This window comes from Leucopleurus acutus (assembly GCF_964270905.1).
Source record: "Leucopleurus acutus genome assembly, chromosome: 10".
In the NCBI taxonomy this organism is placed as follows: Eukaryota; Metazoa; Chordata; class Mammalia; order Artiodactyla; family Delphinidae; genus Leucopleurus; species Leucopleurus acutus.
This window is the reverse complement of record NC_139153.1, coordinates 64,301,155-64,412,633: the sequence shown is the minus strand read 5'-3', so window position 1 is coordinate 64,412,633 and position 111,479 is coordinate 64,301,155. Positions and strand designations below refer to the sequence as shown.

At 41.8% G+C, this 111,479-nt stretch overlaps 2 protein-coding genes and 1 pseudogene across 4 annotated transcripts; 1 reads left to right on the top strand and 2 right to left on the bottom strand.

The window, feature by feature from the left end:
• Window positions 1–21,680: 21,680 nt before the first annotated feature.
• LOC309967752 (HLA class II histocompatibility antigen, DO beta chain) lies at window positions 21,681–35,703 on the top strand (the record flags this gene model as incomplete). The annotated part of the gene is made up of 5 exons (XM_082848576.1): window positions 21,681–21,771; window positions 33,874–34,143; window positions 34,606–34,887; window positions 35,335–35,445; window positions 35,660–35,703. The coding sequence occupies 5 exons, from the start codon at window positions 21,681–21,683 to the stop codon at window positions 35,701–35,703; spliced, it is 798 nt and encodes a 265-aa protein (XP_082704702.1).
• A 14,073-nt stretch (window positions 35,704–49,776) lies between these two features.
• Window positions 49,777–58,996, bottom strand: LOC309967622 (DLA class II histocompatibility antigen, DR-1 beta chain-like; annotated as a pseudogene). The gene is made up of 3 exons: window positions 58,904–58,996; window positions 53,248–53,495; window positions 49,777–50,252 (listed from the first exon to the last, which is right to left on the bottom strand). The product of its transcript is annotated as a DLA class II histocompatibility antigen, DR-1 beta chain-like (transcript).
• Window positions 58,997–71,032: 12,036 nt separating this feature from the next.
• Window positions 71,033–109,723, bottom strand: GCLC (glutamate-cysteine ligase catalytic subunit). 2 transcript variants are annotated; one of them, XM_082847838.1, is made up of 16 exons: window positions 109,127–109,723; window positions 91,464–91,576; window positions 90,449–90,631; window positions 88,126–88,239; window positions 86,485–86,543; window positions 86,229–86,362; window positions 81,740–81,814; window positions 81,147–81,263; window positions 79,925–80,063; window positions 79,391–79,503; window positions 78,819–78,911; window positions 78,417–78,521; window positions 74,047–74,128; window positions 73,867–73,970; window positions 73,653–73,773; window positions 71,033–72,615 (listed from the first exon to the last, which is right to left on the bottom strand). In XM_082847838.1, the coding sequence occupies exons 1-16, from the start codon at window positions 109,274–109,276 to the stop codon at window positions 72,404–72,406; spliced, it is 1,914 nt and encodes a 637-aa protein (XP_082703964.1). In that variant the 5' UTR covers window positions 109,277–109,723; the 3' UTR covers window positions 71,033–72,403. The 2 variants fall into 2 exon arrangements, with proteins under 2 accessions (XP_082703964.1, XP_082703965.1); XM_082847839.1 differs by lacking the exon at window positions 81,147–81,263.
• Between the last annotated feature and the right edge of the window lie 1,756 nt (window positions 109,724–111,479).

The window sequence follows — 111,479 nt, the reverse complement described above, 5'->3', positions numbered from 1 at the left end:
GATTACTTTGGAGCCCCAAACAACCTCCCGCCCCGTCTGCTCTGCCCAGTGCGGGAATAACATTGAACTTAAAGTACTTTACACTCCAGCCGAGTGGGGCAGCCACCTGTAGTCTGCACGGCAGTTGTGGTTCAGAAGAAGGAAATGTGGAGTCAGAATTTGGGGGGGGAAGGACAAGGGAATAAGGAAAACAAAAATCTGTTCTGGGCGCTGAGTGAAAGGAGCATCCGTTCACTTGGGTCCGATGCCACCTGCTGGCCCTAGGAAAGACTGAGTCTTCAACCTAGAGTTACAAGGGCTTTTATGAATTGTAATAATTCAGTATCAATGATAATCATTCACGGAGTGCCCTCTGTGTGCTTCTGCTGTGCTAAGTGCCTGCCATATACCATCTTACTTTATCTTTAAGATAATCCCATGTGGCAGGTGTTACTATCCCAATTCTAAGAATGAGAGTGAAGATTTAGAAACATTTACTCACTTGCCTGGGACACAGAGCTAGGAAAAGGTGGACTTTGCTTAACTTTACAACAGAACTCGTCAAAAGAGTTTGCTATACTGCCTGTATCCACTTACCCTCTTACTATTCTCTTTTTTAAAGATACAATTCATGTGAATAAGCAATACGTTAATTAATGTGGTTTACAATTCAAAAAGCACAACATGGTCTATGGAGGAAAGCTTCACTCCCATCCTTCCCCACAGTTTGCCAGTACCCCTTGCTTTGGCGATGCATACTTCAAGCTTTATCCTTCCAGAGAAACAATGTACTGTATATTTAAGCATATATATGTATATATTCTCGCTCCCTATTATTACAAATAGCAGCTCCCTAAATTCCCAGTTCTGAAATTTACTTTTTTAAAATAAATGTATTTATTTTATCTATTTTTGACTGCTTTGGGTCTTCGTTGCAGCATGCGGGCTTTCTCTAGTTGCAGCGAGCGGGGGCTACTCTTCGTTGCGGTGCGCGGGCTTCTCATTGCGGTAGCTTCTTTTGTTGCGGAGCGTGGGCTCTAGGCATGCGGGCTTCAGTAGTTGTGGCATGTGGGCTCAGTAGTTGTGGCACGTGGGCTTAGTTGCTCCTTGGCATGTGGGATTTTCCCTGACCAGGGTTCGAACCCGTGTCTCCTGCATTGGCAGGTGGATTCTTAACCACTGCACCACCAGGGAAGTCCTGAAATTTACTTTTTAAACTTTAGAAATATATGGCTCTAATGTATGCTATTTTATGGAAGTACCATATTTCATTTAGCCTGTCTCCTTTTATTGATGAGTAGTTAGGCTGTCAGAAGTCTTTTGCTATTATAAGCAATGTCTTGTCTAGACATTGTTATACACATGTGCGAGAATAGGACTAGGATAAAATCCGAAAGAGGATGTTGCCAAGTCTAAATGTTTATGTATTATTAATATTGATAGATATTGGAAAATTACCGTCATGGAGATTGTATGAATGCAGAATTCCATCAGCAGTATATGAGTTTATCTCTTTCCCCGCATTCTCATCAACACAGAATGTTGTAAAATTTTTAGATTTTGTGACTCTTATAGATAAAAAGCGGCATCGTACTGAAGTTGTCATTTGGCTTATTTTTGTTACCACTTAAGGAAGAAGGATACTGAACCCAGAAAGAAAAATTGGGATGCAATAAGCAAAGATGAGTAAACACACACATGTGCGCACACACCACCACAACCATCATTAACTGAAACCTGTCTAAAATATTGGTAAGTCAGACTGAGGAATGAAAAATGACTATAACTACGAAAATCACTGGCAATAATGACAATTAAATTTAAGAACATGATGGAATAATCAGAAATAACATGAGAGTGAGGGCAGATAAAGTAAAAGAATTCTAAAGTCTTGGTCGTATTTGGCAGGAGGGCAGAGATATTGATTAACTTCGGATGTTGCTAAATTAGGCAGTCATGTTAAAAATGTAGGGGTAAATCTTAATTAATAAAAATTAAAACTCCTAAACCAGTAGGGGGAAATTAGAGATTACTTAGAATATTTAATTAGTTTAATGTAAGTGATGAAAGGACAATAAAGGAAGCAAATAACATAGCACAATATGTGATAATAGAAACAAATCCAGACAGCTTAGTAGTCACAGAAATGTAAATAGCTTAAATTTAGAAGTTAAAAGAAAGAAGTTCTCAGATTGGATTAATACTATCACAAAATCTAGTTATAAGCCCTTCACATGAGTCACAAAGAAAACTTAAATACTTGAAAAGGTTAAAATCAAAATGTGTAATACGATGTGTAAAGCTAACACTAATAGAAGATAGTTCATGTACACTGACATCTAAAAATATGCATAATGGGACTTCCCTGGTGGTCCAGTGGGTAAGACCGAGCTCTCCCAGCGCAGGGGGACCAGGTGTGATTCCTGGTCGGGGAACTAGATCCCGCATGCTTGTTGCAACTAAGAGTTTGCACACCACAACTAAGACCTGGCACAGCCAAAATAAATAAATAAGTAAATATTACAAAATAAATAAATTAAAATATGCATAATGATAGCAAGAAGTCACCAGGACGTTATACTAAAACTGAATGAGTCTGCACCTAGTAGTAAAGTCAGATATAGGTAAGAAAATATAGACCACAGGTATTCCCTGGTGGTCCAGTGGTTAGGACTCCTCGGTTTTCACTTCTGAGGGCTGGGGTTAAATCCCTGGTAGGGGAACTAAGATCCCACAAGCCGAGCAGCGTGGGCAAAAAAATATCTATATCTATATCTGTATGCCAAATTATAGAAGAAATTGACAAATAGAAACACATTTCTTAATAATTACAGATTAAGTGGAAAAATGAGTAAGGACATAGAATAAGCTTGCTGATGGCCTAGTCTTTAATATCTGAGAGTCAAAAGATAGCCCTAAGACTGATAAATCAAGTAGTTGTATTTAGAACATATGTAAGAGTACAAAGTTATACACAAAGACAATGGAAGAGAAAGGGAGAGAATATAAGCTTGTTTTCTGATGCTTATAGTAGAAAACTAATAGGAACTATCTAAAGAAGAGAGGAACTAACTGAAGTATATAAAAATAAAATTATCAAGACAATCCCAACATATACACTTTCCTAAATATCTGGAAAACTGCAATTTAGAAAACCACAAAAAGACAAAGTGAAAGATTTTAAAAATGAAATAGTCGGGGCTTCCCTGGTAGTGCAGTGGTTGAGAATCCACCTGCCAATTCAGGGGACACAGGTTCAAGCCCTGGTCCAGGAAGATCCCACATGCCGCAGAGCAGCTAAGCCTGTGTGCCACATCTACTGAGCCTGCACTTTAGAGCCCGTGAGCCACAAATACTGAAGCCTGTGCACCTAGAGCCCGTGCTCTGCAACAAGAGAAGCCACCATGATGAGAAGCCCGCGCACTGCAACGAAGAGTAGCCCCCACCCGCCTCAACTAGAGAAAAGTCTGCATGCAGCAATGAAGACCCAACGCAGCCAAAAAAATAAAAAAAAAGAAATAAAAAAGAAATACTCATATAAACATCATATTTAACAGAAAATAATAATCTCCAAATTACACTGAACTATTTGCCATATTAATAATTGTAAATGAACTTAACTCATTAAAATATTAAAATTAAAAATATTTTCAGATTAGATTAAAAGAAAAACTCTGCTGCTTGCAATATACAAAAGATATGCCTAAAAATAAAGTGACTCAAATAGATTCGTTCATTTATTCAATAAATAAAATGATGGACAAAGGCATAAAAAGAGGGTGCAAACATAAAGAAAGCAGAGGTCACAATCTTATTAAACAAGGTGAAATTCAGACCAATCTCCCCAGATTGGTTGAGATAAGAAGACACTTTATAATGTAAAGTGTAAAACTCAAAATGCATATCTAAGAAATATATAAGTTCTAAATAGCATATAAGTAACCCTCACAAAGCAGAAATGAAGGTAGATACCAGGAAAATATTCAGAAATGTAGTTATAGGTGATTTTAATTCACTTTTCTTAGGACTAACAAATCAAGTAGACAAAAGATAAATATGAACACAGAAAATATTACTAACATAGTCAAAAATTAGATCTGATGGCTCTATACTGAAATTTCTTCCTTGAAAATTGAGAACATAATTTTTCAAGTTTCAGCAAAATATTAATGAAAATAGACCACACATTCTGGCACTCAATCATTTCCCCAAAATAGGAATGATACAGGTACTATTCTCTGACTATAATGGAGCAAGCTTGATAATAATCAGGTCAGAAAAGGTAAATGCCCTTCCACATAGGAACTTAAAGAAATGGTCTTTCTCTTGGGCCAGAGAGTGAGAAAACAAACAAACAAACAACTGAAGGTTTTCTAGAAAAATGACAATTAAAAATTGTTACCAAGTCACTCTGCTTGCCGCACAACAGGCCAATAAATCGGGAGACAAGGTGTTGAGGCAAGGAATAGCGACTTTATTCAGAAAGCCGGCAGACGGAGAAGATGGGGGACTAGGTCCCCCCAAAACCATCTTATCAGGGCAGTTTCTTTTGTAGAACAGAGAGGGGGAGGAGGTGAGGGAGTAAAGTAAAAAGGCCATTAGTTTTGCCTGGCTTGGCCAGCATCGGGAAGGGGATGTGTTAATTTCTTCTTTTCTGCAGCCATTCACAGGTGGGCAGAGTCCGATTGTCTCCCTGGGAGCTGAACAAAGGCACTTTATTATAACATTCAGGCAGATGGGCAGGGTTCCCTGAGGCAGGCCGTTATATATGATTATAATAACAAAAGCAACGAAAAACAAAGTTTAAAATCAAAGAAACAGATCCAACATGGAGTCCGACTTTGCTCTTCCCTGTTACAATTAAATCACATATCAAACTTTTGGGATATAGTTCCTCAGTGTTCAGAGGAGAATTCATGACCTCAGTTACTTACATCCATGAAAGGAAAGAATGAAATGAAGTGAATTAAGTGAAAGGAAAACAAAATCAAACAAAGGGAAACAACTTAAGTGTCTATCGATAGATGAATGGATAAAGATGTGGTACGTATATACAATGGAATATTATCCAGCCATAAAAAAGAAATAAAATCGTGACATTAACAACAACATGGATGGACCTAGTGGGTATCATGCTAATTGAAATGTCAGAGAAAGACAAACACCGTATGGTTACAGTTACATGTGGAATCTGAAAAACAAAACAAGTGAACAAACAATTACAAAGCAGAAAGACTCATAGTTACAGAGTGGTTGCCAAAGGAGAGGAGGCTGGGGAGAGTAAGTGAAATAGGTGAGGGAGATTCAGAGGTATAAACCTCCAGTTACAAAATAAATGAGTTACAGGAATGAAATGTACAGGGTGGGGAATACAGTCAATAATATTGTAATAACTTTGTATGGTGATAGTTGGTAACTAGACTTATCATGGTGATTACTTTGTAATGTATAGAAATATCAAATCACTATGTTGTATATCTGGAACTAACAGAGTGTTGTAGGTTAATTATATCTCAATAAAAATTAATAAAGTCACCAAGATAGCAGTGGAAGATATATATATTTTTTTTCTTTTTTTTTTTTTTTTTGCGGTACGCGGGCCTCTCACTATTGTGGCCTCTCCCGTTGCGGAGCACAGGCTCCGGACGCGCAGGCTCAGCGGCCATGGCTCACGGGTCCAGCCGCTCCGCGGCATGTGGGATCTTCCCGGACCGCGGCACGAACCCGTGTCCCCTGCATCGGCAGGCGGACTCTCAACCACTGCGCCACCAGGGAAGCCCCACCCCGCTGGAAGAGATATTTTTGTCAGGTAATAAGGAGAATGATTTTTTACCACCTCAGTGAATAACCACATCTACCACACCCAACTTCTCTCACTCCCTAGGGAATGGGGAGGGAATGAGAAAGAGGGATGCAAAATATGAGTTTTGGGGAAAAATCACAGAAAAGCCCATGTCTCTATTAGGTAGGGCTCTCGGCTAAAGTCAGACGGGAAGAGATAGATGAAAATGCCCCACTTTATTTTTCAAACTCATACAAATAGAACACAAAAACAAAAATGTGGGAGAAAGAAACCAGGGCATGACCTTTCCCTTTATTAGTTGTCTCCCCAGAAATGTCTATTTTCTCTGATGAGCCTCTGAAGCTCAGATCCTTCCACTGTAGACATTGACAAGAAGCACAGAAAATGACTCAACAAAGTTTCCAACTGGACCAATCAGAGGCTTCGATTTATTCAAGATGTATCAGAGGCCATTGACAAGGGAGATTCCCAGGTTGGTATTGCTTCCTCTTCTTGGTTGACATTGCTACCTCTTCCTACAGATGGTCTCCATGTCATTCCTTGCTTGTGATATACGAAACCACTGACTTCCTTTGAAGAGATGGGGATGGAAATCTGTCCTGGTACCAAAGTTATAATACAATTCTTCAGTTATTTTGACCTTCTGTGCATCTTATCATTACAGGGATGTTAAAGGTGTAGAAATAAAGTTTCCAGGGTTCTCAAGTAAGAAATGTAGTGCAATGGAAATAGCACAGCCTATGGATTTACTACTTGTGACCTTTGGTTCATTCTTTCATTACTTCACCTGTAAAAGGGAGGTCATAATGGTATCTACAGTGAAGCGTTGTTCTGATGATTCTGTCTCTCTTCCTCTCTTTCTCTCTCTCTCCCTCCTCCTGCCCCACACAGTCATATAGTGCTTAGAAAATTGACTCGTAACAAGCAATCAAAAAGTATTAGCTCTTACTGTTACGATGTAGTCAAGTCAGATTTCAGAGTTCATGGGCTTTAGGCACATTCACACCGGAAGAAGTAAAAGGGAGCCCTCCTAAATTTCTGGTTCAGCATCCGTATCTTCCAATCTTCCCTCACCACCACTTGCCATCTAATAACTCCTCTTCCCTCTAAATCCAAGCACAAGCCCCAATTTAATCTGTGTTCTCTGGGCCCCAGAGTTCTCTTCTCCTCATGGGCTCTCGTTCATCTCCGAGAGAATCTGCAGAAGGCCAGCCGGGGTACTGCCTGCAGAGGAGCGGAGACAGGCTTAGGCATAAGCAGCCTTGTCATCTGCTTTTACTGCTTCTGATCACCCCCATATCATGTCCTCATTCACTTAGCCTCAAGTAAAACATTTTTCTCTATTTCCAGATGAGATGAGCTACACAGGAAAGACTGAGGTAAGTGTTTGTATGAAGAAAGAAGGAAATTAAAATTCAGTGGCTTGCGTTCCTTCTGATTGCCACCTTTCTACTCAGCGTCACACACACCCTTCCAATTGGGAGCAACACAACCATCCACTTCTAGAAAAAGCACTCACAACCATGGCTCATGCATCTGTACACAGAGTTGAATTTCTGGCCTGTGGTCAGGCTTCTAATTCATGAATATTCTAATCTACCTGAGGGATATGGGGAGGGGGGTACATTCTGGCTCCTGTCCTATTAGGTTAAGTGAGGCTGTAGTAACAACCACCACCAGTGCCTTTTTTTTTTTTTTTTTTTGGCCTCATCGCGTGGCTTGCAGGATCTCAGTTCCCTGAACAGGGATTGAACCTGGAACCCCTGCAGTGGAAGCACGGAGCCCTAACCATTGGACTGCCACGAAATTCCCACTACCAATTATTAATTAACTTGCTTAATTAAGCAAGTTATTTCTCATTCATGCAGTGTCTCTTGTAGGTTCAGGTGACTCTCTAGCGCACCTTCTTTCCCTGATGACTCATCTAATTAGACTGCTTTTATATTCTGGTTTCAACATTTTATATAACACAAGGCTGTCTTAGTTGACTTGGTAGTGTTGCCGAAATTCGACCTCTGCACACTGGTGCTGGATTAAATCTCGGGGACAGAGTTTTGGATGAAGTAGAAAGAAATAGCTTTATTTCTTTGCCAGGCAAATGGGGAGACAGCGGGCTAGTGCCCTCAAGCCTGCGTGTCCTGCCTTGGAGGGGGTGGTGAGGAGTCTTACAGTGTTCAAGGAGCAGGGCGTGGTCAGCTCGTGGACATTCTTCTGATTGATTGGTGGTGAGGTAATTGGAAGTCAGCATCATCAACCTTCTGGTTCCAACTGGTCTGGGGTCTATATGCTTCTGGGCAGTGTACAGTTAACTTCTTCCACAAGGTGGGGATTTCAGTATCTGCAAAACAGCTCAAAGGACACGGCTTAGAATATTATTTATAGCCCTTGAGGAAGAACTAAAAGTCCTTCACTTCGTTTAATGGCTAAAATATTATTGTTTTGTCTTGCTTGACTATCTTCCTTTTTTCCCTGCATTTTCTCACTTCTCTGATTAAATTTATTCTTTGACTAAAGTTTTTCTAAGACCAAAGGCAGGCAGAGGACAGTATTCTGAGTACAGGTCTCTTGCCTCCTTAGGTAGGTTTATCCCTATGTATTTTATTCTTTGTGTTGCGATGGTAAGTGAGATTGTTTCCTTAATTTCTCTTTCTGATTTTTCATTGTTAGTGAATAGGAATGCAAGAGATTTCTGTGCATTAATTTTGTATCCTGCAACTTTACCAAATTCATTGATTAGCCCTAGTAGTTTTCTGGTGGCAACTTTAGGATTTTCTATGTATAGTATCATGTCATCTGCAAACAGTGACAGTTTTACTTCTTCTTTTCCATTTTGTATTCCTTTTATTTCTTTTTCTTCTCTGATTGCCATGGCTAGGACTTCCAAAACTATGTTGAATAATAGTGGTGAGAGTGGACATCCTTGTCTGGTTTCTGATCTTAGTGGAAAGGCTTTCAGTTTTTCACCATTGAGAATGACGTTTGCCGTGGGTTTGTTATATATGGCCTTTATTATATTGAGGTAGGTTCCCTCTATGCTCATTTTCTGGAGAGTTTTTATCATAAATGGGTTTTGAATTTTGTCAAAAGATTTTTCTACACCTATTGAGATGATCATATGGTTTTATTTCCTTAATTTGTTAATATGGTGTATCACATTGATTTGCATATATTGAAGAATCCTTGCATTCCTGGGACAAATCCCACTTGATCATGGTGTACGATCCTTTTAATGTGTTGTTGGATTCTGTTTGCAAGTATTTTGTTGAGGATTTTTGCATCTATGGTCATCAGTGATATTGGTCTATAATTTTCTTGTCTTTGTGATATCTTTGTCTGGTTTTGGTATGAGGGTGATGGTGGCCTCATAGAATGAATTTGGGAGTGTTCCTCCCTCTACAGTCTTTTGGAAGAGTTTGAGAAGTATAGGTGTCAGCTCTTCTCTAAATGTTTGATAGAATTTGCCTGTGAAGCCATCTGGGTCTGGTCTTTTGTTTGTTGGAAGGTTTTTAATCACAGTTTCAATTTCATTACTTGTGATAGGTCTATTTATATTTTCTAATTCAGCCTTGGAAAGTTGTACCTTTTGAAGAATTCGTCCAATTCTTCCAGGTTGTCCATTTTATTGGCATATAGTTGTTTGTAGTAGTCTCTTATAATCCTTTGTATTTCTGTGGTGTCAGTTGTAATTCTCCTTTTTCACTTCTCATTTTATTGATTTGCATCCTCTCCTTTTTTTCCTTGATGAGTCTGGCTAAATATGTATCAATTTTGTTTATCTTCTCAAAGAACCAACTTTTAGTTTTATTGACATTGCTATTGTTTTCTTTGTTTCTATTTCATTTATTTCTGATTCTTTATGATTTCTTTCCTTCTACTGACATTGGGTTTTCTTTGTTCTTCTGTCTCTAGTTGCTTTAGGTGTAAGGTTAGATTTTTCATTTGAGGTTTTTCTTGTTTCTTGAGGTGAGATTGAATTGCTATAAACTTTACTCTTAGGAAGTCTTCTGCTGCGTCCCATAGGTTTTGGGTCGTCATATTTTCATTGTCATTTATTTCTATGTATGTTTTAATTTCCTCTGTGATTTCTGCAGTGATCTCTTGGTTATTTAGTAGTGCACTATTTAGTCTCCATCTATTTGTGTTTTTTACAGTTTTTTTCCTGTAATTGATTTCTAATCTCATAGTGTTGTGGTCGGAAAAGATGCTTGATACAATTTCAATTTTCTTAAATTTTTGAGGCTTGACTTGTGACCCAAGATGTCATCTATCCTGGAGAATGTTCCACGTGAACCTGAGAAGAAAGTGTATTCTGCCGCTTTAGGTGGAATGTCCTATAAGTATCAATCAAATTTATCTGGTCTATTGTGTCATTTAAAGCTTGTGTTTCCTTATTTATTTTCTGTCTGGATGATCTGTCCATTGGTGTAAGTGGGGTGTTAATATCCCCCACTATTACTGTGTGTTACTGTTGACTTCCTCTTTTATGGCTGTTAGCATTTGCCTTATGTATTGAGGTGCTCCTATGTTGGGAGGATATTTAAATCATATTTATTTTATTTAAATCATAAATATTTATAATTGTTATATCTTCTTCTTGGATTGATCCCTTGGTCATTATGTAATGTCCTTCATTATCTCTTTTTTTTTTTTTTTTTGTGGTACGCGGGCCTCTCACTGTTGTGGCCTCTCCCATTGCAAAGCACAGGCTCTGGACACGCAGGCTCAGCTGGACACGTAGGCTCAGCCCACGGGCCCAGCCGCTCCATGGCATGTGGGATCCTTCCGGACCGGGGCACAAACCCATGTCCCCTGCATCGGCAGGCGGACTCCCAACCACTGCGCCACCAGGGAAGCCCCATTATCTCTTGTAACAGTCTTTATTTTAAAGTCTATTTTATCTGATATGAGTATTGCTACTCCAGCTTTCTTTTGATTTCCATTTGCATGGGATATCCTTTTCCATCCCCTCACTTTCAGTCTGTATGTGTCCCTAGATCTGAAGTGGGTCTCTTGTAGACAGCACATATATGGATCTTGTTTTAGTATCCATTCAGCCAGTCTGAGTCTTGGTTGGAGCATTTAATCCATTTACATTCAAGGTAATTATCAATATGTATTTTCCTACTGCAATTTTCTTAATTGTCTTGGGTTTGTTTTTGTGGGTCTTTTTCTTCTCTCGTGTTTTCCGCCTCGAGAAGTTCCTTTAGCATTTGTTGTAAAGCTGGTTTGGTGGTGCTGAATTCTCTTAGCTTTTGCTTATCTGTAAAGCTTTTGATTTTTCCGTTGAACCTGAATGAGATCCTTGCTGGGTAGAGTGATCTTTGTTGTAGGTTTTTCTCTTTCATCACTTTAAATATGTCCTGCCACTTCCTTCTGGCCTGCAGACTTTCTGATGAAAAATCAGCTGATAGCCTTTTGGTAATTCCCCTGTATGTTATTTTTTGTTTTCCCTTGCTGCTTTAAATTTTTTTTCTTTTTATTTAATTTTTGTTAGCTTGATTAATGTGTGTCTTGGTGGGTTTCTCCTAGGATTTCTCCTGTATGGGACTCTCTGCACTTCCTGGACTTGGGTGGTAGTTTCCTTTCCCATGTTAGGGAACTTTTTGACTATAATCTCTTCAAATATTTTCTCAGACCCTTTCTCTTTCTCTTCTTCTTCCGGGGCCCTTTTGATTCAAATGTTGGTGTGTTTAGTGTTGCCCCAGAGGTCTCTGAGACTGTCCTCAATTCTTTTCATTCTTTTTTCTTTATTCTGCTCTTTGGCAGTTACTTCCACCATTCTATCTTCCAGCTCACTTACTCGTTCTTCTGCCTCAGTTATTCTGCTATTGATTCCTTCCAGTGTATCTTTCATTTCAGTTATTGTGTTGTTCATCTTTGTTTCTTTGTTCTTTAGTTCTTCTAGGTCCTTGTTAAACATTTCTTGTATTTTCTTGATCCGTACCTCCATTCTATTTCTGAGATTTTGGATCATCTTTACTATCACCAGTAAAGATGAATTCTTTTTCAGGTAGGTTGCCTATTTCCTCTTCATTTATTTGGTCTTATAGGTTTTTACCTCCCTCCTTCATCTGTAACATATGTTTTTGTCATCTCATTTTTTTGATGGGTGGGGCTGTGTTCCGGTCTTACTGGTTGTTTGGCCTTTGGCTTCCAGCTCTGGAGTTTGCAGGCCATTGGGTAGAGCAGGGTCTTGGTGCCGAGATGAGGACCTCCAGGAGACCTCACTCTGATTAATATTCCCTGGGGTCTGAGGCTGTCTGTTAGTCCAGTGATTTGGATTCGGTGCTCCCACCACAGGAGCTCAGGCCTGACCCCTGGTGTCCTGGGAACCAAGAATCCATAAGCTGTGTGGCACAGCAAAAAAAAAAAAAAAAAAAAAAGCAGACTAACAAAGAATAAAAAATAAAATTAAATTAGAAAAGTAAAAAATACATTAGAAAAAAAATAAATGAGACGAGTTCCGGGAAGATGGTGGAAGAGTAAGACGCGGAGATCACCTTCCTCTCCACAGATACACCAGAAATACATCTACGCGTGGAACAACTCCTACGGAGCACCTACTGAACGCTGGCAGAAGACCTCAGACCTCCCAAAAGGTAAGGAACCCCCCACGTACCTGGTTAGGGCAAAAGAAAAAACTAAACAGAGACAAAAGAATAGGGACGGGCCCTGCACCAGCGGGAGAGAGCTGTGAAGGAGGAAAAGTGTCCACACACTAGGAGCCCCTTCGCGGGTGGAGACTTCGGGAGGCGGAGTGGGGGAGCTTGGGAGCCGCGGAGGAGAGCACAGCAACAGGGGTGCGGAGGGCAAAGCGGAGAGATTCCAGCGCAGAGGATCGGGCCGACCGGCACTCACCAGCCGAGAGGCTTGTCTGCTCGCCCGCCGGGGCGGGCGGGACTGGGAGCTGAGGCTCCGGCTTTTGTCGGAGCGCCGGGAGAGGACTGAGGTTGGCGGCGTGAACACAGCCTGCAGGGCGTTGGTGCTCCGCGGCTGGCCGGGAGAGAGTCTGGGGAGGGGTCTGGACCTGCCGAAGAGGCAAGAGACTTTTACGTCCCTCTTTGTTTCCTGGTGCACGAGGAGGGGGGATTGGGAACGCTGCTTGGGAGAGCTCTGGAGACGGGCGCGAGCCGCGGCTAGGAGTGCGGAGCCCAGAGACGGACATGGGACGCTAAGGCCGCTGCTGCCGCCGCCAGGAGGCCTGTGTGCGAGCGCAGGTCACTAGCCACACGCCCTTCCGGGGAGCCTGTGCAGCCCGCCGCTGCCGGGGTCCCGGGATCCGGGGACGGCTCCCCCGGGAGAGCGCACGGCGCGCCTCAGGCTGCAGCGTCACGCCGGCCTCTGCCGCTGCAGGCCCGCCCTGCACTCCGTGACCCTCCCTACCCCCCGGCCTGGGTGAGCCAGAGCCTCCGAATCAGCGGCTCCCTTAACCCCGTCCTGTCTGAGCAAAGAACAGACGCCCTCCGGCGACCTACACGCACAGGCGGGGCCAAATCCAAAGCTGAGCCCCTGGGAGCTGTGAGAACAAAGAAGAGAAAGGGAAATCTCTTCCAGCAGCCTCAGAAGCAGCGGATTAAAGCTCCACAATCAACTTGATATACCCTGCATCTGTGGAATACCTGAATAGACAACGAATCATCCCAAATTAAGGAGCCCTGTGGATGAAAGGCTCTTGGGGCTGCAGCCAGGACTCAGTGCTGTGCCTCTGAGGTGGGAGAGCCAACTTCAGGACACTGGTCCACAAGAGGCCTCCCAGCTGCACATAATATCAAACAGCAAAAATCTCCGAGAGATCTCCATCTCAACGCCAGCACCCAGCTTCACTCAACGACCAGCAAGCTACAGTGCTGGACATCCTATGCCAAACAACTAGCAAGACAGGAACACAACCCCACCCTTTAGCAGAGAGGCTGCCCAAAATCATAATAAGTCTACAGACACCCCAAAACACACCACCAGACGTGGACCTGCCCACCAGAAAGACAAGATCCAGCCTCATACACCAGAACACAGGCACTAGTACCCTCCACCAGGAAGCCTACACAACCCACTGAACCAACCTTAGCCACTGGGGACAGACTCAAAAAACAACAGGAACTACGAACCTTCAGCCTGCAAAAAAAAAAAAAAAAAAAGGAGACCCCAAACACAGTAAGATAAGCAAAATGAGAAGACAGAAAAACACACAGCAGATGAAGGAGCAAGATAAAAACCCACCAGATCTAACAAATGAAGAGGAAATAGGCAGTCTACCTGAAAAAGAATTCAGAATAATGATAGTAAGGTTGATCCGAAATCTTGGAGATAGAATGGACAATAGAATGGACAAATTGCAAGAATCAGTTAACAAGGACCTAGAAGAACTAAAGATGAAACAAGCAACGATGAACAACACAATAAATGAAATTAAAAGTACTCTAGATGGGATCAATAGCAGAATAACTGAGGCAGAAGAACGGATAAGTGACCTGGAAGATAAAATAGTGGAAATAACTACTGCAGAGCAGAATAAAGAAAAAAGAATGAAAAGAACTGAGGACAGTCTCAGAGACCTCTGGGACAACATTAAACGCACCAACATTCGAATTATAGGGGTTCCAGAAGAAGAAGAGAAAAAGAAAGGGACTGAGAAAATATTTGAAGAGATTATAGTTGAAAACTTCCCTAATATGGGAAAGGAAATAGTTAATCAAGTCCAGGAAGCACAGAGAGTCCCATACAGGATAAATCCAAGGAGAAATACGCCAAGACACATATTAATCAAACTGTCAAAAATTAAATACAAAGAAAACATATTAAAAGCAGCAAGGGAAAAACAACAAATAACACACAAGGGAATCCCCATAAGGTTAACAGCTGATCTTTCAGCAGAAACTCTGCAAGCCAGAAGGGAGTGGCAGGACATATTGAAAGTGTTGAAGGAGAAAAACCTGCAACCAAGATTACTCTACCCAGCAAGGATCTCATTCAGATTTGATGGAGAAATTAAAACCTTTACAGACAAGCAAAAGCTGAGAGAGTTCAGCACCACCAAACCAGCTCTACAACAACTGCTAAAGGAACTTCTCTAGGCAAGAAACACAAAAGAAGGAAAGGACCTACAATAACAAACCCAAAACAATGAAGAAAATGGGAATAGGAACACACATATCGATAATTACCTTAAATGTAAATGGACTAAATGCTCCCACCAAAAGACACAGATTGGCTGAATGGATACAAAAACAAGACCCATATATTTGCTGTCTACAAGAGACCCACTTCAGACCTAGAGACACATACAGACTGAAAGTAAGGGGATGGAAAAAGGTATTTCATGCAAGTGGAAACCAAAAGAAAGCTGGAGTAGCAATTCTCATATCAGACAAAATAGACTTTAAAACAAAGACTATTAGAAGAGACAAAGAAGGACACTACATAATGATCAAGGGATCAATCCAAGAGGAAGATATAACAATTGTAAATATTTATGCACCCAACATAGGTGCACCTCAATACATAAGGCAAATACTGACAACCATAAAAGGGGAAATCGACAGTAACACATTCATAGTAGGGGACTTTAACACCCCACTTTCACCAATGGACAGATCATCCAAAATGAAAATAAATAAGGAAACACAAGCTTTAAATGATACATTAAACGAGATAGAGTTAATTGATATTTATAGGACATTCCATCCAAAAACAACAGAATACACATTTTTCTCAAGTGCTCATGCAACATTCTCCAGGATAGATCATATCTTGGGTCACAAATCAAGCCTTGGTAAATTTAAGAAAATTGAAATTGTATCAAGTATCTTTTCTGACCACAACGCCATGAGACTAGATATCAATTACAGGAAAAGATCTGTAAAAAATACAAACACATGGAGGCTAAACAATATACTACTTAATAATGAAGATATCACTGAAGAAATCAAAGAGGAAATCAAAAAATACCTAGAAACAAATGACAATGGAGACACAACGACCCAAAACCTGTGGGATGCAGCAAAAGCAGTTCTGAGGGGGAAGTTTATAGCAATACAAGCCCACCTTAAGAAGCAGGAAGCATCTCGAATAAACAACCTAACCTTGCACCTCAAGCAATTAGAGAAAGAAGAACAAAAAAACCCCAAAGCTAGCAGAAGGAAAGAAATCATAAAAATCAGATCAGAAATAAATGAAAAAGAAATGAAGGAAACAATAGCAAAGATCAATAAAACTAAAAGCTGGTTCTTTGAGAAGATAAACAAAATAGATAAACCACTAGCCAGACTCATCAAGAAAAAAAGGGAGAAGACCCAAATCAATAGAATTAGAAATGAAAAAGGAGAGGTAACAACTGACACTGCAGAAATAAAAGAGATCATGAGAGATTACTACAGGCAACTCTATGCCAATAAAATGGACAATCTGGAAGAAATGGACAAATTCTTAGAGAGGCACAACCTGCCAAGACTGAATCAGGAAGAAATAGAAAATATGAACAGACCAATCACAAGCACTGAAATTGAAACTGTGATTAAAAATCTTCCAACAAAGAAAAGCCCAGGACCAGATGGCTTCACAGGCGAATTCTATCAAACATTTAGAGAAGAGCTAACACCTATCCTTCTCAAACTCTTCCAAAATATAGCAGAGGGAGGAACACTCCCAAACTCCTTCTACGAGGCCACCATCACCTTGATACCAAAACCAGACAAGGATGTCACAAAGAAAGAAAACTACAGGCCAATATCACTGATGAACATAGATGCAAAAATCCTCAACAAAATACTAGCAAACAGAATCCAACAGCACATTAAAAAGATCATACACCATGATCAAGTGGGGTTTATTCCAGGAATGCAAGGATTCTTCAATATATGCAAATCTATCAATGTGATAAACCATATTAACAAACTGAAGGAGAAAAACCATATGATCATCTCAATAGATGCAGAGAAAGCTTTTGACAAAATTCAACACCCATTTATGATAAAAACCCTGCAGAAAGTAGGCATAGAGGGAACTTTCCTCAACATAATAAAGGCCATATATGACAAGCCCACAGCAAACATCATCCTCAATGGTGAAAAACTGAAAGCATTTCCACTAAGATCAGGAACAAGACAAGGTTGCCCACTCTCACCACTCTTATTCAACATAGTTTTGGAAGTTTTAGCCACAGCAATCAGAGAAGAAAAGGAAATAAAAGGAATCCAAATCGGAAAAGAAGAAGTAAAGCTGTCACTGTTTGCAGATGACATGATCCTATACATAGAGAACCCTAAAGATGCTACCAGAAAACTACTAGAGCTAATCAATGAATTTGGTAAAGTGGCAGGATACAAAATTAATGCACAGAAATCTCTGGCATTCCTATATACTAATGATGAAAAATCTGAAAGTGAAATCAAGAAAACACTCCCATTTACCATTGCAACAAAAAGAATAAAATATCTAGGAATAAACCTACCTAAGGAGACAAAAGATCTGTATGCAGAAAATTATAAGACACTGATGAAAGAAATTAAAGATGATACAAATAGATGGAGAGATATACCATGTTCTTGGATTGGAAGAATCAACATTGTGAAAATGACTCTACTACCGAAAGCAATCTATAGATTCAATGCAATCCCTATCAAACTACCACTGGCATTTTTCACAGAACTAGAACAAAAAATTTTGCAATTTGTATGGAAACACAAAAGACCCCGAATAGCCAAAGCAATCTTGAGAACGAAAGAAGGAACTGGAGGAATCAGGCTCCCAGACTTCAGACTATACTACAAAGCTACAGTTATCAAGACGGTATGGTACTGGCACAAAAACAGAAAGATAGATCAATGGAACAGGATAGAAAGCCCAGAGATAAACCCACGCACATATGGTCACCTTATCTTTGACAAAGGAGGCAGAAATGTACAGTGGAGAAAGGACAGCCTATTCAATAAGTGGTGCTGGGAAAACTGGACAGCTACATGTAAAAGTATGAAATTAGATCACTCCCTAACACCGTACACAAAAATAAGCTCAAAATGGATTAAAGACCTAAATGTAAGGCCAGAAACTATCAAACTCTTAGAGGAAAACATAGGCAGAACACTCTATGACATAAATCACAGCAAGGTCCTTTTTGACCCACCTCCTAGAGAAATGGAAATAAAAAGAAGAGTAAACAAATGGGACCTAATGAAACTTAAAAGCTTTTGCGCAGCAAAGGAAACCATAAAGAAGACCAAAAGACAACCCTCAGAATGGGAGAAAATATTTGCAAATGAAGCAACTGACAAAGGATTGATCTCCAAAATTTATAAGCAGCTCATGCAGCTTAATAACAAAAAAACAAACAACCCAATCCAAAAATGGGCAGAAGACCTAAATAGACATTTCTCCAAAGAAGATATACAGAGTGCCAACAAACACATGAAAGAATGCTCAACATCACTAATCATGAGAGAAATGCAAATCAAAACTACAATGAGATATCATCTCACACCAGTCAGAATGGCCTTCATCAAAAAATCTAGAAACAATAAATGCTGGAGAGGGTGTGGAGAAAAGGGAACCCTCTTACACTGTTGGTGGGAATGTAAATTGATACAGCCACTGTGGAGAACAGTATGGAGGTTCCTTAAAAAGCTACAAATAGAACTACCATATGACCCAGCAATCCCACTACTGGGCATATACCCTGAGAAAACCATAATTCAAAAAGAGTCATGTACCAAAATGTTCATTGCAGCTCTATTTACAATAGCCCAGAGATGGAAACAACCTAAGTGTCCATCATCGGATGAATGGATAAAGAAGATGTGGCACATATATACAATGGAATATTACTCAGCCATAAAAAGAGACGAAATTGAGCTATTTGTAATGAGGTGGATAGACCTAGAGTCTGTCATACAGAGTGAAGTAAGTCAGAAAGAGAGAGACAAATACCGTATGCTAACACATATATATGGAATTTAAAAAAAAAATGTCATGAAAAACCTAGGGGTGAAACAGGAATAAAGACACAGACTTACTAGAGAATGGACTTGAGGCTACGGGGAGGGGGAAGGGTAAACGGTGACAAAGCGATAAAGAGACATGGACATATATACACTACCAAACGTAAGGTAGATAGCTAGTGGGAAGCAGCCGCATAGCACAGGGAGATCAGCTCGGTGCTTTGTGACCGCCTGGAGGGGTGGGATAGGGAGGGTGGGAGGGAGGGAGACGCAAGCGGGAAGAGATATGGGAATATATGTATATATATAACTGATTCATTTTGTTGTGAAGCTGAAACTAACATACCATTGTAAAGCAATTATACTCCAATAAAGATGTTAAAAAAAAAATAAATGAAACAACAACAAGGCAAAACAAAACCACAACAGCAAAAAAAAAAAAAAGAAAGAGGGTCCAGAAAAGTCCTTGGCTGGGGGAGTGGGGAGGGGCTTAGGCAGGGGTGGGGCTTATGCTCAGGACCCATGCAAATCTTGTGAGGAGTGGCAGGGGCAGGGCTTAGGCTCAGCGTGCCTGGAGGTGGCCTCGGAGGGTGGAGGTTCAGGCCTGGGACTCCAGCAGACTCCTTGGGGCCCAACTACATGGGGGGAAATGCTGGACCCGTTCCTTTCCCATCCTCCAATCCCCCAAAAGTCTACCCCATCTCTGCTAATTCTCTTGCTGTAAGTGGGCCCCTCTGAGCGTGGGAACCCCTTCCCTCCCCCATTCACCCCTCAGGGGTGCCGGTCCTGTCCCACCTCCAATTCTCCTCCTCCCCTCCCTCCCTCCCGAGTCCTACCCAGTTGTGCGGGGGTTCCTCCTATCCCCTTAGGTGTCCAAGGTCCCCCACCAGTGCCTGGTAGGTGCCCTAGTTGTGAGGAGACGTGAACTCTGTGTCCTCCTACTCTGCCATCTTGACTCCCCCTGTCATCTTTCTTCTTCCCACACTTCATATGCTTGGAAGTTCTAATCCTTCAGGATTTACAGCTGGCTAGCAGTAAAAGTGGGAACATGAGCCCTTGCTTGGGGTCTCATGCTTCACAGAAGCTTAGCATAAAACTCTCTATTAGAGTATCAGGGATTTGACCAGCTAATAAAGCCTTTGATTTACAATTTGCTATTACATTTATGGGTAGAGCTGTCCTGAGGGCATCTCAGCATATTTGGTAAGGCATAATTCAAGTATTCCAGGCTCACCTGGTCAATTACCATCATAATCCCATATTACGCGTCCATCAAAGCATGTGTTCCTTTAGGGAAATGAAGGAGAAAAAAATTCTATTGTATCTTCTCATTCTATGAAGTAGTGTGTGTGTGTGTGTGTGTGTGTGTGTGTGTGTGTGTGTGTGTGTGTGTGTGTGTGTGTGTAAAATATATATACATATTTATTTTGGCTAATCAGTAATTTTTAAGGAATTCCAGATACACTTTTTGTTTAACTGTTTATTTCCTCTCTTTTGTCCACATGCACATATGTGGAATTATAAAATTCTCTCTTGGCCACATGTATCAAATATCAACTTTATCAATTTCATCATGAACTCTTTCTTAGATGGTTAGAATTTTCTCTTCTTGTGTGCTCAAGCATTACAATGTTGATTTGATTCTTCCTGACATTACAGTGGATTGTTTCCCTATCACTCCACCCAGGTTTTACATTTCTTGAGGACAAGAAACATGTCTGTTTCACCTTGCACTGTCCACAATATTGGGCCATAGAGCGTGATGCTAATTAAATGATAATGCACTTACAGACAACTTTGGCAAAAAAGGAGTCTTGCTCTCCTTAGTTATCAAATTTTTTTTTCCAGTTTCTTTTTAGCAGAAGATCTTGCCTTGTTCTAAACTGAGTTTATTGAAGCCACACAACTGGAACTTCCTCATTCCCCTCTATCACCCCAAACCTTCCTATTTCATTCATGTATCTGAAAAAGTCTTTCTCTTTTTATTGCCATGTGTGGATTTGGATTCCAATCAACATTTGGAGAGTAATTTCTCTTTTCTTCTCCTTTTTATCTTCAATTTATCCTAAGTACAGTTGACTTTCACTTGACTCAGAAACTTAGGAAGATCTTTTCTAGCTTAAAAGCTATTTTTCCTTAGTGTTGCTTTTCTCTCAAGAGAGAGTCTCATCTTTTCCCTTGTTTTCACTTCCAAAATTCTTGAAGGACTGCTTACATCTGCTGCCTTCATTTTCTCATTTTAATTCACTCTTTACCTTTTTGAAATATTGCTTCTACCGTTAACACTCTGTTCCACTGAAGGTTTTTGGTGCCCCATTACTTATAAAACGCAATAATGCTTTCTTTTCTTTTATCCTTTTAGCCATTTTTTGCAGCATTTTATTCTTTTGAGAATCCTCTCTCCATGTTTTTTTTTTTTTTTTTTTCTTCCCCCTGTCTTGGTTTACAGGAAATCCTCTTCAGGTAATTCTCAGTCTCTTCAATTTCTTCTCTGATAATCCTTTCCCTAACTCCTCATAAGGTCCCTGCTTCAAAATGCTGTCTACTATCTTCTTTATTTACACACTCTCTGTAGGCAATGTGAATGACCCCATCGGCATGGAGATCTATTAGTCACAGCAGGCCAGGGACAGTGCTATATGAGGATAGTAAGATCCATGATAAACAATCTGCCCAGTTCTTCTAAGACCTTTTTCTCCTAGCCGGTTTCCATGTACCTAAACTGCTGCCAGTGATTCTGCAGGTCAAGAGTTCTTGAGTGGTAACTACTTTATGAAAGTATTCTACCCAGCACCTAATGACACAAAGCCCCTCTGTCTTGATTGGTTATCCATGTGAGGAGTTTCCAATCCTGGGGAGGCCAGAAAGGTATCTCTATTCTTCATGAATATTTTTGACTGAGTTGTGTGTGGGCAAGCCCCATTCTGAAGAGGTGGACGATTTTTCTGTCTCGCTTGTTTTCTTCCAGAATGGGTTCTAGCTGGGTTCCCTGGGTGGTGGCTTTGTTAGTGACGGTAGTCAGGCTGGATTCCTCCATGACTCAAGGCAGAGATGCTCCAGGTAAGGACACAGTGATTTCTTTCATGTGTACATGCAAAAACTGGCGTGGGGGAGGAAGGCCTTTCCCTACAGGTCCAGGCTCCAGTCCAGACCGGAAGGGGCTTCTAGGTTCAAAGAGAGTCTTCTTCCCTTTGACAGGAAATTATTCCTTCCCTCTTTACCACATGCAATGGACAGGCAGGAAAAGGGTCTTCCTGTCCCACAGCCACGGATTCAAGGAGTCCGGAGGCAGGAAAAAGGGAAACATTGCTTGCTTAGGGTCCTTATGGTATTAATGTCAGTCTGGAGAGCTGTAATAAATGGAGGCAGTCTGAGAATAGCTGCTATCCTTCAGCCAGGAGTTTGATGATTGTGACTGTTTCCATATGTATCCAGTTGAGGTATATGTGAATAAAAGAACTTGGAAACGAAGGTTGCTTCATTTGACATTTTTAAGCCCCTATAATATGGTCAGATTGTACGAAGCGATCTTGAGAAATGAGAGTAATTGAATGTATTAGAAATTGTATTAGGACATGGCTCAAACCCGTGTCCCCTGCACTGGCAGGCAGATTCTTAACCACTGCGCCACCAGGGAAATCCCCCACCTTTTTTTTTTCAGATGTAAATGTACTTTTTATTAAATCAGAAAAAGATACAGTATACATGGTATCAGTCAATCATGTGGCTACTTTGGATTACATTTTAATGCACTCATCATCCTGTGTACTCCTCTGTACAAGTATTAAAAAAAAACTCAGGTATTTGAATAATCTTCTGTAAATTTTTATTATTAACTGGGGTTATAGGGAGGGTATACATGTATTAGATGTATTAGAATGTATTAGAAATTGAATGCCTGTCCTCGTGTTACCAGGTACATGTATTTACTGCTGTTATTTTTCTAGCTGAGGAGTTAAGCTATGCAAACATAAAGTGATATTACATTCTGAAAACATATTTATCAGAAGAAAACAGGATATAACATGCTAAAAAACAGAACCCCTTTGAACGTCAAAGTCTCATTAAACACAAAAGAGGAACAAACCTAGGGGTGTGGAGGGTGGGTGTGAGGAGATCATTATTCTTGGAGAACAGAAACCTCTCTGAGCTTATAATATCCATTGAACAACAACAACACATGCACAATCAGTGAGATCTAAACTCTGACACAGATCTGACTGAAAACTAACTTTTAAAATATTTTTATTTAGAATGTAAGACAAAATAGAGATTTGGAGGTTAGAGCATTGTTTGAAATTAGCTGAGTTCGAGATGAGTCTGGCTGACCCAGGAAGGATGCTGCTGTCCTGACACTCAGTCCAATAGTTCCTCTGAACGTAGAAATGAAGGAAAATCTACTACTCGAGATCAGTAACAATTATCCTTCAAGTCTCAACTGAAATGCCATTTCTTCAGGGAGATCTTTCCTGATCAACTTACATTATTAACCCATTTGAATGTCCTTTTATATTGTTCTCAAGTGCACAGAATGGAGTTAATCTTCCCCAGTGACTTCACAGCACCTTGTAATCACTGATCAGAACAAGGACGCTCTCCTCTCTTCCCTTGTCTACATTCTCACTCCCTCCCTTCCATTCTAATGTGTCTGGTATGTCTTTAAGTATGCGGGTGGCTTTTAGGAAGATGTAGCATTGTTTTCCTGTGTGTATTTTAAAAAATATTTTTTTATTGGAGTGTAACTGCTTTACAATATTGTGATAGTTTCTCCTGTACAATGAAATGAGTCAGCTATATGTATACATATATCCCCTTCCTCTTAGGCCTCCCTCCCACCCCCGATCCCACCCATCTAGGTCATCACAGAGCACTGAGCTGATCTTCTTGTGTGTTATAGCATGTTCCCACTAGCTATCTATTTTACACATGGTTGTGTATATATGTTATTCCTATCTCCCAATTCGTCCCACCCTCTCCTTCGCTTCCCTTTCCACATATCTGTTCTCTACGTCTGCATCTCTACTCCTGCCCTGCAAATAGGTTCATCTGTACCATTTTTCTAGATTCCATGTACATGTGTTAAAATGATATTTATTTTTCTCTTTCTGGCTTACTTCACTCTGTATGACAAACTCTAGGTCCATCTACATCTCTGCAAATGATCCAATTTCGTTCCTTTTCATGGCTGAGTAATATTCCATTGTATATACGTACCACATCTTCTTTATCCATTCATCTGTCGATGGACACTTAGGTTGTTTCCATGTCCTGGCTATTGTAAATAGTGCTGCAATGAACATTGGGGTACACGTGTCCTTTTGAATTATGGTTTTCTCAGGGTATATGCCCAGTAGTGGGATTGCTGGGTCATATGGTAGTTCTAGTTTTAGTTTTTTAAGGAACCTCCATCCTGTTCTCCATAGAGGCTGTATCAATTTACATTCCCACCAGCAGTGCAAAGAGGTTCCTTTCCTCCACACCCTCTTCAGCATTTATTGTTTGTAGATTTTTTGATGATGGCCATTCTGACAGGTGTGAGGTGATACCTCATTGTAGTTTTGATATGCATTTCTCCAATAATTAGTGATATTGATCAGCCTTTCATGTGCCTCTTGGCCATCTGTATGTCTACTTTGGTGAAATGTCTACTTTGGTGAAATATCTATTTAGGTCTTCTGCCATTTTTGATTGGGTTGTTTGTTTTTTTTTGACATTGAGTTGCATGAGATGTTTGTGTATTTTGGAGATTAATCCTTCGTCTGTTGCTTTGTTTGCAAATATTTTCTCCCATTCTGAAGATTGTCTTTTCATCTTGTTTATGGTTTCCTTTGCTCTTCAAAAGCTTTTAAGTTTTATCAGGTCCCATTTGTTTTTATTTTCCTTACTCTAGGAGGTGGAGTCAGAAAAGATCTTGCTGTGGTTTATGTCAAAGAGTGTTTTTCCTATGTTTTCCTCTAAGAGTTTTCTAGTGTCCAGTCTTACATTTAGGTCTTTAGTCCATTTGGAGTGTATTTTTGGATATGGTGTTAGGGAGTGTTCTAATTTCATTCTTTTACATGTAGCTGTCCTGTTTTCCCAGGACCACTTATTGAAGAGATTGTCTTTCCTCCACTGTATGTTCTTACCTCCTTTGCCATAGTTTAGGTGACCATAGGTGCGTGGGTTTATCTCTGGGCTTTCTATCCTGTTCCACTGATCTATATTTCTGTTTTTGTGCCAATACGATACTGTCTTAATTAATGTAGCTTTGTAGTATAGTTTGAAGTTGGAGAGCCTGATTCCTCCAGCTCCGCTTTTCTTTCTCAAGATTGCTTTGGCTATTCAGGGTCTTTTGTTTTCCATACAAATTGTAAAATCTTTTGTTCTAATTCTGTGAAAAATGCCATTGGTAATTTGATAGGGATTGCATTGAATCTGTAGATCGCTTTGGGTAGTATGGTCATTTTCACAATATTGATTCTCTCCATCTGTTTGTGTCATGTTTGATTTCTTTCATCAGTGTTTTATAGTATTCTGAGTACAGGTCTCTTGCCTCCTTAGGTAGGTTTATCCCTATGTATTTTATTCTTTGTGTTGCGATGGTAAGTGAGATTGTTTCCTTAATTTCTCTTTCTGATTTTTCATTGTTAGTGAATAGGAATGCAAGAGATTTCTGTGCATTAATTTTGTATCCTGCAACTTTACCAAATTCATTGATTAGCCCTAGTAGTTTTCTGGTGGCAACTTTAGGATTTTCTATGTATAGTATCATGTCATCTGCAAACAGTGACAGTTTTACTTCTTTTCCATTTTGTATTCCTTTTATTTCTTTTTCTTCTCTGATTGCCATGGCTAGGACTTCCAAAATTATGTTGAATAATAGTGGTGAGAGTGGACATCCTTGTCTGGTTTCTGATCTTAGTGGAAAGGCTTTCAGTTTTTCACCATTGAGAATGATGTTTGCCGTGGGTTTGTCATATATGGCCTTTATTATTCAGTGAGCCAAAAAGTGCCTTTCATTTTTTAAGTAAAAATAAAAGGCACATTTTTCATTTTCACCAAGAACTTTATTGAACAACTTATTCACCATTTTTTTTACACTACCTTCTGCCAGTTTTCAGGCAAATTCATAATTCCATCTTCCCAAAACTTTTTATATTTTTGAGCAAAGAGCTGTTTCGGGTGCCTTGTATGGTCTTCCAGGGAATTGAATTTTTTTCCATTAAGAGAATATTGTAAAAACCAAAATACATGGAAATCCGAAGGTGCAATATCTGGTCAATACAGCAGATGAATCAGAACTTCCCAGTGAAGCTGTAACAGTTTCTGCCTGGTCATCAAAGAAACATGAGGTCCTGCATTATCCTGATGGAAGATTATGCGTTTTCTGTTGATAATTCTGGAAGCTTTTCATCGAGTGCTGCTTTCAGTTGGTCTAATTGGGAGCAGTACTTGTTGGAATTAATCGTTTGGTTTTCTGCAAGGAGCTCATAATAGAGGACTCCCTTCCAATCCCACCATATACACAGCATCACCTTCTTTGGATGAAGACCGGCCTTTGGTGTGGTTGTTGGATGTTCATTTCGCTTGCCCCACGATCTCTTCCTTTCCACATTATTGTATAGTAACCACTTTTCTTCGCCAATCACAATTTGTTTTAAAAATGGAACTCTTTCATTATGTTTCAGTAGAGAATCACATGCGGAAATATGGCCAAGAACGTTTTTTCTGCTTAACTTACAGAGAACCCAAACATCAAAGCCATTAACATAACCAAGCTGTTGCAAATGATTTTCAGTGCTTGATTTGGATATTTTGAGTATGTCGGCTGTCTCCTGCATGGTATAACGCTGACTGTTCTCAATTACTGTTTTAATTTGATCGCTATCAACTTCAACTGGTCTACCCGACAGTGGAGCATTGTCCAGCGAGAAATCTCCAGTACAAAACTTCGTGAACCACTTTTGACACGTTTGATCAGTCACAGCACCTTCTCCATACATTGCACAAATCTTTTTTGTGCGTTTCAGTTGCGTTTTTACCTTTCTTGAAATAGTAAAGCCTAATATGTTGAAAATGTTGCTTTTTTCTTCCATCTTCAATATTAAAATGGCTACACAAATATTCACCAATTTTGATAATTTTTAAAAAATGTATGCTGATATGACAGCTGTCATATACAATCTAACAAAATTGTTTTGAATGAATTTAAAGACAACTAAGTTCTACTAGAGCCATATTACAGAAAAAAACACACAAACCTTTTGGCCCACCCAATATGTTGAGGTAGGTTCCCTCTATGCCCATTTTCTGGAGAATTTTTTTTTTTTTATCATTAAATGTGTGTTAAATTTTGTCAAACGATTTTTCTGCATCTACTGAGATGATCATATGGTTTATTTATTTGTTTGTTTGTTTATTTTTGGCTGCATTGGGTCTTTGTTGCTGCATGCAGGCTTTCTCTAGTTGTGGTGAGTGGGGGCTACTCTTCATTGCGGTGTGCAGGCTTCTCATTGTGGTGGCTTCTCTTGTTGCAGAGCACGGGCTCTAGGCACACAGGCTTCAGTAGTTGTGGCATGCAGGCTCTGTAGTTGTGGATCACGGGCTTAGTTACTCTGCGGCATGTGGGATCTTCCTGGACCAGGGCTCGAACCCATGTCTCCTGCATTGGCAGGTGGATTCTTAACCACTGAGCATCCAGGGAAGCCTGATAATATGGTTTTTATTCCTTAATTTGTTAATATGGTGTATCACGTTTATTGATTTGCGTATATTGAAGAATCCTTGCATTCCTGGGACAAATCCCACTTGATCATGGTGTATGATCCTTTTAATGTGCTGTTGGATTCTGTTCGCTAGTATTTTGTTGACGATTTTTGTGACTATGTTCATCAGAGATATTGGTCTGTAAGTTTCTTTTTGTGTGTGTGATATCTTTGTCTGGTTTTGGTATCAGGGTGATGGTGGCCTCATAGAACGAATTTAGGAGTGTTCCTCCCTCTGAAATCTTTTGGAAGAGTTTGAGAAGTATAGGTGTCAGCTCTTCTCTAAATGTTTGATAGAATTCGCCTGTGAAGCCAACTCGTCCTGGACTTTTGTTTATTGGAAGACTTTTAATCACAGTTTTAATTTCATTACTTGTGATAGGTCTGTTTATATTTTCTAATTCTTCCTGGTTCAGTCTTAGAAAATTGTACCTTTCTAAGAATTTGTCCATTTCTTCCAGGTTGTCCATTTTATTGGCATATAGTTGTTTGTAGTAGTCTCTTATAATCCTTTGAATTTCTGTGGTGTCAGTTGTAATTCTCCTTTTTCATTTCTAATTTTATTGATTTGCATCCTCTCCTTTTTTTTTCTTGATGAGTCTGGCTAAAGGTGTATCAATTTTGTTTATCTTCTCAAAGAACCAACTTTTAGTTTTATTGACATTGCTATTGTTTTCTTTGTTTCTATTTCATTTATTTCTGCTCTGATCTTTATGATTTCTTTCCTTCTACTGACTTGGGTTTTCTTTGTTCTTCTGTCTCTAGTTGCTTTAGGTGTAAGGTTAGATTTTTCATTTGAGGTTTTTCTTGTTTCTTGAGGTGAGATTGAATTGCTATAAACTTTTCTCTTAGGAAGCCTTTTGCTGTGTCCCATAGGTTTTGGGTCGTCGTGTTTTCGTTGTCATTTATTTCTATGTATTTTTTTTTTTCGGTACGCGGGCCTCTCACTGTTGTGGCCTCTCCCGCTGCGGAGCACAGGCTCGGGACACGCAGGCTCAGCGGCCATTGCTCACGGGCCCAGCCGCTCCACGGCATGTGGGATCTTCCCGGACCGGGGCATGAACCCGTGTCCCCTGCATCGGCAGGTGGACTCTCAACCACTGCGCCACCAGGGAAGCCCTTTCTATGTATTTTTTAATTTCCTCTGTGATTTCTGCAGTGATCTCTTGGTTATTTAGTAGTGCACTATTTAGTCTCCATCTATTTGTGTTTTTTACAGTTTTTTTTCCTGTAATTGATTTCTAATCTCATAGTGTTGTGGTCGGAAAAGATGCTTGATACGATTTCAGTTTTCTTAAATTTTTGAGGTTTGACTTGTGACCCAAGATATGACCTACCCTGGAGAATGTTCCACGTGAACCTGAGAAGAAAGTGTATTCTGCCGCTTTAGGTGGAATGTCCTATAAGTATCAATCAAATCTATCTGGTCTATTATGCCATTTAAAGCTTGTGTTTCCTTATTTATTTCCTGTCTGGATGATCTGTCCATTGGTGTAAGTGGGGTGTTAAAGTCCCCCACTATTACTGTGTTACTGTTGACTTCCTCTTTTATGGCTGTTAGCATTTGCCTTATGTATTGAGGTGCTCCTATGTTGGGAGGATATTTAAATCATATTTATTTTATTTAAATCATAAATATTTATAATTGTTATATCTTCTTCTTGGATTGATCCCTTGGTCATTATGTAGTGTCCTTCATTATCTCTTGTAACAGTCTTTATTTTAAAGTCTATTTTATCTGATATGAAAATTCCTACTCCAGCTTTCTTTTGATTTCCATTTGCATGGGATATCCTTTTCCATTGCCTCACTTTCAGTCTATATGTGTCCCTAGATCTGAAGTGGGTCTCTTGTAGACAGCACATATATGGATCTTGTTTTAGTATCCATTCAGTCAGTCTGAGTCTTTTGGTTAGGGCATTTAATCCATTTACATTCAAGGTAATTATCAATATGTATGCTCCTACTGCAATTTTCTTAATTGTCTTGGGTTTGTTTTTGTGGGTCTTTTTCTTCTCTCGTGCTTCCCACTTAGAGAAGTTCCTTTAGCATTTGTTGTAAAGCTGGTTTGTTGGTGTTGAATTCTCTTAGCTTTTGCTTGTCTGAAAAGCTTTTGATTTCTCCATCGAATCTGAATGAGATCCTTGCTGGGTAGAGTGATCTTTGTTGTAGGTTTTTCCCTTTCATCACTTTAAATATGTCCTGCCACTTCCTTCTGGCCTGCAGACTTTCTGATGAAAAATCAGCTGATAACCTTATGGGGATTCCCCTGTATGTTATTTTTTTGTTTTCCCTTGCTGCTTTAAAATTTTTTCTTTTTATTTAATTTTTGTTACCTTGATTAATATGTGTCTTGATGTGTTTCTCCTAGGGTTTATCCTGTATGGGACTCTCTGTGTTTTCTGAACTTGGGTGGCTATTTCCTTTCCCATGTTAGGGAAGTTTTTGACTATAATCTCTTCAAATATTTTCTCAGACCCTTTCTTTTTGTTTTCTTCTGAAACTTTTTTTTTTTGTGTGTGTGTATGTGGGCCTCTCACTGCTGCGGCCTCCCCCGCCGCGGAGCACAGGCCCCGGATGTGCAGGCCCAGTGGCCATGGCCCATGGGCCCAGCCGCTCCGCGGCACGCGGGATCCCCCCGGACTGGGGCACGAACCCATGTCCTCCACATCGGCAGGCGGACCCCCAACCACTACGCCACCAGGGAAGCCCCTTCTGAGACTTTTATAATTCGAATATTGGTGTATTTCATGTCGTCCCAGAGGTCTCTGAGACTGTTTTCAATTCTCTTCATTCTTTTTCCTTTATTATGCTCCTTGGCAGTTATTTCCACCATTCTATCTTCAAGCTCACGTATTTGTTCTTCTGCCTCAGTTTTTGTGTTATTGATTCCTTCTATTGTATTTTTTATTTCAGTTACTGTGTTGTTCATCTTTGTTTATTCTTTCGTTCTTCTGGGTCTTTGTTAAACATTTCTTGTATTTTCTCGATCCATGCCTGAATTCTATTTCCAAGATTCTGAATCATCTTTACTATCATTACTCTGAATTCTTTTTCAGGTAGGTTGCCTATTTCCTCTTCATTTAGTTGGTCTTGTCGGTTTTTATCTTGCTCCTTCATCTGTAAGATTTTTTTTATTGTCTCATTTTTTTTCTTTTTTTGGATGGGTGGGACTGTGTTCCCGTCTTATTGGTGGTTTGGCCTGAGGCTTCCAGCCCTGGAGTTTGTAGGCTGTTGGGTAGAGTTGGGTCTTGGTGCTGAGATGAGGACCTCTGGGAGACCTCACTCTGATTAATATTCCCTGGGGTCTGAGGCTGTCTGTTCATCCAGCAATTTGGACTCAGTGCTCCCACCATAGGAGCTGACCCCTGACCCCTGGCCTGGGAACCAAGATCCTGCAAGCTGCACAGGGTGGCAAAAAAATAAAAAAGGGCAGAAAGTAACAAAGAGCAAACAATAATAAAAGATTAGAAAACTAACAGATATGTTAGAAAAAATAAAATATAAATGAAACAACAACCAGAAGGTAAAACAGAATCACAGTAGCAAAAATATAGGAAAAAAAAGGCCGGAAAAGGCCTTGGCTATGTGGGGTGGGGCTTAGGCATGGGCATCGTTTAGGTGGGGGCAGGGCCTTATGCTTAAGCCCTTGGGGTGGGGGGTGGGAATTAGGCTCAGTGCCGTTGGAGGGGCCCTGATGTGCCTCTGGCTTCAGAGTAGGGATGATCAGGCCTGAGACCTTAGCAGGCTCCCCGTTCACCTTTACTCTTCTTCCCCTACCCCCTCTCTCCCACACCCTTAGGACCCACATGGCAGGAGGGGTCCCCGGATGGTGGAGGACTCAGGGCCCGAGTGGTCAGGAGAAATGCTATCCACGTTCCCCCGAGTCCTCTGAAACTCCAAGGGTCCCTCCAGGCACAGGAACCCCTCCCCTCCCCCAGCCACCCCTCAGGGGCACTGGTTCCCTCCAACCTCCACTTCTCTTTCCCCCTCGCTCTCCCCCATGTCCTCCCCAGTCACTTGGGGGTTCCTTCTATCCCCTTGGGTGTCAAGGTCCCCCACCAGCCTCTGGTAGGTGCCCTAGTTGTGGGGAGACACGATCTCCACATCCTCCTAGTCTGCCATCTTGACTCCGCTCCCTCCTGTATTTTTAAATTTTAATAAATGTCGTTGTGCGATGAATCACATTCTGTTTCTTTTCTTACCTAACACAATGCTTTTGAGCTCTACCTCGGTGTTGGTGTTCGTGAATCCAAACCTGTCTTTATTGATAGGGAAGCAGATCAGGGAGGGGAAGTGTCTGTTTCTATGTAAAATGAACTAGAACTTAAGTGAATTGAGACCAATCCAGGTCCATTTACCAGTTTGTCTCTTAAAATTGTCCAGATCTTCAAATCTAAGACAACTATCACCACCTTAGTTTGTTTGGGTTTCTATGACAAATGCCACAGATTGCGTTGCTTATAAACAACAGAAATTTATTTCTCAAAGTTCTGGAGGCTGGGAAGTCCGAGATCAAGGCTGCAGCATGGTTGTGTTCTGGGAAAGGCTTTCTTTCTGGTTCAGAGCGGGCACCTTCTCTCTGTGCCATCACATGGTGGAAGGGGCTAGGGAGCTCTCTGGAACCTCTTTTCTAGGGACACTAATCCCTTTCATCAAGAATCCATGCTCCTGACCTAAGTACCTCCCCCAACACTGCCGACTAATACCATTACCCTTGGGGGTTGGGGTTTCAACATGTGAATGGAGGGAACACAAACATCCAGACCACAATACACAATCATACTTTTTCTTACTTATGAAGACTGATTAAATAGCTTTGGGAAATTAAATTGTTTTGGAGAACATGCCAATTAGAAAAGAGTTACATTGTATGAAAGTCAGTATAGATTTCAAACTAATCACTATCAATACTAATAAGGTACTTTGAAAGTGGAAAATCATAATGGAGAATGGATTTGCATTTTTACTTATTTATTTAAAATTTATTTTTAAAAATATTTATTTATTTTTGGCTGTGTTGGGTCTTTGTTACTGCACATGGGCTTTTTCTAGTTGCAGCGCGGGGACTTCTCATTGTGGTGGCTTCTCCTGCTGCGGAGCACAAGTTCTAGGGGTGCGGGCTTCAGTAGTTGTAGCACACGGGCTCAGTAGTTATGGCTCTTGGGATCTAGAGTGCAGGCTCAGTAGTTGTGGCGCACAGGCTTAGTTGCTCCGTGGCATGTGGGATCTTCCTGGAACAGGGCTCAAACCCATGTCCCCTGCATTGGCAGAGAGATTCTTAACCACTATGTCACCAGGGAAGTCCCTAAAATTTATTTTTTATTGAAGTATGGTTGAATCACAATGTTGTGTTCATTACTGCTGTACAGCAAAGTGACTCAGTTATACATTCTTTTTCATATTCTTTTCCATTATGGTTTATCACAGGATATTGAAGGATTTGGATTTTTTAATTCATTCTTCAGTGGAAGTGTTTAATATAAAAGTTTCCAGAAAAGGTTTAAGTTAACCCTATATTCACCATATTATTACAACCACTAGAACTGTGCATACAGGGCCAATAATGATGATGATGATGATAAAAGGCATCTTCAAGTCATGAGTTAATACTATTTTACCCAACATAGGTAGAGGTAATGAGGTCATTACCTTACTAGAGCCAACAGAGGGGATGAGGTCTCTGAGTAATCGTGCAAAGGAAAATGTCCAGAAGAAAATTCATTAAAAAAAATTTTTTTTTTGGCTGTGCCACCTGGAATCTTAGTTCCCCAATCAGGGATTGAACCTGTGCCTCCTGCAGTGGAAGCACAGAGTCTTAACCACTGGACCACCAGGGAAGTCCACAGAAGAAAATTCTTGAGAAAACCCATAGTGAGTGGAAAGCAGAAGGGTAGTTTATTTCACACCTACTATGAACCTACTCTGCATTCCTTTACTCCACCTCCATCCTCCTTTCACTTTACTCCAGAAGGAATATATAGAATTAACCTACTAACGGCAAGAATACTATTGAACTATTCCATACAGGGCTGGGAATTCTTGGGCTTCTGAAAGCTTGGCTTGGAGAAACTTAGCACAGTGTCTGGCAAAATGCAAACAGTCTATAAATATTGGTCAAAGGAATGAATATTTGTTGAATGAAAGTTTATGTCTCTGGACACATTCTGACTTGCTTCTTTGGGTTACAGGTCTCCTGTTTGGCTGGCCTGGTAGGCTGGACCTCAGGTTTCTTTCAAAGAAGAATGGATGTCTCTTTGCTAAGAGGAACCAGGGTGGGGCCCAGGGGAGCAGAGGCTACTTTGGCCGATTTACTGAGGTCAAAGGCCTCTTCTCCAATCAATGTGGTCTGGCATAATAAACCAGGTATGGGTTTCCTAATTGGGGCTGGTTCATAGTCTTTTTTTTGGTTTTCTAGAAGATTTTGTGATTCAGGCAAAGGCTGACTGTTACTTCACCAATGGGACAGAAAATGTGCAGTTTGTGGTCAGATTCATCTTTAACCTGGAGGAGTATGCACGTTTTGACAGCAACTTGGGGATGTTTGTGGCCTTGACGGAGCTGGGCCAGCCTGACGCTGCGCTGTGGAACAATCGGCCCGATATACTGGCAAGGAGTAGAGCCTCTGTGGATGCGCTCTGCAGACACAACTACAAGCTGGGTGCACCCTTCACTGTGGGGAGAAAAGGTGAGGTGTAAGGTGGGGACTGCAGGGATTCAGGAATCTCCCCCATGTGAGCCTGGCTGTGGCTCTTCTTCCTTGTACTGGGCAGTTTCCTGCTTCAGGATAGATGGGTCAGGAGCAGGGGAGTCTGTATACGTTCTGTCCTCAATTGTGACTCACTCACTATCCTCAGGGGTCAGTTCATGGTGGTCTTGGGTCCCAGACCCCCAGTTCTCAGGGACTTTAAGGGCTAGTGTCTTCCCAAATACAAGGGGCAATTGTGGGCATGTGATAAAGCCTAAATCCTCCTTGCGACACTAACATATCCAGTGTTTGAGTCTTTGGGGGTGAGATTTTCCCACCTTTCCAGTTTCTACTTGGGTGATTTGGGAAAGAAATATGGGGCTGAGATAACCTTTAATGAAACTCCTGTGTTGGCTTTGTGGATTTCCTTCACCATGTCTCATGTCTTCTCTCCCCCGCTAGTGCAACCAGAGGTGACAGTGTATCCAGAGAGGATCCCAGCCTTGCAGCACCACAATCTGCTGCTTTGCTCTGTGACAGGTTTCTATCCAGGGGACATCAAGATCACGTGGTTCCGGAATGGGCAGGAACAGAGAGAGGGGGTCATGTCCACTGGCCTCATTAGGAATGGAGACTGGACCTTTCAGACAGTGGTGATGCTGGCAATGACTCCTGAACTTGGAGAGGTCTACACCTGCCTTGTTGATCATCCCAGCCTGCTGAGCCCTGTTTCTGTGGAGTGGAGTGAGAATCAGCTTATACTTTCTGGACAAAACTTGGCTCAATCTGACTCAAGACCTGTGTTACCTCTGTGTTCATCTTGGCTTCAACACTAATTCTTCTTCCCTCTGATCTGAGGGAGTCATAGAAATTGGGGTCTTTGGGTTGGGGTGGGAAAAAACATGGCTATCTTTGGATCTTCCAAGAAATGTGGAGGTGTAATCACCTTGTCACTTACTTCCAACTTTGGGAACTACTGTCCTCTAATGCTTTGGTCTTGGCATTTAGGGGGGCATTATTATTGGCTATAAGAATCATTAACAGAAACTCCATGAGTACAAACCTTGGCTTTAAAGATGTAGTCCTTCCCTAGATAGCATTGGATTGGTGTCCAGCGCAGGTTCTGGGATTTCAGGAAGGTACACCAAATATTGGGAGCTTTTGGCTCACTTTAATACATGTTTTCCATAGGAGCTCAGTCTGAATATCCTTGGAGAAAGATGCTGAGTGGAATTGCAGCCTTCCTGGTTGGGCTAGTCTTCCTTCTGGTGGGGATCGTCATCCACACCAGAGCTCGGAAAGGTAATGAGCTCTGACGAGTACCCCTGCCACCTGCCCCCTGACTTTCCCCACTTCCCACTTTTCCTAACGTCTAAGATGCAAGGCAGGGAGGGCTGATCATACCTCTCAGGGATCACTGGGATAAGATGTAAGTGACTCTGGCTGGGTGCGCTGTCTGCTGAGTCCCTGTGCTGGAGGGTGGGGGACTCACGGGACTTTATCACTGTCCCTGCAGGTCCCAAGAGCAGTTCTTCGTCCACAGCCACATTAAGGTCCTAATAGAAGCTTCTCCCCCTGGAGCCTGAAGAGGGATTGAGTGGCCCTGGATTAAGTGAAGGACATTCATGAGGTCAATGTTCTGGATGACTCGTTTCCATGAGAGCTTGGCGGAGTCCTGAACTGATTCTAGAGTCTTGTGTTCTGAGATCACGCATCTCTCATCTTTGTGCCCTTCTTCCTCCTCCTTGTCTATAATAGTCCCCATTTCCAAGGATCAGAAATTCCCCTAAGACCTAGCTCCTTCCAATCCCAAACTTTTTACTTTTCTGTGGTCCAGCCCTAACCCTCTAAGTCGTGATCTCCATCTTTCTCTCTTCCAAAGGCAGCCCCACAGTCTTCAGAAGACAAACGTTCAGATAGTCACTGCTCCCTTTTCATTGTTTTTTAAAAGACTTTTTCCTTTAAAATAAAACTGAGATAGAGATTACCACATAAAATGTATAATTCAATACATGACTTAAGGCAAAACCCCTGTAATCAATGCTCAGTTCAAGAAATAGAACTTTTCCTGCTGCTGCATTAGTCTCCCTGCTGCAGGCCAATCAAAGCCCACTCCCTCCTCTCAAAAGTAGTCATATCCTTGCAAACTATTTGGGCCTTGAATTTCCTTTGAGGGATGACTTTATTACACTTAACAATTTTTTAAAAATCATCTGTAGGACTATACAGATTGTCTAGTTTCGGGGTCAGCTTTGGTAAATTTTGTGGGGTAGATTGATTAGGGTACAAAGTATTTGTCATTCATCTCATGGAGATGTAGCTGGCCCTGGACTTAGACCATTCTGAGAGTACGTCTAAAGAAGGCTTACAGCTTTTACTTTCCTATTGGAAGTCCTGAGCCATCAGGAAAGAAGTTTGCCTTCATTGCTGATGGGACCACGTAGGCCACGTTAGAGGCACTGGAATTGCTGAGGGAGAGAGTATCTCTGTGTCCCAGTTGAGCCTCCAGAGGACCCCAGCCCCAGCTACCATCTGCCTGCAACCACATGAGAGACCCTCTGTGAATACCACCTTCTAAGCTCAGTCAACTCCCAGAACTGTGAAAAATCATTAAATGGCTGTAGTTTTAAGCCACTAAGTTCGGGTGTAATTTGTTATACAGAAATAGATCATGAAATGTTGTTTTTCAAAGAATTTTATCAAAACGACAAATCTACCGGCACAAAATTCTTTATATCCTGTTAGTATCTTTTAATGTTTGTAGAATCTGTAGCAATTGCATCTTTTTGTTACAGACGTTAATAATTTGTAATTTGGATTTTTCTTCCTTATCAGTCTTGCAGGTGGTTTATCAAAAAAAAAAAAAAGAAGAAAAAAAGAAAACTCTAGCTTTGTGATTTTCTTTATTACACATCTATTGTCCATTCTATTTCCTCTCTTATCTTCATTATTTCCTTTCTTCTACTTTTTTTTGGCGTGTATTTCTCCAGTTTACACTGCACCATTTGTTGAAGACCCTATCCTTTCCCCATTGGATATTCTTGGCTCCCTTGTCAAATATTAGTTGAATATATATGGAAGGGTTTAATTCTGGGCTCTCTTTTCTGTTCCACTGGTCTATGTGTCCATTTTAATGTCAGTACTATACTGTTTTTATTACTATAGTTTAAAACCAGGAAGTACGATACCTCTGGCTTTGTTCTTCCTTCTCAGGGTTGCTTTGGGTATTCTGGGTCTTTTGTAGTTTATGATTTTTTTGCTAAACAGGTTGCTAGTCCTACATCATTCACTTAAAACTTGGTATATTAGTCCTTTGCATGGCTATACCACAATTCATCCATTCTCTCTCTTAAAATTAAGACTGTTTCTTTTCTCTTCAGTTACTTTTTTTATATGTCATCTTGGCACATGTATGAGAATTTATTTAGAATGTTTTTATCTAGGATGGAAGTCTGGGATTATCCAACTACCCAAAGGGATATACACCAATATTTAACATATTTTATAATTTTTTGATGTACAGAATTTTCATAATCAAGACAAAGTTGTCAGTTTTTCTTTTTGAATTTGGAAATAATTTTGTTATTCCTAACCTGGTGCAACAAACATTCAATTACAAGTCTCTTTAAGCTCATGTAGGATTGTTTCTTTTAGATAGATATTGTCTTAGTCCATTCAGGATACTACAACCAAATACCATAAACTGAGTAGCTTATAAACAGCAGAAATTTATATTTCACAGTTCTGGAGGTGGGAAGTCTGAGATCAGGATACCAGCAAGGTCGAGTTCTGGTGAAAACCCTCTTCTAGGTTTGTGGACTGTCAATATCTCACTGTGGCCTCACATGGTGGAAGGGAAGACCCTGGTCTTTTTGGCCCTTTATAAGGGCACTAATCCCATTCATAAGGGATCCACCTTCAGGACTTAATCACCCCCCAAAGCTCTACGTCTTAATACCATCATATTAGGGACTAGGTTTCAGCAGATACATTTTGTAGAGGCACAGAACATTGCAGATATATGGATGTGGATTTTATTGTTGTGTCAATCATGTAACATTTGCACTTTAATATTTTAATAGATACCACCAAGCTCCCATTCATTCATGATGCTACTAATAATATACGAGATAATCCATTCCCACAGACTCTTGTAAATCCTTTATTTAAAAAACCCAGACTATTATATTTGCCAATTTGGGGGAGAAATATTTCATCACATTGCTATTTGAATTTGTATTTTTTTCTGATTATTGGTGTGTTTGAGTAAATATTTTATGTTTATTGGCTTTTGGTGTATTTGATTCTGTAAATAGTCTGTATCTTTGCCCACTTTTCTGTTGTTTATTTTTGTTCATTTATTTGTTGATTTGTTGGCAATTTTACATAATAAGAAAGTTAGCCCATTGTCAGCCTTGTGTATTGCAAAGTTTTCTGAGCTTTACATATTTCTTTAAAATTTATTTAATCCATGCAAATAAATTAAAATTTTTTATTCAAATACATATTTTTCTTTATGTCTTCTACACTTTCTGTCTTGCTTAGGAAGACTCTTTCTTTTAAGAAAGATTATTTTAACAGGCTTCTTGAGGTATAATTTACTTACCACAAATTCACTCTTTGTACATGTAAAATTTAATGCTTTCAGTGAATTATAGTTTTTTTCTTTTATTTTTTACTGAGGTAACATTGGTTTATAACACTATATAAGTTTTATGTTACAACCTTATATTTCTATTTTTGTACACACTAGAGCACGCTCACTGCCAGATTTAGTTTCCATTCATCTTCATAGAGTTTATCCCCTTTACCCATTTCACCCTCCTCTCACCACCCTCCTTCTGGGTATTTATCCAAAGACTATGAAAACTCTAACTCGAAAAGATATATGCGTCCCCATGTTTATCACAGCATTATTTGCAATAGCCAAGATATGGAAACAACCTAAGTGCCCACCAACAGATGAACAGATAAAAAAAAGATGTGGTATATATATATACATACATATATATATATATATATATGTATACACACACACACACACACACACACATACAATGGAATACTATCAGCATAAAAAAAGATGAAGTCTTGCCATTTGCAACCACATGGATGGACCTTGAGTGTATGACCCTAAGTAAAATAAATCAGATAGAGAAATCTGTATGATTTTACTGATACATGGACTGCAAAAACAAGTAAATAAAAACAAAATAAACAAGACATATCAAACAAAAATAAATGCTTAGATACAGAGAACAGAGTAGTGGTTACAGTGGTGTCTTTTGATTCGTTAATTCAATCTATTTACATTTAGGGTGAATATTGATAGATGAGGACATGGTACTGCCGTTCTATCTTTTGTTTTCTGGTTGTTTTATGTCTCTATTGCTTCTTTTTTCCTTGTGTTTCTGTCTGCCATTTTAGTTTGGTGGTGTTAAAGGACGTTTTTCTCAGTTTCCTCTTTTTTAATGTTTCATGTCTCTGCTCTAGGTTTATGTTTTGTTGTTACCATGAGATTTGTATAAAACATCTCATATATAAAATAGTCTTTTTTTCTGCTGATAGCATCTTATCTTCATTTACCTATATGACTTCTGTATTTTTCCTCTTCCCTTTTTATGTTTTTGTTGTCTCAAATTATCCCTTATGTTGTGTTTGTTCTCAAATTGAAGTAGCTATAGTTACTTTTATGCCTCGCCCCCCTTTTACCTTTATGCTACAATAAATGTTTGAAAACCTATTCTGATACAGAGCTGCAATTTTCTGATTCTGTCTGTGTATCACCTTACTCAAAGTTGTGTGTACTTTTTACCTTTTTTTTTTTTTTTTTTTTTTGCGGTACGCGGGCCTCTCACTGCTGTGGCCTCTCCCGTTGTGGAGCACAGGCTCCGGACGCGCAGGCTCAGCGGCCATGGCTCACGGGTCCAGCCGCTTCGCGGCACGCGGGATCTTCCCGGACCGGGGCACGAACCCGTGTCCCCTGCATCGGCAGGCGGACTCTCAACCACTGCGCCACCAGGGAAGCCCCTTTTTACCTTTTTGAAAGCAGCTCTTTTGCCCCTTTCCTATTTGCCCATTTCTGTTCCTCTCTAACCTTAAAAGAACCTAATTATAGGAATGAGATCACTATGCAATTGAAACTAACTCCCGACTTATGCTCTCCTGAATGCACACCATGCCTTGTCTAACCTGTTGATTCTTTTCCTAGATAAAAAGCAGTTAAAAAATGACTAGCTCTCTACCCCCAGCAGCTCAACACCCGCCCCCCCCCCCCCCCCCCCCACCAAGCAATCCTGCAGGAGATCACGCAGGCAAGATAACATCTGAAGAGAGAGTCAGCCAGTCTGCACTCAATGGAGAATGATGCAGAACCCAGCCTCCTGCCTTGGTGATTCACTGAGATTCTTTCCTTCCATTTTTCCCTTTAAAAACTGTCATGGCTGAGCAGAATCTTTGGAGTTGGTTTGGGAAACAAGTCCACCTTCTCCCAGATTTCTGGCTTTTCTGATTAAAGCACGTTTCCTTCCTACTGACACTTGCCTCTCAAATTATTGGCTTATGAATAGCGAGCAACTGAACCTGGGTTCAGTTACATTTTTATTTCTGGTAGAAGAGCTCCTTCTTACATCTTTTGTAAGGAAGGTATATGTTGATGAGCTCTCTCAGCTTTCGATTGTCTGAGAAAGTCTTTATTTCTCCTTCATCTCTGAATGACAACCTTGTTGGATAGAGTATTCTTGGCTAACAGTTATCTTTCAGTATTTTGAGAATGTCATTCCACTCCCTCTTGACCTGTAGAATTTCTGCTAAGAACTCTGCTGATAAACTAATGGGGGTTCCTTTGCAGGTTACTATACTTTTTTCCCTGGATGCCTTTAAAAAATTCTGTCATTGACTTTTTTTTTCTTTTTCTTTTTTTGGCTGTGCTGTGCAACATGTGGAATCTTAGTTCCCTGACCAGGGATTGAACCCGAGCCCCCTGCAGTGGAAGCACGAAGTCCTAACCACTGGACCACCAGGGAAGTCTCTGTCATTGACTTTTGACAATTTTAATATAATGTGTCTTGGAGATGGTCTTTTTGCATTGAGTTAATGAGGGGCTCTATTTGCTTCATTGACTTGTAGATTCAGTTCCTTCCCCTGGTTGGTAAGTTCTCAGCCATTCTTTCTTTTTTATTATATTTTAAAAGAAATTATTTATTTTATTTATTCTTTTGTTTTGGCTGCGTTGGGTCTTCGTTGCTGCGGGCGGGCTTTCTCTAGTTGAGGCGAGTGGGGGCTACTCTTCCTTGTGGTGAGCGGGCTTCTCATTGCGGTGGCTTCTCCTGTTGTGGAGCATGGACTGTAGGCACAGGGGCTTCAGTAGTAACTCGTGGGCTCTAGAGTGCAGGCTCAGTAGTTGTGGCTCACAGGCTTAGTTACTCCGCGGCATGTGGGATCTTCCCGGACCAGGGTTCGAACCTGTGTCCCCTGCATTGGCAGGTAGATTCTTAACCACTGCGCCACCAGGGAAGCCCCTCAGCCATTATTTCTTTAAATAAACTTCTCTCATCCTTTCTCGCTCTCTTCTTCTGAGATATCCATCACCCTAATGTTGCCCTTCCTGAAAGAGTCAAATGGCTCTCACAGAATTTCCGCATTCTAAAAAGATTTCTGTGCTTGCTTTGACAGTACATATACTAAAATTGGAACCATAAAGAGAGAGATTAGCATGGCCCCTGCGCAAGGATGACACGCAAATTCGTGAAGCATTCCATATTTTTATAGATAGCTAGTGGGAAGCAGCCACATAGCAACAGGGAGATCAGCTTGATGCTTTGTGACCACCTAGAGGGGTGGAATAGGGAGGGTGGGAGGGAGACGCAAGAGGGAGGAGATATGGGGATATATGTATATGTATAGCTGATTCACTTTGTTATAAAGCAGAAACTAACACAGTATTGTAAAGCAATTATACTCCAATCAAGATGTTAAAAAAATAAATAAAAAGATCTTTCTCTTTCCTCTTCTACTAGTATCATTTCTACATTTCTATCTTTGAGCTCACAAATTCTCTCTTCCATACGGTCTGCTCTATTTCCAGTGCTTTCTCAAGAATTCTTCATCTCGTTTATTAGTTCTTTAGCTCCAGAATTTTTATTTGGTTCTTTTTTTTTTTTTTTAGGGTTTCAATCTCTTTGGGAAAGTATTCCTTCTGTTCTGCCTTTGTGAGTTTCGTTGCTCGTTGAGTTTCTTCCTGACAGTTGTTTTGAATTCTCTGTCAGTTAGAGCACCATATCCCATGACCTTATGATTGTTTTCTGGAGAATTATTTACTTTTGTGGTACACTATTGCTGTGGTTCTTCATGGTGCTTGATGAGTTGTCCTCTGCCAGCACATTTGAAGTAGCGAGCACACTTCTATTCTGATGAATCGTGGGTTTAGAAGTTAGGGGCTTTTCTTTTGTTTTCCAGTAGGTGGCACTAGAGCACACGGTTTTGGTTTCTCTTACCTGAGCTGCCTCTGGTTATATTTGAGTTCTTCTGTCAGAGGTGTTGCAAGGTGCTCTCACTGTCACTTCTTGTGCCTCTGGAGTCATTGGTGCTTTGCTGCTGCCCGTGTTGCTGGTGTTGCCACCTGAGGCTCTGAGATGGGGGCTCTTCTGCTGTGTCTGGGGTCCCCTGAGTTGCCATTGGCTGTTGTTTCAACCTCCAAGTACTTTCTCTTTCCCAGAGGTCAGGGAGTGGGTCTGATCACAGGGTTGGTTCTCCCCGCAACCAGCCCCCACCCCTAAGTGGGGTCCAACTGTCACCTCATTAATATAACGAGACACCTTTGTGGCTCTCATCACTTTGGAAATTCCAAGCGTTTTAGGAGAACTGTGCCAGGAATGGGGAAAAAGACCAAATATAGATTTCATTTTATGAAACTCAATATCACACTCTGGGAAAAATTAAGTTGCCTCTTGTGTAATTAAAAATTTGTTAAGATGATAAGTCTCATGGAAAGGATTCTTATGACAATAAAGGTGGGGAACACAGGGAAATTTTTGGAGGTGATGGATATATTTAGCTATTGGACAGCTACATTGATCAGCTCTGGAGGTGCCCTACCTGGGGCCCATCTGCTATGTAAAATAAGTAAAAAACAAATCAAAGCCAAATTGATTGGGTTTTCTCTACTACTAGCAGCAGAAAGTGTCTTCATTGAAATAGTCATGCCATACATTTTAATTCAACCTTATAATTTCACACCAGGTTTCAAATAAAATGAGAGGAATCATTTCTTCATCTCAGATAACAAAGCAAGAGTAAAGCTGCAACCTTGGGATCAAATAAAACTTATCTCAACTGTATGTCTATTGCAGACATGACTATCTCCTTATTAAATTCCTATAGCATGATGACTTATTTAGTGTAAATAATATACAATGCAACTAAGATGTTCAAAAAATAGACTGAATTTGCTTAAAAATAGAATAATAGTCTCCGACACTGGAGGAATTGTGCTCAAATGATTATTACTTTGAAATAAACTTCTAAATCAATCACTTACATTTAGGATTTCCTTCTATTTGACACTGACTCTTCAAATGGAACAAAATAGCAGAATCCTCTATTTTCTCAACCAATTTCTTTCTCTGAGACTTGTCCAACAACTTTATATAATCTATATTACTTATAATTACTTCTAGTATAATAATTTACTTATATTCCCAAAGTCTATGGAATTTAGAATTATATAATGATTTAATAGTTGCACAATGTTTTATACAAGGGTAGAATATTTCTTTGATTTACTTTTCTAGCTTGTTTCTAATCACATACTTTTTGTCAAGTTTGTTTCCATTCTTATCGTCTGTTTTCAGTTTATGTAACTCCTTTTTAATCTTTTGGATTAAATTTACCATTTACCAATCCCACTGACCATTGCAACAAAAAGAATAAAATACCTAGGAATAAACCTACATAGGGAGACAAAAGACCTGCATGCAGAAAATTATAAGACACTGATGAAAGAAATTAAAGATGATGCCAACAGATGGAGAGATATACCATGTCCTTGGATTGGAAGAATCAATATTGTGAAAATGACTATACTACCCAAAGCAATCTACAGATTCAATGCAGTCCCTATCAAATTACCAATGGCATTTTTTACAGAACTAGAACAAAAAATCTTAAAATTTGTATGGAGACACAAAAGACCCCAAAGAGCCAAAGCAGTCCTGAGGGAAAAAAACGGAGCTGGAGGACTCAGACTCCCTGACTTCAGACTATACTACAAAGCTACAGTAATCAAGACAATATGGTACTGGCACAAAAACAGAAACAAAGATCAATGGAACAAGATAGAAAACCCAGAGGTAAACCCATGCACCTATGGTCAACTAAACTATGACAAAGGAGGCAAGGATATACAATGGAGAAAAGACAGCCTCTTCAATTAGTGGTGCTGGGAAAACTGGACAGCTACATGTAAAAGAATGAAATTAGAACACTCCCTAACACCATAGACAAAAATAAACTCAAAATGGATTAAAGACCTAAATGTAAGACTGGGCACTATAAAACTCTTAGAGGAAAACATAGGAAGAATACTCTTTGACATAAATCACAGCAACATATTTTTTGATCCACTTCTTAGAGTAATGGAAATAAAAACAAAAATAAACAAGTGGACCTAATGAAACTTGAAAGCTTTTGCACAGCAAAAGAAACCATAAACAAGATGAAAAGACAACCCTCAGAATGGAAGAAAATATTTGTAAATGAATCATTGGACAAAGGATTAATCTCCAAAAATACATAAATACATAAACATAAATACATAAATCCAAAATACATAAATACATAAATATATACAAAATACATACAAAATACATACAAAATACATAAACAGATCATGCAGTTCAATATTAAAAAAAAAAAGCCAATCCAAAAATGGGCAGAAGACCTAAATAGACATTTCTCCAAAGAAGACATACAGATGGCCAAGAAGCACATGGAAAGCTGCTCAACATCACTAATTATTAGAGAAATGCAAATCAAAACTACAATGTGGTATCACCCCACACCAGTTAGAATGGGCATCATCAGAAAATCTACAAACAACGAACGCTGGAGAGGGTGTGGAGAAAAGGGATCCCTCTTGCACTGTTGGTGGGAATGTAAATTGATACAGCCACTATGGAGAACAGTATGGAGGTTCCTTAAAGAACTAAAAATAGAATTACCATATGACCCAGCAATCCCACTACTGGGCATATACCCAGAGGAAACCATAATTCAAAAAGAAACATGCACCCCAATATTCATTGCAGTACTATTTACAATAGCCAGGTCATGGGAGCAACCTAAACGCCCATCAACAAATGAATGGATAAAGAAGATGTGGTACATATATACAATGGAATATTACTCAGCCATGAAAAGGAATGAAATTGGGTCATTTGTAGAGACATGGATAGATCTAGAGACTATCATACAGAGTGAAGTAAGTCAGAAAGAGAAAAACAAATATCGTATATTAATGCATATATATGGAACCTAGAAAATGGTACAGATGAACTGGTTTGCAGAGCAGAAATTGAGACACAGATGTAGAGAAAAGACGTATGGACACCAAGGGGGGAAAGCGGTGGGGGGTGGGGGTGGGGGTGTGATGAATTGGGCAATTGGGATTGACATGTATACACTGATGTGTATAAAATGGATGACTAATAAGAAAAAAAAAAGTTGTACCTAATATAAAAGGGGTTTTTAATATGTGTTTGCCGAATAAATTAATCAATTAATTAATTTACTGGTGCACACTATATTTAGTGTTTAGTGATAAAAAAATAAAATTTTGATTACATAAAATATTTGAATGTTCTTCAATTTAAAATGATTAAATAAGATATTCAGACAAGTCAAGCTTTCAAATCTGTCCGTTACAACATATTTTCTGATTGTCATTTAGGCAACCACTTTCACAAACCTTCCATTGTTTCTATATACACATGTGAGTAGAATATAATGGAATAGAATGGGTATAGCTAGATATTCTTATTCTCCTCCTCTAATTTATTAAGCAAAATGTTGTACACTACACATACTCTCCTGTACCTTGCTCCAAATATATTTTGGAGATTATTCCATAGCAGGGTACAGAGAGCTTCTCATTTTTTTCTAGCTGCAGGGTACTTCATCATTTATATCAGTGTATGCATGCATTCCCTTTTGTTTCCCAGCATTTTCTGTTTTCTGCTAAGGTAAGGTCCACACAGGATTCTCTCATGACAGACAGTTTGTCACACTATCTGGTGGGGGGCCTCAGAAATACATCTTTTCCACTACAGTGGCTTTGTCCTGATAGCTTTCTGAAAAGAGCACATCCCAAGTCAGAGTCAGCATGCCACTGATTTTTATTCAAGAGATAGAAAAAAAAAATTGAGGTGTTGAAGTCTACCCTTAATAATAAAAGGAAAGTTCTAGAAGTACCCAGGTTTAGATATTTTCTTTTAAAAAAATCAGGGAAAAGAGACAAAAGAATGTGATTGAAGGCATCATATACTTACAAGTTACCTGCATGTCTTGTATTTGTTGTCCCCTTTCTGCATCCCATGGTGTGAAGGGACTTGTGTGTTTGTCTTTGAGAATGCAAAGATGTAGGAGACCAGGAAGTGGGTTCAGTAAGGGCTTTCTCCTAGCTCAGGGCAACACGCCTAAATACAGAATGCAGAAAACCCCTGAGATAAAACAGGGAAGGAAGCAAGGAAACCTTCCAGATCACATGTGTCCAAAGTTCCGGAATGTAAATGAAAACGATCTTTGTTTTGTGATGCAACTCTCCCTTTCTCTTTTCCTTCTGTTTCTTGTCCTTGATGCTGTATGAAGCAGAAGATTCACTCCCTGTGTATTTCAGAGAATAAATATAAGGAAATGAGGGCCAAAGGAGGCAGCAAGGGTAGAAAGCAAAGAGGATCAGGAAAGAATGAAATAAGGTACTGGAATCAACACTGGGAACTTCCAGGTCCAGGTTAGGGGCTGAGGAAGCCATCCAGGACATTTCCTGCAGGGTCATTCAACGAGATCCTGAGCAAACCAGATCCTGAGAAAGTACTCTTGTTGTGAAGAATGAGTGCTAAGCAGGAAAACTTTTCGTGCTGTGAAGAAGCTGGGACAGAAGGTTCTTCTTTGTTTATAAATTTTTTTTTATTGAAGTAGAGTTGATTTACAGTGCTGTGCCAATCTCTGCTGTACAGCAAAGGGACTCAGTTATACACATATAGACATTCTTTTTTATATTCTTTTCCATTATGGTTCATCACAGGAGATTGGATATAGTTCCCTGCACTATACATTAGGACCTTGTTTATCCATCCTATATATAATAGTTTGCATCTGCTAATCCCAGACTCCCACTCCATTCTTCCCCCACCTCCCCTCCCCCTTGACAACCACAAATCTGTTCTCTATGTCTATGAGTCAGTTTCTGTTTTGTAGACAGGTTCATTTGTGCCATATTTTAGATTCCACATATAAGTGACATCATATGGTATTTGTCTCTTTCCGACTTACTTCACTTAGTGTGATCACCTCTAGTTGATGGGACAGAAGGTTCTTGCTTGAGTGTCACCATCTTCGCTTCAGCTCAGGAGTCCTACAGGAGACAGAGGAGAGGGTTTTTTCCAGACCTACCTCTTCATGCTGCTTCGTTCCCTCTTTTTGGGGGCCTCACGTTAAAGCCTTGTAGTAAGAAGGGGGAAATCATTCTTTTTTTTTTGGCGGTACGCGGGCCTCTCACTGTTGTGGCCTCTCCCGTTGTGGAGCACAGGCTCTGGACGCGCAGGCTCAGGGCCATGGCTCACGGGCGTAGCCGCTCCGCGGCATGTGGGATCTTCCCGGACCGGGGCACAAACCCGTGTCCCCTGCATCGGCAGGCGGACTCTCAACCACTGCGCCACCAGGGAAGCCCGGGAAATCATTCTTAAGCCTCCCTGAGCCAAAGATACTTTAGAGCACAGCCTCTTATATTATTTATTTATTTATTTTTAACTGAAGTATAGTTGATTTACAATGCTGTGTTCATTTCTGCTGTATAGCAAAGTGATTCAGTTACACACACACACACACACACACACACACACACATTTTCTTTTCCCTTATGGTTTATCCCAAGATACTGAATATAGTTCCCTGTGCTATACAGTAGGACCTTGTTGTTTATCCATCCTATATGTAATAGTTTGCATCTGCTAACCCCAAACTCCCAATCCATCCCTCCCCCACCCCCTCCCCCTTGGCAAACACAAGTCTGTTCTCTTACTAGCTGGTGCAAAACTTTATTGCAAACCACCTAATCAGAATTCAGTCTTTCTCATTTTGTCTGTCTCCTGTCTTGTCATCTCCACCACCGTTTCTAGGAGACCAAATCCATCTCTAAAAGAGGCTGAAGGGGCATTACCTGTTGGCTGAAGTCCAGAGTATCCTAGGAAAGGGAAGGGAGGATGCATACTTAAAACATACGGAGGCAAGTCTGTTCCCGGATACAATGTCCCCAGCCCCTGACTCCCCCCTCTCGCCTGAGATTTCTCTACATCACCATCCATATCACCTGATGCCAGGGTGGAGAGGAGAGCAGACCCTGAGAGCATGTGACCTAGGAAGTTTCCGTCACGCAAATCCAGCGTCATTTCATCAGGCTTAGCGTCTCTTCCTGCATTTGCCCCGGGATCTCCATCTGAGATCTCCATGCATGATAACCCTTCTCTTATCTGTACAGGCCATCACCTCTTATATTTCACTCATAAATAACCGCGGACTGTTGATTTCTGGATTTCCAGGAAATTTGAGATTGACTAGGTAAATGTTGCTCGATGTGTTCTCTGAATATCGATGACCCTGTATGATGACCCTGTAGGATAGGGTCATTGATATTCAGAGAACTCACTGAGCAAAGCCATATTTCTTCCTCCAAGAAACCTGCGGGGCATCTCAGCTGCTAACAGCTTCCTTACCATTTTAATTCCTGATTAAGAGCAGCCCCACCCCAAGGAGGAGCAGACCCATAACACAGGCCCGGATTCTACTCAGCATCTTGCCTCATGAAGGTTCATACCGTGTCCCTGAGAAAAGAAGCTAGTTTGGGTGATTTTTAACCTGAATCCAACTTCTCTGAGACTCTGAGAGCTTTGACTGGGGGGAGAAGCCTGATATGAAAGAACTAGAATAATTGGCCATTCCTAGAAAAGGAATGGCTACAAGGTTCAGGCAGTGAATCGCTTAAATATCACAGCCCTGGCATAAGGCCACACGTCTTCAACATCTGATGGACGAGGAGCCTGGGACTGGTTGAGATTGAACTCCCCTCAGGACAGGAACATCCCTGTAGAGGATGTACCCCTCCTCAGGTCACAATAACAACTCAGAGCAGGAGTGTCAGAAGCACAAGCCCAGCCCGACGCAGGGCACTGGTGCCTAGGGCCAAGGGGTGACCACGACCTGTGATGTCATGGGAGGCTCAAAACAGGGACATCCTCTATTCTGCTTGTCAGGCAGAACTGCCTCCCCAGGGAGTATAGGTATTGGTAGAAACCATCACGGGATGTCTGTAACCAATCAGGGGATTTCTATCACAGGATATCACAGGGCAGCCCCAATAACCTAAGCTGAAGGAGAGAAGAACATGGAGAAAATGCACATATGCCGTGGGGAGAGGAGAAACCTGACACTCGGGGGTAAGCAAGTCTCCTCCCTGATGCGTAAGGAATTTTCGAGGTCAGAAAGCTTCTCACTCCATTCCACTGTGACAGGGCTCGTCCAGCTGGGGTGCTCCACGTGGCAGGTGTAGACCTCTCCACTCTGAGGAACTATTTCAAGCATCACCATGGTCTGGAAGGTCCAGTCTCCATTAGGGATCAGGTCTGTGGAGACCACGCCCCGCCTCCTCTTCCTGGCCATTCTGGAAGCACCTGACTTCAGTGTGGTCTGGATAGAAACCATTCACAGAGCAGACCAGGAGGCTGTGGTGCCACAGGGGCTGGGTCTTTGCAGGATACACAGTCACTGTAGGCTCCAGTAGGAGAGAAAATGTAGAGGGAATAGTGAGGGAGACAGTAAGTCTCCTGACCAGATGTAGCCTTGGGCAGACCAGACTGCCATGTGGCTTAGGAGAAGTCAGTGTCATGGGTCTTGAATTTAACCCCTATAACAGGGCCTATTAGAGTTGAGAGATGTTGAGCAAAATTGTGGGGTTTCTTTTCATAATTTGAAACAGTTACCTATTGTTGAAGTGTTTACAAATTTTGCAAGACACAGGGTGCATTCAATAAAAGGGTGATTTTTGTAACTAGGCTGCCTGTGTTCAAATCCAGGCTTTACTTCTAACTGGTTAATCTTGGGAGAGTTTTTAAATCCCTCTGTGCCTCAGTTTTCTCTCCTCTAAAGGAGGGTAATGATATGAATTTACCTCTTCAAGTTAAATGAGTCATATATACAATGGAATACTACTCAGCCATAAAAAAGAATGAAATAATGCCATTTGCAGCAACATGGATGGACCTAGAGATGATCATACTAAGTGAAGTAAGTCAGAAAGAGAAAGGCAAATACTGTATGATATCACTTATATGTGAAATCTAAAATATGACACAAATGAACTTATCTACGAAAGAGAAACAGACTCACGAACATAGAGAACAGACTTGTGGTTGCCAAGGAGGGTGGGGCTGGGGGAGGGATGGAGTGGGAGGCTGGGGTTAGCAGATGTAAGCTATTATACTGTATATGGAATGGATAAACAATAAGGTCCTACTGTATAGCCCAGAGAACTATATTCAATATCCTATGATAAACCATAATGGAAAAGAATATTTTAAAAAGGATGTATATATGTATAACTGAATCACTTTGCTGTACAGCAGAGATTAACACAACATTGTAAATCAACTATACTTCAATAAAAAATATTGATCATCATATTAAAAAAAAAAGAGTTAATGGACTTAAACTATGTAAGGAAATGGTTGGGGGAATTCCCTGGCGGTCCAGTGGTTAGGACTCTGCGCTCTCACTGCTGAAGGCCCAGGTTCAGTCCCTGGTCAGGGAAGTAAAGTCCCACAAGCCGCACAGGGAGGGCCAAAAAAGAAAAGAAAGAAATGACCAGAACTTAGCCTTCAGTATATGTCAGTTACTTATTGAATGTTTTTACTGTGAAAGAAAGTGTGATTCACAGCTTAAGGGTAAAGTAGGGAACAGTAGTGGGGTAGATAGAGATGTAGAGTGTGAAATCCTGGTTACACTGCCTCAATGGACTCACATCTTAGAACAGCACAGAAATGGTTCTTCCCCTGAGAAGCAGAAATAGACAGAGGTCATTCTCTAACTCTATGGGTTGTGTCTCAAGGAAAGCATGAGTCCTGCAGAGGAAAAGGAACAAGGAAAGTTAATCATTTAAAAAGCTTTTATTGTTTTATACTCAGCTGATGGATCTCTCTCTCTCTCTTGCTGTTTTTTTTTTTTCCCCAAAAAAAGCCACATCTAGTTTTTCAATTGTTATCATTTTAGAATTCTCTCTCCTTCTAAACTGACATTTGAGATCAGGGCAGGGTCTGGGACTCTTCACGTCTGAGACAGCCTCTAGCACTCTCAGGCCCTCAATAAATACAATTATTTTAAAAGAAAGGAGAGGGACTTCCTTGGAGGTCCAGCGGTTAAGACTCCGCCCTCCCAATGCTCAGGGCCTGGGTTTGATCCCTGGTTGGGGAACTAAGATCCCACATACCGCAACTAAGCCTGCGTGCCACAACTAGAGAAGCCGTCGTGTGGCAACTAGACCCAGCACAGTCAAAATAAAATAAATAAATAAATAAATTAATTAATTAAAAAAAAAAGAAAGGAGAAATGGGGGACACATTTGTACAGTACCACAAAATAGCAGATTTAAGATCGATGGTAAATCATTAGTCACAATTTTTCAGTTTCTATTTCAGTAAGTAAAAAATGTTAAATTCTCAACATGGAAAATATTGAACAGAATCTAATAGAAACCACAAACTGGAGAAAATGTTGAATCAAGTATCAGCAAAGTGTTAATAATCTTACTGCATAGACAACCCATAAAATTACTGAGAAAAACACTAGGACCCTAGTGGCAACAGATTAATAGATAATGCTTTGGGCAGTCATTAAAATTGGGGGGAAAAAAAGAGAGAAGAACTTTAGAAATAAAAGAAATGTAAGTTAAAAATAATAAGATATAAATTTCTAACTAAGTGGCAATATGGAAAATAAAATCTAACAATGGGGAATGTGAGGTAAATTGCTTACAACCATACAAAGGGAAAACACAACTACCTAAGTACTATTAGCATTATAAAAATAGTAACATCAGTATGGTATTATTAAGTAACAAAATTATATGTGAAAAGCTAGCTTCACAATAATTTCAAATATGTAAAAATATACACACTAAGAAAACAAAAGAGTAGTTGGAAATTTAGACCTAAAAGTAGCCTCAGAAAGGTCGGAGGTGAGTGGAAGGTTCTTCTCCGCTGCACCCCTAGAGATTAGTCTCCCTCACAAATTTCATTCTCAAAGAAACGCGCCTGCACACAGACGCCACGCCGGCACATTTATTTCAGGGGTTTCAGGAGTAAGAGGGTGTGTGACCAGAGCAGACTGGGGCTCCTCTCGCGTTCTCCTAAACCTCTTACATTCCTCACCTCTCCTCCCCTACCCTCCCCCAACCACAGACACCTGGAGGTTCCTTCCCGCATCTCCGACCACCCACCCCAGTCAGCCTTTTCCTTAGTCTCCCCTCCCCCAGACTCTCCCAGGGCGGCAGCGGAGGCTGCCTGGAGCCCTCGCTCCTGCATCCCTCTCCCCATACCCCCCTCCCTCCCGGCCCTCTCAGACCCCAGGCCCACTCCCCCCACCATACACACACTCTCTCCCCTCTCACCAGCACACGTCGACAAAATCTCACTTTAGTTTTCCCACAGAAGGCTCTCAGGTTACGTGTACCCTCGTAACTTGCACTTGTCCACAATCCTACACACTCACTCTGGACTCAGTCCCTCTGTCTCTGTGTCTCTCTGTCTCTGTCACCGCCCCCCCGCCCCCCCACGACCTCACCGCCGCACGCTGCTTCTCTCCAAGAACTTGTAGTTGATCCTGCAGAAGGTGTGCACGGCGGCCCGCGCCCGCTGCAGGGCATCCTTCTGGCGGTTCCAGAGCTCCGCGGCCGGCCGCCCCAGCTCGCTCACCGCCGGGTCCTCCCCCATGTGTCTGTCGAAGCGCATCAGCTCCTCCCGGTTATAGATGTACCTGTCCAGGAAGTGCACCTGCCGCGTGCTGTTGGAGAAATGACACTCGGACTTTACCTGCACCATGAAAAGTGCTGTGGGTACAGGAATGATGTCACCCGCGCGCATGGGAAGAGACTGGCGGTGACGTCCACCGATGACAGGCGCCCGAGCGCAGGCGGGGGGCGCTAGGACTCCCTCGGAGGCTCTACCGGCACCCCACGGGTTCATCTTCCACCTGCCAGCGGTGGAGGAAGGACGTGCTGGGCGGAAGAGACCCCTCTGCTCCTGAGCCATTCGGGCTCCACTTGGCTTCCATGCTCGCCTGGACATCTCCAAGTGTGAACTGGACTGGGATTTGCCCCATCACCATCTCCTCTTAGGAGTCTCCTTCATTCTGTAAGTACTTGGTTAGGGCTGTGCTTGTGTCCAAATTTCGCTGTCCCTTGGGACTCCAAGGAAGGGAACACAGCCGTCTCCCCTCTACTTGTGGAGCTTAAAATTTAGTGAAAGTGATGGACAAAAGCCAAACACGCAAGAATTTATACAGAAGTGAGAAAAGTCAGGATAAAAGTGTGGCGTTCTATAGCAGAGAATGATAGGATGACCTAAATTAGGTTAGGGTGCCAGAGAAGTGGTCTCTGAAGACCACTTTAAGTGGTAACATAAAAGGTTACGTGGATGTGAGCTAGAGGAAGTGTGTGTGTGTGTGTGTGTGTGTGTGTGTTTAGGGGAAAAAGAGACACATTTTAGGTAATGGTAATACTGTGTGGAAAAGCTGAAAGAATTGATGAACTTCCTCTAGAAAGTTCACTGAAGCACAGAGAGTGAGAGGAAGGAGGGGAAAAGATTAGACTGGAAAAATCACAAGGAACCAGGCACTTAAATTCCTTGTAGGTGACATTAGGATTTTGACTTTATGCTAAACGTAATGAGAACTATTGAAGAGTTTTAGGAGATTAAAACCATAACCCCAATACAGGTCCACAATTCCTTTTCTGCATTTCCAAATCTGGATAGCTCAGAAAATCAGATTTTCTAAAAATTTGCTGCTAAAATTCATTTGGCAAATCTGACCTGCTGAGGGAAGGGGTCAAATGTGTCTCAGAGCTCTTATTGGTTACATATGGTTCTGTAGCTTCACTGTGTGTAAAGATACACATAGACATAAATATACACATATATATCATATGAATGCACATATTTTTGATTTTTTGGTATTAAATTACAGTATCATTAACATTATGTTAGTTCCAAGTGTACAACATAATGATTCAATATTGTTAAAAGTTATACTCCATTTAAAGTTATTACAAAATAATGGTTATATTTCCCTGTGTTGCACAGTATATCTTGTTGCTTATTTATTTTATTCACAGTAGTTTGTATCTCTTAATCCCATACCTTTATCTTGCCCCTCTCCCCTTCCATTTCCACACTTGTAGCCACTAGTTCACTCTTTGTGAGTCTGTTTCTGTTTTGTCATATACATTTGTTTTATTTTTTAGATTCCACTTATAAGTGATAACATAGAGTATTTGACTTTCTCTGTCTGACTTATTCCATTAACCATAATACTCTGTAGGTCCATCCACATTGTTGCAAATGGCAGAATTTCATTCTTTTTTATGGCTGAGTAATAGTCCACTGTGTGTGTGTGTATGTGTGTGTGTGTGTGTGTGTGTGTGTGTGTGTATATACACAAACCACATCTTTACCCATTCATTTGTTGATGGACACTTAGGTTGCTTCTGCATCTTGGATATTTGTAAATAATGCTGCAGTGAACATTGGGTTTCATGTATGTTTTCAAATGAATGTTTTTGTTTCTTTCAAAAATGAAAATATTTTTGTCTTTAGATTTAGTTGAATTGTGAAAATGTCAAAAAGAGTTAAAGAATAACCCTGTGGTTAAAGGTAAGAAGAATAAATGGAAGTTTCTGATATCATTAATAGTGTGGAAAGTAGCATTGCTGCAGAAATTTGAGGCATTTTACTGAAAAATATTGTAACAGCCACCATTATTTATGACTTAAAAAGACAAGTTGTTGAAATCAAATAGAGATGTGATGACCAAGAACTCGTGACATTTTGAAAAACATGGCGTAAGGCAAAAAATAAAAATGAAGATCTTGAACTTGCTTTGATTGAATGGATTCAACAAGAAAGTAATGAATTTGTTCAACTGTCTAGTTTTGGGGGTAATGAAACAAGCTAAATAAAACCATGAAGAGTTGAACTGGAAGGTGAATGTGTGTAGAAAGTGTAAGTCTAGAATTTCTAGAAGCAGCATAGTGTGTATAAAGCAGTGTTTTCAACCTCAGCACTATAGACATTTTGGACCAGGTGGTTCTTTGTGGCTGGGGAGAGGGAGCTGTTCTGTGCATAGTAGCCTGTCTATCAGCTTTCCTGGCCTCTACCCACTAGTTGTCAAAAGAAACCCCCTGTGTGACAACTAAAAATGGCGCTATCTGGAGCCAATGTTCTGCGGCGGGTGAAGGAACGGGGAGAAAGAGTGCTGAGCTGTCGTTGGGTGAGAACCATGGGTGTAAATCATATGAAAAAACTGTCCTGGAGAAACCACTCTCAAGTATGGAGCAGCTGAGAGTGACATAGAAAAATTTGCCAACATTATTTCTGTTGAAAATCTTGGTCCTACATGAAATATGTTTTTTGGGAAGCCGGTCCCAGTGAAGAGCTGTTTTTTCCAATAAAATAAATTTGTTCAGTCCAACCAAAGTTGACTGATTTCTTTGCCTTGGCAATTAGTCACTGTGATATTGTGATTTATGATAAGAAACATGTATTTGTTCTTCATCCCCGTTTCTGCCACAGGTCTCCTAAAACCCTGGAAATTTCCTAAGGGGTAAAATCAATAAATGAGGCTTTTATATTAATTAGGTGACTTTTGGATCCAGTCTAAGGAGATGTACTGGTCCATAGTCCTCCCTATCTCAATAAACAGCGCCACCATCCACCTAGTTATCATGCAAGACAAAATCCTGAGGGATAAGCTTTTGATTTTCTATCTTCCAACTCCCACCATTTAATTCATTAACAAGTCACTCAACAATCTATCCCAAATCTGTTCACTTCATCGCTACTACACTAAATGAAGTCACAGGCACATCTTCCCTGGAGAACCCTTCTACTCTCCCCTAACTGGTCTCTGTAACTTCACTTGGAACCCCTGCAATCCAATCTCCATGTGGTAGCTAGAATTAGTTTTTAAAATAAATATAAATGGACTCTCCTTGTAACCCCTTAGTAGCTTCACATAGCTCTGTAAATAAAAGTCAAATTTCTCACTATGGCCATCAGGGCCTAACATGATTTGACTCCTGACTTTCTCTCTAACCTCATCTTATTCCACTCCCCAACTTGCTTTCTCTGCTTCAGCTCCTCTAACCTTCTTTCCATCCCTTAAACACAGCAAACATCTTCCCACACTTTGACCTTTCCCCTGGTTCCTCTCCCTGGAGCATTTGTCCCTTAGATCCTTCCCATGTCTGGCTTATTCTCATCATTTATGTCTCAATTGAATGTCACAGGAAGACCCCTGTAGACACTTGCACTGAAGTCAGGTGAATACAATTTTCTCAGTCCCTTAACCCTTATATTTTTTTTCAGAGCATTTATTGCTGTTTGAAATGTTCTTCTTGGTTCAATGTTTATTGGGTTGTTGTCTTTCTCTCTTGTCATTAGGTAACTTCCATGATCATAAGGGACTTTTTTTTCTGTTATTCAAATAGAATCCCCTGTGCCTAGGACAGAGCCCAGTATATAATAGTTGCTCAAAGAAGTATTTGTCATCTAAATGCATAAAGCCATAGTTTTGGGAATGGATCTTTGTGGGACTCCTGGTAAAGCAAGAAGGGGCTCCAGTTCCAACACACTTTTGTAATCATGACACCTATGTCTCTTCTACTTTCCTGTGAGAAATTCAGACTAACTTCCTCTTTCTCCTCTTACTACTTGGAAGAAACATTCACAGGTAAGGAAAAGGTGATTTTTAAGATATAGGGAACATTTCATGAAGTTTCATTTCATCCAATGCGTCTGTTATAGTGCTGAGGGTTTGTGCAAACCGGGGATTTTTAGTAACGGTGATGACATAGTAGGGGAAAGAATAGGGAAAAACTGGAAGGAGAGGTAACCAAAGACGGCTAATTATGGAAAATAGATGGCATGATGAATGAACCTATGAAATTTGGGCCCAAGACTCCAAGAGGTCAATGAGTTCCCTTGATTTCCTTAGTGGCTTTCAGCCCTATGGGATGGAAACAGCCTTCACATGCTCTGTATCCTGCTCAGGGTGTATGGTTTGAACCATATGAAATTGCTGATATTTGACTATTTGGAGTTTATAAAAATATAATTTCATAATTTATTCTATACTAGTTGAATCTCTTCTTGTGGGTTCAGGCCACAGAAAGAGGAGATATAGGAGAAACTGATAGGATAGAAAGGTTCAAAATAGAATAAGCACTAATAAGAACTAACCTGTGTCAGGTTTTCAGTTCTTATGAGTTCTTTAAGGCATCACAGAATGCCCCTTAGATGCTCCTTAACTACAGGGTCATTCTTAGTACTAAGGATCCCTGCTTCAGGTCCAGAGTGCTTTACGCAGGAGAAATAGGGAGAAAACTAACCCCAGCTTTTGTCAGAGTACCTCCAGTACAGGCATACAGGCCTTATGAACAGTGGGGTTTAGGGAGAAAGAAAAGGAGACAATAGATAACCAACAAGGACTTACTGTACAGCACAGGGAACTCTACTCAATATTTTGTAATAACCTATAAGGGAAAAAAATCTGTAAAAGAATATATATATGTATAATATATAATATATATATATAACTGAAGTGCTGTGCTGTATACCTGAAACTAACTTGATATTGTAAATCAACTATACTTCAACTTAAAAAAAAGAAAAGAAAAGGAGACAATGGTGAGGTCTCTTGATACATCCTCACGTATTAGTGAGAGGTAGCCGCATCACAGATCCCATGGACATAACACAGGATCTTCTAGGAGAGATCTTTCTAATTCCTTTTGAGTCCCCATAAAATTTTCAGAGGATTATTCCCATTTTCTGGCATAACTCAACAGAATAAAGGGAACCACGGATGGGAATTGTTTTGAAATCATTAATAATCATTTTAGATTATTTTTGAAAGCATTTCTAAATCCTCTCAAAACCCCGAGGGAATGGGATATAAGGTTGGAGAGGTTTTATTAGAAGAGAGTTGACAAGAAATAGCCTATATGTATATATACGAAGGCACCTTATGCTGGTCTTATAAAGAGGGCAAGTATCCAGGCTCCTTTTGTTTGTGGAAGGAATTGAGGATCCATGTGATAAAGGTAAGTAGTCACTGAAGAAGATGTCGGTGTTTTAAGTGACATGGCCTGGACCCAGACAAAGCTAACTCCCTCCCTTCCCCCACACCCCAAAATAGCTCACCATCAAAGGTGTGCGCTTACCTCTCCAGCCCAAGCCAGGAGCGGGCTCAGCACCATCAGTATCACTGTCAGTATTACTGTCCAGGAGCCTGCGGGGAACCAAAGGCACACCATGCAGAAGAAGAGAAGAAGACAGGGTGCAGGGGAGAAGACAAATCTCAGTGAGGACTAGGACCCTCCTCCAACCCACATCTCAAACATTACCAACCAAGGAACTCATTTCTTTGTTCCTGGATTGGGTCGTCTCAGTTTTGGAGAACCAATCAGATTCATCTGTGAATATCATCATCAGTTGCTGGTTAGATACTCAATATGAAGTTCCTCTTTTGAAACTCAGATTTCCTTCCTTAGGAGGATTGTTTTAATTTCGTGCTTTAAAGGTTTGATCCAGTTGTATTTGTAACATTTTAACTGGGGCCCTATTGTGAGCCAGCTCTGTGCTGGTCAGCGATGGTCACCCAAGTTTTTCAGGATTGTCTCCAGATACTGTCACTGAGTTTAGTGGGACCTCCAGGATACACATAGAGAAAGCGGCTTATCGGGGGCAATCCTTGTGGAATGGGGGGTCTTGAAGGTACCTTTGTAGAGCATGTAAATAACAATGTAATAGGGTCAATGTCCAAATCACATTCTACAAGACCCTCCATGTGGAATGGAGGTTCTTGAAGGTACCTTTGTAGGGCATGTAACTAACAATGTAATAGGGTCAATGTCTAAATCACATTCTACAGGGGGCTGAGAGATTGATAAAGGACTCAAATCAGCCTTTGGCACAGCAACTCTGCTTTAGAATAATTAATATTTTATGTGAAAAAGTGATCAATCCATTCCTCCTAGTTCCCTTTTTGACTTCCTCATTTAATTGGGGATATTTCCCTTTCTTTCCCTTTTAAAAAATTTTAATTTTATTTCATTTATTTTTTATACAGCAGGTTCTTACTAGTTATCTATTTTATACATATTAGTGTATATACGTCAACCCCAATCTCCCAATTCATCCCACCATCACCACCCCCCACCATCAGTTTCCCCCCTTGGTGTTCATATGTTTGTTCTCTACATCTGTGACTCTATTTTAGCCCTGCAAACCTGCTCATCTGTACCATTTTTCTAGGTTCCACATATATGCGTTAATATACGATATTTGTTTTTCTCTTTCTGACTTACTTCACTCTGTGTGACAGTCTCTAGATCCATCCACGTCTCTACAAATGACCCAATTTCGTTCCTTTTTATGGCTGAGTAATATTCCATTGTATATATATACCACATCTTCTTTATCCATTTGTCTGTCGATGGGCATTTAGGTTGCTTCCATGACCTAGCTCTTGTAAACAGTGCTGCAACGAATATTGGGGTGCATGTTTCTTTTTGAATTATGGTTTTCTCTGGGTATACACCCAGTAATGGAATTGCTGGGTCATATGGTAATTCTTTTAGTTTTTTAAGGAATCTCCATACTGTTCTCCATAGTGGCTGTATCAATTTACATTCCACCAACAGTGCAAGAGGGATCCCTTTTCTCCACACCCTCTCCAGCGTTCGTTGTTTGTAGATTTTCTGATGATGCCCATTCTAACTGGTGTGAGGTGATACCTCATTGTAGTTTTGATTTGCATTTCTCTAATAACTAGTGATGTTGAGCAGCTTTTCATGTGCTTCTTGGCCATCTGTATGTCTTTGGAGAAATGTCTATTTATGTGTTCTGTCCATTTTTTGATTGGGTTGTTTGTTTTCTTAATATTGAGCTGCATGAGCTGTTTATATATTTTGGAGATTAATCCTTTGTCCATTAATTCATTTGCAAATATTTTCTCCCATTTTAAGGGTTGTCTTTTTGTCTTGACTGTAGTTTCCTTTGCTTTGCAAAAGTTTCATTAGGTTTCACTTGTTTATTTTGTTTTTATTTCCATTACTCTAGGAAGTGGATCAAAAAATATCTTGCTGTGATTTATGTCAAAGAGTGTTCTTCCTATGTTTTCCTCTAAGAGTTTTATAGTGTCTGGTCTTACATTTAGGTCTCTAATCCAGTTTGAGCTTATTTTTGTGTATGGTGTTAGGGAGTGTTCTGATTTCATTCTTTTACATGTAACTGTCCAGTTTTCCCAACACCACTTATTGAAGAGATTGTCTTTTCTGCATTGTATATCCTTGCCTCCTTTGTCATAGCTTAGTTGACCATAGGTGCATGGGTTTATCTCTGGGCTTTCTATCCTGTATCAGTGATCTATATTTCTGGTTTTGTGCCAGTACCATATTGTCTTGATTACTGTAGCTTTGTAGTATAGTCTGAAGTCAGGGAGTCTGATTCCTCCAGCTCTGTTTTTTTTCCCTCAATATTGCTTTGGCTATTCGGGGTCTTTTGTGTCTTCATACAAATTTTAAGATTTTTTGTTCTAGTTCTGTAAAAAATGCCATTGGTAATTTGATAGGGATTGCATTGAATCTGTAGATTGCTTTGGGTAGTATAGTCATTTTCACAATATTGATTCTTCCAGTCCAAGAACATGGTATATCTCTCTCCATCTGTTTGTGTCATGTTTGATTTCTTTCATCAGTGTCTTATTGTTTTCTGAGTACAGGTCTTTTACCTCCTTAGGTAGGTTTATTCCTAGGTATTTGATTCTTTTTGTTGCAGTGGTGAATGGGATTGTTTCCTTAATTTCTCTTTCTGATCTTTCGTTGTTAGTGTATAGGAATGCAAGAGATCTCTGTGCATTAATTTTGTATCCTGCAACTTTACCAAATTCATTGATTAGCTCTAGTAGTTTTCTGGTGGCATTTTTAGGATTCCCTATGTATAGTATCATGTCATCTGCAAACAGTGACAGTTTCACTTCTTCTTTTCCAATTTGTATTCCTTTTATTTCTTTCTCTTCTCTGATTGACGTGGCTAGGACTTCCAAAATTATGTTGAATAATAGTGGTGAGAGTGGACATCCTTGTGTTGTTCTTAATCTTAGAGGAAATGCATTCAGTTTCTCACCATTGAGAATGATGTTGGCTGTGGGTTTGTCATATATGGCCTTTATTATGTTGAGGTAAGTTCCCTCTATGCCCATTTTCTGGAGGGTGTTTATCATAAATGGATGTTGAATTTTGTCAAAATCTTTTTCTGCATCTATTGAGATGATCATGTGGTTTTTATTCTTCAATTTGTTAATATGGTGTATCACATTGATTGATTTGCATATACTGAAGAATCCTTGTATCCCTTGGATAAACCCCACTTGATCATGGTGTATGATCCCTTTAATGTGTTGTTGGATTCTGTTTGCTAGTATTTTCTTGAGGATTTTTGCATGTATATTCATGAGTGATATTGGTCTGTAATTTTCTTTTTTTGTAGTATCTTTGTCTGGTTTAGGTATCAGGGTGATGGTGGCCTTATAGAATGAGTTTGGGAGTGTTTCTTCCTCTGCAATTTTTTGGAAGAGTTTGAGAAGGATGGGTGTTAGCTCTTCTCTAAATGTCTGATAGAATTCACCTGTGCAGCCATCTGGTCCTGGACTTTTGTTTGTTGGAAGATTTTTAATCACAGTTTCAATTTCATTACTTGTGATTGGTCTGTTCATATTTTCTTTCTTTTTTTTTTAAACATCTTTATTGGGGTATAATTGCTTTACAATGGTGTGTTAATTTCTGCTTTATAACAAAGTGAATCAGTTATACATATACATATGTTCCCGTATCTCTTCCCTCTTGTGTCTCCCTCCCTCCCACCCTCCCTATTGTTCATATTTTCTATTTCTTCCTGGTTCAGTCTTGGAAGGTTATACCTTTTTAAGAATTTGTCCATTTCTTCCAGGTTGTCCATTTTACTGGCATAGAGTTGCTTGTAGTAGTCTCTTAGAATGCTTTGTATTTCTGCAGTGTCTGTTGTAACTTCTCCTTTTTCATTTCTAATTTTATTGATTTGAGTCCTCTCCCTCTGTTTTTTCATGAGTCTGGCTAATGGTTTATCAATTTTATCTTCTCAAACAATCAGCTTTTAGTTTTATTGACATTGCTCTTGTTTTCTTTGTTTCTATTTCATTTATTTCTGCTCTGATCTTTTTGATTTCTTTCCTTCTGCCAACTTTGGGTTTTGTTTGTTCTTCTTTGTCTAGTTCCTTTAGGTGTAAGATTACATTGTTTATTTGAGATTTTTCTTGTTTCTTGAGGTAGGCTTGTATAGCTATAAACTTCCCTCTTAGAACTGATTTAGCTGCATCCCATAGGTTTTGGATCGTCGTGTTTTCATTGTCATTTGTCTCTAGGCATTTTTTGATTTCCTCTTTGATTTCTTCAGTGATCTCTTGGCTATTTAGCAACGTATTGTTTAGCCTCCATGTGTTTGTGTTTTTTACTTTTTTTTCCCTGTGATTCATTTCTAATCTCATAGCATTGTGGTCGGAGAAGATGCTTGATATGATTTCAATTTTCTTAAATTAACTGAGGCTTGATTTGTGACCCAAGATGTGATCTATCCTGGAGAATGTTCCGTGCACACTTGAGAAGAAAGTGTAATCTGCTGTTTTTGGATGGAATGTCCTATAAATATCAATTAAATCTATCTGGTCTATTGTGTCATTTAAAGCTTCTGTTTCCTTATTTATTTTCATTTTGGATGATCTGCCCATTGGTGTAACTGAGGTGTAAGCCCCCCAGCATTATTGTGTTACTGTCGTTTTCCTCTTTTATAGCTGTTAGCCGTTGCCTTATGTATTGAGGTGCTCCTATGTTGGGTGCATATATATTTGTAATTGTTATATCTTCTTGGATTGATCCCTTGATCATTATGTAGTGTCCTTCCTTGTCTCTTGTAACATTCTTTATTTTAAAGTCTATTTTATCTGATATGAGTATTGCTACTCCAGCTTTCTTTTGATTTCCATTTGCATGGAATATCTTTTTCCATTCCTTCACTTTCAGTCTGTATGTGTCCCTAGGTCTGAAGTGGGTCTCTTGTAGACAGCATATATATGGGGCTTGGTTTTGTATCCATTCAGCCAGCCTGTGTCTTTTGGTTGGAGCATTTAATCCATTCACATTTAAGGTAATTATCGATATGTATGTTCCTATGACCATTTTGTTAATTGTTTTGGGTTTGTTTTTGTTGGTCCTTTTCTCCTCTTGTGTTTCCCACTTAGAGAAGCTCCTTTAGCGTTTGTTATAGAGCTGGTTTGGTGGTGCTGAGTTCTCTTAGCTTTTGTTTGTCTGTATAGCTTTTGATTTCTCCATCGAATCTGAATAAGATCCTTGCCAGGTAGAGTAATCTTGATTGTAGGTTCTTCCCTTTCATCACTTTAAGTATATCATGCCACTCCCTTCTGGCTTGTAGAGTTTCTGTTGAGAAATCAGCTGTTAACATTATGGGAGGTCCCTTGTATATTATTTGTTGTTTTTCCCTTGATGTTTTCAATAATTTTTCTTTGTCTTTAACTTTTGCCAATTTGATTACTATGTGTCTCGGCGTCTTTCTCCTTGGGTTTATCCTGTATGGGACTCTCTGCACTTCCTGGACTTGGGTGGCTATTTCCTTTCCCATGTTAGGGAAGTTTTCAACTATAATCTCTTCAAATATTTTCTCGGGTCCTTTCTGTCTCTCTTCTCCTTCTGGGACCCCTAAAATGCAAATGTTGTTGCCTTTAATGTTGTCCCAGAGGTCTCTTAGGCTGTCTTCATTTCTTTTCATTCTTTTTTCTTTATTCTGTTACACAGCAGTGAACTCCACCATTCTGCCTTCCAGGTCACTTATCCGTTCTTCTGCTTCAGTTATTCTGCTATTGATTCCTTCTAGTGTAGTTTTCATTTCAGTTATTGTATTGCTCATCTCTGTTTGTTTGTTCTTTAGTTCTTCTAGGGGTTTATTCTTTAATTCTTCTATGTCTTTGTTAAACATTTCTTGCATCTTCTTGATCTTTGCCTCCATTCTTTTTCTGAGGTTCTGGATCATCTTCACTATCATTTTTCTGAATTCTTTTTCTGGAAGGTTGCCTACCTCCACTTCATGTAGTTGTTTTTCTGGGTTTTTTAATCTTGTTCCTTCATCGGGTACAAAGTCCTCTGCATTTTCATTTTGTCTATATTTCTGTGAATGTGGTTTTCCTTTCACAGGCTGCAGAATTGTAGTTCTTGCTTCTGCTGTCTGCCCTCTGGTGGATGAGGCTATCTAAGAGTCTTGTGCAAGCTTCCTGATGGGAGGGAATTGTGATGGGTAGAGCTGGGTGTTGCTCTGGTGGGCAGAGCTCAGTAAAACTTTAATCTGCTTGTCTGATGATGGGTGGGGCTGGGTTCCCTCCCTGTTGGTTGTTTGGCCTGAGGCAACCCAGCACTGGAGCCCACCTGGGCTCTTTTTTGGGGCTAATGACAGATTCTGGGAGGGCTCATGTCAAGGAGTACTTCCTAGAACTTCTGCTGCCAGTGTCCTTGTCTCCACGGTGATTCACAGCCACCCCTGGCCTCTGCAGGAGACCCTCCAACACTAGCAGGTAGTTCTGGTTCAGTCTCTCCTGGGGTCACTGCTCCTTCCCATGGGTCCCAATGTGCACACTACTTTGCGTGTACCCTCCAAGAGTGGAGTCTCTGCTTCCCCCAGTCCTGTCAAAGTCCTGCAATCAAATCCCACTAGGTTTCAAAATCTGATTCTCTAGGAATTCTTCCTCCCATTGCCAGACCCCCAGGTTGGGAAGCCTGATGTGGGGCTCAGAAGCTTCACTCCAGTGGGTGGACTTCTTTGGTATAAGTGTTCTCCAGTCTGTGAGTCACCCACCCACCATTATGGGATATGATTTTACTGTGATTGTGGCCCTCCTACCATCTCACTGTGGCTTCTCCTTTGTCTTTGGATGTGGGGTGTATTTTTTGGTGAGTTCCAGTGTCTTCCTGTTGATGATTGTCCAGCAGCTAGTTGTGATTCTGGTGCTCTCACAAGAGGGAGTAAGAGCACGTCTTTCTACTCCGCCATCTTGGTTCCTACCAAGAGAGCTGTTGGAAGATATTTAATCACAGTTTCAATTTCATTACTTGTGATTGGTCTGTTCATATTTTCTATTTTTTCCTGGTTCAGCCTTAGAAAATTGTACCTTTCTAAGAATTTGTCCATTTCTTCCAGGTTGTCCATTTTATTGGCATACAGTTGCTTGTAGTAGTGTCTTATGATGCTTTGTATTTCTGCAGTGTCCGTTGTGACTTCTCCTTTTTCATTTTAATTTTACTGATTTGAGTCCTCTCCTTTTTCTTAATGAGTCTGGCTAAAGGTTTATCAATTTTGTTTATCTTTTCAAACAATCAGCTTTAGTTTTATTGACATTTCTATTGTTTTCTTTGTTTCTATTTCATTTATTTCTGCTCTGATCTTTTTGATTTCTTTCCTTCTACTAACTTTGGGTTTTTTTTGTTCTTCTTTTTCTAGTTCCTTCAGGTGTAAGGTTAAATTGTTTATTTGAGATTTTTCTTGTTTCTTGAGGTAGGCTTGTATTGCTATAATCTTCCCTTTTAGAACTGCTTTTGCTGCATCCCATAGGTTTGGATCATCATATTTTCGTTGTAATTTGTCTCTAGGTATTTTTTGATTTCCTCTTTGATTTCTTCAGTGATCTCTTGGTTATTTAGTAACGTATTGCTTAGTCTCCATGTGTTTGTGTTTATTAACTTTTTTTCCCTGTAATTTATTTCTAATCTCATAGCATTGTGGTCGGAAAAGATGCTTGATATGATTTCAATGTTCTTAAATTTACCAAGGCTTGATTTGTGACCCAAGATGTGATCTATCCTGGAGAATGTTCCATGTGCACTTGAGAAGAAAGCATAATCTGCTGTTTTTGGATGGAATGCCCTATAAATATCAATTAAATCAATTTGGTCTATTGTGTCATTTAAAGCTTGTGTTTCCTTATTAACTTTCTGTCTGGATGATCTGTCCATTGATGTAAGTGAGGTGTAAGTCCCCCAGTATTATTGTGTTACTGTCCATTTCCTCTTTTATAGCTGTTAGCCGTTGCCTTATGTATTGAGGTGCTCCTATGTTGTGTGCATATATATTTATAATTGTTATATCTTCTCGGATTGATCCCTTGATCATTATGTAGTGTCCTTCCTTGTCTCTTGTAACATTCTTTATTTTAAAGTCTATTTTATCCAATATGAGTACTGCTACTCCAGCTTTCTTTTGATTTCCATTTGTATGGAATATCTTTTTCCATTCCCTCACTTTCAGTCTGTATGTGTCCCTAGGTCTGAAGTGGGTCTCTTGTAGACAGCATATATATGGGGCTTGTTTTTGTATCCATTCAGCCAGCCTGTGTCTTTTGGTTGGAGCACTTAACCCATTCACGTTTAAGGTAATTATCGATATGTATGTTCCTATGACCATTTTGTTAATTGTTTTGGGTTTGTTTTTGTAGGTCCTTTTCTCCTCTTGTGTTTCCCACTTAGAGAAGTGATTTTAGCAGTTTTTGTAGAGCTGGTTTGGTGGTGCTGAATTCTCTTAGCTTTTGCTTGTCTGTAAAGCTTTTGATTTCCCCATGAAATCTGAATGAGATCCTTGCCAGGTAGAGTAATCTTGGTTGTAGGTTCTTCCCTTTCATCACTTAAATATATTGTGCCACTCCGTTCTGGCTTGTAGAGTTTCTGCTGGGAAATCAGCTGTTAACTTTATGGGAGTTCCCTTGTATGTTGTTTTTCCCTTGCTGCTTTCAATAATGTTTCTTTGTCTTTAATTTTTGCCAATCTGATTACTATGTGTCTCGGCATGCTTCTCCTTGGGTTTATCCTGTATGGGACTCTCTGTGCTTCCTGGACTTGGGTGGCTATTTCCTTTCCCATGTTAGGGAAGTTTTCAACTATAATCTCTTCAAATATTTTCTCGGGTCCTTTCTGTCTCTCTTCTCCTTCTGGGACCCCTATAATGCAAATGTTGTTGTGTTTAATATTGTCCCAGAGGTCTCTTAGGCTGTCTTCATTTCTTTTCATTCTTTTTTCTTTATTCTGTTCCACAGCAGTGAATTCCACCATTCTGTCTTCCAGGTCACTTATCCGTTCTTCTGCTTCAGTTATTCTGCTATTGAATCCTTCTAGTGTAGTTTTCATTTCAGTTATTGTATTGTTCATCTCTGTTTGTTTGTTCTTTAATTCTTCTAAGGGTTTATTCTTTAATTCTTCTAGGTCTTTGTTAAACATTTCTTGCATCTTCTTGATCTTTGCCTCCATTCTTTTTCTGAGGTTCTGGATCATCTTCACTATCATTATTCTGAATTCTTTTTCTGGAAGTTTGCCTATCTCCACTTCACTTAGTTGTTTTTCTGTTTTTTTTTATCTTGTTCCTTTATCAGGTACAAAGTCCTCTGCATTTTCATTTTGTCTATATTTCTGTGAATGTGGTTTTCCTTTCATAGGCTGCAGAATTGTAGTTCTTCTTGCTTCTGCTGTCTGCCCTCTGGTGGATGAGGCTATCTAAGAGTCTTGTGCAAGCTTCCTGATGGGAGGGACTGGTGGTGGGTAGAGCTGCATGTTGCTCTGGTGGGCACAGCCCAGTAAAACTTTAATCTGCTTGTCTGATGATGGGTGGGGCTGCGTTTCCTCCCTGTTGGTTGTTTGGCCTGATTTGACCCAGCACTGGAGCCTACCCGGATCTTTGTTGGGGCCAATGGTGGATGCAGCCTGCCCACCAGCCACTCCGTGACCCCGGCTTCCTGTTCCTCTGGACCCCGGGAGCAAGGGGGCAGCTGGTGGGGGTGGGGTGGGAGGATGACATCACGGGACTGTTTTTTAAAGAATGAGGCTGCCGATGATCAGGCCGAATGCCTTGGGTTCTAGGAGGAAGGTACTGATGAGGATGGGGTACCCAGGGCATCTTTCAGGGTAGCATTGGAGTAAATAAAATGGGAAGCTCATGGAAAATGTCCTGTGCCCATAAGGGGATTTTTTTTTTTTACTATTGAGTTGTATGAATTTTTGTATATATTTTGGATATTAACCCCTTTATCAGATACATGATTTGCAAATATTTCCTCCCATTCAGTAGGTTGCTTTTTCATTTTCTGAAGGCTGCAAAGGAATTTTTGTAGTTTGATGTAGTCCTACTTGTTTATTTTTACTTTTGTTGCTTTTGGTGTCAGATTCAAAAAATCATCAAGACCTATGTCAAGAAGCTTAACACCCTATGTTGTCTTCTAGGAGGCTATGGTTTCAGGTCTTACATTCAAGTCTTTAACCCATTTTAATTTTTGTGTACAATGTGAATATTGATAGTAGTCTAATTTCATTCTTTTGCATGTGGTTGTCCAGTTTTCCCAACACCATATATTGAAGAGACTGTCCTTTCCCCACTGTATATTGGCTCTTTTGTTGTAAATTAATTGACCAAGTATATGTGAGTTTATTTCTGGGCTCTCTATTCTGTTCCATTGATCTGTTCTTCCAAATTCCGTACGGATTTGATTACCACAGCTTTTTAATATGGTTTGAAATCAAAGCTGGAGGCACCATTACTCTTAATGCATTTTCCATAATTAACTTTATAATGTTTCATTTCATAAAATGTTAAGCATGAAAGGGGCTTTAGGGACTTCCCAGCCAATTTCAGCCACCACTTACCAAGAAAATGCAAATAGTCGGAGGAGTGTATCTTTCCCAGCCAAGGTCACCCACCAAGGCCTCCTCACGTCCAGTCCAGACCTCATGAGTTTCCTTCCAATTTACACTTTCCTAAATATCACTTGGCATGTATGTTCCGAAGTTTTTACAGGGAATGTTAAATATTTACACAAAAGCATAATGGAGAGGAGAGAGCAGCTGGTAGATCTCAGTGGCTTATCTTCAGGGGAAGCCAGGGGGAGCCTTAACCTAAATGGAAAATTCATTAGCAGCAGCCCCAAGAACCTTGCAGTGACGCAGCCTATGTACAGTTCTGAAAGGGGCCCCTTCCTAGCCGAAAGCCTTGATGCCCAGGCATCCCAGGCACACATCGCACGTCCCTTCCCCCACGTCAGACACCACCAGCTGCTTGAAGGATACTGTCACATTTTGTTCTGCAAGATCCCCAAGAAACCTCCTGAGACATGGCCTCTCACCACATCCTGGGTTTCCACACTTTCCACTCTTAGTTAACTTTCGTGTAGGTGGTTTAGAAGGCGGCGGCTAAGGCCAGCTCCCTCCACTGAGGGACAGAAGGCTCACAAACAGCCTCAGGGAGGAGCCGGTGGCAGGGGCAGAGGCAGCCTGGGACCAGGAGGAAACCGCTTGTTAATCCAGGAGACTGGATGGGTTAAGTTAGGGCCAGTTGTGTTCTAAGTGAGGGTCTGGGCTCAGCCGCAGCTATTTCCACCAAGGAAAAGGCCCTCTTTGCTTATCTCAGTGTTCATCGTTCTGTTCCCAAAGCCCTGAACCCTCAGCTGAGTTCAGGCAGGAAAGCTTATGAAAGGTGGTACTTTCTGTCTTGGATATAGATAGGGTGCCGTTATTTGGTTTTCAGATAAACACACATTCGAATTGAAGACCAGTGTCATTTGAGACTTAGAATTGATTTGTGTCTGAGGTACAGAAGTGATCTAAGTCCTTGTTACTTGACGTGGCCCACACACCAGCAGCGTCAGCATTACCTGGGGGCCTCTTAGAAATGCAGGAACGTGGGCCCCCATGTCAGGCCCACAGAGCCAGAGGTGCACTTCAGTAAGAGACATGTATGCAGATTAATTTGACAATGACCCTGCCCTAGGATCGTTCAGTTAAAAGTAGACAAGCAGATGAAGCTGAGAAAAGTGGGTGGACAAGATGAACTAGGGGTTGGGGGTAGTAGAGGGATGTGAGTCCAAAGACATGGGTTGGAAACAGTTCTCTGCAGGGCCTGCTGAGCCAGTCTGAGCAGGACAGCACCCCAGTGTGCACACAGCCCGATTTACCTGTAACTCACCATGTGACCACTGACTTGGCACAGCGACAGTTTGGAGTAGAAGAAAAATTCACTTCCAGTGGTCATTTCTCCTCTCCCCACAGGGGTTGACAGCTACTAGGGAGGTGAGGCATCTGTTTTCATCACTATGAGTCTTTCTAGAAGGAGCTGAGGATCATGATGAAGAAATATCTGGGCTAATTAAAAAAAAACCACCCTCACCACCATCCGTTTAGTTGTAGAACTCACACATTCAAGAGTTTTCACAATGCCAATTCCATTCTTTTATTTCCTCATACCACAAACACTTTACTGCCTTTTTACAAACTGAATTTACACAAGCAAATTGCAAAGGAAAACCAGGTGTTCTTTAATCCTCCAAAATGCATGTATGAAATATAGCACAAACCCTAGTATCTATACACAAACAGGTTTAGCTGAAGCTTATGGCCATTTCTTAAAATTAGCATGACAGTTTAGATATTTATGCCTGTAAAGTTTGCATAATCTACTATACATAGTTTTTTCAGAAGCAGTTTTAAGACTTTTAACTAATTGGGGAAAAAAAACTTCAACAAAAAGCTCTAACAATTCTGTGAAACTTAAATTATTTACAATTAGACATTTAGGGTCCTGATTCACAAAACTTAGTGCATATCATGATTAATTTATGAGTTTCACAGAGAAGGTAAGTAGTATGTAGAATAATCCCCAGGTAAAATCTAGAATGAATGGCTTTTAGAAGAATGTCTGTAATATGCTTACTGGAAACTAGAGAAAAAGTAGCAAAACAGAAACTTCAGCAGCTGCGTTTGATTTGAAAATTTAAGTAGACAGCCGCAATCAGAATAAACAGGTGACCACAACAGAAGAGCTGGTGGCATTTTTGACATTACTCTTGGTATGTACAAGAAGAAAAACAATTCTCCCCTTTTTCCATAAAAAAATTACCCCCAATAATCACTACACGTGAACTCAGAGTCTTTCTCCACAGTTGTCTTCAAACTTGATGCCAAAATTAGCAAACGTCGACAGAAAGTACTGTCAGTTCAGTGGGTTCTGTTTAGTGGGAAAAGCTTGGGTTACCGAGGGGTTAGCTCTTCCAATTACAAAAGAATCGTCATAGATAAGGTGCCGGAAATCTAAGCTTCCCCTCAAAGCACTTGGTGGATTCAGTAGTGATTTCATGTATATGCCAAAGGAGATGACTCAAAGAAAATTAGCAGGACAAACTATTTTCAAGGTGAAGTGATAGATTTCAGTGAATCAGGTCCAGGTAAAGTCTTCTAAAAAAACCCCAAAATTTACAGTAAACATTTTAAACTCTGGAATGCAGATATAGTTATCAGTAAGTTACATTTACAAAACCGTTTCCACAGTAGTTGCTCCAGAGTCAGAACTGAAAAATGTACAAGCCAGCTCACAAATGACCTTAGATACAGTGTTATTAAAATACATTGTTAATCATAAAAATACTTTACTATGTACATGTACACTGTATAAACTCTAGATTTGCCTAAACCCACTTCTGCCGAGCAGCGCAAGAAACAGTGCAGTGCTATTATCTGGTCCTCACACCATGCACACGGGCTGATCCTGCGGTCAGTCCTTCACTAACACGGTGAAGCATTTCTCCTTCTGCAGGACGTCTAGTTGGAAGAGTCAGTTTTACTTCCACTGTACTTTACTTTCCTAAATGCTGGTCCAAGTAACTCTGGGCATTCACATAATTCATTTGCGATTTGGTTACACTTTAAAAGAAGGCTGTAGTTCATCTCGTCGGTTATTACACTGTCTTGCTTGTAGTCTGGATGGTTTGCGATGAACTCCCTCATCCATCTGGCAACTGTCATTAATTCTCCTGAAAAAAAAATTTTTTTTTTTTAACAACTTAATGGTAGTGGTTTTTTTTTTTGTTTGTTTGGTCTTTTTCTTTCGTAAGTTGACATTTATTGGCCCACATAATACAATCCTGAAGAAGAATCAGTGTGGCCTTCTGGTGTAGCCACATGGCAGGGGCCAGGAACGAGCTGTATTACGTGGCTTCCTCCTGGGGAAGGGTTTCATGTTGTAGGCAGGCAGTGAGAACACACACATCCCACTGCTATGGGACCTGTTAGATGCCACCCACATGGTGATGCTGTCGGCTCTAAGACACGGGAGCCAATGTGTGTGGACTAGAGCCCGAGTTCTCCCATCTGGCCAAGTCCTGCCCATGCCGGTGTCACGAGACTGCCCCGGGACAGGAGGGCCCCCGAGTTCCCCAGAGCCATCTGATCAAAGAGGTGGAGAGAATAATGAGAAGTAGATGCATGAAGACAGAAACTGTCAGATACAGCATTTGGGGGGTGGGGTATATCCTTTGTGGATCTGGAAATTTTACAGAAGCCTCGAGCAAAATACAGATGCCACTGCTACTGTCCTCTTAGTCACGGCTGACAGCTCCCCAGCCACCATGATCTCAAAGCTGAGAAAGTGGGGTTCCAGGGCACCCCTGTAGGGAGGCAGGCTGGAGGGCCACCGTCTTAGCTGTGCTATTAGTTAACCTGAGGACTGGCTTAGACTCACTGTGCAAAGAGCCCAGGGTGCCTCACCACACACACAGTCGGGCATAAATGTCGAACAGGCAATCCAGATACTGTATTTCGTTGCCTAAGAGGCCATCGGCTTAAAGATGCAGCGTTATTGTATGAACCAGTAAGAACAAAAGCACTGCTAATCAAACCGTGACTGTCAAAGTGCATCCAACCGCCGAGACGGCACAATGTGGGAAAGTTCATTGATTTAGGATACCATGTACTTTAATAAAAGACTGCTTTAAAAACTGAATATTGTAAGATTGTGAGGTTCTGCCTACGTTAAGAGATTTTTAAAAAAGCAAAGTACAGAATGCCATACCAGATGCTCTCTTCTTAATCAGCTTCAGGTAGTTCAGAATACTGCATCTGGTGTCCACGTCCACCTCCATGTTTTCCAAGTAAGAGTTCAGGATGGGGATCAGCCCGGGGAACATGCCTTCCTGCAAGAAGCGGGGTGCGCTGTCAGCCGACTCCCCGGGGGCGGGGTGGGGTGGGGTGGGGGAGGGGCGGGGTAGCTGGGGCGCGGGCCCTACCTTGCCGTTGATGATGGTGTCGATGGTCATGAGTGCGTACTCCTCGGCTGCTGGCTCGGTGCTGCCCGTGGTCTTGCTGCGGCCGTCCACCATGGCGTTGCCACCTGCCAGAGGGGCGCAGAGGGTGTTAGCGGCCCGTGTGGCCTACAGGGACCCCAAAAATGCAAGAGAAGGCAGTACCTTTGCAAATGTCTTTTCTGAAATAAAACAATCCCTGCAGGACGGCATCTCGCTTCTGTGCTACTTTCATGTTCTCATCAACCTGAGGGAGGAAAACCATTGCAGCCAAGTGAGAACATTGCCAAAGTCAGGGCACTCCCGCTCCGGCGCATTTGGGGGCTGTGGTGCCTCGCTCACCTCGCGGTCTGGACCCATCTGGGAAGAAGCCTCCCACAGCCAGCGCTTGCTGGCGGCCAGATAAGACTTTGCACTGTCATGTGGGGCTGTGTCCCTCAACCCCAGACTGCTGGGATGTGCTTTTTAATAACAATGGGGCAATTCTAAGAGAAGCTTACCTTAAAAATCAATGCGAAACTTACACTCATGTAGGCCGCCCACATCTCGAGGTCCCTTGAGACACCCTGGGATGAATCTATGGCATTGGGAGGTCAGGGGGCTGGTCCCTCCTCACAGCCCAGACTCACGCTCCTGCCTCTCCTGCCACCTGGAGTTGAGGGCTGTGCCCTCCCTGCCTCTGGGGCTTTGCTGCCTCATAGGCGGGCTGTGGGATCTGGAATAAGGTGACCCCTCCCAGGGCAGGTCACCGATGCTGCCTGCCCACCTGCGGCTCTGCCGTGCCCACTCCCTCAGGAGACCCCAACCCCTATTTGTGAATTCTCCATTTCTCCAATGACTTTTTAAGACCCTCAAAGTAGAGCTTTTAAAACTCTTTAGTAGTAGTCCCTTATTTCTATAATGAAATCTTAGGGGACTCTCCATATTCAAAACAGACACAAGTCAGAGGTCATGTTGAAGAGGGATGGTCAGTACAGAGTCTTTGATGACTTAGCTTTGCCCCTCACACTGATCAATTCCTATCATTATTTTGTTTGTTTCAAGGCACATGTGACCTTCGGATTAATCTAGATACAGGAACATATTCAAGCAATCTAAAATTCTATCATGGCTAGGAACATCTGGCTTCATTTCTAATAACGTTTGTATTTTTCTTAGTCTTGACAAAAACTCACAAAGATCATCAGTTTTAATTTCTGCTTTTATGAATTCCTTTTAAAAAGCTGTAATTTTACTACAGCTCTTTAGATTCTTATCTAGTTACTTAGGTTTATTTTTAATATTTCTGTTTATAGTACTTAAAGCTGTGATTTTCCCTTAGAAATTATCTTTGCTGGCATCATTTTCCTAAACAATCTATAATTCTAGTTTTTTAAAAAAAATTTTATTGAAGTATAGTTGATTTACAATATTGTGTTAATTTGTGCTGTACAGCAGTGACTTACTTATACACATATGTATTCTTTTCCATTCTAGTTTATCACAGGATACTGAATATAGTTCCCTGTGCTATACAGTAGGACCTTGCTGTGTACCCATTCTACATATACCAGTTTGCATCTATAATTCTAGTTTTGACTTAATCTAGAACCTACTAGGAAAACGATTTAAAATTTCCAATAGTTAAATGTTTCCTGAACATTTTCTTGTTCAACTTTGGTGGGAATGTATCCTATACAGTGTCTGCTTCTGAGGAGTGAAAATTTTCCTTAATTAAGTTTTGTTATTCTTCCTCAGGGCATTTAAAAAAGGTGTGCCATGGTATAAGATTTGTGATCAGGCGACACAACCAAGCTTATTAACTGTGTCATTTAATTCCCCTGTGGCCTTTCTCATCCTTTGATTATATGGCCTGTCAGTTACTGAGTAACGCGCCAGAAACTCTGCTAAGTGACTTACTCCACGAACCCCACATGGCCTTACGACAGTCCATGTGTCTCTGTTCTGCACCTGCGGACTGGGGCACTGAGAGGACAACTAACTTGTCCAGGTGAAAAAGCTAGTAAGTAGCGCAAGTGATTTATGAATTGAGTGCTCACCCGGAAGCCACATCTTACCCACCGTACTACAGTGCCTTCAAATTCTTCTTATGCTGCCGAGAAATGTTTGCTACACTTTATGTTAAAAAAAAGAAAATGGCTCTAATGTTATCTTGAAAAGAGTATATAAAATTGTTTCCTGTATCTCATTTAAGACCTTCTCACATTTTGTCTGTTAAGACTTTGCCCTTCCTGAATTGTTAAAAGGTCATATGGAGCTCTTTACTGTCAACATCTGTCCTTGTTTTAAGTATATCCTATGCAAACAACATGTACCATTACATTGCTATTTTATATCACCCGTTTTAGCTTTTGAATAGGAGAATTTAGTCTATTCAAATTTGTTTTCATCTTATTTTACCACTGTATGTTCTCTGGACCATAATGTCTTATCACGCCCATGGCCCCAGACCCACTTTTGTGGCACCAGGAAGCTTTGTTTTTTTTCCCACCTCTTTAGCTAGGAGATTAGAGGCGACAAATCCTATTTCTACACTATTAGTGGTCTTTCTTACTTTTAGACAAGTAGTTTTGAAATTCTCTCTCCAAATGTCAAGCATTAAGAAGTATCTACCATTCCCCTCCTTCCACTATCCCCTTGCTAGATAAGATTTCTGGCTTAATTTAGCCCTAATTTGATCTTTTTTGTTAGAATCACTTGCAATTTAAAGACCAGTTTGACTGGCATGGTTCTAATTCTTTACCCTTCGGATTCTGTAGACCTCTCGCCATCTCTTCTAGCGTTTAATGTTGTAGATGAGAAATGATATCAATTGATTTTCTTCTCCTTCTTGGCAGGAAGTTTAGGTATCCTAATTTCCTCTCCTGTCTGGACAACTGATCTTCCCTTTGAGATTCAGAAATTCCTAGACTGGGGTTCTTCTTTGAATAATTCTGTCTCATCCTCAGTGGACTCTCACTCAGGGGAAATTCTATTTCTTTATTTTCTTTATTGTATCTCACATCACTTTTGTATAGACTGTTCTCTTCTTCTAAATTTTGATACAAACCCTGAACTTTCCAGAGAAATCCTCTCATCCTTTTTCCCATAATCTCTGTTTCTTTGCCAACCTGCTGGGATGAATCTCAGTTTGGTTCCGCTAAATCACAGACTTTGAGCTTCAACCACACCTGCTTACTGGTGAGCATACTGAGTGTGGCTACCACGTCCCTTGTTTCTGAGAACTCTTACTTTCCAAATGTTCTTTGGTCCACAGGGCTTGTTTATTTAAGATGTGACCTTTCTCTAGAATTTCGTCGAGGGCACTAATGAGAATTTATTTTAAAATTCTTTCCAGTTTCTACATTAACTGTGTTTTGGGACTTCCCTGGCGGTCCAGGGGTTAAGACTCTGGACTTCCACTGCAGGGGGTGCGGGTTTGATCCCTGGTCAGGCAAGTAAGATCCCACATGTTACACGGCCAAAAAAAAAAAAAAATTAACTGTATTTCACTGAGGATAATATACTCTGCAGGCCCATGGGCTCTTCTCTTTAAAAGTTTTCAATTTTATACTGACTTTCAGACATCTATATCTGACCCCAGAAAATGTGGGTCCACCTATATGAGGATTTTTCCAGCAGTAAATACTACAGTATTCCATGATCTGCTGCTGGTTGAATTCTCAGATACGGAGGAACTGACTATAAGTTACACGCATGTCAAGTGTATTTCATAAACTGGCAGCTCACGTGAACCCTCCTTACGTGCGTTCATCTCTCCAGTGGCTGTACCACATTCAGGGTGTGTGTGTGTGTTGGGACAGGGCAGCTCTGCTTCTCTTCCCTCCAGCCCTGAGCCCCGGCAGACCCTCACTCCGCCCGGCAGCCTTTCCCAGCCACTCTCTGTGCCAAGAGACCCACCGGCCAGGAACCAAAGGTCTCTATACTCACTTGGCTACTGCCCCGCGGCCCCCAGCCTTGCTGCCTCACAGCCTGGAACTGTTCCAAGGCTCTGCCGGGAAACTGCTTCCAGAAAGCTCCTTCTTGGTTTTTGTTGGGCTGAGGCTGATTCAGATTTGTTTTTCCAGTAGTGCAGCGCCAACTATGTTCTTCAGAAACCTCTCCAGTTTGGTTCCATTCCCTGCACTACCAAAGTTACGCGTCCCTCCGTCCTGAGTCTAATATCGTGATCGGCCTGGGACTGGACAGGACAAAACCCATTTGTGGGAATCCCTCCCGCCATCATCTTGAGTCAAAAGCCTCTAGAAACTAGAGATTGTTCAAATGCAACCCTAAATGTCTTCCAAATGGGCTGAGTAAGGAGCTACTATTAACATTTTTTTCCAGAAGTCTCCACCAAAACGGTACCAAAATCTATAGCATAAACTTAGGTTTAAAAAGAAAAAAAAAAAAAAAAAAAAGGGTGGAAGGAGAGCATTTTATTCTAAGGGAGGAACAATCCTAAGTGAGGTCAGAGTTGAAACAATTATTATACATAAATGAGCAATGGATGATAACCTACAGACACCCAGCCCTACGCTGAAACTCATCCTTACCTTTGACAGCGGGATGAGAAAGTCCAGTTTGTAGGAAAGGATCACCCTGGTGAGCAGCACCACGAACACCACGTACGCGGAGTTCTCGAAGTCTGTCAACTGAACCTGGACACGGGGCCCGAGACATTAGGGGCCCACCATGCAAACAGCTCCTCCCTGCGAGGCCCCTGAGGGTCATGTCTTTCCCAAGCATCTCCTAACCTCCCACCTGGGTCTGGAAGCCTCTGCCCACAATCTATTCTCAGAAGCAGTCCTCCCGAGCTGCTGCACTTGCGTGTAACACGCACACACGTGATCTGTGCTGCCTTCCAAGTAACCCGAGCTTCTGACAAGGGTGCGGGTGGGTGGCAGGTGGCTGGGAACGGGTGCGTCCAAGTCGGTTCCTGCCGACGGGCTGCGTACCTCCATGGGCCGGAATTCCACTCTCCATCCAATGTCGGAGTTTGGAGGAGGAGGTTTAAATCGCATTGTCTGCCAATTTGTGGACTGAATATTCTGTATTCAAAAAGCAGAGAATAAAACCAATTTTCCAGTAAGGTATTAAGATGATTTGATATTTAATACATGAAGCAGACTGTTTACTGTCCATACCACATACTCTTCAATTTACAAATACAAAAAGGTACAATTTAAAATTTTCGTGGAGCGTGACCTGCTAGGGAGACAAAACAGCAAGTGCTTAACGGAAGTCAGGAGACACGACAGCAGTCCTGAAAGAAGCGGTCGTGTTATTTTCCTGTGCCGCATATTTGCATTTTTCATCGCTATGAAAACAAGAGAAAATACTGAATGAAAAATGCAGAACCGGAGAGTAAGAATCATAAAATAAGGGTACTTGAACCAATTTAAAGTCTTTGCTGCACTGGGTCATGGAGGTCATAGAAGGCTTCTACTGTCATCAACTCCTTGCCCCTCCAGACAACGGCCTCCACCCTGGAGAGTGAAGTGAAACACCTTCAAAGCGGAGCAGATACCTCAAAATGGTCGGACTCGTTGGCATCGTCCAGGTGGATTTTCTCTTCAAACAGAGTCAGCGGGTCTCTAATGAAGAGATGAGCCACGTGCTGGGCCAGGAGATGATCGATGCCTGCAGAGAGAGGTCACACCACTCACATCAGAGCTGTTCTCCATGCCCAGAAAGACGGCAGGACAGCTCGGGAAGTCTGAAGAAAGGGCATCTAGAAGCTTAGGAAATGGCTGGGCTGTGCAGGATTCTCGTGTCTCCCAGGATTTTATCCTATGGAGTGTGTTCGCTCCTTACACAGCGCCCGTGGGGGCAGAGCTGTGGACCAAGGGACAGACCTCCAAAGTCAGCTCCTTTTGCTAAAAGTCAAGATCTCACAAGTATCTGGAACTTGAAACTTTAAGAACAAGCAGCCTCATGAGAAAAGTTAAGAGACTTCACACTAAAAATAGAAGCCAGGCCAGGAGTCAGCAAAGGAATTTAAAAGGGCTTTGAAGAACTAAAGGCTTACAATCAAATCTAGACAAAAGGAACAGAGGCTCACCTTCCTGCAACAGCTGTTCATAGATTTCTTTGTGTTTCGTCAGGTCGATGTCATTATATTTCTCACCGCACTCAGATAAGTAACTGTCTATTGAATCATATCGGGACTTACTGATCCTATAGTGGTTGTTCTTCAGCGGCTAAATTGAAAAAAATACAAATGAATGCCATATAAAATGATGTGGAAACAAACTAACGCCCCAAATAATTATATTAAAAGCCTATATACTATATATGTAATTATATAAAACTGTCCAACCTGAACACGAGATCCCGAAAAAAAGCTAGTTAATCCTGAAAAGTATTAGAAAAATTATATTAAAAAAAAATCTGGAGACAATTTAAGTAGTCTGTTTTCTGACATGACTTAAATATATATATATTTCTTTTTCTTTTTTTTAAAGTAGATCACCTTCATTCTCATTAAGATAGGAAAATGCCAATGTTGAAAGCAAAACTATAAAACTATAATGTAACACAAAGCTATTAAAATGATTTCTGCTTTAAAGTTTATTTCTACTTAGAAGGCATGTTCAACAATTTATGAACAATTACACAAAGAGCAGAGCATCAATAGGGCAGCCCAGTCGAGAACATCAGAATCACCTGTGAGGGCTCCTTTAGTAACATGTATGTCTATGTCCCAGTTCTGGACATACTTACTCACTGGGCTAGGGTGGGCCTGGGTACTTATTTTTAAAGATCTCTATAGGTGGTTCTGACGTACAGTCTTGGTTGGAGAGATGCAGTTCAACATGCAAACAAGAGGCACAAACCTACCTCATTAGGCAAACCTAACCCTCTGTAACAGGCCAAAGAACCTGACAACAGATGACACTTTCCGCAACAGAGAGCACCACAGACAAAGCACTCACGTAGCACCAAAAAGCTTTCTGGTAAAAACAGCCATCAGCACTGACTCTCAAAATATAGAAAACTTGTACTACTAATTTTAGAAGGTAAAAACAAGTACTGATTCCAACAAATGATGAAAATTAACTTGAACGCCCCCCCCCCCCGCCAACCAAATCACATTTCCTACATTCTCACCCCAAACACACATTGTGGAGCCAAAGACAGGTTGATAACCTGTCAGCTTCTTCCCATGTGTGACTAACCCACTCAGGATAAAAATTTAAGGGCGACTTCAAAACTGTAAGCAGTGACAATATCCCCATTTTACCTGCTGGACTTAAAAGACTATTAAGGAAAATCACTCCCACCTCCAGTCCTCTCTCCTCCCGAGTTCTATCATCTACAGATGCAGAAATCACGCCCCAGCGACAATCAATGTCTGACACATAGCCTCGGTAAAAAGGAGACGCAGCGCTCAAAGCCATCTAAAAACAAACAGAAGTCAGCACCTGCAAGTTCAAAGTGTCATTTACATGCTGAAAAAAGCTTCATGCAGTTACCTCTGGTCTGGAAGAATCAGTTTATGCAACCCCTACAGATTTCTACTACATCTACTGCACGCACCTGCCTTCTCATGGTGAAATACACCAGAAGTGACTCCAATCCTTGCCTCTGATTCTTTTAAATCATCTTCTCTATACCATGAGGACAGGCGGGATGGGAGGGGGAAAACGGCTACGCTCAAGCTCGACACTTCAACACAAAAATGTCTTACTGGCAACGGTAAACTCTACAGCTTAGACTCTTATCCATTAGCTCTAAGTCTGCATATTATTCATGTTAGTTCAGTTCTAAATGAAGTCTTAACCGGACTTAAATAGTACATGGTCAGCAAATTTTGCACGTGCAGTCTTTATTTTATACAAAGAAGTAGTTAAAATTAGGTGTGATTTCTACTTACGACAATTGGGCAGATAGTGGCCAACTGATCATAAAGGTATCTGGCCTCAGATATGCTGCAGGCTTGGAACGTTACCTGTTTAAGAATCCCAAGTTATTAAACAACAACACAAAATCAGTACCATCCTCCACAAGGAGCCAAGTCTGAGAAGGAAGGTGGTTGGTCATGGCATGTGATGGTCATTCCGTTGATGACAACATTGAACACAGGAGTTTTAAGAGCTGTCTCGGATGAATTTTGCTACAAAATGGCTTTAATCATGTTCACATCTACTATAAATAAGAACTAGATTAACAATGAAGTTCAGCCAGGCGTTTCCTCTTCCACTGACTTATTTCCTTCTACAGCTGCCCATCCACATCTGTGTGCTTGTATACATTTTGGTACAAAAGGGGGATCTGGAGATGCGAAGGACGGGTTTCAGAGTTCACTGGTGGCACAGTGGGGGATAGCTCGGAAGGGGGCAGGACTGGAGGAAGGAAGAGAGGGCAGTTAAAACACTGCAACTGTCCAGGAAAAAACTGAGGAAGTCTGGTGGGAAGAGGTACAGCAGGGCCAAAGCAGGCCTGGTGACCAGTGGGCACAGCGGAGTGAGGAGTGACCTGGGTTTTGGCCTGCGTGCTCCTCGGACAGATGGGAAGCAGTGGCGCCAAGACACAATGGGCTTATGTGGCCAAGGAAGAGCGGAACAGCCCTGTAAGCGGCTTGGTCTCCAGGGCTGGGGCCAGGAAGAAAAATCCGAGCTGGAGAAGTATTTGGGGGCCCAGATGATGTACTAAGAAGGGCAGATTGCCCAGGAAGCCCGCACAAGACGGGTAAGTAGGACTTAAGAGTTAGGCAGAGAAGGAGATCACGTAATTGATTAGTGCAAATCCTCTTAAAGCAATTACCCAAAAGAAACCAAAAAAAAAAAAAAAAAAGTGCTGCCCTCTGCAGGGCTGGGGCAGCGGAAGGGGCAGGGAACGCAAATTGTGGTTGTGTTGGCACATTTGTAATAACTGCAAACTGGGAACAGTTCTCATGTTCTGTTGTTATTTAATAATGACAGTTTGGATTTTGTGTTGGTGCAGTAAATAATTTAAGTGCTTAATAGTTGAACTAGCAGCTGAGTGAATGTTTACTATTCTAATCGCAACCTGTTAGTTCCAGTAGTTTTAGCCAGGTCTCAACTTTGCTTTTTTTGGTTTTGTTTTTTTTGGCTTTTGTTTAAATGGCAGAGGACTTCTGTTGGAGACTCAAGGGTCTAACCGCTGAATTCATGGCATTTCACGTCAGTGTGGTGACTGACTACAGAAAACGATGATTCAGACCATTTACTGTGTCCTACCATTACTTCCCTACCATTTCTATGTGAATTTCTATGTGAATTATTAAGTCAGTGCTATATTTTAATTAAGACATAATGATAGGTACCCAGCCATTACAAATTAATTCAACACACGGAGAAGAGCTGTGTCACAGGTGTAAAGGAGCAAGAATGTCAAAGGTGAAAACAGAAATTGAGAAGAACTGACAGGTCACTAATAACCCAAACCAGGGCAGTTTCTGCCAAGAGGTGGGAATGCAGAAATCAGCTCGTCTGTGGGTAAGAGTTAAATGAGAAGTGGGGGAGATGGCGAGCAGAGTATTTACAGGCTTCTCTGCTGTGACCCCACCCCTAAAGTGTAAGCCCTAGGAGGGCAGGGGTCTGTCTTGCGGTTCTCTATCCCCAGTGTGTAGGACAGGGTCTGACACCCACTTAGTCCTTAATATTTATTAAGTGAATAGAGTATCTTGAAGGAAAGAGAGTGCTAAAAAGGAGAACGTAGGAGCAAAGATAAGTTTTATTTTTATAAAATGGTGGGATACTTGAAAAGCTGACCCTATAGCCCAAACTTATATGGATTGAGATCAGGAATACCTAAATGTTCCCCCAAGTGTTTTGACTGCTGAATGCTTTTGAACATACATCTCTTAGTTTATTTAGGTCCTTTTTTGAGTTACTCTTAGCTATTTTAGAGTCTGTTATTTTTGTTTTTAAGAAGATCCTATGACAAGCATTTTTTCTTTTCAGGTTTTTGACTGGCTTCTCTTAGATGGCCTAGTATATACTAGACAATTCACAGGCAAATTCTGAAAAAGTCAACCCTAGAAAAATATGCTTAAGAAAACTGGCAATTGGAATTCAATAGCCGAGTTAGAACAGTGATACGACTTAGTTATTCTAAGTATATTTAATAACTAGCTTCTTTACCCCAGGGCTGATTGAGCCATTGAGACATCACTGTGGTAAAGGCTTTAGTGGGGGAAGAAAAAAAAGAGTTCTTAACACCTTAAAAAGATATGAATATATGAACGGTTTTGGATTCTGGTATCCTTTTAAAGTATCATATAAAGAAAACAAGCAATGTCACTAGGAAACTGCTGAGGGAAAAAAAAAGAGAAAGTATGAAAAATTGATGTTAGAAACCTAAATATCTAAAATTTGTCCAGAACCCAGTGTCGAAGCCATAGGATTTTCTTGGGGGGTGGGGGGAAGCCTATCACAATATGCATGAACTTATTAAATGATTCCTGCAAAGTCCCCCACCAAGAGTCAAGAATTTGAATATAGTTGAAGTACTTTTTGTTCTGTACAGTAAGATGCTCACTAACCTTAAAAAACAAACAAACAAAAACTTTGAAACCATTTTTTTTTGCCTTATTGTAATAAGTAGTTTCTAGTGTTCCACTTAAGAGATAAAGCAGAGATTTCTGTGGTGATTGATGGAATTTGTCTCATTTACCATATACTTACATTATCTGTGCTAAAGACTTTTAAGTGGAGTATTGAAAGTGGGGTGGCTGGACACACCACTGAGAAAAAGAAAACAACCTTAAACCCATGACAAAGCTTAAATTGGATGGAAAACTGTATCTACAAGCAATAAAAATGTAAGCTACCTACCATTAGGACATATTTATTTGTGTAAACACAGTGTTTCAAGGGAAAGACTATCCCTTTGGAATGGGGCAACTGTGCTGTCCATGGCAAAACACCCTGGTTTAATATTAAACCAAGAAAAAGAGGCAATCGGTCCTCCAAGAGCACTGATAGATTTTAAAGCTGTGCACCCTAAGTTCTAGAGCTTAATGGTTCTCTTTAGAAATATTTGGAATTAAGATAGGGAAGCAGATAAGGCAGTTAAAAGTCAACAGGTCTCTTTTTTATGAAGTGTGTCCATCTGGAAGGAAACTCATAGCCTAGGTTTGTTTGGAAGACACGCTTTATGCCACCTATATAAGTCAGGGAAAGCAGGGGAAATGGTATCCTTGGCCATGGTTATTTGAACACACTTAGCACGTAAAAATCTGACTCTGGCATTCAATTTTGATTATACATAGTTGTAAAATAAACACATCCAAGATACATGTGCAAGAAGGTGTGTGTCTGTGTGCAGCTGCCTGAAACGATGGGATGCTGGGTCCCCAGCCGTGTGGAGGGCAGGCAGACTGAGGGCTGGGGGTGGGCTGGGGGATGCTCATGTGGGGTCAGGCTTCACCCTGCTCCAATCAGCAAATAATCAGAACTGGATAAAATCTCCTTGGATAGTAACAAGAGGCCCTCTTTTTTTCTTTTGAAATTTTCAGTTTGAAACTTCTAATTTTGTGCCACTTTTACTTCTGTTCTAACATGATTTTAAACAAATTAAAGGTTAAAACCAATACTGTTGTTAATAAAAACAATTAAAGAATATTAGCTCAGAGACAGACCTAGAAGCAGCCTTAATATAAATCCTTCTTTCAGCTGTTGAGAAAACCGAGACCAGAAGAAGGAGAGTTACCCAAATACCTGAGAAATCACAGCTAAAGCCCAGACACAGGCTTGTGGGCAGCCCGATGGGTTCCTGCTCCCCGCTCCAGGTCCCCTGTGTGGTGGGACACCATCCCTGCCACAGGTGCCAGTAATCTGATTAGATCCAGGGGAAGTTTTAACCAAGTCATTGAGAGAAAGGCTATTCTACAATACCTCCTGTGAAACTTAGCCAGGGGCAAGGCAAACATGGGCTGCTAAATATTTATTCTTTTTATAACACTAGAGGGCCTTGCAGGAAAATAAAAATTTAAAGTCCAAATAATCCTTCCCTTGGATCACAAGCTCACTGGAGTGCATCCAGAATTCATTTTCAGAAATGATAAGATTTGAGCAATGTTTACAATCTCAAAGCTAGTCACTAGATGGCAGCAAAAATTAGGCACAGAGAGAACAGAGACAGCGACTGCGGAATATTTCACCTTTTAAGTTCATTAACAACTATGTCTTCGTAGTGAACTGTAGATTCCGTCCAGAGGCAACTTCCAGTGAATTTACTAAGATAACTTCATTGGTTTTCAGAAAGAAGTACTAGCTACTATTTCAACCTGATTAAAATGTGATTTTTAAAAAGGAAACATGCACATATAAAGAAAAGAAGTTAATAAATAGAAACGGATGAGGACAGCTTGCCTCTCTGGATATTTGAAATGATACCTGCAGACAGCAATTGCCCATCCCAAAGCCCATAGCATCCATGTAAATGTGGTCGGGCTTAGAAGCCTTTGCTGCCTCATCATCCTCAGGAAATGTTTCTATAAATGGAGATGGTGTATTCTTGTCCTTAAATACTGCAGTATTAATTGAAAAAAGAAAAAAAAAAGAAAGAAAGAAAAGAGCAGGAAATGGGTGAGAGTCAAGGATTAACAACAATGGGGGGGTCCCCTCCCACCCGCCACCTCTGTAGACTCACTTGGGACGTTGATGACAACCTTTTCTCCTCTTCTGTGCCGGATGTTCCTGGTGAGGGTACTAAAAAACAGACATCAAATGTCCTAAGTTGGTCACCTAAGAACCATCATGCAAAAGAAGAATTTGACAATTCGCAAGTACATGGAATGAAATCCTCCCTCAAACTAATCCTCTAAGACATCCCTACCGAAAATTCATGTGGACCGAGAGATTGAGGGGATTTCCTGAAAGAAGGCTTTGCATTAATACCACGTCCTCTGGTTCTTGTTTGAGAATGTCATTCTCTCTCCTGCCCAAGCCCTGATCCCCGGCTCCATGTGACTCACCAAACCAAGCTCAAGTGTCCAAGGTCTGCCGCGGTCTAGCCTCACCGTATGTTTCTAACATTTTCCATGCTAAGTCCAAAGACTTGAGCCAAACTGTGGTACTCATGTTCCCCGGGCATCTCTGGATCCCAGAACCTCATCCTCATCACTCCCTCCACCCATCCTGCAGCGTTAATACTATCCTCCAGCCTGCGATGTCTGATCCAGAAGCCCCTAGGCAAGCTGTGGCTGTGAGCACTGGACGCGCGGCCAGTCCTAATTAAAATGTGCTCTGAGGGTGAACACACAGCACATTTTGAAGACTTGGTACAGAAATAAAGTAAAACTTATTAATAATTAAAAAATACTGGTCACAAGTTGGATATATAGAGTTAAATAAAATACACTATAAGTCCACCTTTTTCACTTTTTTAAGGTGGCTACAAAATTACTACTAAAATTACACGTGTGGCTTGCATTATGGTTTTACTGGGCAGTGCTGCTGTCGACGGTGTTAATGCCACCTCTCTCAGGAGGCCTGCTTTTGACCCCCTCAGTCAGAAGCACCTTCCTCTCTCTGGTGTTATCATCTTTGGACACCTGTCATAATCTACCTTTTCTTGCAGCTGAATATCTCCACCTTCCCCTTGGCACACTATAAACACTTGATGTCGGAAACTATGTTTATATGTCTTTATCTTCCCCACGGACTCTGCACGTAGCAGGTGTGCAGACCTGTTACAGGAATGAACACTGAGAAGTCACAGGTCCCTAACTCTAGGTCAGGAGCCCGGGTTCAGGATGACAGGTGAGACTCAAAGGTCCAAAGCTGAGATCAGACTGGTGTGGGCCCTGAAGCAACTTGAAACCCTAGAATTAAAACTACAGACCAACAGACTTAGGAGTTAGTGGAACAGAAGGTAGAGCGTGCCTACTATATACACAGGTATTGTACACATTTTACCTTATTGTCAAGGTATATGGAGTGGGATGAGAAGACCACAGATACTGGCGGTAATTTTCAGAGGAGGAAAAGGTAAAAATGATGACAAGAAAGCTTCTCCAAACAGGAGTTAACAGGACTAGGATTGAAATGCATCTGTGGCTAAGTGAACAACGTTAGGATCACTTGGAAAACAGGCAGATCCAGCCTGGAAACAAGCAGCACCAACCGAGCAGCCTTGGGGGACCAAGAACAGGCGTAGCTGTGGGTCTGTGGGCTCCTCTGGTTAATTACCACAGGAGCTGGAGTTCAGGAACCGCTCAGTAATGACTCCGGGAGGGACACTGCACCCCCAGGGCAGGGATCCAGGGATCTGAGTCATCCACACACTTACCTGAAGCGCGGATGCTTGTTTATCGCTTCATCAGGAAAGAAGAGGGACTTGGAAGCTCCTCCTTCCACTGGGTTGGGCTTGAACTCGGGCAGTGTGAACCCAGGGCAGCCTAATCTACAAGAAATTGAAGAACTAAAGAGATAGAATCTGTCTTCAGGGATTAAAAACATGCATGTGTAACGTTGCCTTTTTCAGGGGTCCGGCACACAGGTGTTCTGCAAACACTGTGCCCTTGCAGCCACGCCTTTGCAGTCTGTCTTGCTCACCAAGCTCTTCTCTTGTGACTGCAGCCCTTTTGCCGATTTTATCAGAAGCCTCCGTCCACTCAGGGTCTGCAGAGTGCTTACTTACGTCCTGGCTGCCTTGGCTGTTTCCCCCACGCGGTTTCTGAGGCGTCTTCCTTTACCAGCTCTGACCCCTGCACACCACCACCTCCCCATCAGCTTGGCTCGACTTGGGACAGGCCTCCTGCTTCTTGCCTCTGCCAGGCACCTCATGATTCCGTCCAGATCAGGCAGGTTCTCTGCCGGTGCCCCTGTCCACCCCCAGGATCTCCCTCTGGAGGCTGAAACCCAACCCTATTATCTCACTTGACCTGAGGAAGAGCTTTAATTGCAACAGAGAAACAAAGCAGGGTGTAGATCGGCAGTGGGAAACTTCTGGCTTGGGAGCCAAGACTAGCCGGTGCCTTATTTTCAACCTCACCTTTTATAAAACTGGCCGCCCACGTTCGCCTTGTGAACAAAAACTGAACTTGCCGATCTTATCTGGAAAACAGCCCCAGCTATGATGGGGCTCCTCAGAGTTCCTGCAGCTCCGTACATTATTCACTGACAGCCTGCAGCCTTAGGAAAAGCCCCTGCAGAGAGTGACAAACTGAGATCTGGGGGTCTCTCTGCTGACCGGAATCAGGCTGGAGAAGCACGTGTGTACTTGGCAGGAAGCGGGCAGCCAGGACTCAGACCCACACCCCCAGCCCCACTTTTCCTCCAGGCCAGCACCGTCGCACGGAACCTCTGCAGGGATGGAAATGCTCACGAGCTGCACTGCCCAGGTGGGTACTGAGCAGGTGGAAGGAGGCGAATGAGACTGAGGAACTGAACTTCTCATTGTATACAAGTCGGATTGATTTAAATGTCAACAGTCACACGACCACTGTTTGGGTTGCTAGGCCACACTACAGTTGCACCTGTTTACGGAAAGAGAATCACCCTGTTTACACTGAAGAAACTGAGTCTTGCTCTCCCTCTTGATCCCATAAAACTTCCCTTATCATTTAACTGTGGATGTAAGGTGAGGCTTCTGCAAACAAATAATTATTATCTTTGTTTTGTTTACAAATCCAAAAATACCCTCTCATCATAAAAGATATGGTTAGGCTTTTTAAAAAAAATTAGATTTTTAGAATAAAACGTATTTCTAGCTCAACTCTCCTCCCTTCATAATAACTTAAGAGAAGGAAAAAGATACTTCTCTAAATGTCTGATGAGTTGCTTAAATAAGGTTTCAACTATTTATATGTGACCATGGAGATTTTAAAAAACAAAATTCCCTTTAAGTGTCCTAAGACCAGTGGTGTGACTGTGAATGCCTATGTTCATCGTGGACATTTACCAGGAAAGAAAAAGAAAGCATAAAAATAGTTCAGAGTGTTCCAGGCCACGGATACCAATCCCCAAAGTGCTTTTGAACTTTGGGGAGGTAAGCATACTTTGCCACAGTCTGACAGATATCTAGCAGAGATAACCAGATTTACGATTTGGTAGAACTGCATTCTTGCATACAGGTCCTATGTATAACTGTGTGATATTTACGTACCTCATACTAAGCTAAGGACAGAATTTCACTGTTCATATTTACCTTATATTTACTCTTATGAAACTTTAGCCATAACCAGATTTGATGACAAATCCTAAATCTTTTCAGCACAATCCAAACATGACCCAGTGACTCCCTTGTTCTTTGTTAATATGTATCAACAGACCCTGGGAGCGCTGATGCCATCCCCCCGTCGGGGGGCCCCCTGATCTGATCTGGGGGTAACGCACATCCTTCCTTGTGCACTGCTCCTTCCCCTCGGCCTGCGGAGTCTGTGGCCCTCGGGTCCTTCCACAGTCCCCCCGGCCACCACCACCACTGGCAGAGGCTGGCATATGACTCTGCCTGCAGTTCTAATGTTACAGATTCTACCAGACACAGTGTGATGAGGATGAACTGTCTGCAAAGCATGAGAGCTGTGGGGTCAAGTGCTGGGTTGTGATCTGCTCTCTTGATACCCGGATGCTCTGAAATGCCAGCCATGCACGTTGACACAGGGACTAACCTGGGAAACGAAGTGATTGTGCAGAGGGCCTGGTTTTCCCCCAGCAGAGATGTCGCTTCCTTGCGGCGCTTCCTCATGTTGTCCTCGACCGTGTTGAACTCAGACATGGTCCCTCCGTACGGCTGGCCAGGTGTCCCCTCGATCATGTAGCTCCCATACTCTGGTCTCCAAAGGGTAGGGTGGCTACAGAGGAGAAAAGGTTTCAGTCCATCTTATTCTTCTGCTGCAGTCTGCTCCATTTTTAGTTTTGAAAAAGTTGCTTCCAAAAATTTAGAAACGACTGGGTATACAAGAAGCCAAGAACTCTTTACAATTCCCAGTGGCTGTTAATCTTCCACAGCTTTTCAACTACATAAGGGTTACAAGTGCTGGGTCTAAAATATTTATAAGTAACTGAGACACACACAGGGCATGCGCTGTCCAAGGCAAGCAAGCCTGTCCACTCTGCGGGGAAGGACGTGGGGATTTAAGGCCTCCTTCAGTTTAAGACTGGGCTCCAAATGCAAACCCAGCCTCTCAAAATGTAGTGGGTAGAAAAATGAACTGGAGGTACATGCCCCCTTCACCTCTGTCTACTGAAATAAAGAAATATTTAAAAAATATCCTGCCAGCCAAGCAAAACCTATCTGCAAGTTTTCTCTGACACCATGGTCTGTGATCTTGGTAACTGCCAATTTTTTAAAAAAATATTTAAATAGTAAACAAACTTTATATTGAGTTTACTCTTCTAAGTGCTTACTAACGTATTTAGAATGTCTACACCCTAAGAGGTAGGTATTATTATCCCTGATTTACAGTTGAGGAGACTGAGGCACAGAGAAGTTAAGTACCCCACCTAAGGGTACCCAGCTATTAAGCAGAGGAAGCAGGATTTGAACCCAGGCAACTGGGAACCAGAGCCAGAGCCCTAAACTGATGTGCTCTCCTGTCTCCTGTATGTGGGAGGAGAGATGATATTCCAGTGGTTCTAACAGTTTCAGAAACTCTCAAAGAAGCCTTCAGTACATCAGCTTACTTTGGGTTTGTCCTTTCCCCCTTTTCTTGCAGAGTTTCAAGAAGTTCCTCTCCAGACAGTACCAGTTGGGCTTTTCTATTTTCATGATCAAAAGATACCAACATGTATTCCACCTATTGAAAATAAAGGAGAGAAAGATGAACATTCCTCCAGACTCGTGCTTGATGCGACCTTTAGGAAAAGTAGGGAAACGTGAAGGTTGGAAAGGATGACAGTGTCCTGAGGAGTCACATCTGCTTACACAACGGTGCTTACTGAGTGAGGTTTGCATAATGCAAAAACCTGGAGAGAATGGCCAACAGTGGCCTTGTGGGAGGACAAGGGCTCTTACGTGATTCCGTCTTCCCTCGTTCTACTTAACACCTTATAGAAAGGTCAGGATGCTCATTCTGACAAATTGTCCTTCGAGAAAGAAGTATTTCAAAGCCAGGATTCTGTAAATCGCAGCTGCACGTAGTAGTCGCATTTTACAACGTATTTCCTCGGTGGGCTTACTGTAAGTTTATGAAAGGGGTTACCTGAGCGTTCTAATCAAGGTAGATTATCCTTCCTCACTGGTAGGTTATTTAATCATCCCACTATGAGCCTCACTAATGGACAGTTAAATCAAAATCAAATACACCAATGCAGAGGTATTAGTTTAGGAGTTTCGGCAATTTTGTTTTGGTTTTTCAGGAATAATTTAAGACCACTTCCCCACTCTGAACTCATACACAATTTACAATGCAAGGTGCACTAGTGCATTCATAACAATACCTGGTGGAATTCTGATAAAAAATCAAGAGTGAAATACCAAAGTAAGACTTTTCTGGGCAGAGTACAAACAGAACCTGCATTTGTTTTCCCTGAAATCGCACGCTGTTAAGTCATGACAGTTGCTGTTAATAATGAAGATTGTGACTCACTATTCACGGTTAATATAGACACACATCATCCACAGGTAGGTGCAAAGACTGGAGCTGGATCAGTCAGGCAAACCCTTGAGAGCACCCTTCGCACAAGACCCCAAGACACGGATGGCAAACTTGTGGCACGTGGCAGACCAATCCCCAGAAAGTACGTTGTTTGGCTTATTATAAAAAAGAAAGGCAACAATACATCCACTATCTACCTTATCTACCTGACATTTCACATGTAAATCCAGATCCCAGCCTTAAAAACAAACCAAAACGCAGGAGCCCAGCAGGAGGCCTGGGTCCAGAGGGGCTGGGGCTGGGCAGCCCCCCTTTGAGGGGGGCTCTGGTCTGCAGACCCACCGTCCCAGGTGGAAGGCATCTGAGTCAGTTCTCCCTATCACAGAAATAGTACCATTCAAGAGACTGGTTTGCCCTTCAGATAAGAAATATAAAAGGGGGAAAAAATGTGAGTAACCATAGGGAAATAGCCTGGCAGGTTAGATGACAACAAAAATAAACTTTTGATGAATTTTTATTAGTTGTTGTTATGGATTGAATGTTAGTGCCCCCCACACCATTCTTATGTTGAAGCCCTTAACCCCCAATGTGATGGTATTTAGAAGTGAGGCCTTGGTGGGGCAGGTAATTAGATCAGGAGAGTGGGGCCCTTGTGACGCGATTTGTGCCCTTATAAGAAGAGACGAGAAAGCTGATTTCTCGCCACTGTGTGAGAACACAGCGAGAAGGCAGCCCTTTGTAAGCCAGGAAGAGGGACCTCACTTGGAAACCAAATCTACCAGCACCTCTGACCATGGACTTTCCAACCTCCAGAACTGTGAGAAGTAAATGTTTGTTGTTTAAGCCACCCAGTCTGTGGTATTTGTTACAGCAGCCTGAACAAACAAGAGAGTTTGTCTTACTGATGAGTTCAAGTCATCAGCGCTGAGGTGAAAACAGCACTTAATTTGGTAATAATCTAGTTCCATAAGACTCAGAAGCAGCTACAGGCAGTTCCCTATTTAGGGAGATTGTACTCTGACAAAGCTCCTCTGTCAATTTCTGTGTACATTAGAAAAAAGGAATTTTCAAATTCCTTTGAAACAATGTTATACAAAGGTCTCTGGGCCACTTCTCTGAAGTATTTAACCTATCATGCGTCTGACCTCTGGAGACAGGGAACCCATCACTGCGTCCCTGTGGGACAGTGAGGTCCTACATTGCTTCCCAGGCACTGGGATGAAGACTCTGGCCTCCTTGCACCCTGGAGAAGGGGTTGCAACCAGGTGGTCAGGCCGAGGAGGGGGAAGGTGCGGGGTAACTCAGCCCAGGAGGACTGGGCTGCAGGGCGGGGTCCGCAGCCACCCTAAAGGAATTCACAATTCAGGATTCAGGGCCAGCTCCTCCATTCCACCGGCCCAAGCAGTAAGCAGTCTTGACTTCGGCTGGAACCACCCATTGCATCTAAGAGACCTGGTTTTCTCCTTACACCGACTCCTGAACAAGCCTGCAGCCATCTTGTGATAAGGCTCTAACTAGCTGATGACCCATCAGTGCTGAAACACAGCGTCCTGCTGCCTCCACACCCTTTGTCCTTTCACCCAAAGTCCTGTGGTCGGCAGGTGCTGGGAGCACTGCACAGAGCCAGGTGGATGTGGCTCCTGCTGTCAAGCTCACAGGTGGCTGAAATGACAGCCAGCAACTCAAGGGAGCTAAATGGTCTGGGGCACGTGTAACAGGAGGGACTGGTCCCGCCTGGGGTATCAGAAGGTTTCCTGGGGGGAGGGGGGTGGCCAGGCAAAGGAGAGGGTCGTCATAAATACAGCCCCCACTCCTGACCCCTGAGCTTCCCCTGACCACCACCCTGACTGCAGCGTAATCACCTGGTTGGCTGCCCAGAGATGCAGATAAACTAAACTGGGCCCACCCCTGGAGACCATGTCACAGTAGTCCCACCTCTAGACTGTAAACTGTTTTAAAGCTAGTGACTGTGCCTTCTGCCCAGAAGATGGTTTCCTCACACAGCCAAATACTAATGACCAGGATTTTTGAGCACTTTCAACCATCCAGTTGGATGGCCCCCATTTCCGTATCTAGCAAGACACTCAAGCCTGGAGCACCCAAAGGGGTCCTAGAACCAACGGTGATGCTACTTGGTTTCAAAATCACTTGTAGTGATTTAGGGAAGACCTGTGTGGCAAGACCAGAAGAGCAGCTGTGCCTGAAACAGTGGGTGAACTTGAGGTGACCACCACAGGTCCAGGAACCCTTTGTATATGGTGACATTTTAGACTATAACTGTTGAAATGTTATTTTAAACTGCTCTATTTTCCCCAAAAGGAAACGTTTTCGTAGTTTACTCTAAAGTTACATCAGGGAACTATACTCAATATTTTGTGATAACCCATAAGGGAAAAGAATCTGAAAAAGAATATATATATGTGTATACATATATATGTATGTATATATATATGTATGTATAACTGAATCACTTTGTTGTACACCTGAAACACAACATTGTAAATCAACTATACTTCAAAAAAAAAAAAAAAGAAACACACAGGCCAAAAATAAAGTTACATCAAATTCTTATAATATCTGCTATATTCTGACTTTTTCCCCACTATGAAATGCCATTTCATACCACAGAATAACACAGGGTGCACGTCAGGGAAGTTTACACAAAATAAACGTGGCCTTGCCCTGGCCTGGTCTTCCTCCAGTGTCCTAGACCAGGACTTCAGCTAACAGAGCAGGAGGTTCTTTAATCTCAATTTTAACACTGCGTAAAATGATGAATTTCCTATACGATTACATAAAGTAACTTCCTTGAATCATTACCAAAACAAATTCTTCACATGCCAAGATTAGTAATATGAAGCCTCAGTGAAAAATTTTAAGATTCAGTAGAGAGCAGAGAAAATTGTGATGAATCTCATAAAGGGGACAATGACACCTTTCGATAAAGGAAAGGAAAAAAAAACACCCTCTCCTTTATGGTAGACACTAGGCACGTGTGACCTTTTTAGATTTAAAATTAAAGTAGGGTTTCCCTGGTGTTGCAGTGGTTAAGAATCTGCCTGCCAATGCAGGGGACACGGGTTGGAGCCCTGGTCCAGGAAGATCCCACATGCCGTGGAGCAACTAAGCCCGTGTGCCACAACTACTGAGCTTGCACTCCAGAGCCCGTGAGCCACAATTACTGAGCCCATGTGCCACATCTACTGAACCCACGCACCTAGAGCCCGTACTCCGCAACAAGAGAAGCCACCCAATGAGAAGCCTGTGCACCGCCATGAAGAGTAGCCCCCGGCTCGCTGCAACTAGAGAAAACAGCAACGAAGACCCAATGCAGCCAAAAATAAAATAAATAAATTTGTAAAAAATAAAATTAAATTAAAGTAAAATAAAAATTTCAGTTCCCAAGTCCCTAACGATATCGCAAACAATTCAATTACTGCAGGAAGTTGTACTGGACAGCACTGGACTTAAACCCGAGAGAAATCACCTCTTGGAATTATATCTGGACACACTTACTGATGCATTACTGCTGGTGCAAAGGAAAGCCCCGCATGCCGATCTGCTCTTTCATGTCCTACAAATGGTGTGAGACATTTACTTTCTGGGCCTCTGAATTGACACTGGCTGATTTTTTTTAACCATGCCACTACACTTCAGGCGTGTGTCAGTTTTCATTTTCTGATGGTTACAAAGACCAGGCTAAGTCACTCCTACCTTATTTCTGAACCAAAGTAGAACCCAACCAGTCTGCTCCCACAAATTAACCTCACAAAAGAGAGCACATCACGTGAAATTACCAAAGGAGATGTTTGCTGTGGCCACCAACACGGGCACTCTGCAACTTAGAAACCTAAGCCAGAAGACACGTCCTCCTAAAGAAATAATACTGTAAATATAAATAGTTCTTATTTACCTCAAAACACCTGCAGGTTAGTACTATAGCTTCTGGGTTCTGAGGACAAGTGAATTCTTTGCTTCTTTCCCGAGAACAGGGTCCTGGTCACCGCGCGGCTGACAAGAGAGGGTGTCTTGGACCAACTGCTCTGCAGCGCTTAGGTGGGGAGGGGGTGGTGAGGGAGTGAGAGGTCAGGGCACCTGAAGGACTCCCACGTGGTAAAGGAGAACTCAGGGCTTCAGCAGGGCTGGCTCAGGGCCCCAGGCACTCCTGGAGCAGGTGACTGACAAAGCAAGCTAGGTCCCTGTAAGTGTGTTTAGAGATGAAGTTCGCCCAAATTCAGGGACCACCATCTAGAGATAAGAAATTCAGGGCTTTAGTTCTTAGGAACTGGTGATAGATTAACCCACCCAACAAAGGGAGGGTGATGCTTTCTAAAGAGACCTAGATCCAGTGCCGAAACAGGACGTGCAACTCCTAAGTCACTGCTGTGCTCAGAGGGGCCCTTGGGCCCCCAGGGGCAGGTGACAGCGATTCCAGACCTCCAGGTGCAATGCCATTCCACCACAGTGAGAGTCTCCTTCATAACCGCATCTGAGGGTGCCTGGATGCTGAGGCAGGTCCCACCAAGACAGCAATTCTGACCTGCTGAAGACAGGGTCTGCAGGATGCAAGACGTGCTAAGACAAACCCCTTCCGGCCATACCTGGAATTCACGGGAAAGGATTACAATCTCTGTTTGAGTTTAAACCAGAGCTCCTGACTTGGGGCTCTGATGCTGGCCCATTACCTGCGGCCCGGGACAAGGTCCGCCTGGCAGCATAGCTATCAAGTGAGGTCAGCCTCATCCCCACAGAGGCTCATCCATGTCTGCCCTTTCACAGGGCTAGGCTGCCAGCAGAAGATTAGCTGGAAAGGCCGCAGCCACATTGCTAAACCTGTTAGCATTTGCCCTGCGGACCGAGAAATTGACCACACATCCTCGACTTTTCAGATCTGAAAGTGTAGCTGGCATTTCACTAGGAGGGAACCACTGATCATCCGGTAACCAAAACCACCGAAGCTTGCACTTGTTGCTCGAGAGCTTTATCAAAGCAGTCCACCTGCCTTGTTACCCCACCCCACACTCTACGCCTTTCCCTTCCACCTCCAGCCTTGCCTCGGGCTGGAGCCTAGTTTGAATCTTAGTAACATCTGTGTTTTTTTTCTTTTATAAAATGAGGATAACGCCTACCTCAAGGGGCCACTGGGGAGGAGCACACAAAGTAATGTGTCAAGTGCCTAAAGTGGTAGTTGAGTACACATATCCTCACGTGTTAGTGATGATTTTCTAGCTCTCGGGCAGGGACACACGTATTGAGGCAGAACAGTGTCTTTTAAGTGTTCTTATGGGTCCATGGTGGCCTGTAATCAACATTACCAAAAAACGTTGAAATGAGTAATAAATACCAGAATATGTCATTCATGGAAAAGAAGTACTATTTCACCCAAATACTGTTTCGCGCTGTGTTTGTTTCAGGCACTCGCGGTCTCAGGAAAAGGAAAGACTTCATGCAGAACACCGCCAGCTCTGCGACAGTGGGCACAGGTCAAGTCACCCCCCTCCCGGACACTTTCAAATGGCTCAAACTCAGCACATCTTAGCACCCTCACCACGTGTGCCGCCCCTCCACTCCAGCCCCGCCCCCCAGGCTGCCCCCACACAGGCCTTCCTTCTGCTTCTCCGCCAGTCAACCACTCCAGGGCCTGGACAGCACCGCTGTTCTCTGCTTGGAAAGCTCTGACCGCAGCCCCTCAAGTAGCTGGCTCCCGATGGGCTCTAGTCACGTGCTACCTCTTCAGAGCAACCTTGGCTAACCCCCAACACTAGGACCTCTCTTGTCCCATGCCCAGGGGTGCCACCCACACTAGTGCCTTGTGGAGTTGTGGAAGTGGTTACCCAGGCCACAGCAGTCTTAATTTCCCCTCTCTCCTCACAAATATTACAATTATGGACATTTGGAACATGTCCTAATCTAACAAAGTGTCCCTTCCAACTCTAAACTACTATGTCTGTCATTAAACTCTTCCAGAAGTTCTTGTGGTATAAAACCATCCATTTTTCTTTCCCTCTCAAAGATAAGACAGTACACACACTGCATTGCCAGGAAGGGAATTTTTTTCAAATGCATCGTCTTGCTACCTAAAGCTCACCCCTTCTAAGCACATGATCTTTTAAATTGTATGCATACATCAGTGGAAATCTTTCTAAAATTGATTACATCCTCTTCTGCTACAATAGGAAGATACTAAACATACTTCCACTTTTTTATTAAGGCTTCAGACTCGGGGCAATTTCATTTCTTTAACAGAGCAAGGCCCTGGGAGGCACCGGCTGCCGTGTCGAGATCTGCTTTTCCAAGCTGCTCTCCGACTTGGTCTCTAATTGCTGCCTCGACTGATTTTTTGTAGTTCATCCTGAACCGTGGAAGGAAATGACCAGCTTGCAGGAATTGTGTACAAAGTGAGCAATCTCCGGGTGAGGGCTTGAGACAGGTTTCCAGGAGTAAAGTGCATGCACTCTGTACCGAGAGGGCTTTTGCCTGCTTCCTAGTTCTCGCTGTCTGTGTTTTGGGGCCGGCAGCTCCTGAGCCCTGGATACCACTCACACAGCCATGGAGGGAGGACCACAGGCAGGGCTGCTGCCGCATGGTGTGTTGGACGATATGCCTTCCAAGTGCCCGACTTGCGTAAATACGTGAACGCTTTAGCGGGAAATGAGGGAAGCACTCCCAAATAACCTCTTTAACGTTCCTCTGAGGCTTACAGTGCTCAGTGTATCCTTTCAAGCAAAAAAACTTTTTAAATTAAAAAATGTAAACTTTCATGGAGGCTCTTGCCTTCAGGGTTTGTTTTAACTCTGCTAAATCATCATCCAGTACAAAAAAAGGAAGGTGTTAACTAAATCCAAAGGACTGAAAAAAGGGCCTGGGGGATGGGAGACAAGACAGTGGGTTTGTGTGAACATTTATGTAATTAGGAACATCTGGTTTGGGGGTTCTTTTGTAATCTTGTTGTGGAAATAAGTTTAATTACTAAATCCTGACCATAACAGACACAAACATCTAAGAACACAGAAAGCTCTCCAAACAGTGTCCAACAGAGTAGAGCCGTGGCCATATGAATGCTGCAAAAATATACCAACCTAGATAACCAAGTTTTCTGGACACCTATAAAAGATGTGCTCTTTTGGCTAGAAGTCTGACGCTTATTTATGTTTCCTTAACTTCTGAAACATCTGAAACAATGTCTGAGAAACCCAGCCCTTAAGTGGAGGAGATGCAGGGTCATCATTCTAAATTACTCAGTCCTTTATGATCAGTTTCAATATACAATCCCCGCGGCTACTAAGTAACCAAAATGCATATGCTTTCCCAATTCAATTCTGTTTCTTTCTGAAAATCGTAACCAAGATTTCAAGGACCCTACAAGCTGTGAAAACATGCATGGGCTTTGAGCCATTTATTTTGGCTGGAAACCAATTTTTGCTCTTTTCCCAAGTTCTAGTATGTTCGAGATAGGTCGCTGCCAAAGCCTCCAGTCCCCTAACCGGCCAACTCTGGCTTCACTTCCGTTCCCATCCTTGCACTCCTCTCGAAAGCCTGACATCCTTCCTGCCCCCAGGGCAGTCCTACTGCCCCCACTGGTCCTTCTCCAGATCCCACACACGTCCAGGTCCTTCTGTGTGTATCACCAGGGTTCGGAGGGGATGGCCATGCTTCCTCTCTGGGTTAGTCATCTCGCTCTCCTCCTTGGTTTTAACCCCATCTTCAGGCCCGTGGCTGCCCTGCCACACACACAGCCAGCTCAGATGTTGCTTCAGCTCCCTCTGCACTGTCTACCCCGCATCTCCACGGTATGAGCACTGGGCTCCTTCACCTAGGAGGTCCCAAACCAGAAGATCCAAGCAGTTCCCCAGGAACTATCCCCACAGGCTACACTCTCTCCCCTCCCTCAGTATCAAGGTAACCTCTGCAGTGGGAGCTGCCAGCCTCTAGTTACCCTCCCAGCCCGTCTTCCCCACCACCGCTGAAGAGACCCAGGATCAGTCTCCCGGTACGATTCCTGGACTGACAATACCACGTCTCCTGGCATGGTCCATTACAAAGGACCTTGACATATATACACTAATATGTATAAAATGGATAACTAATAAGAACCTGCTGTATAAAAAAATAAATAAAATTCAAAAATTCTAAAAAAAGATATATGTATAACTGAATCAATTTGTCGTACATCTAAAACTAACAATATTGTAAATCAACTATAGTCCAATATAAAAAAATTAATTACCAAAACAAAAAAACCCCCAAAAACAAAGGACCTTCGACAGCCTCAGCCTCTAGCCACTCCCCTTGCCCTGCTCTGGTCCCACACCACGGCAGTGATCCTCAACTTCAGGCACTTCACAGTCGCACGTCTGCACACACCCTTCCCTTGCGCTGTCTCCCTTTGAGATCCTCCCAGAAGGTCCCCCACTCCGCCCCCCATCTCTAAGACTCCCAGGATCTCCAGGCAGAGAGTAAACTCCTCCCCTCCTCTCTCCAGCCTGTCCCCTGACCCTGCCATGCCACTGGAGTTCTTCAAGGGCAGGGAGCTTCTCCCTTTTCTTGGTTTCTCTCTTCAACCCCATGACCTACCACAGGAAGTCCTTGATAAACAGGAGTCACTCAATAAATACTTAAAAGTCATCCATCATGGAAATAAAGCCTTTAGTGTTTGCCACATGTAAGTGAAGCTTAAGTCTCAGTTTTTCTGAAGGAAACAGTCTGCGATAATATCTTGTTTTTATTTTTTTTAATAGAAACATTATGGGGTTCAAACAGGTTTACTTAGGAAGTTAAGGAAAAGGTTTTAGAAGCCTAATATCTATGGGTTTGTAATTAGATTACTTTTTCAGTAGCCAGTAAAGTACGTTCTCTTTGAAAAATCCTAAAACCCAAAAGGTGACGGGATAAGGAAACGGATTCTACTGTCTCTTGTACACATTTCCTGATTTTTGTAAGTTGTGTGGCATTTAAAGCATTCTGAAACAGTCAAATTGTTAAAAGATACAATTAGAAATTATATATACATATAAAAGCATGCAATTCAAAACCAAATGATAGAATTTTTAAATTATTCTTGCAGATGAGGAAATTGTGGTCCAAAGAATTTAAGTTCTGTATCTAAGATCACACGACTGTTTGGAGGAAGACTTGCGGCTGCACTCCCATCTTCAAGTTAGTCCATTCTTAAACATGTATGCAAACTTCAAAATAATTGTGTTTTCACCAAATACCCAGTCATAGGATGATAACAGTGGTACTAAGTGATGAACATTACAGCATAAAGGCAAAGAAAATCCTGACTTAAAAAACTTGGCTATATCTAGGTTGCTGGAGATATAACCATGAGGGTAGCTAGCCTTTGGACAAAGTTTACAGACAAAGGAGAGCAGAGCTCAGAGAAAAGGTAGAAAGACTTCCACTTCTGTTCAAGATGGAGTAATAGCGATCAATTTCACACCCCCCACCCTGAAAAAAAGAGAGAGAAAATATATAAAAGAATTTTCAAGACACTGGACACCAGATAACAAAGGGCAGAGATCCCCGTGACAGGAGGGACAATTTTAAAGTGAGTGAGCCCTGCAAATGCCCCAGCTTCCTGCCTGGCGAGAGGCACTAGGTCATGGGCAGGGAGGTGAAGCAGAGCCCACGGTGGAGTGGGGGTTTGATGGGGGGAAGGACTCCCTGAATTGAAGAGATAGAGCTGTGGATCTGAGGAAACCAAGTAATTTAGAGGTCACAGGACCAAGTACCAGAGAAGAGAGCTGCACAGACAATTCCGGAGATCTGCAGAGGGTCCCCCCTTAAGGACTCGGTAGTAAATCGACCCACACGTGAGAGGTGAGGACCCAAAGCTGGGACAGGGTGCCTTCCCCCCGCCAGAATGGAATAACTCCTAGTTCAGGGCATTGAGGAAGGTACCCCTGAAGGCCTTGCCTTGGCAGAAGAGAGTAATTAGCCCTAAAGTGACACTCTTCCGGAACTGCTGAATAAATTGTAAAAGCAAGACCTGAAAGGATCAAACCATCTCCAAATAACTATATTCCAGAACAAAGCTTAAGAATACGTTTAGGAAAACGCAAACATCAAGCACCCAACGAGGTAAAATTCACAATGTGTGGCATCCAATCAAAGACTACCAGGCATGCAAAGAAGCAGAGAAACCTACTCAAAATGTAGAGAAAAAGTCAACTGAACCTGACTTTAAATGACAGAGATGATAGAATTAGCAAAGACATTAAAACAGTTACTAGAACTGTATTCCCTATGTTCAAAAGCAGTATAGTAAGGTTGCAGGATACAAGATAAATACACAAAATCAATTTTATTTTAATATATTAGCAACAATCAGAAATTATAACTTAAAGAGTAATACCATTTACAAAAAAAAATATGAAACACTCAGTGATACATGTGACAAAAGACATGAAAGACTTGTCCACTGAAAGCTACAAAACACTGATGAGAGAAATTAAACAAGTGGAGAGATATACTTGTTCATGGGCTGGAAGCATCGTTAAGATGTCAATTCTCCCCAAACAATCTACAGATTCAACGCAACCATGGTCAACATCCCGCTAGGGTTTGTTTTGGGTAGAAACTGCCAAGATGTTCTAAAATTCATGTGTAAATTCAAAGGACCTAAAAGAGTCAAAATGAGTTGAAAAAGAGCAAAGTTGGAGAGGTAAGACTACCTGATCTCACAGTTTATTATAAATTATAGCAATAAAAAGTGTGGTATTGGCATAAGGACAAATAGAGCAATGGAACAGTACAAAGAGTCCAGAAATGAAACCACACATAGACAACTGATATTAGACAAATGTGCAAGGGCCTTCGGCGGTGGAGAAAGGATAGTCTTTTCAACAAGTGGTGCTGGGGCACTGTGCAAAAGCAACCAAACCCAAAAATCCATACCCTGCATCATATACAAAAGTTAACTCCAAAAGGATCATAGACCTAAATGTAAACCTAAGACCATAAAACTTCTAGAGGAAAATACAGGAGAAAACCTTAGATAATGAAAGATTTCCTAGACAGAAACACAAATTCTATGTTAGAGGCTCAGATAATATTCTGACATCTTTTCTCAAGATATGGGGCCTTACACTGAACATTACCTAGGTTTCTCCTTCAAAATGAAGCTACAGAGTTCTAGTTAGTACATTTGCTAACACCACTACTAGACATTCCTAGAAGTGGTACCTTTAGAAGTGATATCCTGGACATTCCTCTTCACAAAGAAGAATTCAACAGTGATGTGGTGGGGTCACAGTAACTTGTTCAGGAGTCCAGAAACATGTTCTTAGGGGAGCCACGTGTGCAGAAGGAATAAACATTTTCCTCCCATTGTGTTTTCGCCATATTTAAAGTACATCAAAACCTCTACGTATCCAAAAACCTCTACAAACTAATCCTACCTGTTCACCGCACTGACACCACCACCAGACACAGAACGCTCACACACCAATGCTATTTCTCACCTTTCTGCCTTTATTACACTGTTCACTTGCCTGGAATCCTTCCCTTCTCTTCCCTTCTACTCATATAAATAACGACCCTAATTCTCTAGGGCAGCTTCCCAAAGATGGTGCCTGACGCATCACAATCACCCGGGGTGCTGTGTGTCTCACACGTCTGCAAAGGGCACAAGGGAACATCTGGAGGTGATGGAAGTGTTATATGTACACAGATGTTTCCTATTTCTTTGTTTTGACTGTGGTTGCAGATATCTGGTTGTATACACTTGTTAGAAGTCATTGAGCTCTGTGTTTAAAATGGGTGCATATTATTGTATGTAAATTATAATTCAATGAAATTGGTTTAAAAAGAAAGCCCACATAAAACTATATAACACGAAATGAACAGGGGGAAAAAATCCCAAACTGAGATGGACACCAGAAGTGATAGTCAAGCTCACATTTAAGCCAAGCTTAAATTCTTAGCCTCAATTCCTAATACACAGTTGACCCTTGAACAATGAGAGGGTTAGGGATGCTGACTCTCCCCACAGCCAAATATCTGCATATAAATTTTACGGTCTGGATCATGTGGTACTCTAGTACGTTATTTATTGAAAAAAAAATCCATGTATAAGTGGACAAGTGCAGCCCGAATCCATGTTATTTAAAGCTCAACTGTACACACAGTCAGTTTTCTGGTTCCCTAACCTTCAAAAATGAACCTCTTGGTTATAAAAGGTAATTTTGAAAAAAAAAGAAAATCACCAGAAAGCTCTAACCATATTTCACTCTTTTTCCTCGATTTCACCACCGTGCTTTAGACACATCAGTAAATGCGGATAAACTGATGCCCACAGTGACAGCAAGAGACAGAAAGATGCAGCAACTGTGCTTCGTGTGCAGAGAGCACACAATGACCTACGGAATCTTCATGAATTCTCAGAGTAATTTTTGCTCAGTACCTTATTCTAAGAAGTCATTGTCAAATAATGCATTTTAAAAACACAATTTAGATTCTGAAATGCAGTTTAGAAATACCATAAACAATTACTAAGCTAATGGAATACAATTATATCTGAATGGGCAAATTTCAGTTAAAAACCGGCAAACATGGAATGCCTCATTCCCCAATAACCATGGCTATTTAAATGATATATTTTAAATGAGATACCCTGGGTATTTAAACATTCCCAAGTGAACATTTATGAGTCTTACTTAAAAGACTAGGCACTTACTTGTAAACCATTCCAACAACATTATCTCATTTAATCTTACTAACTCTATAAGGAAGGTATTACTCTCCCCATTTTACAGATGACAAAACTGAGATAAGCACTTCGTCCAAAGCTACACAGAACCTTCAATTAGACTCAAATGACTATGCTTTTGTCCATTCTAGATTTATAGCTCAGGATGTTATTTTTGCTATAGGATCATAAGCTTACTGATTAACAAGCTATGCATTTTCTAATTAGTCATGTAAGCATTCTTAACCTACATAGGTAATTTGAAGTTCAAACTATGAATGATATGCCAGCCCTTTATAAATCCCATCTCAGTTCTTATTGGTTTTACACATGACAATAACACACTTATAAATATTAAAGATGTATATTTCTCTCAAAGTTCTCATAGATTTATCTGCTCATTAGAGTACAACTGACCTTCTTGCCTTTGAAAGGCAAAAAAGAAAAATCAGAAAAAATGTTTCCTTTAAAATGTTTTTCTGACACCTCTGTAACCTGGAGAGTTTGAACTCTGTAAAAAGAGATTTGATGAAATCTCATACATTGTAAATATTCCAAAACCTGGTGTAATGTATTTAAGAAGTGGACCGTGGAGTCAGACAGATTTCGATTCTGATAATGCCTCTGCCACTAAGTAGCTGAAGAGCCTGGCAGGTAGCTGACACTAGAGGGATATTAGGAAGCATTCAAGAGTCGAATTTACTGCCACATTTGCAGTGTTTATAAACTTCCTAGGTTTGTCTTTTAATGTGCATACTCCAACTTACAAAATCTGTACCTAAAAAGTTGTGTGTGGGCTGTGAAGAGAGAAGTGCTTACTTTTTTGCATAAAAGAACGCTTAGCAGGCATCAGGGCCCCCAGGAACACCCATCTCACCTCCCCCTCACCCCCATCTGGGGCAGCATGAAATATCTTCCCAGTACCTGAGAGTTAGAACTTCGACTACCCACAGTAACAGCATGATCAATGGGTAGGGACCAGCCACACTAAAGGCGAAACTCGCATTTGTAAGCTGACCTGGGAATCTGCCTGTTTCTAAGGTTCTCACAGGAAAATACTTCTGAATTCCAAAAAGCCAGCAGACACACACTTGTACAATACAACCATTTTTACCACAGTGACTGGTGGCAGCCTTCTCTTCACTCAGCAGTCTAAAGATGATCCCAGGCGAGTTTCAAAGAGGAACAACCCTCTCATTTTCCAAAGGAGGAAACTGAGGTTCACAACCACCAAGGTGGTTGGCAAGCCTTGGAATACAATACAAGTGCAACTCCAAATCCAAGTTCTTCCTGATAAATACCACCAGAGACAAATACTGTCCTAGCGCCAAGCATTTCCAAAGTGGCAGGCTCTCCTTCCAACCAGATCTACAATGATGGGTTTAGGCTGCTTTTTTTCCTTTTTTAATCCGAGTCCATGGTTCTGTAAGCGCAACATCAAAACTTCCACAAAGAGCAGTATTTTGGTATCACGCTGACCCAGCCCAACATATCACGTCCCAAACACCCCTTTCTGTCTGGTGGGGCCATCCTTCATCTCCAGGGCCACGGCACCCACCACACCCTTCTCCACTTTTATCGGCCTAGCCTGATTCTTGGTTGTTTCCTAGGCTTCTGCGTCCAAACAAGCTCACTTGCAGGCTGATTCTGCCTGCAGACTTTTACTCAGTAGATGTGACAGGGAGTTCCCACTATGCGCAAGGATCAATGCTAAGAGTGTTAACGGCCTGCTCTTTCTCAGAGGCTCACCTGTCAGGGAGGCCTGCCATGATAAATGTGGGACTCTGACTTTCAAACCCCGTAACTGCAACCACAGTAAGAAATAATTTACATGCACCCAATATACCACCTCTACACACACTCTCAAATAACTCAAGTTTGACATAATATTCTCACTACGTGTGATAAACCAATACTCTTCATCCTACCCCATTTCCATTTTTAAAGTCTCGGAGAGAAAAAAATCTAGGGGGAGAGGAAAGATCATAAAATACACACAATACACAAATAATACACAGTAGTCCCTCGGTATCCACAAGGGACTGGTGCCAGGACCCGCCAGAGACACCAAAATCCGCAGAGGCTCAAGTCCCATAGTTGGCCTTCCATTCGGCATCTGTGGATTCAGCCAACCGTGGATCAGGCTGTATTCACTATCCGACAAAAAAACCTCGTATAAGTAAACCTGAGCAGTTCAAACTCTAGTTTTTCAAGGGTCAAAATGTCAGATGCTGTAAAGAAACAACGAATTTCAGACTTCTAAAATCTTCTAAATTTATTTCTCAACCCACTAATGGATCATGATCTCCAGTTTGAAAAGTAATTTTCTGTAACATAAGAGTGATTACCTTTACATGATGCTGGAGGAACAGAAGCATCAGCAAATGCTTAGGTGTGAGACAACCCCCGCTCCCCCACCCAAGTCACATCGCTGTCCAGAGATGCAGAGGTACCACAACGGAGAGTTAGCCCCTGTTTGATTTACAGAATCAAACTGGGGGAGACCAAGCTTTCAATGAAGTACTGTTCCAGGAGTAGGAAGAGTGGGGCTTTTTCCTTAACCACTGGGGAAGTCTTCACAATCTCAATTCTTCCCCTTGGGTCATGCTGCTTATTTCCAAGAGGACTGTCAATACTGGCAGGCAGGAATTTTATTCTTTTTGAAAAATCTTACACTCTACCCAGACACGACTGAAGCAGAATTTAAAGTAATAATAAATAATCAGTGGGTTATTTTTTAAATCTAAGATAACTTTTCTACTCCATGGTTTCTGTTAAACAGTAAACTCCTCATTCCAAAGGACATGGGTTTGTTAGTGGAAAAAAAGGAAAGGGAGGTGTGGGAGAGAAAAAAACATCTAGAGGGAACAGAGGATAGATCATAAAATAAACACAATACACGAATAAATAAAATGTCGGATGCTGTAAAAAAAAAAAAAAGAGTTTTAGTCTAAAACTGAAGAATCATCACCAAACATACTGTACCCCTCTTCTGTCCAATAAAGTATGGCAAACCACTTACGGTAGAAATGTGAATTACTAGTCATGATACTTTTCTAGTTTACAAGAGCACAATTCCTTCAAAAGACAGGCAGAATTATTTTCCAATCATAGAAAAACTAACTTTTTGCAAGGAGAGAGATTCGGCACTGGTGTAGCAGCACCTTGACACTTAGGTAAAGAGTGATAACACTGACAAGGAGATAAATTATTTACACCTGAGCAAGCCATGGAAGGCAAAAGGTAAAAACACGAAAAACATAAACGAACCTTTCCAGAAGTCATTTGATTATTTGAACTGTATATACACGTCTTTTTTAAAAACACAGGAAGGAAAGGCATAAAACGCTTTGGCAGAAAATACTTTAAAACTAACAGGAGGCAGTGCTTTCCAAATCATTCCAATAAACAATGGTTCAATATTGAGAATCTAGAGGCATTTCACCTCGAAGCAGCACACATGTGGAAGCACAGATTCGGAAAGTTTATATACTAGATCTGGGCCATGGAAAGACACTAACAGATCCTAATTTTGAAGCTCTCAGAGTTCCCAGTTAGAATTAAACCAAGCCATGATTTTTAAAATTTATATCTATAAAGTGGTGGTCGGGGGGTGGTTGATGAGGAGAAGCTGGAGGTTTAAAAGGCACCAGGATGAGGTGGGGCGGAAGCGAAATCCTGAAGACCTGATTCCTAACAGCAACCGGCCTTCTAGGACAACTTTAGTCCCTTTCACGTTAATGGCATTTTGAGACGGGACCGTGGGTCGATAGGTGGCGGGCAGACACCCCAGCCTGAAAACTCCTCCAGGCACCCAGTGTCACACTTTTGCACGCTCACGCCCTCCCAGCGCCTACTCCGCACTTGCTGAATGGAAACGAACCTCGAATGAATGAATGGGAGAGAGAAGTCCGACCAAAGGCTCGGAGCACGGCCCTGGACAGCGCTGGACGCCCGCGGGCTCGGCGGGGACCCTCAGGGCAGCGCAGGGCGCGGACCGAGGGCGCAGGGGCCTCGCCAAACAAAGGGGCGCGGGGCGGCGGGGGCCGGGCGCTCACCTCGTCGCCCCACTTGAGCACGTCCTTGTGCCGGTCCTTGACGGCGTGGTAGATGTGCAGGAACTGGAGGATCCCGTGCAGCCGCACGTGGTCGGCGTGGCGCTGGGTCTCCTCCCAGCTCAGTGGCGAGCCCTGGGACAGTAGCCCCATGGCCGCCCCCTCTCCTCGCCCTCTGGGCCGGCGGCGGCCGCTCCGGGCTCCCGGCGCGCGGCGCGGGCCGGACACTCAGCTCCCCGCGGAAGGCGGCGGCGGCTCAGCCCCGAGGGGGCGCCCTCGGGCCGCAGCCGGCGGAGGAAGGGTCCGGTCCGCTCCGGCTCCCCCGCGCGAGTTCCTCGCCGCCCGGGGGACCGACCCAGGGGCTGGGTGTACCGCGCGGACGGAGGCTGCGGACCGGGGGGGCGGGCTGGACGGCCCTCTGCCCGACAGCCTGGCCCTTCGCCCGCTCCGGCTCCCGCCCCGTTCCTGCTGCGAGGCGGCGGCGGCGGTCCCCACAGCCCCGGCGCAGCGGTGGCTCCCGCTTCTCTTTGCCGGTGTCCTGCACTACCTCCTTCCTACTTGTGACCAAAACCTGCGCCGCTGAGCATGCCCAGTGCTCCCAACCGCTCGCCGCTCCCCAGCTCGATCCGCCGCTCCGGATTTTATAGACTGCGGGCTTGGGGCGGGGAAAGGAGGCGGTGCGGCCGAGGAGGCGTGGCCGAGCACCCGCAGAGACTCAGAGGCTGTGGGGTAGGCGTGCGCAGGCGTGGTTAGGGCGGAGTCCAAGGGGAGGGCCTCACCAGGCCGGGGTTGGCCTCGCTTTAAGCAAACGCGATGTGTAAAAATCCGTTTTCTCTAATCCAAAGGGAGAAACTCTGCGTTGGGGAAGAAGTTTGATTATTCGAATAAATGAAGAATCCACCATATTATTTTTTATGGAGAGAAGCGCCTCACACTTATAAAACCAGGGTGAGAGCAGCAGGGTGTGGCAAGAAAATTTGTCTACAGGTTTTTAGACGTGTACATATTATAAGTATTTGTGTAGTCTCTAACTATTTATTTGATGACATATGTTCTTTGGATGGCACAGACACCATTCACTGCAACCAAAGGAGCTTTGTCAACATTTCCATAAGGATCGTTAGAAGGAATCATCTCCAAAGTATATCCCCCATCCAAACCTAGGATTCAACCATCAAGTGATTAAAATGATGCTCGTGTGAGCTTACCACGGGGTGGAAGGTTTAGAAACAGCTGGGGTTAGCCTTATCCTGGCAGGAAAGGGAAGGAACGAGGTACCTCGCCCCCAAGTAGTTGTTCAAAAAATATGTCAAAAGAGCAATGAGATGACAGATCAGGAGAAAAGTGACGGCAACTAGATCATATGTGTACTGAGACCAGAAAGTGTGTACTTACTTGCCCTCTTCCCTCACACCACAAAGTTAACATTTAGTGACCACTTAATGACTGACAAATGGGTACATGATCCTAGAAGTCTCTTCTCCCACACCCTTCATGTTGGCTGTGCCCATCTCAGGGCTTGGGGACATGGATACCCAAGGTCTGGCTGTAATGTCCACAGGGGTGTATGTGTATGTGTCTGGAGTGTGGGTGGGGATGTGAGGGGGTTTGAAGCTCAGTAGATGAGGTTTCAATCATCTGTTTCAACAGCCAGGATAAAAACCAAGCCTCATTCTACTTTGTCCACAGCCCCCTCTTCCTTGTACCCTCCCCACCAACCTCACTAGACCTGTGCGGTCCTGGCTTTCTGCTCTTTTTTCTGCTTGGAATTCTTCACCTGACACAATCCTGTTCATTCTTTGAGTCCCAGTTACTCCCCTCTGTCTTTTGGTTGCACTTGTACATGTCACTATTTCTATGTTATGATAGAATCATTTAAAAAATATTTCCACACTAGGTAGTGACTTCCTCTGGGATAGAGATGATTCACGCCTTTTGTATCTTTAACTCTAGAAAAGTGCTTTGTATAAATGGAAAGAGGCAGTGTGGAGATGGGGAGGGAGGGATAGTATTGGTCACTGTTTCACGAGGGACATTCACGTCCAGGCGAGGCATCCAAAGGATCATTTTGTAATTCTCATAATCTCATCTCACATCTGCATACCCTGGCATTGTTCAATACAATAGCCATCAGCCACATGTGGTTGACCATTTGAAATGTGGCTAATTTGAGAAAGTGAATTTTACTTTTGTTTTAATCCAGTAAAATAGGAATTGTAAAATTGATGTTCCATTTGGCTACTGGAAAGCTTCTAAGTAAATCTGGAACAGATTGGGAATGTGAAATCCACTTTTTCATCTGTAAATTTTATGAACTCTAAATACGGATCAAGTATTTCCAAAGAAAATTTATTGG

Bases quoted from the DNA above. Each gene is read 5' to 3' on its own strand.
- GCLC (XM_082847838.1), bottom strand. From the start codon at position 109,276: ATGGGGCTACTGTCCCAGGGCTCGCCACTGAGCTGGGAGGAGACCCAG. The intron at 79,504-79,924 runs GTGAGCCTCTGT...CTCTCTCTGCAG, and splicing joins TGAACAGCTGTTGCAGGAAG to GCATCGATCATCTCCTGGCC. The intron at 74,129-78,416 runs GTAAGGATGAGT...TTCCTCCCTCAG, and splicing joins TTCTCATCCCGCTGTCAAAG to GTTGATGAGAACATGAAAGT.